General features: G+C 46.6%; 4 protein-coding genes across 9 annotated transcripts in view; 2 read left to right on the forward strand and 2 right to left on the reverse strand.

Moving 5' to 3' along the window:
* Window positions 1-3,070: 3,070 nt before the first annotated feature.
* DOK4 (docking protein 4) lies at window positions 3,071-74,113 on the forward strand. 5 transcript variants are annotated; one of them, XR_007246101.1, is made up of 10 exons: window positions 3,071-3,271; window positions 22,551-22,872; window positions 39,780-39,887; window positions 42,392-42,506; window positions 43,416-43,535; window positions 44,810-45,014; window positions 49,043-49,181; window positions 50,320-50,443; window positions 53,260-56,529; window positions 74,103-74,113. XR_007246101.1 is itself a non-coding variant. In XM_048515235.1 (10 exons), the coding sequence occupies exons 3-10, from the start codon at window positions 22,807-22,809 to the stop codon at window positions 53,385-53,387; spliced, it is 1,005 nt and encodes a 334-aa protein (XP_048371192.1). In that variant the 5' UTR covers window positions 3,071-3,271; window positions 5,512-5,620; window positions 22,551-22,806; the 3' UTR covers window positions 53,388-57,984. The 5 variants fall into 5 exon arrangements, 4 of the variants coding, with proteins under 4 accessions (XP_048371192.1, XP_048371191.1, XP_048371194.1 ...); XM_048515235.1 differs by lacking the exon at window positions 74,103-74,113 and adding an exon at window positions 5,512-5,620 and having other exon boundaries at window positions 53,260-57,984; XM_048515234.1 differs by lacking the exon at window positions 74,103-74,113 and having other exon boundaries at window positions 53,260-57,984.
* Window positions 62,016-74,211, reverse strand: COQ9 (coenzyme Q9). The gene is made up of 9 exons (XM_048515239.1): window positions 74,063-74,211; window positions 72,538-72,709; window positions 72,020-72,155; window positions 70,462-70,604; window positions 69,648-69,732; window positions 66,763-66,867; window positions 62,967-63,122; window positions 62,252-62,305; window positions 62,016-62,164 (listed from the first exon to the last, which is right to left on the reverse strand). The coding sequence occupies exons 1-9, from the start codon at window positions 74,118-74,120 to the stop codon at window positions 62,129-62,131; spliced, it is 945 nt and encodes a 314-aa protein (XP_048371196.1). The 5' UTR covers window positions 74,121-74,211; the 3' UTR covers window positions 62,016-62,128.
* A 46-nt stretch (window positions 74,212-74,257) lies between these two features.
* Window positions 74,258-89,337, forward strand: CIAPIN1 (cytokine induced apoptosis inhibitor 1). Of its 2 annotated transcripts, none has more exons than XM_048515240.1 (9): window positions 74,258-74,407; window positions 77,769-77,946; window positions 79,528-79,680; window positions 80,766-80,842; window positions 81,634-81,802; window positions 82,990-83,063; window positions 83,650-83,765; window positions 86,346-86,418; window positions 88,163-89,337. In XM_048515240.1, exons 2-9 carry the CDS (start codon window positions 77,790-77,792, stop codon window positions 88,271-88,273), a joined length of 930 nt encoding a protein of 309 aa, XP_048371197.1. In that variant the 5' UTR covers window positions 74,258-74,407; window positions 77,769-77,789; the 3' UTR covers window positions 88,274-89,337. The 2 variants fall into 2 exon arrangements, with proteins under 2 accessions (XP_048371197.1, XP_048371198.1); XM_048515241.1 differs by having other exon boundaries at window positions 74,270-74,399.
* Window positions 89,338-92,105: 2,768 nt separating this feature from the next.
* Window positions 92,106-142,683, reverse strand: part of FA2H (fatty acid 2-hydroxylase) — a 67,963-nt gene continuing 17,385 nt past the window's right edge. Inside the window, exons 2-8 of the mRNA XM_048516279.1 lie at window positions 119,941-120,033; window positions 108,447-108,589; window positions 106,695-106,801; window positions 101,840-102,012; window positions 99,004-99,256; window positions 94,198-95,532; window positions 92,106-93,933 (exon numbers count right to left, since the gene is read on the reverse strand). Coding sequence (XP_048372236.1) covers window positions 95,453-95,532; window positions 99,004-99,256; window positions 101,840-102,012; window positions 106,695-106,801; window positions 108,447-108,589; window positions 119,941-120,033 — 849 coding nt within the window. The 3' untranslated portion in view covers window positions 92,106-93,933; window positions 94,198-95,452. The remainder of the gene's footprint in view (window positions 93,934-94,197; window positions 95,533-99,003; window positions 99,257-101,839; window positions 102,013-106,694; window positions 106,802-108,446; window positions 108,590-119,940; window positions 120,034-142,683) is intronic.

A 142,683-nucleotide genomic window follows, 5' to 3' on the forward strand; every position in this document is an offset into this window, starting at 1 on the left:
TTAAACAGTCCAAGATCAGATAAACGGTATCCTGCTTTTTATAAGAGATTGCCTGGTTTATTTGACTGCCAGACAACAAAAACTCAGAAAAGTAAAGGAGCTCTCACAGGGATTTGGCGATCCTCATTTATTTATTTTCCCTGGAAAGAAAGAAAGAAAGAAAGAAAGAAAGAAAGAAAGAAAGAAAGAAAGAAAGAAAGAAAGAAATCTGTATAGTTGCCAGCTTGTGATTTTCAAATTACCTGGTAAATGGGCAAAGCCAGCATTTTTTTTGTTTCTTTAAATAAGGGGTGGAGGCTGCCAGTTTTTGGTGAGTCATAGACAGAGACGAGAGGGTTTTGGTAGGTCAGAGGGCAGGTCTGGGCAAGGCCTAGGGCAGAGTCTGCAGGATTTGGGCTCACAACTGTAGGTCAGTGCTAAAAACGTGTTGCGCTCACCTCCAGCCCTGCTCACCCAATATCAAGAACTAGAAACCTGATCCCAGTCTAGGGGTGAGACACGGAATGGGCCAGGTGACCTACTTTATTGCTGGCAATGCAGGTATTTGCCCGGCAAGTTCCTGACCACTGTGCCATCGTAGCATCAGAGGTGATCTTCTAGAAGTGCGGAGTCCTCAACTCAGTGGCAGACCACTCGCTTTGGTATATGCACACTGTTCCCAGTCCCATCACCAAATAAGGGGGGCTCAGAGAATAGTGCCCTCACCTCGCCTAGACTAGCCCCACCTTGGAAGCTAAGCAGGGCCAGCCCTAGTTTGTACTTGGATGCGAGACCACCCAGGAAGTCCCAGGCCACTATGCAGAGGCAAGCAATGGCAAACCACCTCTGAACGTCCCTTGCCATGGCAGGAGGCTCCCAAAGACACCCTTGGTATTTTGACACAGTGTGGTGGGTGCAGCCACAAAATGGCTGTTACCGTATAGCTGCCACAGAAATGGGAGCCAGTCCCAAAGAGTCTGCTGCATCTTACCTTCAGCCACACAGTGAAGATTCTTGTGCTGTGGAGGCAGCTGGCACTGTTCCAAAAAATCTCCACAGCCGATCCGTTCTTCTGTCACTGATCAGAAGCCTTTCGAGGCAAAAGCCCCATCTGTTCCCACTCACTTTCCAAAAAAACCCTTAGTGGGTGCCATGGGGACCCCTGCCTTATAGGGTCACCCCAGGTCAGCTGATAACCCTTTCTCACTACCAGATAATAGGACTGGATGGGACTCTGGCCTGGAGCCTTGGAGAGCCGAAGTCAGTCGAAGTAATCTCCAAGGTGGTATTTTTTTTAAGAAGATGAAGAGTTTGGATTTATATCCCACCTTCCTCTCCTGTAAGGAGACTCAAGGTGGCTTACAAGCTCCTTTCCCTTCCTCTCCCCACAACAGACACCTTGTGAGGCAGGTGGGGCTGAGAGAGTTCTGAAAAACTAGCCCAAGGTCACCCAGCAGGAATGTAGAAGTGTTTCCCAACCTTTTCAATGTTGTGGCAACACATCTGGTTTACCAGATAAGCCTCCGTCACTCAGACTTTTGGGGAATCAAACCCGGTTCCCCAGATTAGAATCATTACACCACACTGGCTCTCCCCTTTTTGCCTTCCCCTTGCTTCTTCTCTAAAGTATCTTTCTCCCTAAGCAAAGAAGTTATTCAGAAACCTATTCCTTGGTTTTGTCCCCAGGGGGGACTCAGAAGCACAAGGATCTTCCGTCCTCCATCTTATCTTCGCCTCAATAGCCCTGTTAGGTAGCTTTGGCTGAGGGAGTGTGACCAGTCCAACATCACCCTGCCAGTCACCACAGCACAGTGGAGATTTGAACCTGGGCCTCCCAGGTACTAGTTCGACACTCTGAACCAACTGCGGAGTGGCAGGAACGAAAAGAGTCAAGCCTCTAAAGCAGTGTTTCCCAACCTTTTCGATGTTGTGGTACCCTTGACCTCACTCTTCATATCTCACAGTACTCTATGGGTGGTACTCCCCTGCCACCCCCACCCACATCTTCCCATCCCAGGGTGAAGGGAAGCAGGGGGGGGGGGGGGAGCGGCTGCTGACCTTGTGGTAGGTCCTGGCCCCTGGGCCAGCTCCACATCCTTGCTGGTGCCAGCGGGACACACCACAAAGGGAGGGGGGTGGAAGCGTTGTTGCGGTACCCCTGGGACGTGCTCACGGCACCCGAGGGTACCATGGAACCCCAGTTGGGCATCACTGCTCTAAAGAGATGGACTCTAGTGGAAAAAAACCTGTTTAAGGTCAAATCTTCCTGCCTCAGACTCTCGTGGAGTCTACTTTTGGCAAGGCAGAAGCCAACTCTCTGCATGTGGCCGCTCAGCTGACGTGCAGGTGCAAATGTAGTCAAGGGCCTCTGGGTGAGGAAGGCCTCTGCCCAGGGTAAGCCCATGGCTTGACTGGGCAGGTCTGCATGTCTTGAGTGTGTCAGACTGGTAGGCAGGGCAGCAGGGGGGCGAGGCTAGTGGGTGTGCGCAGCAGCCCCACCTGCAGCCCTCTCTCGCCCCTCCCTTTAAAAAGCAGCTTTCAAATTTGCTGGGTTTTAAACATTTCTTTTCAGTTTAATTTCCCTTCAGGTATTTTTGGCTGGGGTAAGTGGTTACACGGCGCAATCCCAAACAGAACCCCTTCCTTCTCAGTCTTGGAAGGGTGAGGCCTTGGGAGGTTTCTAGGGGAGAGGGGACGTCTTGGCCAAGCAGCATCCCACCCGTTACCCCCCCCCCACACACACACACAAAAGGTCGGCTTGGACCCCAAGACCCTGCTGTTACCCTGGGATAACTAACACGACAGCAAGGTGCCACCCTGGAATAACCAACACGCCGGCAAGGCGCAACTGCGACTATCCCGAGCTGCGCAGGGGCCTGGAGAAGGCGCAAAGGTGAAAGGGAGTGAGACCCCCACCCCCATCACACACCTGAGCTGCGGCAGTGCCCCTCGGCTCTGAGCAATACGGCGCTCGGAGGGGCTGTGTCTCGGCGCGTCTGGGACAGATTAGGAGCGAGCGGAGCCGGGCGAGGCTCGGGCTCTTTTTTTTTTTTGCTTCGCTTTGCTTTGCTTTGCAGTGGGAAACGCGCCTGCAAAGCAGAGGGAGGGAGCCGCAGCGAGCTCCGCCGCCGCCCGCCCTGGCGCCAGGCTCGGCCGCTGCCTGCGCCCCCGAGCGGCTCGGCTTGCCACGGCACGGAAGGCCCGGCCGCCCCGGTGGCAGCAGGCAGCGCAGGCAGCGCCCAGTGCGCTCGGGGCGCAGCAGCCGGCGCCTGGGATTCCAGCGGCGCAGCAGGTAAGCGCCGGCCGGAATGCCAGCTCGGCGTCAGGGGGCTGGGGCAGTCCGGGGCTGGGGACGCTTTGTGGGGGGCTCAGCTGCGCAGGGGAGAGGGGGGCGATCCTCCCGGGGGGTCCGTTCAGCCTTCCGGATGGGAGGTTAGCTGGGGAGAGGAAAGGGGTCGGGAAGACCCTGGAGGGGGCGGCGGGCGGATGTTTCTCCCTGGAGATGCGTCTCTGCTCCAGCGCATTGGACAGGTTTCCGGGGGGGCTCCTGTTGCGCGCAGGTTTCTAGTGCCTCGTGTGACTGAGACCGGGGGAGAGGGGGGTTGTTGAGCCGTGCCTGCAAGCGCTCGTCCTGCCCCAATAGTAGGCTGCCGTTTACAGATCTCCCGGTTTGCCCACGCTTTCCTCTTCCCAGAGCGACCCCCTGCTTCACAACAGCCCTGTGAGGTCGGTTGAGGGGTCGGCTTGGAATGTCGTGCGTGACTTTGAGGGTGAGGGTCTCTCCCTGCTTTGCGGTACCCCCGTTTGTAGATTGGGTGGATTAGCAAAATATGGCGATAGGAACCCCCCCTCAAATAAGTTGGATGGCAAGCCCCCCCAAAAGTCATGTGATCCATACATTACCTTTGAATCATTTCACATAATTAAAAGTCCAGCCATAATTACTTGGAAATGAAGGAGCACAGTGAAACTTGCTCCTGCAGAAATGTGTATGAAGTTGCTCCCTGCCTTCTAAGCAGGTAGATCAAAGGACAGATAGCAGGTTGTTCAGAGGCTTAGTAGGGGCAGCAGGTTAGATGTAAAACTGCTGTATATAAGGGGGTTTTTGCCCCATGAGGGACCAAAATGATGTCACCCATAAGCCACAGGGCTTTCTCAGGCAGAGGTTCCATTTCCTTTACCAAGTCTTGAAAAGTCTTTTGTTTTTTCCATCTGTAATAGCTTTGTTGGTTGGCCAGAGGAACAAAGATGCTTGTAGGTTTCTCTTACTGACATCAGGGGAAAGTCCATGGGTGACTTGTGTTCTGGGAGAGCACATTTTAGGGAGGTTTATGAGTGGACAACCTGAATAGCCCAGAGTAGCCTGGTTAGTATTTGCATGGCAGACCACCGAGGAAGACGAGGGTTCGTAAGCAGAAGGCGGCAACGGCAACCACCTCTTCTCATCTGTTGCCTTGCAAATCCCATCCGCTTGGAATTGCCACGAGTCGTTTGGGATTTGATGGTACATTGTTAATATTAATATTATTTATGGGCGGGCAGCTCGGGCTTTGCAAGTGAAGCATAACAGTCGGCAGTTAGAGGGTCTTAAATTGCAGGGCTTGAAAGAGAGCAACTTGAGACCCATTTCGGGTGATGCCGGAAGCTTCAGAATTATGAGCTCGTGATGTGAATTTCCCCAGCTCATAATATTCATTTCCATTATGTCTTGAGTCCCTTTGCCTTGAAATGATTACTCCGCAATTAAAAAAGGATTCCCTTTGAGTTTATATGTCTGTGCAGACCACTGAGATCGGTAGCCTCCATGAAAGGGTGCTGCGGGGTGAAATTGAGATGATTTTGTGTGTGTAAAGAGGAATGTGGTTTAGGACACAGCCCAATACCCAGAGGCCCATGGGCCCATGTAATTGTGCCCTTCTCTTCTGTGAGAGAGGCCATGCTGAAGCATGCGACACCAGCAAATTATGGGGCAAAGCATGATGGCACCTGATTTGGCTGAAAATAAAGTAAAGGAGGTATTGCAGGGCTGTCTGTGCAAGCATGGCTTTCCCTTGTGCATGTGCAATATGCACCAAGCAGTAGTTCAAGAGAAGAAGAAGAGTTTGGATTTATATTCCCCCCCCCCCTTCTCTCCTGTAAGGGGAGACCCTCAAGGAGCCACTACAATCCTCCTTTTCTATACACAAGGTCACCCAGCTGGCATGTGTTGGAGTACACAAGCTAATCTGATTAATCAGATAAGCCTCCACAGCTCGTGGCAGAACAGGGAATCAAACCCAGTTCTCCAGATTAGAGTGCACCTGCCCTTAACCACTACACCACGCTGAGCATGCATGGGCATACAAAAATTGATGCCCACTGAGAATTCTAAAGAAGGGTGATTTGTTTTTGACTGGGTAGTCGCCCCATGATGGAAGCTTTGAGTGGTTTGGACATTCCTATTAGGGAATGGCCTTTTGCAGGCCCAATTTTGATGTACCTTCACTGCAGGCTTTAAAAATTGTTTTTGAAACTGTACTTCTCTGCCCTCAGCCCAAGATCCCTTGGAAACGGGTCTCAAGATGCTTTGGATGAAGTGGAAGGTGCAAACCTCCGTTTCCAGAGTTCCTTGCAGGAAAGACACATTAATTAAAACACACGGGTACACTGTGGAGACGTGCTTTACTTTTATATTAACTGGGGCTAACTTTATATTCACCTTGTTTGCAAAATGAGCCATAAAAATCCAGAGGTGCTGGCACTGCGTTTCATGCGATGCACCAGGCCAAATCACAGGATCTAGCTGAGTCAGGTGGGGGAAGAGTCACATGACCAGCCTGTTTCCCTACACTTTGAATTCTTAAGGCAGCAACACCTTTGGACTAGCTCCCTATCAATAAGCAGTCCCTCATTCTCCAGCCCTACTTTTGCAAACTTGACTAACATTTCGGTTTTGGCGTCGAGTCGCAGCCGATTTAACAGCAAACCCTCGACAGACGTTCAGTGGTGGTTTTAGCATTGACTGCCTCTATAGCCATAGCAAAACCTCAGTCCCTTCCTTATTGGCTATCTCCCCCATCCAAGGCTTCTCTACAAGGGGCTCCTGTCTGCTTAAAGCTTTCTAAGATCCTGGTGAGAGATATGGGGCTGTAGCGATGGAGCTATCCGGGCCAGGAGCATTTTCAGAATAGTTATTCCTTAATTGCTAGAGCACAGTTTTGTTTTGGAGCAATTCACCCCCACAGTTAAGCTGCAAGCGTGAATCCTTGGAGATTAATGGAAAAGGGAGGCATATCTCCGTTTTTGCATACAGAAGGTCCCAGATTCAAGGCCTGGCATCTGCAGTGGCTCAAGAATCAGTTTGTAGTGATTGGAAAGACCTCTGCCTAAGACTCTGGACAGCTGCTGCTGGTCAGAGTAGACAAGACAAGACTGACCTTGACAGACCAAGGGTCTGGCTCAGGAGGAGGCAGCTCTGTACTTTGCCTTTCTAGTTGCCGGCTCACGTGAATGTCTACCTACCCCAGTGCCGTCTGCTGCGGCTTCCAGCATCTCTCCAGGTTCTGGGGCTGAGAAGGGCTTTCCCCATCTCCTTCTACCTGTCCCAGCATGGTGTAGTGGTTAAGCCATCGTGGTGTAGTGGTTAAGAGCAGGTGCACTCTAATCTGGAGAACCAGGTTTGATTCCTTGCTCTGCCACTTGAGCTGTGGAGGCTTATTTGGGGAACCAGATTAGCTTGTGTATTCCAACACATGCCAGCTGGGTGACCTTGGGCTAGTCACAGTTCTTTGGAGCTCTCTCAGCCCGACCCAATCCACAGGATGTTTGTTGCAGGGGGAGGAGAAGGGGAAGGAGATTGTCAGCCCCATTGAGTCTCCTATAGGAGAGAAGGCGGGGGGGGGGGTATAAATCCAAACTCCTCTTCTTCTCCTTTTACTGGAGAACCCTTTGGCAGGATTGGCTGTGTCAGGTTGGAAGTAGGATGCCCCATTTGTCTCCATATTGCTTTTTGCCTGGCCACGGCTACTGCTTTAGTGCAGAGTGTGGCTTCTGACCACATAGCTGCCCTCCATGAAGTTACCATAGGTTCTACGGGAGGCTGCTAAGGCCTACAAACAGGCTTTCTGCACCCCTTCCGCCCCTTGCTCTGTGCCCTTTGCTGTGACTCAGCCCCCTTTCCAAGCCACATACTCCCTCCTTCCCCCTCCGCCTCTGAAGCCGGCCTACCATACTCTGCAATAACTCTGAGGCTGTGGTGCCAGTTGTGTTTACGTAGCCGGCCTTTAATTGCTACTGGTCGCCTTGGCAAGACTGCCGGTTGCTGTTCTGCTTCTGATAATGGCTCTGGAGTCAGAACTCTTAATCACTCCCGGTGGAAGCCGAAAACAACCCTCTTGGGAAAGTTGACACGATCAAGGAGGGGGTGGGTGGGGATGGCTGGGATTGGTGTGGTCAGAAGTATGAGGATTCTTGCACGTGCTTTAAGGACCCCTGAATGAGCTGCGGGGCGTCCTGCAAAGCCTTGAGTGCAAAAAAGTGAGAATTCAGGCTCTGCCCAAGGCAGCAAGGACTTGGGAAGCACAGAACAAGTGAGCAGTGACTCAATGGCAAGGGAATGAGTGGAACGGCAGGAGATGCTGGTTTTCTGTGCCCCCCGTCAAGTTACTCCATCAGGAAAAAAGGTGGAGAGAACCTTCTTTATGCCTTTGAATTAGATTAGCCAGGAGTGACAGCAGGTATGCTGAATTGCTGCTGTCTGACTTGAGAAAGGGAAATAATAAGGGAAGAGCCTTCAGTGGTGTGGCCGTGGTTTAGTGGTAGAACATCTGTTGGTATGCAAAAGGTCCCAGGTTCGGCTCCTGACATCTCCAGTTGGAAGGATCAGCTAGGCTGTGATGTGAGAAGCCTTGAACTCGAACCCCAGAGGGGCACTGCGAGTCTGAGCTGACGACATCGACCTCGAGAGACCAGGAGTCAGATTCACTACAAGTGAAGCAAATAAAATAAGTCAGAAGATAAATGTGGGCAGAAATCCTGACTGCACTGTGCTGTGCTGGAAGGAGGGCATTGAAACAGCCTGCCAAATGGCCATGGTTGAAGAACTGTTGAGAAATCTATGGAAAAACTGACACCCTGTTTCTGACTGGCAAACAGAGCATGAGTCAGACTGGCAGGTGTTCAGACATCCCCATTTATTATTGGTCATAGTGTTGGTAGTGACTGATAATTTCAATGTACAGAATGTTCTTCTTTTTCAAACGTTGCTTGCTTTATTTCATGTGGCTACTGTGGGAAAGAGAGGTTGCTGGCTAACGTTGGAATCTCCACCCTAAATGTTGTCTCTCTGATCTGAAGAAGAGTTTGGATTTATACCCCCCCCCCCACCTTTCTCTCCTGAAAGGAGACTCAAAGGGGTTTACAATCTCCTTTCCCTTCCCTCCTCCCACAACAAACACCCTGTGAGGTGGGTGGAGCTGAGAGAGATCGAAGGAACTGTGACTCACCCAAGGTCACCCAGCTAGCGTGTGTTGGAGTGCACAGGCTAATCTAGTTCCCCAGATAAGCCTCCATAGCTCAAATGGCAGAGTGGGGAAACAAACCTGGTTCTCCAGATTAGAGTGCACCTGGTCTTAACCACCACGCCACTGCTGCTCCTGTTCTTAACCACTGCGCTACCGCAGACTCTAAGAACAGTGAGCTGAAAATACCAAACTGATAATGTGGCAACTCTGATCATCAGTAAGTGGTTGTGTGCAGTGGACCTCCAGTGTTTCTTGGCCTCAGGGAACTTAAGTGGGGGTCTGGCTTATTTCTGGGTTCAATTCTGAGTGTTGGTTTTGACCTATACAAGTAGTGGATGGTTGGGGATTACAGGAGCAGCAAACCTGTACAAGCTGGTAAGTTTCAGCATTGTGTTTATTGATTGCTGTAAGCCACCCTGAGCCCGTCTGATGGGGAAGAACAACCTATAAATCTAATAAACAAACAAAAAGACCAAATAAAAGAAGTGTCTGGATGAGAGCCCTCTTGGCAATCTCCCACATACTCTACTTTGAGCTCTGGGATGGAAGAAAGCCAGGATATACCTTGAAATAAACCATCTGCAGAAGGCATAGGAAGGACTATATTGCCCACTGGGTTGCCAGCCTCCAGCTGGGACCTGGAGAGCTCTTGGAATTACAACTGATTTCCAGACAACAGAGAACATGGCACCTTCAGAGGGCAGATTGCATTGTATTATGTGCCCCTGTTGTCCTTCGCCTCCTCAGCCCTGCTCTTCCCAGGTTCCACCTCTAAATCGCCAGGAATTTCCCAACCTGGAGTTGGCAATGCTACCTTGAGCTGAGATTCCTCCTGAGGCCCCTCCATCTTTGAAGCTGACAGCGTTGGACGGAACCTTTCTGTGGCTGGGCTTCACTTCATAACCCACCTTGTCCTTTGGGCCACGGTGAACGTTCTTTTCTGTCCTCAGCTGCAAGAGGCTTAAGAGAAGAACCTTCCGCCATGATTTTGTCTCCTGTTCTCTGTTTCGCAGTTCTAGTTTATTGATTAAATCTGTATATATATATATATATATATATATATATCCTTGCTCTTCCACCAATTAGTCTTCAAGGCATAGCAATATTTCAGATAATATACAACTAACTGCAACTGTGAAACAGAGAACAGGAGACAACATCATGGCAGAAGCCTCTTGCAGCAGAGAATAGAAGACTGCCACTCATTTTTAAGATAAATGCCCCGGATCAGGGTTAGGGCTGAACTTTATTATATCTCAAGCCAAAGAAAATAACACCAGGAAGAGAAAGGAAAGGAGAGGTGAATTCTGCTTCCCTGCATAAATGTTACAAACGGAGAATCTGAGGATCTTTCTTTTTCTTTCATTCAATGCTTCTTACTATTGACTTTATTGTCATTTTTATCATAGGATGGGGCAGAGGTAGACTTGCTTTTTAAAGACATCCTGGCTTCCAACTGCTGAAAATTTAATTCAACCATCCTCCTGAGATTTCAGCAGGCATTATTTTATTTTTGCAATCATAAGGACGAGGAACTTGAACAATCCCTCTCTCATACAACACTTACAAGAAAGCAGGGTGTTGGGAATCCGAATCAATCAGCACCCATGTGGTTTTGATTGATGCCTTCCAGGGTTGGAAAATTATTTCAGACTTCTTAGTGCCAGATCCGAATGTTCAGAGGTGTGACGCTTTGGAAGACTCTTGACTGTGTCAAGGTTTGGGGTATTGTCAGTATCAACATGTTAGTATCAACATTTAGATGTCAGTATCTCCATTTCTGGTTCCTGGGATTTTTGCATCCCTGTTCCTTTCCATTTACCGGGTGTAGGGTAAAAAATAAAAAAATGAATAGATGACTATTTCACAGCAGCCATAAAAGGACACTGTTCAAATTCCTTTCTGAAAAACGATTTGTTTTATGGGTGAATCGTTCTGGAGGGATGGAGCCCAGCCGCCCTCTGGCTCCGAGGAGTTCCAATCCCCTCCTCCACTGATAACATCCCATTTTAGGTTTGATGAGTTGAGGCTTTGCATAGTTTCCAAGAGACCTTGATAAGGCTGACGCTGCTAGGCTGGGAAGAGAACTAGATGAACTGGCTCCCCCCCCCCCTCCTTTTTTCTTCAAAGAAGGTGAAACCGATAAGATCATTGAGGTGGGTGGGGGAGAGGGAATGACGGCGTGTTCCCCTCCCCCCCCCCGCCCCCCTCAAGCAAGATGGGAGCAGTACTGGTGGGAAGCTGATAAGATAGAATCAGCCTTCTTGACTTTGTTTTACAGGGTTGTTTGTTAACACCGCGGGGCATCTCTGCAAGAGCCGGTTGTTCTGAAAACAATGTAAGAATGTGTACACAAACACCACAGAGAGAAAGGGAGAGAGAGAGAGAGAGAGCGCATCTGCTTTAAGTTGCAGGTGAAATGGAAACAGGGAGCCAAAGGGCACCCGTTCTCCTGAGAGAAAAGCTTGGTAGTGGAAGGGGCTATCGAGACACAACTGACTTTTAGAGATCCTGTCGGGTTTTCAGGGAAAGAGATGTTCAGAGGTTGTTCAGAGGTGGTTTGTCATTGCCAACCTCTGCATAGCAACTTGCTTAATGATCTCCCATCCAAGTACTAACTAGGGTTGGTCCTACTTAGACTTCTTAGATCTGATGAGACCAGGCTAGCTAGTGTAAGCCTGAAAAGGCTAATGGGAATTAAAATCAGAGCAGCTTGGTGAGCTGGCATAGTGTAGTGGTTAGAGTGCAGGATCATTTGGGTGACATAGGTCCAAATCCACGGACTGCCTCAGAAGCTTGCTGGGCAACATTGGGTCGATCACATACTTTTAGTCTAACAAATCTCACATGGTTGTTTTGAGGATAAAGTGGTAGAGAAGAGAAAGATGTAAACCCGCTTTGGTTCCCCACTGAAAAAAAAAGATCAAGTGCATAAATAAATTTAGATTAATGAACCAAATTCTACAGGCAGGTGACCCCTGGTAGGGATATGGCCTGAGGCAGGCCCAAACCATACAGGTATGACCACCCGGCTAAAATGTCCTTGATTCCTTTTGAATTTTTACCCTGCAGTTTAAGGGCAAGGAGATCCAGTGTATGTTTTGCTTTTCATCCCTGCCCCCTTCAATTATGGCATGAACTATCTGACTTGGGAGGCTGGACTGACCCCCTTGGGGTGATGGCATGTAACTCCCATGGGGGAAGGGGATGGCTAAAGAGTGGTGATCGCTTTCAGGCAAGGTGTGAGATGGTTGGGATGGATGGATTGAGAGGAAAGTGGAGATGCAGCGGAGAGTACCCCCCCCCCCCCCCCAGTAATTCAAACCATGAAGCCTCAAGGTCATCCACTGTAATGGATAAGCTGAAGACAAAGGGAAGCGCTCAATCAAAACCTCTGGTGTTTTGGCTGGGGAACTTCGTGGCCTCAGGCTACGCTTCGACCTACAAAGCTGCAAGGGAATTGTCCCTGCTCGCAGCCTCTGAGTCCTTTTTAGATAAAGAAGGTTCGCAACATTGATTCCCTCCCTCAAAAAAAAAATGATTGGCAGGTAGAAGGAAGTCTCTGTATTAGCATATTTTCTAGGATTGTGGCCTTCTGCCTTCACGGGTATCCTTTACTTGTGGTCTACATACCAGCTCCAGTACCTTCCTCAAGGACACACCTTCAAAGTCTAGATATGGTTGTGACTACCTATACACTGTGGCTGAACCCTGACATACTTCCTCATAGCTGTGGAACTCTCTGCCACAGAGACTTGTGTTGGTAGCTAGCACAGATGTGTGTGTTTTAAGAGTTAAGGGAAGTGCTACTTTATGCCAGGTTTTAAAAGCGGGTTGAACCTAGCAGTTTGGATTCCAATGACAACCAGCTAAAAGTTCACGCGAAGGAAGTCATCAGGCCAGGATTAGAGCGTATTTTTTTGGGGGGGGGGGGGAGGGAGTTCTGTGGGAACTTCTCCCCCATAACGCTTTTAAAAAGGGCCTGAAGCTGTTGTATTTGGCCTGTGTGAAATCACGAAGCCAGTTCCTGACTGGGAAATGGGTTGAGCCCTCCCCACTGTAAGTTATTATGAAGAGTTCTGTGTTTCCAAGAAGAACCCGCTGTCTCTCTCATTTTCTTCTTCTCTGATAGCGGGATGACTTTCATTTTTTAAACATTTTTTAAACGATTTGTCTATAAACATTCCATCTGGTGCAGTAAAACCTTTTTTCCTCCTTGTCTGAGGGAAGAAGTGCAGCCGCAAATGTCCTTGGTATCTTGAGCACTGTGTGGGGTCTTGGCCACACACTACTCAACACTGCCGTTTTGGATTACTCCCGGCAAAAATTATTCTTTCCCCCAGTAACCTTCGTAAAACAGCCTCTTATGAAGGAGGACAACGAGTGCTGGGGTTTGAACACCAGTCGATTTAGTAGAGGCTCCGCCTTGGTGGATGAATTAGTGTTTTAGGCCTGGTTCATGCAGGGATTCACTTGAGGATCAGTGATGATTTGCATGTGTGAACATACCCGTCACAAACATCACTGCTGTAAATCTGTTTATTCTCCTTGCATTTCTCTGTGCAGATTCATAAAAGGAGTTCCTCGAACCATTCCTTCAGAATCATGCCTAAACAGTTGGATGACTTCGAAAGAGAAATCATCATGCAATAATCAGTAGTTTATTATTCATTCATTTAAAACTTTTTAATGCTGCCTTTCCACCCACATATTCATCTGAGTATGAATATCTGAACAATTAAAACACCTGACTATTAAACACTGTTTGCTTCATTTATCCCCTGCCTTTTCCCCAAATGTGGACCCAAAGTGGCTTATGTCGGTCCCCTCTCCTCCATTTTATTTGCACAGCAACCCTGTGAGGTAGGGTAGGCTGAGAGGATATGATTGACTCAAGGTCACACAGCATGCTTCCATGTCAAGAGTGAGGATGTGAACCTCTGTCACTCCAATAATCCTACACTCCGGTCACTGCACCACACTGGATCTCACCAAGCTATTCTTACTCTAATTATAACAGAAGTTATAATCATTGCAGAGAAAAGAATCAAAGACTGAACCATCTCTCAGTTCCAAAATTCCAGCACTAAGTTAGTTGATGCCTGGACTTTTTCCAGGTCCCTAGCTACAGCGGTTTTCATCTCATTTCCTAACACTTTTATTTAGATTTAACACTGAAGCTTGCAGTGTTGATGGGAGGATATAGGGTGAGAATGTCTCTGTCCTTTTTCTCCTTAAGCTTTTCCGTTGGCTCCCTATCCCATTCTGCATTTGCTTGAAGCCTAGTCATTATTTTAATGCTTCCCTTCCCTTTCCAACTCCTTTTATTCTGCACAAACGGGTCCTTGCTAACTTTGGCTTCTTTCTCCACTCCTTTTCACTCTGCCTCCATAATCTGTCCATTTTATGATTAAGATTTATTTGCGACTTTTTGCCAACTAAAAAACACAACACAACTTAAGAAGAAGAAGAAAAGTTGGATTTATATCCCCCTCTTTCTGTCCTGTAAGGAGACTCAAAAGGACTGACAATCTCCTTGCCCTTCCCCCACTCACAACAAACACCCTGTGAGGTAGGTGAGGCTGAGAGAGCTCAGAAGAACTGTGACTAGCCCAAGGTCACCCAGCTGGCATGTGTTGGAGTGCACAGACTAATCTGAATTCCCTAGATGAGCCTCCACAGTTTAAGCGGCCGAGCGGGGGATCAAAACCGGTTCCTCTAGAGTGCACCTGCTCTTAACCACTACGCCACTGCTGCCCTCATGAAACTCATAAAAAATAAGTTACAGTAAAGTTAAAACAAGTGAAACAGAGAATTTACAGGATTAATTAATTGAAGGTATAATAAGATGTCGGGCTTAAGTAATATTGTGCAGTATTTTGCAACCTGGCCCCTATTTGGGGAGTTACCTCCCAATTTTTAATCAACTCCTCTTCACCCCAGATATTCAGTCTTTCAATCAAAGGCTCAATAATCTTCAAGTGAGTTGTCTTATTAAAAAAAAATCTGAAATTTAAAAAACCACCTTATTTTCTCAGTTTTTGGTAAGCCAAGGACTGGGTCTCTTCCTTCTTCCATGCAGTGTTTGCTTTTGTTTAGTAACATTTTTGTTTAGCAATCAGATTTCGGGGTGGTGGAAAGTACGATCAAGTTGCTGTGGATATATTGTTGCTCCATAGAGTTTTCAAAGCCAAAGACCAACACAGGGGTTTTTTCATTGCCTGGCAACCCTAGCCTATCTTGGTGTTCTCACAACCAGGTACTAATCAGGGCTAGCCTTGCTTAGCTTCCAAGTGTGGGCTAGTTTGGAACATCCAGATCAGGGCATCATGTTTAGTAGGAAGTTCCTATCAGCCCCACAGTGAGCAATACCAGTCTGCGGTCAAAAGTGTGTGCCGCTTTCATGGGCTTAATAATGTTCATAATAATACAGGATCGATTCCCAACTCCTTCACATGAATAGCAGACTCCAATCTGGTGAACCAGGTTCGTTTCCCCACTCCTCCACACGAAGCCTGCTGGGTGACTTTGGGCTAGTCATAGTCCTCTCAGAACTCTCTCAATCCCACCTACCTCACAGGGTGCCTGTTGTGGGGAGAGGAAGGGGAGGAGTTTGTAAGTCATTTTGAGACTCCTCACGGTTGAGAAAAGCCAGGTATAAATAAAACCCTTCTATTTCTCTCTATCCCTCACCCTGCCCACAGTTTTAATTACTTTTTCTTAAAATTTCCTTCAACATGTTGTTGTTGGCTTGGCTTTCATAAAAAGCGAGAATTTATCTGCTTCATTGTGGTAACGGTGAGTTACTTCTGGGCAATTAGAAATGAAAGGGTTTTTTTTGGCAGAATTTCTTTTAAGCCTCCCACAAATGATTACAGCCACAGAGGCAGAAAAAGAGAGTCACACTCGACTGAAGTATTTGTTGGCCTCCCCCTGCCTTAATTTCCAGTGCAGAGTTTGCACCAAGCCAGGCCAAGCGCTCATAATAAATTGTGACCAGTGATGTCTCGGTTGTTACTGGAAGTTCTGGCTGTGCGTCACTCTGGTATTTCCTTTCCCTGTGGACAGATCGGGGTAGTCACTTGGTGCGTTTATTTGCAAGGCCTTCCGCAGCTGTCTTTGCTGCAACGTTCTGCCAAGATCGGAGCCCCTTCCCATGGATTTTTTAAAAAGTTAAATACGGTGCGACCAGGATTTCCTGTGCAGCAAAGCTTTCCCGTCAGCTGCCGTGGATAGCCAGTAGTTTTCTTTCCTTGGTCCCAAACAATTATTTCCTTTGCTGTACATCAGCCACAAACAGGCCATGGCTGGCTGTGCCAGGTGGAGAAATGAATAGGCTAGGCAGGGGTTGTCAGTGCGGGAATGGCCTTTTGTTCTTCTTGCTTGGGTGTGCCAAACAGGTTGCCCCGTTTTGTTTCTTATTAGGGGGTTGAAGTATCTGAGATGGTCATGAGTATTGTCAGGATGGGTAGGGGTGGGGTCTGTGTCAGCACAAAAACCAGGGTCGCTCCCTTCCTGACTGGTTCTCCCAGGCGGCCCCAGGAACTACTCCTTGGGAAACAGCTGTGGCTCTGCTTCCCTCCCTGTTGGCTGCCAGGGGTGTGCACGAATCTTTATGGCTGCAAATACAGCATGAGTTTCACATGGAATCGGAGTGTTCCCATGGATTGGAGAAGGTGTCGTTTGTAGCCTTGTGAGTCCAGAGAGAGACCTCTGGACTTCTTGCATAGGTGTCAAACTTGCGGCCCTCCAGATGTTATGGACTACAGTTCCCATCATGCTGGCAGGGGATGATGGAAACTGTAGTCCATAACATCTGGAGGGTCTTCTAGGTAAAGGTTGGCCTCTGTAACCCTGCACTAGCGGGCATATATGTCGCCATAGCTGCTGGGAAATGTTAAACGCTGAGTGATTTAGATAGCTGTTTGTGTGTAATGTTAAAAATTCGCGTCGTTAAGTGTGAGGTGTGAGCAGTTGCGAGGGGAGATTGCATCTCCTCTCTGTCTCTTCCATTTTAATTTGGCTAATTAGGATAAGGTAGGGCGGGCCTTTCCATCTTTTTCTTTCACCTGGGGTTACCTGGAGATCTCCTGGTCTCCAGACTACACAGTGCAGCTGCCCTGAAGAAAATGGTGGCTTCGGAGGGTGGCCAATATGGCAGTGTTTCCTACTCCCTCCCTTCTTCAAACTTAGTCCCCAAATCTCCAGGAATTTCCCAATACCAAGTTGATCAGCCTGCTTCCAGGGTAGTGCGAGGATTGAGGACCTAACTTCATTAGGTTTTCCCTGTGGGGTCTGTGCAATCTACGCACACTTGCAAATTCCCTACTGGAAACTCAGTTCCCACCTACATGGCTTCCAATTTGGACTGAGACAGTGGAGCGTGAGGTTCTTCAACCCCCCCCCCGTCACTCCCCCCCCAAATGGACCTGTGGTGGTGCTGCTTGACTTGAGAGCTCCACATGAACTAATGGGGTACATGGATATTTCCCCAGTATGCAGACATCACCACCTCAGGGCCATTTCTGGTTGGACACAGGTCAAGCAAGACAGACATAAACACCATTTCCCCACACATTGCAATTCAAATCTGAATTATTATGTTCTCAGTGGGAATTAATAGGGTTGCCAAATCCAGATTGGGAAATTCCTGGAGATTTGGGGTGGAGTCTGGCATGTGTGGAGTTTGTGGAGGGGAGGGAACTCAGCAGGTATTTGATTCCGTAGACTCCACCTTCCTTAGACTGAAGGCTTTGGCGAATAAAGCCATACCATTAAAGGGAAGGAGAGAAGAAGAAGAGTTTGGATTTATACCCCACCTTTCTCTCCTGCAAGGAGACTCAAGGTGGCTTACAAGCTCCTTTCCCCCCCCCTCCCCATAACAGACACCTTGTGAGGTAGTTGGGGCTGAGAGAGTTCTTGAGAGAACTGTGACTAGGCCACGGTCACCCAGCAGGAATATAAGAGTGTGGAAACACACCGGTTCACCAGATAAGCCTCTGCCGCTCAGGTGGAGGAGTGGGGAATCAAACCTGGTTCTCCAGATTAGAATCCACCTGCTCTTAACCACTACACCATACCACGCTAACTCCATCCTTGAAAGCAGCTATTTTCTTCAGGCAAATTGATGTGTGTAATCTGGAGATCATTTGCAATTCTGGAATCTCTAGGGATCCTACAAAGACATGATAGTCCTCGTGGCAAAGCTGGACATAATCCTGGTACTATTTCCTGTAGGTAGGCCTTGAGCTTCTAGCCAGTTTGAAGAATTGGACTGGACCTGAGACCTGTGCTGTAGGTCAAACCCAGTTCCATATTTTTATTCCCTTCCTCTCCTGGAAGGCAGCATTGCATGATGGTTTGGCTAAGCATAGTGCGCGACTTCAAAGCACAGTTCGAACGTACGAAAATCCAGGGGGAACTTCAGCTCTTGGCAGATTCCTTTAGTGGCTGTGGGCTAGTTGGCGTGTCTCTCTCTGTTCACAGACTTTGGAACAGGTGTAGCTATGATCTCCCTTACAGAGTTTTGTTAAGGATGTGTTGCAAAATGACCCACTCTCAGCTGGTGGACACACACACACACACACACACACACACACACACACAGATATTTGTAAATCTAAATGGTGCACAAAATAAATCCCTCCAGATAAATCCCTCCCTGCATCCTTTTTATCTTCAAACAAAAGAAAACAACAACGGAAAAACACAAACCCTGTGTCCATTGCAGAATTTAGCAAGAAAGCTCAGACATACATTGAAACTGTGCAACTGAGAACAGCACCAGATATGTGCCCTCAAAGGCCTGCACTTAGGAATGTACATTTGGGTTACTTATCAGACTGGAATCCAAACGGCGAAAAGGACGTGCGTGTTTGGGAAACGGGGTGCCGATTCAGCAAGTTGCGTGCTTCCTGTCGAGTGGTTCTAGGGGCTGGTGCTGACTCAGCTGTCTTTCCTGCAGTGTGGAAACCACGAGGCGCTCTGAGATGTGGGGTGCAACGTTCAGTGGGGCTGTATTTTAAAGGAGGAAGGCACGCAGTGGAGGTGGGTTTTGTGCCATTCCCAGCGCAAGGCTTTTTGAGCCAAATGCTGGTGATTACGAGACTGGGCGATAGAAAAGCTTGAATATTACAGGAAGTGGGAAGGGGGAGCGAGAACGAGAGAGCATTGTAATGTGTGCCTCTGTGTGATCTGTTCCCAGAGGCACATTGTGACACACTCCCTCCAAGAAATTAATGCCAGTAAGGGCCATTCGACTTGGTGACCGAGAGCAGGTGCTGCCTTCCCATTGGCAATGTCGTCCCGAACCATTAAAAAAAATTATCTCCAGAGAGAGAACTGCAAATAGGCCGTTGTGTTGGAGACAATAAAAGCACTGTGGCAGTGGTGGCCTTGGGACCCTGAAGGGGACATGCTAGCATGGTGTAATGGCTAGAATATTGGACTAGGATCTGGGATACTCCTGGTTCGAATCCTTACTCTGCCAGGGATGCTCGCTGGATGACCTCGGGCCAGTTACCTCAAAGGGTTGTTGTGAGGAGACAATGAAAGGAAGGAGAACAGCATAAGTTGCTTTGGGTGTCCATTGGAGAGAACTGCAAGGTATAAATGAAGAAGTACATAAAGCAGCGATGGCGAACCTTTTCGAGACCGAGTGCCCAAATTGCAACCCCAAACCCACTTATTTATCGCAAAGTGCCAACACGGCATTTTAACCTGAATACTGAGGTTTTAGTTTGGAAAAAAACAGTTGGCTCCAAGGCGTGCGTTACTTGGGAGTAAGCTTGGTGAAGCACAGTGCAATGCTTCAAACGGGTGAATCACGACCCTAGGAGGGTTTACTCTGAAGCAAACCCCATTGCCAACAACCAAGCTTGCTCCCAGGTAAAGGATTGCACTTGAGTTCTTCCCATGAAAATCAGTGGGGTTTAACATCGCTTAACAGGGTTCCCTACACTGCTTCCCCAAAACTAGGTCTTAGGTTTAATGCTAATAATCTCCCTGAAATAATTACACTGTTATCACACTGGGGGCCTGGTGGGGGAAGGGGGAGGGGTGTGGGGGAAGAGGGAAGTAAAACTTTCGCTTTCTGAAACCCAATAACCCCCCCCACACACACACACACACAAAATGGAAGTAAAAAGGCACATGATGAACTCTGTGCGCGCGTACCCACAGAGAGGGCTCTGAGTGCCACCTCTGGTACGCGTGCCATAGGTTCGCCACCACTGACATAAAGTTGGTTGTCTCCCTCTTGATGCTTGGTGGGATGAAGTGGGATGATTTGGCCAGCAGCGCCACAGCTAGAAAGCCATCTCTGAGACCTTTGCCAAGAGTTGTTGTGGTGATGTGTTATTTCACAAGTGCTGAAAGAAAACATCTGGGAAGCGTCTTTCAGATCCTCCATTCCGTCACGCCATCCCCCTCTGTGTTCATTACTGAATGAACACGCAAAACAGCTTCCTAATGAGCCAAACCCTTGGCCTTGCTAGGTCAGTATCATCGACTCAAACCGGCAGCAGCTTTGCATGGTCTCAAGCAGAGGTTTTCCTCTTATCCTCCTGCCTCATCCTTCTAACTGGGGCTGCCAGGGACCGAACCTGGGGCATTTTGCAAGCAAAACAGATTCTGTGCCATGGAGAGAAACACACCTCACTGGGACAGTTCAGTTCAGAGTACTGTGTTCAGTTGTGGGCACCAGAATTTAAGAAGGATATTGACAAGCTGGAATGTGTCCAGAGGAGGGCAACCAAAATGGTAAAAAGTTTGGAATCCCATGCCCTACGAAGAGAGGCTTAGGGAGTTGGGAATATTTAGTCTGAAGAAGCGACATGATAGTTATGTTTAGATATTTGAAGGAATGCCATGTCGAAGAGGGAGCAAGCTTGTTTTCTGCTGCTCCAGAGACTAGGACCAAGAGTAATGGATTCAAGGTGAAGGAAAAGAGATCCCACCTAAACTTTAGGAAGAACTTTCTGACTGTCAGGGCTGTTTGAAGTGGAATTTATTGCCTCAGAGAGTGGTGGAGTCTCCTTCTTTGGAGGTTTTTATAGAGAGGCTGGGTGATCATATGTCAGGAGTGCTTTGATTGTGTGTTCCTACATGGCAGGGGGTTGGACTTGATGGCTTTTGTGGTCTCTTCCAACTCTATGATTGTATAACATACCTCTGAATGTTAGCGCAGACTAAGCTTGTAACAGTATTTGAGCCAACAAACATAAAATTATTTAAACAAATAATTTTATTGAAACCAACAAGGATTCATTTAGCACTGGGAAGGGACCGACAAACAGAACAAAATCCAGGGTTTTTATACAGTTTTCAAGGGTTGGGTCATAAGTACATGAAAGGTAAAATTTACACATTACAAAGACAGATAGGTGTCACTCAATCCCATTAGGGTTTTCCTGCTTGGAATTTTCTCACTTTGAACTTCCTGGGCCGTGTCCTTATCTCTATAGCCTGAAATGTTTCTGTTTTTATGGTTCTTTGAAATAACAAAAGGTAGCGTTCTGATTCCAACCTTACTGACCATCAACCATCAACCATTCCATCCTTCCTGTCCATCAACCATCCTTGCTGACCATCAACCATCTGGCAGCTTATGACTTTCTAAATGTCTGCTTAAAATATTGGAATGTGAATCAGTGTTTGGATGAGTCTGGGGCCAATGTGGATCTGTGATTTTGGAGGCTCTTGTTGGTGGGAGCTCGGAGAATGGTGTGAAAGGATTCCCCTGTAGAGGTTCGTCTGACACTTAAAAATCCCTTTTACTTATTATCCTGTTAGCCTGTTTTCTCATCTCTTCTGCTGACTATTTTGCAAGGCAAAAGGTATTTTATTTTGGGGGCCTCCTTTCAGGGTTTGAGTGAGCCAAAATATATGAACCAAAGTTTTATGTGGCACAGAACCAAACTCTAACTACATCATGTATTCAGAAGTGTAACAGAACACATCCAAAATAAAACATATGCAAAAGTCATACTTCTAAAATTAATTAAAACACTATAAGTTGTAAAATGATAATAAAAACTTGTTTCTGACTCTCCTGCCTACAAGAAAGATGCCAGGCGTAGATGTGGGCAAAATGTCAGGAGCACGAATGACCAGACCACAGACACACAGCTCAGAAAACCCATATTACCCAGATTCTCAGCACAATTCTACGCCACTCGAAGTTCATTTAAATGAATGGAGTAACTCTCTGTAGGATTGCACTGTGAGCTGGACCTCTGGGACCTTTCTGTAACAGAAAGGGCATAGCTGAGCCCAGGAGACTTGCTTGTTTACACGCCCTAAGGCACAGGTGTCAAACTCACGGCCCTCCACATGTTATAGACTACAGTTCCCATCATCCCCTGCCAGCACGATTCTGGCAGGGGATGATGGGAACTGTAGTCCATAACATCTGGAGGGCCGCGAGTTTGACACTTATGCCCTAGGGGCTGGGTAAGCATTTGAATCTGGTTCTGAGTTGGGCCATTCTGGGGTGAAAGAGAAGTGAGAAGGTGCAGCCCGGTGCATTCAAAAGGTAATAGCTGCACCCTGTTGTTGGACTTGTGAGCATAAGTGGGTTGATGGTAGTTGTGTGGCTCCAATGCCCGTGATTGCAAGAATGCTGATTCTTGAGGCTGAATTAGCAGATGAGGTAAAATCAGAGGGAATATTAGTGTTTATCTTTGAAAACTGTAGCGTTCCTTAGAGGCCAGCCTTCTGAATTCTCAATTCCACAGTTCAAGGCCTGGCAGAATGCAAAAAAAGGCAAAGTGAAATACCTGATTCATGCTACCTTTTAAGGTCAGACTCCTTTGTTTAAGGGCATTGCTTGTTCTCCTGCTTGGCGAAAGAATCTCTTTATGCATTTAAAATGTAAAGCCCCTGACGGGTTAAAAGTTGGACTGTTCCATTCCCCCCCCCCCCCCTGTACAAACCTCCTCGGATTCTCCTGAATGGTTCAATCAGGGCGAGGGAGGGGGAAAGGGAGGGAGAGAGGAAGGGGTGGAGGGAAAAATCAACCCAGAGAAAGATGTCACAGCCTCTAATCTATCTGTCATTTTTATTTTCCAGTGGAACAAGAGGAAGCGGCCAGCGATCTCCCGACTAGAACAATGATGAGGGAATGGGGAGGGGAAAGGACCGGGGTGCCAGTCTGAAAACAGGTGAATGACAGAGGAGCGGAGGAGAGGAGAGGAACCAGCATCACGGCTGTAGGAGAACCCGGAGGAGGAGGAGGAGGAGGAGGAGGAGGAGGAGGAGGAGGCAGCAGTGCGAAGAGAGCCCTTGGCTCCGTGGCAGCAGACCCTGGCTGTGCGGCAGCTGAGCCATGGCTACTAATTTCAACGATATCGTCAAACAAGGATATGTGAAAATGAAGAGCCGAAAACTGGGGGTAAGCGCCCCCGAGGCTGTCTTTGTTTGGGGGTTCCCCCCCCCCAATCCCTGTGGCAGATTTGCTGTGTCTCGTGAGATGCGGGCAGGTGCAAATTGCGGAAAACCCTGGGGGGAGAGCTGATGCTTTTGTGTGCAAGAATTCTGGTCCGAGCATCTCTCTCTGCGTTTCTCTTTCTGTTTCCCCCTGCCTGTTTTCCCAGGCAGCCCTTTGGAATGGACTTTAGTATTTTCTACGGCTCTGCCCGAATGCTGGGCATCTAGGACTGGTAGAGCTACAAAGGTTGGTTATTGCTGGCATTGCCAGGGAGGATGGGTCCCCCTCCCTAGGAGGGTTTTTTTTATTGTCAGCAGTGAGAATTTCCCTTCCAAGTGGGTTGTGGATATTGGTGCCACTCCTCAGAAAAACCACGTCCCTGGATATTTAGCGTCATATGAATTTCACTCCCTTGCTGTTTGAAAGGCTGATGGTACCCCGCTTCTGTGGCACTCCCTTCCCCTGGAGATTCTTCAGGATCTCAAATGTCTTATGCCAGTGTAGAAAAACCATTTACCTTGCCTTGTTTTGGTTGCCTGGGTCGAAATCCGCTCTGGATAGCAAGCAGGATGATTTCTTTTGGCTGCTGGTTGTATTTTTAGTGGCATTTCATTGATTTGGTTAGCTCTTTCATATCTATGTTTGCCCACGAGAGTGTGAGGTGGACTAGAATTCGGGCAAACGTTTGAAAGAAATGGAAATGGCTTTTGAGGATTTTCTCCTCCCCCCCCCACCCCCCCCACGTCTGGACTGTTCAACTGCAGAGTCATGTTGGCTGTGTTGTTGCTGAGGACCTCTGACACTATGTGGCACTGCTGAATCTGAGGCCAGGTGTGAGACTGGGACATCTGTGCTTGGGGAGAGTAAATCCTGAGCAAGATCTTTCTCAAAAATGTCTTGCACTTGCTCTGAGCTTATAGGGTGTGTCTCTCATGGGGTCTCTCATACATCTCTGCTTGCAGTAGGGGCATCTTGAATGAAGACTTTTCTTGGCACTCTCTCTTCGCTGATGACCTTTTATTGGACCAGGGGGCATACACTGAAAAATGCTGAGGGGAAGAATTAGGATTAATAAAAGAAAACAGATTGGAAATGCCTTAGCAGACCAGGTGCTCGGGAGCAGCAGCAGCAGCAGAAGGCCATTGCTTTCACATCCTGCATGTGAGCTCCCCAAGGCATCTGGTGGGCCACTGCGAGTAGCAGAGTGCTGGACTAGATGGACTCTGGTCTGATCCAGCAGGCTCTTTCTTATGTTCTTATGACATTGTGCAAAAGTTCTCTACATTGAGTGGAAAGGAGCTCCACATTTTTGCAAATTAGACTCTGTATTTTAAATGGCACGAAATTAATTTCACGTGTCCAGGTCATCCTCCATATACTGTGAGGTCTTTGTAGTGTTGGGTAGGGCCCTTTGAAGGCTGGGCTTGGGTTGTCAAAGAACTGAAGCTTTGGGATTCAGTCCTCACTGTCAGGTTGGCGAGCTTGGGCAAGCTGCTTGCCCTCTATTTCACACCTTCAGAGTGGTTGTTCAACTCCTAATTTGGGGCCTTTTAGGCTCTCACCTCTGTCACATCAGCCTCTTGACATTTGGGGGGTTATAATGGGTGCTAATGGCTTTCACCTGCCTTCTGCCTTGGAGAAAATGTGTCATTTTGCATTATGTTTCTGTGTAGTGTGACATTACTATAGTAATGGAGTGTGCACCTGGGCAGTTACAAAGGATGGTCTAAGACCCAACCTGATTCTTTCCAAGAAGTATGCTGGGGTCACTGCCTAGGAAACCTTGACTTGTGGGCGGTTTGTTTTGGTCCCCCAAGGGTTAAAACACGCTTTGCCCTCTTGTGCCTTTGTCATATCTGTTCTTTGGGTTTGGTTTATTTATTTTTGTATAGCCACCAAATGAGAAAAGGAGGAGGAGACTGCCAGAGGAATGATTTGTTTTATAGCCCAAATCTTTGTTCTAGTGAACTGAGGTCATAATGTGAGACCTTAGCACAACATGTGCCCATTTCTAGCAGTGCAGCCCTCAATTCGGCTCCGTAGATGTCTTCCTCTGGGTGACTTGACTGTGCCTCAGTGTGAGCTTCTGAGGTGCTGTTCAAATGGCCCAGAAACACTGTTCTTGGTGAAACCGACTGCCCAAACTTCCTGGCCCAAGGAAGGGTTATCTGTATGACTTCTATCTCCAAATAACTTGGCTCGGAACTGAGTAGGCCGCCAGCAGAGATTGGGCATGCTGCAGAAAAGTGCCTGATGAGTCAGTAACTCTAGATGTCTCATTCAAGCAAAGCCTTACTATAGAGGATGCCGAGAAGGTATCCCAGAACCGCTGGTTGAATTGGTGTGAGTGTAAATTCCTTCACAACCTCGACTATGAATGTGGCAGGCAGGCTTGAAGTCTGTTTGTGGTTTACCCACCATTTTGGCAGATGGTGAAGTTCTTTCTTTTTGAAGTAAGAGTCCACTGCCATCTTGTACTGCCCACCAGTGAGAGCCTCCTGCCAGGTCTGGGTTGGGAAATCTCTGAAGATTCCCGGGTAGGGTCTTGGGAGGGTGCAGTTTTGGGAGGGAGCCATCAGGGTATAATGCCACGTGTCTGTTGTCTGTAGATCAGTTGTCATTCCTAAAAGTCTCCATGCCCCACTTGAGGGTTGGCAACCTCACTCACATTTTTCAGAGGCTTCTTGCTTCTCAGTGTCCCTCTTGCAGTGACCAATAGAGCATCTTACTGGTTATTGCTTCTTGTGAATTACCTCAGAATCTTCAAGAATGATGCTGTAGAGAGCTGGGTGGGTGCAATTTTGGGAAATCAAACATCTATGAGAGGTAAGGTTGCCTGATCACCCCTGGCCACAGACGGGATTGGGGGTGGGGTAGAGCTGCCAGATCCAGGTTGGGGAACCCTTTGAGATTTGGGGGTGGAGCTTAAGAGGACAGGGACTTCCGTGGGGCACAGTGCGTGGAATCCACCCGCCAAAGTATCCATTTTCTCCAGATCAGGGGTCTGCAACCTGCGGCTCTCCAGATGTTCATGGACTACAATTCCCATCAGCCCCTACCACCAATTGGCCATGGTGGCAGGGACTGGTGGGAATTGTAGTCCATTAACATCTAGAGAGCCACAGGTTGCAGACCCCTGCTCCAGAGGAACTGCTCTCTGTAATCTAGAGGTGATCTGTACTTCCAAGAGATCCCCAAATCCCACCTAGAAACTAGAATCCCTACTGAGAGGAGAGTTCAGAAGGCCATATTTATTTATTTATTTATATTTCAAACTTATAGGCCGCCTCTTCCCCAAGGGGCTCGAGGCGGCTTCCAACATGGCTGTTCTACGACAGCAACTCCAACAACATGAATCAACACATTTAAAATCCAGCAGCAATCATATACAATTTAAACAATAACAGTAAACCAATAAAACGGTAAAAACGGGCGCCCGATCCCAAGGCTAAAAGGGAGAAATAAGTAATAGAAAAAGGAAAGGGGGGGGAACGGCGGGCCCCAGGTGGAATCAACAGTGGGCCCGACCGAAATAACAAGGGATGGAGAATGGCAGCCTCAGTTTTAATTCCGATGTTTCAGTGGGGGGCAGTAAAACCGCGGCCAGCCTCTCCAAAGGCCCGGTGGAATAGCTCTGTTTTGCAGGCCCTGCGGAACTCACCAAGGTCCCGCAGGGCCCGAACTGATGGAGGTAGAGCATTCCACCAGGCAGGGGCCAGAGCCGTAAAGGCCCTGGCCCGGGTCGAGGCCAGCCGCATCGTCGCGGGGCTGGGGGTCACCAGCAGTTCTGCCACCGCTGAACGTAGTGGCCTACGTGGGACATAAGGGGTGATGCGGTCCCGTAGGTATGAGGGCCCCATGCCGCGTAAGGCCTTAAAGGTTATTACCAACACCTTGAAGACGATCCGGAACTCCACTGGGAGCCAGTGCAGACGGCATAGCACAGGGGTGATATGATCTAAATAATCACCACCTGCCAGAAGCCGTGCCGCTGCATTCTGGACCAGCTTCAGCTTCCGGATCAATCGCAAGGGAAGGCCCGCGTAAAGCGAGTTACAGTAATCTAGCCTCGAGGTGACCGTCGCATGGATCACGGTGGCCAGGTCGGGCCGGGAGAGATAGGGGGCCAACCGCCGCGCCTGGAGCTAGAGGCTGTTTCCTAGGACAACTGTCCACGTTGCTGCATATAGTATTTTTCCTGCCTATCTGTAAACATATCCATGAGTGAAGGTAACGTGAATCTATAAGATCATTAATTAATTTAGTGCTTTTTCTGTCCTGCCTTTTCTCCAAGGAACTCGAGGCAGCGCATCTTTCCCATTTATCCTAATAAGAATCTTGTAGGTAGATTTCTGCACAAATTTGTTTTGTTGTCCGTGCAAATTTGAACCCCAGTCTCCTCTGCTTCAACTCAGCATTCTAACCTCTGCCAGCGTGGTGTAGTGGTTAAGAGCAGGTAGATTCTAATCTGGAGAACCGGGTTTGATTCCCCATTCCTCCACCTGAGTGTCAGAAGCTTATCTGGTGAACCAGATGTGTTTCCGCACTCCTACATTCCTGCTGGGTGACCTTGGGCTAGTCACAGTCCCCTCAGAATTCTCTCAGCCCCACCTACTTCACAAGCCCTTTGGGGGAGGGCGGTTTATAAATACAATTAATAATAATAATAATAATAATAATAATAATAATAATAATAATAATAGTAGTAGTAGTAGTAGTAGTAGTAGTAGTAGTAGTAGTAGTAGTAGTAGTAGTAGTAATCCCACTAGTAGTCTGTGCTCTAGGAGGAATCCCAAGAAATCTTGAAAAACATCTGGAAAGCCTAAACTTGGACAGAACATCAGTCCACATGCTGCAGAAAGCAGCACTTCTAGGAACTGCACACATTCTACGCAAATACCTCTAATATCCTAGGTCCTTGGGAAGGACTCGATATTCAGAGATGAATTCCAGACACTTGTGCTGTGTTGTTATGTGTATAATAATAATAATAATAATAATAATAATAATAATAATAATAATAATAATAATAATAATAATAATAATAAAGGTGTCTGTTGTGCGGAGAGGAAGGGAAAGGAGCTTGTAATCCACCTTGAGTCTCCAAACTCTTCATCTTCTTCTTACTGCCTTAGCAGTTCCATGAAGCTGAGGGCAGGAAATGACCGTGATCCTGTGCTCATCAGCGTGGACTTATCCTAGTTATCTCAGCAAGCAGGCCTGATCCAGAGGCCTTACTAGGGGGTCATGGAGTGCCACCTGATCCTCTTTGGCCTATTTGTGACTTCCTGGGTTGGTGTTGGCAAATTCCCTGCAATTCCCTTTCTGGGCCAGAATTAAAACAGTGGCACCCTGGCTGAAGCCCTTCAGGCTACCAGCTGAAGATCTGGCTCAAGCACAGCTCTACGGATAGTATTAGTTGGCATCAATTTCTGTGATTGTGACGGCTTGAAAGTGGCAGTGTTCGCAGCAGCTGTTGCCAGCTGGCAGTAGGGTTTTCTGTACGCGAGCCAGGAGGAATGAAAGCAACCTACTTTTTTTTTTTTCTGGTATTATCTAGAGAAGGGGGTGGGGACAGGACTTGGAGCAGATGATATAGGAAGTATCATGTCAGCCATTTGTATTCACAGTTGTATTGGTACTCCGTACTGGCCCTCACACACACACACACACCCATATGGGCGGCCACCCTTCCCCACCATGACCAAACTTTTTTTGCACCAGGTCTTGAAGTCAGTGTATGGACCTGGGGGGAAGGAAGAGGGATATGGGGGCGATTTTCCACACCCCCCATGACTAAATGGCCACAGCCTGGGGACATTTGACCACATATGTGCCTCTGGTAAGCATGTATCTGCAGAGAGTCACAAAATGGAAAAAGTACTGTGTGGACGTAGGTGGTACAGTGTGCGTGACCCTACCTCTACATAAAACATGGGATTTGGTCCCCCCCCCACCCCAAATCACTTTCAATTTGGTGTTTTCTCGCCTCGGTAGGGTAAGTCCCTCCCCCTCCCTTGCATGCCACCCCTCCCCCTCCCTCCTCCTCCCTCCGTTAGGGTGGGTGGGTCATGTCCAGTTGCTGGGTCCCTCCCCCCCTCCCTTGCATGCCACCCCTCCTCCTCCCTCCTCCTCCCTCCGCTAGGGTGGGTGGGTCATGTCCAGATGCCGGGCCCCCTCCCCCTCCCTCCCCTCCCTTGCATGCCACCCCTCCCTCCCCCCTCTTGCATGTCACCCCTTGCATGCACATTCAAGCCCTTGTCTTCCTGCCTTCTATGTCCTTCTAGGCCGACTTACCCGACAGAGCCTCGGTGAGGCTTGCTGTACTGCCACTGAAGGTCTGTGGGCTTAGACAGAACTGCCTCAAATAACATGTTGTCCACCCTTGACCTAAAACGACCCAACTTGGCCATTTTTGTTTGTTTGTTTGTTTGCTTGTTTACAAGCTTGAAGTGACTGTAGGATGCATTTGACATTAGCGCACAATTTTTTCCCATTACAGCCCGGCTGCAAAGTTTCTCCTCCTGGGAACTGCTGAGAGCAGCGGCAGAGCCTGGGGCAGTGTTGCCAAAACAGCAGCCGCCCTGCACGAATTCTCCAGGCCCTGCTGTATTCCAGCGGCCTCCATGCCCCCGAGGGCTCGGCTCTCGATCAAGGAAATGTGCATTGAAGCGCTTGCTTCCGGGGCCTGAAGTGCGTCGCCTGCAGAGCAAAGGAAGGAGGATTCTTTGCCTCTGTTGTTCTCTGTTGTCGTAGGAGATTCAGATATTTTGCCCGCTTATCTTTTACAGGGAAATCACAATTTTCCAGATAATCTCTTTTTTTTTTGGTCACTTGGAAAATGAAACATTTCGCCCCCCAGCTAATGCTTCTGATGCTGTGCCGGGGTAGCGTGTAATGTGGTTGCATGAATGCCTCTGGTTCGCACCCAGGATATTGGGGACGATTAATGAGAGGACCAAACACTATGTGTGACATAAGGGCATCCAAGATCACATCTCCTGGTGTGTAACTCAGCACCTGCTAAAGGGGAGGGAGTCCACAGCTCAGTAGTACAGCATCTACGCAGAAGGTCACAGGTTTAGTCCCCAGCATCTCCAGTTAGGGTCAGCGGCCGGTGATGTAACCGATCCTGAAGGAACGCTGCTGACATGGACACAATATTGGCAGCAACAGTTCAATGGGCAGTCTTGATATAAGAAGAAGAAGAGTTTGGATTTATATCCCCCCTTTCTGTCCTGTAAGGAGACTCAAAGGGGCTGACAATCGCCTTGCCCTTCCCCCCTCACAACAAACACCCTGTGAGGTAGGTGGGGCTGAGAGAGCTCAGAAGAACTGTGACTAGCCCAAGGTCACCCAGCCGGCGTGTGCTGGAGTGCACAAGCTAATCTAGTTCACCAGATAAGCCTCCACAGCTGAAGTGGCAGAGCAGGGAACCAAACCCGGTTCCTCCAGATTAGAGCGCGCCTGCTCTTAACCACTACACCACGCTGGCATCTGTTTTGGTTGTCGAAGGCTTCTGGTTCAACCCTTGCTATTTTTTAGTTATGACAATTACATAGGAGAGGATACGAGACTCAGGAAAGTCACTACCAGCTGGAATAGACAGTAATGACCATGAGAGACCCCCTTAGTATGAGGCAACTTCAAGCATGTTGACAAAGGAAGAGATATGGATTGAGGATACAGTGATGCGGAAGAGTGCATTAATGTTCCCCCAAGCTACCTCCTTGGCTGAAAATGGCCCCCTCTGGACTGAATGTGGCACTGATGCGGGGCGGGGGAAGATAATTTATTTTTTTCAGTTTTACTGGTTGAGAACTCCCTAACATACCACTCTAATCCTTTAAAAGGTTTTTCTTTGATTATGGTAAGGGAGCTGGCCAAGGACTGTTAAACCACCGGTATAAGGGAGTTTATGAGTGCTGTCTCCCCCATTGGCCATTCAGGTCCCCAGCTCCCACGGTTCAGGAGTCTCTACCCCACGCTCAGAAAAAATCAAGCCCCAAGGGCCCATTTTTGTGGGCGCAAAGTTACACTCCCAACCCCCAAGATTCCAAAGTGCTCTGGATGCCAACCAGCCCTCTGGCAAATCCTCAGGCTCTGGCCAAGCCCCCACAGGAACCAATAGCCAACCCAGGGTCATTTAAAAACCCCGAGCCCAAGCCCTGAGGGAGGGCCCAGAGAACAGGATGCTGCCCATCAGTACCGTGCAGTGGGGACTTGGAGTGACAGGGGCAGCACACAGGGTAATAATACAGAGAGCACCAGACACAAGTGGGCAAGCACTGGCTGAAAAAACCCTAGCCAGGGGAGCAAAGTCCACACACTCTGTGGTCACGCCCTCCCACCCTGACCCCATTCTAGGAACAACCGTGCCACAACAAGGCTGGCAGGGGTCTTGCAGTTAGCAACACGCAAGGCGGCCTCATAATAACTTGTATAGGAAGGAGGGGTCCGGCTGCTGTTTTGGCAGCATTGCTCCAGGCTGTGCCACTGCTCTCAGCACCTGTGATCCCACCTGGCTGTGGCAGACAGAAGTGCTCCTTGCCCGCATGGCTCCCAACCATGGCACAGGTAGATGGGGGCAGGACAGGAGTGTCAGGGGTACATCATCTTCTTGGCTGTGGCATGGTTGTCCTAGAACAGTGATGGTGAACCTTTTTGAGACTGAGTGCCCAAATTGCAACCCAAACCCCACTTATTTATCGCAAAGTGCCAACCCGGCAATTTAACCTGAATACTGAGGTTTTAGTTTAGAAAAAATCAGTTGGCTCCCACTTCCTCCGCCCCACCCGCTCGAGCAGGGGCCAGCCTGCTCTAGCCTCCAGCAAGTCTTGCACGCACTGCTCTGTGCCTCTCTAGCATCTCTGCCTCCTCTGCCCCCCCCCCCCGGCCGGGCAGCAGCCACCTGGAGCACAGGCACCAGGCCCACCAGCCAAGTCCTCCCTGCTCACCACAGTGCACGCATGTCGTGCTCAGTGGCGCAGGCCAGCCTAGGTGTGTGTGTGTGGGGTGGTGGTGGTGGTGGTGATTTTCCGCCCCCCACATGATGAACTCTGTGTGCGCATGCCCACAGAGAGGGCTCCAAGTGCCACCTCTGGCACCCGTGCCATAGGTTCGCCATCACTGTCCTAGAATGAGGTCAGGGTGGGAGTGCGTGACCACAGAGTACAGGCATTCCTGTGCCGAAAGGACTCAGGGAGCTGACTAATGCTGCCACTGCCCCTTTTGGTTCCAGCACAAGCCCTGGCACTTGGGCTGTACCCCTTCTGACAGTGCTCCTCCGTTTCACTCCGGTACCATTCCCTGCCACTGGTATATATGCCCGCCATTGACATTCATGGTACTTGTGCCAGCAGAAGTGGCATTTATGCTGGCTTGGTGCCACTCCCACATTCTTGCCCCCACACTTGGGGACGAGCGTTTAATTTATTTTAAAGCCCACATAGTTGCAGTTTGAAAATTAGCCCCTTCCTATGCCCTTCCAGGATGCAGTAGTTTACTTTTCTTCGTGATAGATATTTCTGAAAACACATTATTTGGGATTTAGCATAATTAATAGTAAGCAAATTATCATGACAGTACAAAACAAAACCTTGGAGAAAATGTCTTAATACTACCCTGGAGCAAGAATTGGAATTGGGTAAGCAGCCAATAAGGAATGTGGAAGTGGTTAGCTTGCAATTTCTTTGGCAAATCATATAAGTAGAGGTTAAATTGATTTCACCACTCTTTTAAATGAAAAAAAAGAACCTGCTACAACTTAAATGAAAAAGAACCTCCTGCATCTTTCACTTTACCTCTTCACTTTCACTTTACCTTTCTGAATGGTCATCAGTTTAATTTGAGGAAAGCTTTTCCTTAATTAAAAAAAAGTCCAATAAGGCTCCTGGCCCAGATTGGATGCCTCCAGAACTTTCTAAAACATACTGTGATGGTGGACTCCAATTGTACATTTATGTACTGTGTGAGATTCAACTGGCAACATTCTTAAAAATGGTGAGAAGCATTTGCTACATTTGCACATCTGGCTTGGAGTACCTCTTGAAGGTTAGAGGACCCTCCTGCTGTAGTCCAAATGTCTAGCGGAGTCCTGACGTCAAACGTACAGGGACTTGGTCAAATGAGTATGGATTCCTGTAAGGGTCAGAAAATGACCACTGATTCCCATTGTAACCAGGGATATACAGAGCTTATCGCTCTATGTACTCTACTGTTAGTGGCCTCTGCAGTTGTCACTGCTACCAATCTATTTATGTGAGCTGTTTTTGGTCACCGTCACTTCCATCCTCCAGCAGTGGTTTCCAGTCATGGCAGATGTTTAAAATTTCATTGGGCGCTGGCATCATCCATGCAAGAAGTAGCTTATGTGTAGTGGGGTGGAGTATTCAGTGAAGCTGACCCTACCGTAACTGTTTCGCCCATGAACTGGTTGTCACATATGAGATAAGAGCTAATAGAGTTCTGTAATCACATGGTCCCAGAACACATGGAACTGAGGAAGGAGCAAGCAGGGCGACCTCCCCCCCCCCCCAGCTGTTTTCACTTGCGTGTGGGAGGGAACACGATACCCATTCCCTCTTCCTTTCCAGGATTCCATTACTTTGTAAAGGTGAGTCCTGCAATGTGCATATGGTTTTTGGGGAAGCCTCAAAATACTTCATGCCTGTTGTTAGATAAACCCTCAGACTTATCTTGCCCAGAGGTTGAGTTCCAGGTTGTTAGAATCATAGAATCATAGAGTTGGAAAAGACCCCAAGGGCCATCAAGTCCAACCCCCTGCAATTCTGTTTGGGATGGACAGACAAGGGGGATAAGAATATACCATGCCCTGAGCTGCATGCTGTTCACATTCCATCCCTTCACGTCAGCCGTTTCCAACCTTTGTTGCGCATCTGTGGGAGGACTTGGCTGGTGCCCCTCAGGACTTCACAGGTGGCAGGTGTTGTGGGCCTTTGAAGTCTGTGGCTGGGGCTAGCTTCCTCAGACAGCTTGGCAGAGATGTGTCCTTTTTAGGAGCAGACCCTTTGAAAGCAACCGGAGATGCGCCGGAGGTGGGCCGTGCTCGCAGGAAGCCACGCTACGTGCCAGACAGACAGTTCCCTCCCAGGGGGCTTGTTACGTGTCTGCAAAATCCGTCAAGCGGTGGTTTTCAATGTCCAGGGCAGTGGGCCATTTCGCACAAGATTTCCTTCTGCAAAAGCGACCGTTCTCTTGCGGCCGTATCGGTCCCCCACCATCACCTTGATGTGTTTTTGAAGAGATGCTACCTCTCACCGTCACTTCTGGCTGCTGCCTCCGCCGATGCCCAGTTTGCCGCTTCAGAAAAAAAACTACCCATAGTGTGTGCGGAGGGGAGAATTTGTTCCTCAGGAATCCAGGCAAGAGATGTGAGGCTACGCGTAATTAACTTGTGAGATTAATTGCCTCAGGACCCGGCTTGGGATGCGCCTCTGGCTCAGGGCCTGTTCAAACACTGCGCGCCGTCCTAGTGTTGCTCCTTGGGGGTTTGTGAGGGGGAGAGCGGATGGGCATGCTGTGATTCTGCAGAGCATCAAATAATTGCAGGATGCAGCAGAGGAGGCACAGTTCGGCATCCCGAGAAGCCGAGCTTTAATTTCGAAAAGCTCCAGCCCCGCTACCTTGCATCATCTGTCAGAGAGGGCCACGGCAACATACATCACCATGACATAACGCAGTGCATCCTATCAAAGGAGTTGTAACGAGGTAGCTGATGGAAGGAAAGGCGGCGGGGGTGGCAGCCGGGTGGCCTCTCTTGCAAAAGCCAGAGTTGCCCTCAGATTCTGATCTCAGTGGATTGTGAATCCGACATCACAGTCCTTTCTCGATTGGTATTTCAGTCTGTCAGAAGCTACCTTGGGATACCTCAGATCTTTGTAACCAGGAAAGGGACGGATGGTTTGAGTCAGTAGAAGGCCTGTGTATGTGTGTTCACAGGAGACAATTCGCCTGTGTAAAATCTTACTTGGTCCTACCCCTAATTTTTTTCAACTCTGCCTGGTTCTGTGGGTTTAGAAGGCCGAACCAAAACTTCTGTGTCTTTTTAGTTTTGAAGAAGGCTTCTCCATGGAGTATCTGAATTACAGTTCCATGATCTGCTTTTTGTAAGAGAACTCAAACCCACCCCATGTGCCTTCTGGGTCCTGTCAGCATCTTTTGGAGCCTCCCTACATCTCAATTTTTGTGGTACAGGCAAAGTCCGGTGTTCCAAGCGAAGAAGAAGAGTTGGATTTATATCCCCCCTTTCTCTCCTGTAAGTTGATGCAAATGGGCTTACAATCTCCTTCCCCTTCCCCGCCCCCAACAAACACCCTGTGAGGTGGGTGGGACTGAGAGAGCTCCAAAGAACTGTGACTAGCCCAAGGTCACCCAGCTGGCATGTGTTGGATTGCACAAACTAATCTGCTTCACCAGATAAGCCTCCACAGCTCAAGTGGCAGAGCAGGGAATCAAACCCGGTTCTGCAGATTAGAGCGCACCTGCTCTTAACCACTACACAATGCTAGCTCTCAATGAGAGAATGTAGCGCAAACTTCTCTCTCAGGAGGGATTCTCTAGGGACCACTCACTTCCTCTGGAAATTTTGTTGACTTCTCTTCTGTCCCCATTTGGTGACCATTTCTTCCTAGTGTGGGCTTCCCATTTTATCTGTCACATTTTGATCCTTTCTTCCTTCCAAGGAGCTCTGGGCATGCATCTTTCTCCAGTCCTCCATTTTATAGGCAACCCTATAAAGTTGGAGAGGGGTGTGTGTGTGTAACTGGCCCAAGGGGAGCTTCATGGCAGAGTGGGGGATTAGAACCCAGAACCTAGTTAGAAACCCTAACTAAATAGTTTGCACTGGCTTCCAGTTGAGTGTCTCATGAATACCCTTCTAATGTCTCCTGAATGAATCTCTCTCCTAAGAACATAAGAAGAACTCTGGTGGACCAGACCAGTGGTCCATCTACTCTGTCTAACACAGTGGCCACCTGGATGACCAGCCTCTAGCACTGGTATTCAGAGGTTGACTGTCTTTGATCGTGGAGGTTCCCTTCAGTCACTGGTAGGCACTGATAGATGGGCCGCTCCTCCAGGAATTAATCTAATCCCCTTCTAAAACCATCTATGCTCAGGGGCATCATGATATCCTTTGGCAGTGAATTTGCCCTTGCTGAGATGGGGATTGCTCTTAGCTTCCTTCTCACTGAGGTGAGCATCCCAGGTCTGAAGATTCAGACATGTTAGTGTTAATGGGAGTGCAAAAAGCAGTTATTGGGAGCTCCAAAGGAACCTCTTGAGCTCCCCATCTGACTCTGAGACCCGGCACCCGTTTGGAGCATGCTAATCCTAAACAGGTTGCTGACTTGGACTCGTTTCTAAAGGAGTGGGAGGGTTGCTCTTGTGAAAGCCAAGACAATGGTTTGCGCCCACCCAGAAAGCATGTGGAATTCCTCTCTGGAGTCAATGCAGCCAGCTGGAGAGAACATTGGTCTGGATGTGGGAAGCCGGCTTCCAAAGCCCTCCTTCGCTCTGCAGCTTCCAGGGTGGCCTCACTGTCTCTGTACACATCTCACGAAATATCTCAAGCTGCTTTCTTCACTTGGGGTAGAGCAGGGGTCTGCAACCCGCGGCTCTGGAGCCGCATGTGGCTCTTTCAGCCTTATACTGCAGCTCCGTGTGGCCTGGAGGTCAGAGGGTAGCGTGGGCATGTCCCTCCAGCCCTCTAGAGCAGTGCTAAAAGGAAAGGTGAGTGGAGGGGCCGAACCGGCTCAGTAGATCTTCGGGGCCGTGGAAAACAGGTCCAAATGGCTCTTTGGATGGCAAAGGTTGCTGACCCCTGGGGTAGAGGAAGCTCTCTCCTTAAGGACAGTCACCCATTCATTTTGGGGGGCGCCCGAACCCCTTTCTTACACTCCATTAAGTAAGGACGGCAACCCCCAGCCATGGGCTTTCAGTGCAAGCGAGAAGCAGAGGTGGTTTGCCAGAGCCACCTTCTCCTTCCCATTCAAGTACTGACTGACCCTGCTTAGCTTTTGAGATCTTACGAGGTTGGGCTGCACCATGATGCCTTCCCTCCACTGTGAATACTACAGGGTAGATAATGAGTCAGAATTTCTTTCACTGATCTGGGGAGGGCAAAAGCCGGCCTGCATGGAGGCCAAAGGCGGGGGTGGGGGGCTCGAACTGAGCCCCACTCCCCGCCTCTTTGCAGGCCGGCTCCTATGGTCCCCAGGACCTGGGAAGGACAAAGTTGGCCTGCACGGAGGTCGTAGGGGGGAGAGCTTGGTGGTATGTGGCTGTGGGGCATTCCGTTTTGTTGTGGGGGGCACCCGGCGCCCCCCACATGACCAAAAGCCATACACCTGGGGACATGGGTGACCCCATGTCCCTGTAGGCCACACACCTCTGTCAATATACAACCTTTAGTTTGCTCAGTCATGTGCCTGTCCTCCCTGTAACACCTGGTTTGTATAACCCTGTTTATAGGGGATTTGATGAACATGTCGTGGAGGTTAAGAGCTCGTGTATCTAATCTGGAGGAACCGGGTTTGATTCCCAGCTCTGCCACCTGAGCTGTGGAGGCTTATCTGGGGAATTCAGATTAGCCTGTGCACTCCCACACACGCCAGCTGGGTGACCCTGGGCTAGTCACAGCTTCTCGGAGCTCTCTCAGCCCCACCTACCTCACAGGGTGTTTGTTGTGAGGGGGGAAGGGAAAGGAGATTGTAAGCCCCTTTGAGTCTCCTGCAGGAGAGAAAGGGGGGGATATGAATCCAAACTCCTCCTCCTCCTCCTCCTCCTCCTCCTCCTTCTTCTTCTTCTTCTTAACAATGAGGAGTTTTATTTTAGGCTTTTAAAAATTACTCTTGAAATTTGATATACAGAACAAGTTAAGTAACATGTACATAAATATCAAATAGAGAATTATATAGAATCCCTCCGAATGATCATATCTTTTCATACTTTCTCCACCATCCTGATACTTCTGAAGAGCTGTGAGCTTTAAAAATATATAGAAATCCTTCATTTTTTCCTGTTCTTTTTAGGATTTCCCCCCCTTCCATAGCAGTTTTGATTATTGTTTTATGCCTATTTTGATTGTCATGGCATTGGTGTGTACTGCTTTTTGTGAGCCATGAGTGACAGAAGGAAAGCCTTTTCAATCACTAAATTATGTGCCACACTGAACTCTTTAGGAATGGGCTGGGGGAAAATAAAACAAATAAGATTTGGGTGCTCCTGAATATATACCCTCAAATGGCAACTTGCACTGTCCTAGAAAATGCTAACTATCCTAGCAAATGTGGTCTCAGATAAGTCTGCTCTTGTGTAGGTACCATTTGAAGCACACGCAGGTGAAAAGTGCTTTCCCTGTTCCTGGTGATTACGTCAACCCCATCCTACCCTCCCCCCTTGCTTTGTGAAAAATCTAACCTTTTAATTAAGTTCTAATGCGGATAGAGGAATAATCAAGAGATTGTCAGTTCCAATGAGTCCTCCTAACCTTCACACATCGAAGTCTATAACCGGCTTCACGATATCTAATTAACTAATGCAGAGTCAACAGTGTTGTTCTACTGAGGAATCGATGGATGGGTAAGGTTCCTCCTGGTGGGGGAAAGATGGCTCTAGGTAGAAAGGAGAGGGAAGGGATTTATTCTGGCACGCTGATACTTGTTTCTGTGCGGATCTCTCTTGTGAGCAGTGGTGTAGTGCCAAGGGGGAAGAGAGGGCACGACGCACCGGGCACATGCTGGTGCAGGGGTGTTCCGGGGTGTGGTGGAGCTGGCAGGGACATGGCAGGGGCACAGGGCGCATATGTGCCCCAGGCGTAGTTCCCCCTCACTCTGGCTCTGCTTGTAAGATGTGGTTCTCCACAGGCGGTTGATGTAAGGGCTTCTGCTCATGCTTGTCCCCCCTGGGTGATTCAGCACCAACTTTACCGGACAACTCTAATTTTCTGTTAGAAGGCTGTTGTGTAGCAACAGAAGGTGTAATTCTATGAAGAGTTGCCTTAACCTAAGCCCATGATGAGCTTGTTCAAATTGTTTCTCTCCAATCAGGGAGGCAAGCCACTTTCCTTGCGAGCCAGTGTGGTGTAGTGGTTAAGAGCAGGTGGATTCTAATCTGGAGAACTGAGTTTGATTCCTCACTCCTCCACCTGAGTGGTGGAGGCTTATCTAGTGAACCAGATGTGTTTCCACACTCCTACGTTCCTGCTGGGTGACTTTGGGCTAGTCACAGTTCTTCGGAACTCTCTCAGCCCCACTGACCTCACAAGGTGTCTGTTGTGGGGAGAGGAAGGGAAAGGAGTATTCTTACAGGAGAGAAAGGTGGGGTACAAATCCAAACTATTACTCCTCTTTTCTGCCCCTCCCCTCTCTTCCATGAGCAATAGGGGGGGGGGAACTATGCCGGCCTACCTTACAGGGCTGTTTTAAGGACAGCAGCACATGGAACGGTAATGACGCTAAGGTTGATAATATGTTTGCATCTGGGCATGTGTTCTTGCTCAGTTAACCTAGGATACCTTTGAACTTGCAGCAGCCTCTGATTTTCCCAGTATGTTCAGGCAGCAGCAAAAGTGAAATAAGAATGTCAACAAAATTGTGGGTTCCTCTTGTCACCCCTTTTTCATCCTGGAGTTTGTGATTGTGTGAACCCACGTAGGATTAGTATCTTAAATAAGTTGACATAATAGTTCCTCACCAAAGAAGAGAGGCCCGAGAAAGAGTAAAGAAGCTGGGGCTGCAAAGCCTTTGTTCAAGTCAGTGGATATTATTATCAGACCTGGATGATTAACTTAACTTTTACACCCTGCACACTTCCTCACGGTGCACTTTTCGTTTCTGTCTGCCCATCAGATTTACCGGCGTTGCTGGCTGGTGTTTCGGAAATCTTCCAGCAAAGGCCCCCAGCGGCTGGAGAAGTATCCAGATGAGAAGTCGGTGTGTTTACGCGGCTGCCCAAAGGTAAGTCTCTCTTCTGAATGTCATAAGTCTTCTGTTCTTGGCCTGGAGGGAGCGTAGGGGCAGCCGTCCCAGTTTCCCCCGGCCAGCATTCCATACCTACGTCCTTCGCAGCGAGGCGTTCCTTTAGAAAGAAGCCGGAGTGGGCAACCTCCTACACACAACTGACTTGCAGTTGGCCTAGTTCAGCAACGTTTTCTACTTCGGCTATGTTCTCATTATCGTTAAATGCCTCTCCAGGGCACCATTGAGGTCCGTGTGACATTTCATGCAGGAAAAACGCTGCCCAAGAGAGCCCCAGTGGCAAAAATTAGCATGTTTATGTTTGAAAGAGACTAGCCTCCCCTTCCATCCCTTTTGTTGGGCATCTTTTCTTACCAGGCCTTCCAAGTCCTGGCTCCGCCTGCACCAAAGTTGCTTCTTTGAGCAGCAGCAGTGAAGTGGTTAAGAGCAGGTGCATTCTATTTTGGAAGAACCGGGTTTGATTCCCCGCTCGGCCGCCTGAGCTGTGGAGGCTTATCTGGGGAATCCAGATTAGCCTGTACACTCCAGCACACACCAGCTGGGTGACCGTGGGCTAGTCACAGCTTTTCTGAGCTCTCTCAGCCCCACCTACCTCACAAGGTGTTTGTTGTGAGGGGGGAAGGGAAAGGAGTTTGTCAGCCCATTTGAGTCTCCTTACAGGACAGAAAGGTGGGATATAAATCCAACTCTTCTTCTTCTAATGCAAGCACCCCCTCCATGGATTTATAAACACACAGAGGGGAAAAAAACAGGACTAGCAGTAGAGGGAGGCCAGGTTGACAGGGCCAAGGCTCACTGGTAGAACATCTACTTGGCATGCAGAAGGTCCCAGGTTCAATTCCCAACATCCCAACAGGCCAGAGGTGATGTGTAAGACACTACCTGAGACCACAGGGAGTTGCTGCCAGTCAGGGTACACAGTGCTGGCTTGGATAAGCCAGTAGACAGACGTCTTTACATAACTTAATGGTGAGTAGCCTGAATGGTCATAACTACCTGGATCTCATTAGAGCCTGGAAGCTGGCCATGGTTGGTATTTGGATGGGAGCACACCGAGGAAGACTGAAGTGGTTGCACAAAGGAAATCAATGGCAACTCATCTTCTTATCTCTTGTCTTGAAAACCTCATGTCCTGGGGTCACCTGGGGGGGAGTGGGCTGTGACTTAGTGGCACGCTATTATTATTGCTGTTGTTGTTGATGTAGTGGTAGAGCATATTATGAATTGGCACACTTATGGTTTCCAGTTCAATCCCTGGCAGGGTTGGCCCACTCAAAAGGACCAGGTGCTAGGAGGTGGGAAAGACCTTTGCCTGAGACCCTGAAGAGTAGATAACACTGACTTTGACAGATCAGTGACAGGACTCTGTGTCAGGCAGCTCCACGTGTTCACCTGCGCAGGGTCTGCCACTTGTGACCCATGAAGAAGAAAAAGAAGAGCTTGGATTTATACCCCACCTTTCTCTCCTGTAGGGAGACTCAAGGTGGCCTACAAACTCCTTTCCTTTCTCCTCACCTTGTGAGCAGTGGTGTGATTCAAATAATTTAACAACCTGTTCCGGTGGTGGGATTCAAATAATTTAACAACTGGTTGTTTACAAGCACCATTTTAACAACCGGTTCTGCCGAAGTGGTGCGAACCTGCTGAATCCCACCACTGCTTGTGAGGGAGGTGGGGCTGAGAGAGTTCTGAGAGAACTATGACTAGCCCAGGGGTCTGCAACCTGCGGCTCTCCAGACGTTCATGGACTACAAATCCCATCAGCCCCTGTCAGCATGCCAATTGGGCATGCTGGCAGGGGCTAATGGGATTTGTAGTCCATGAACGTCTGGAGAGCTGCAGGTTGCAGACCCCTGGACTAGCCCAAGGTCACCCAGCAGGAATGTAGGAGTCAACCAGATAAGCCTCTGCTGCTCAGGGGGAGGAGTGAGGAATCAAACCCAGTTCTCCAGATTAAAACCCACCTGCTCTTAACCACTACACCATGCTGGCTCCTCCACCTGATCAGATCAGAATTAGGCCGCAGCTGCATGGCTGCAACAGGATGTGCCGTTTGTTATTTTCAGTGGTCGGGTGCTGAAATTTCAGTTGTGCACCTGTTATGGGCCACATCAAAAGTGTGTTAGGCGGGAGCATGCATTCTTTCCAAAGAGCATTGTTTGGTTGTGCAACAGCTTTGATGAATTGAAACATGTGCAGGTGCTCACCTCTCGCTAGTTTGTTAGCTCGTTGATAGTCCAACTTGGTATATTGATGCCCAGAGTTGGCAGATTCTCTTGTTTGGTTGATAATTGCAACTTCCTAGAGTTGAATTGCATGATTGCCCTATTATGAATTCTAGCAGATATGACTGTTAAAGGACTTCAGGGATGCTTGGGTTTGCACCAATGACATGCGCAGGCTAGTGCTGGAAGATGGGAACTAAAATCTGTTGTGTTGGGGCTGGCACAGGTATTACCATAAAGAATCTGGCTCCTTAACAGGTCACTGAGATCAGCAACGTGAAATGCATCACGAGGCTACCCAAGGAAACCAAGCGGCAGGCTGTGGCTATCGTTTTTACCGACGACTCGGCTCGGACATTCACTTGTGAATCTGGTAGGAGACTAGTATTCCGTTCAAATCAAGTAAGCCTTTATTGGCACAAGAAAAAGAAAGAAAAGGGCTACAGATAAGAAGTCAACAATAATAACAAGAGGTCAAAATACAATTTGCAGCTCTATGCAGTTCTCTGAGTCTCTATAATATCTAATAATAAATTTGCAACTAGAGCACAGTGTGCAGGATCCTCATGATTTAAAAGAAAAAGTATCTTATGGACGTCCGACAGGCCCGAGCACTTAGCAAATAGTTTTTATATTTCATCCTCAGCTGAGTATGTTTCTGGCAGTGGAAAAGAGTGCGTTCCAGGGTTTCCACACAACCCAAACCACAGGAACAAAATCTCCTATCTTTCACCATCTGATCATACCTGCCATAGAGGAGAGCAGAAGGGATTACATTAAATCTAGCCAGAGTAAGTGCTCTCCTAAATCTAGGATTTTATACAGTGGAAAGGCAATTGGCTACAGAGCCACGTATTCACTTATAGAATTTCCGTGGGGTTGTGAGTGATGGCATATATAGTTCGAGAGGGAAGCTGTTTGTTTGTTTGTTGCATTTGCATTTGCATTCAATAGCCGGTGCAATGAGACTGGAGGCTCTGGCTACCGAAAAAAGATTAGGGCTAAATTTGCAAGTAAAGAAGGTACTATTCCCTTTTAATAGTTTTAGAAGGCAGTTTTATCTACACATTGTTTGCTATGTTGTTTTAAGTTTGGGTACAAATGTTTTTTTCTTTCTCCAAGATTTTAGCAGTTGCATGGAAGTGTTTGTTTTACATGGACTTTCCCCTCCCTTTTGATATGTGTTTGTGTGTGGGGTGTGTGTGTGACTGCTTTTATACTGTAATAGCCTATGAATATATGCATTAATAATGACTGACTGAGTGATGTTTCATTCTTGCAGAGCTGGAGGCCGAGGAATGGTACAAGACCCTGTCCGTCGAGTGCCTGGGGGCGCGGCTGAATGACATCAGTCTTGGCGAGCCAGATCTGTTGGCTCCTGGCGTACAGTGTGAGCAGACAGGTGAGGAGGAGCTCAGGAGCTTTGTGCTTGCCATGGCGTAATAAGAGAATCACAAGCGAGTAACTATTATAGAATGCTTCAAGAGACGTGGGCACCCTTTTGAGGTTCAGGCAGCGACTTGGGGGCAGTCCTGGAAGTCAGGCTAGAACAATGGAAATGGACAAATCTTCGTTCAGCAAGGTGCAGACCAAGAGAGGGCACAGAAGGAGTGCAGGCACCAAGCTATGAGTGGTGGTCAGGGCCTTTCTGCTCAGGAAGTCCTCATTATGGAATCCTGCATCCTGAAAATTCAGGGGAATGAATAGCTTGCTCCCCCCCCCAAATAAAATTAACCTGATTTTTTTAAAGCAGGCTCCCCTACTGAGTCTTCTTCCTAAGGCCAACCTTGAAGGAAACTGTAGGCCACATCCCAGCAGGGTTTCCTGCAGCTGCTGTTTGTTCTAGTTTGTAGGATAGAACAGGAAGTGTGACAAATAGCAGCCTTGATTGACAAAGGGCCATGGCTCAGTGGTAGGGCATCCGGTTAGCATGCGGAAGGTCCAAGGTTCAATCCCTGGCATTGCCAGTTAAAAGGATCAGGTAGGAAGTGATGTGGAATATCTCGGCCTGAGATGTCAGCAAGTTTCTGCCAGTCAAAGTAGATAATATTAACTTAGGTAGGTCAATGGCCAATGAGCTACAAAGTTGTTCATCTGCTTCACATGCAGAAGATCGTGGGCTCAGTCTCCGGTGAGAAAGAGCAGACAGTAGGGGCTTGTTGAAGTCTCAATTCCATCCCGGAAAATTACATGTGAAGGTTGTGTTTGTGATTCTAAGGCCCCTTCCGCTCATGCAGAATAGTGCACTTTCAATCCACTTTCACAATTGTTTGCAACTGGATTTTGCTATTCCGCACAGTAAAATCCAGCTGCAAAGTGGATTGAAAGTGCATTATTCTGCATGTGCGGAAGGGGCCTCAGTGTAGTTCAGGTGCATTCCTCCATCTTACGAATTCCCTACAAGCCCTGCAGCAACTCCATATGGTGTGGAGTTCTCCGTTTGTAAAATGCTAGTGATGTTGGCCTCAATGCAGGCTGTCGTCCTTAAGGGAGTGTTCTTGTTTGGTTTGAAGAGGAGACTTGAAACTGGAAGCAAGGTGGCACAGGGGCTGGAAAACTGACTGGAGATGGACCAAGGGTTCTCTTCGGATCAGGCCAGGCTGGGTGTCATGGTAGCTGTCAAGTGGGCTCCACAACAGTTCTGTTGACCTCTGTTGGTTGTGTGTCGTTCTGCAGACCGGTTTAACGTCTTCCTGTTGCCATGCCCAAATCTGGACATCTATGGCGAATGCAAGCTGCAGATCACTCATGAAAACATTTACCTCTGGGATATGCACAACCCTCGCATCAAGCTCGTCTCCTGGCCCTTGTGTTCGCTGCGCCGCTACGGACGAGACGCAACGCGGTTTACCTTCGAGGCTGGACGGTATGACGAACTCATGTAAGCTGGGGCTTCCTCCCATGAAGACTCCAGGCAAATCCCCATGATCCAAGGAATGATTGTGTTTTGATGCCAGGAGATGGTTTTAAAGTGCTGGATCCAGCCCTGATTTATTTATTTCGTATGCTACCTTTCTCCTCCATGAGGACCCAAAGCAGCTCACACTAGTCTTGCTCCGTTATTTTATCCTCACAATAACCCTGTGAGGGACGTTAGGCTAAGAGTGTGTGACTGGCCCAAGGTAGCCCAGCTGGCTTCCAGGGTATTGATAGAGTCTCCTGGATTGTAATTTAATGCCTTAAGAGCAGCAGTGGTATAGTGGTTAAGAGCAGGTGCACTCTAATCTGGAGAACCGGGTTCCCCGCTCTGCCACTTGAGCTGTGGAGGCTTGTATGGGGAACTAGATTAGCCTGTGCACTCCAACGCATGCCAGCTGGGTAACCTTGGGCTAGTCACGGCTTTTCGGAGCTCTCTCAGCTCCACCTACCTCACAGGGTGTTTACTGAGGGAAAGGAGATTGTAATTCCCTTTGAGTCTCCTCACAGGAGAGAAAAAGGGTGGGGGGTATAAATCCAAACTCTGTACAATGCTGTCTCTTAGAAGAATTGTTGAGAATCGTCGCAGGGACAGTGCTAGGAGCCTCTTATCTTATCTCCTTCCTTCCTGCTTTTCTTGTCTGAGAGGCGGAAGAGAATCTATGTGTGTTGGAAGGGGGTTTGTTCTACTCCCCACCCTGCTCCAGTAGTGTACAAGGCACTGTGCCACATCTCAAGCTGTGCCCTCCCATACTTCGAGGTGCACATTTACCACGCGGGTTCACGTTTACTACTAAGGACTTGCACGTTCCAGTCAGCCTGAAATACTTAACGATAGGCCCCCCCCCCCCCCCGTTTGTATTCTTAAATTATTGCTGTAGACTTCAGTATAAGTTGGACTAGGATGGAAGGAAAAGGAACGTGAAGGGAAAGAGAAGGAAAGAATAGAACCAGGAAGGAAGAAGGGACAGAAGAAAAAAATAGGAGGGGGAAAGAATATGTATCATTATTTCTCCTCAGCTGATAAATCCCTATCACCACCACCACCAATATCCCACTATTGCTAGGCAGATGACACATTCCCTTCCTCTGGTTTTTATCTTTAGTTTTGCAAGTAAATGTCTGCTTATCTATGTTATAAAAATTTTTTTCAGCACCCTAGTTTTTAAAAATAACAGTTTGCCGTATCACAGATAACAGGCTAGCCAAATCTCATCTTGGAAGATCTTGGAAGCGGAGCAAGGTCATCCCTGGTTAGTAGTTGTGTAGGCAGGGGAGTCAGAAACAAGGTTTTTTAAATTATCATTTTACAACTTATAGAATTTTAGAAATATGAGTCTTGCATATGTTTTATTTTGGATGTGTTCTGTTACACTTCTGAATGCATGCATGATGTAGTTAGAGTTTGGTTCTGTGCTACGTAAAACTTCGGTTCATCTATTTTGCCTCACTCAAACCCTGAAAGGAGGCCCCCCAAATAAAATACCTTTTGCCTTGCAAAATAGTCAGCGGAAGAGATAAGAAAACAGGCTAACAGGATAATAAGTAAAAAGGATTTTTTAAGTGTCAGACGAACCTCTTTCACACCATTCTCCGAGCTCCCACCAACGAGAGCATCCAAAAACACAGATCCACATTGATCCCAGACTCAGCATGATTCACAATCCAATATTTTATGCAGACATTTAGAAAGTGATAGGCTGCCAGATGGTTGATGCTTGGTAAGGATGGAATCAGAATGCTGCCTTTTGTTATTACAAAGAACCATAAAATAGAAACATTCAGGATTGCAAGGATGGCCCAGGACGTTCGAAGTGTGAAAATTCCAAGGTGCCATCAAGTCTCACAGGAAAACCTTGATGGGATTGAGTGACACATGTTTTCTTTTGTAATGTGTAATTTTTACCTTGGATGTACTTATGACCCAACTCCTGAAAACTGTATAAAAACCCTGGATTTTGTTCTAGCACAGCAGTAGCGTAGTGGCTAAGAGCAGGTGCACTCCTATCTGGAGGAACCGGGTTTGATTCCCAGCTCTGTCGCTTGAGCTGTGAAGGCTTATCTGGGGAATTCAGATTAGCTTGTGCACTCCAACACACCCAGCTGGGTGACTTTGGGCTAGTCACAGTTCTTCAGAGCTCTCTCAGCCCCGCCCACCTCACAGGGTGTTTGTTGTGAGTGGGGAAGGGCAAGGAGATTGTAAGCCCCTTTGAGTCTCCTACAAGAGAGAAAGGGGGGATATAAATCCAAACTCTTCTTCTTCTCTTCTTCCTTCCAAGTGCTGAAGAACCCATGTTGGTTTCTATAAAATTATTTCTTTAAATACTGGCTCAATACTGATGCAGCTCGGTCTGCGCTAACAGTTGGATGGAGGACACTAAGGAAGTCCACGGTTGCTACGCTGAGCCAGGCAATGGCAAACCTGAGCATTTTTTTGTCTTGAAACTCTGCAGAGTTGCCATAAGTCAGCTGTGACTTCATGTACAGCAACACAGATAGTCGTTATAGCGTACAGTGCAAATGTTTGCAGAACTTGTTTCCCTCCTATGCTTATTCCTGGAGAAAAAGAGCATGTATAAACAAGATGAGGTTGAGAACGTTCCCATAGCAGCTCTGTCACTCAAATCCGTCTGGATCTGTGCTGACTCAAAGACAACTTGTACTGGACCAAAAAGTTAACTTTTTTCCATGTTGACCAATCAAGATCCTTGTTGGTGGATCTGTGCCTGCTATGTTTGTCTTTGAGTCACCTGCAGTGGGTGAAGACAGTCATCGTGTGAAACCTCGCTCTCAAAGAATAAAACTAGCATGTGGAATATTTGTCAATCTGTGCTGTGATTTAAACCCTGGCCTCCCTGAAGCCAGCAGCCTCCTGTTCTTAGGAGCTTTTCAGCCTCTCTCCCTTTTCTGAACTTTGCAAATTGATTTAAGCCATCCAAGCCCACACCTATTAGCTGGCTTCAGCTAATTAGCAGCTACAAAGGATAAGAAATGTGATCCTTTATCCTAGACTTTAGCTGACTCATTCTGCCTGGTTTTTTTGTACAGAGATTAGACAAATCCTTCCAGCATCGGACCCGCCCTGCTCTGAGACCTTGGAACAAGTGGTGCGGGAGACAATAAAACTGTTTGTTTCTCTGGGAGTTTAACCCCCCCCCCCTCCGCCCCACAAATCGTTGATGGCTTTCAAAAAAAAAGAAAAAAGGCTAAAGCTTCATTCACAGCTCTTTTTCCAATATGGGAGGATCTGAGGTCTTTGTAGCGCGGAGAAAATGGGAGGATTTGCCCAGCTTGCAGATGAACCCCATCTAGGCAAGAAGACAGTGATGACCAGCCGAGTGAGAGGATTTTTATAGAACCAAGTAGAATCCTATTGGTCCCTCATGTCACCCAATCTATTGGTCTCTCATGTCACCTGACCCTCACCAAGATAAACCTGCTTCAGCCATGTACTGGGTTTATTTACAAACACACACACACACACACACACACACCATGTGATCTAGGTATATGTGTGGCTCAAGTGTGTATTTTTGTTGTGTGAATTGTCGGGTGGAAAGTGGCATGTGCATTTGGCACGAGGAGCAAGAAAGTGGGAAACGTGTATAGCCTACCTCTTGTGCACAAGTCTTACAAACAGCCTTTGTGCTGGAAGTGTAATGGTTGAAACGGATGGGCTCTAATCTGGAGAACCAGGTTTGATTTCCCTTCCTCCACATGAACGGTGGAGGCTTATCTGGAGAACCAGATGTGTTCCCACACTCCTACATTCCTGCTGGGTGACCTTGGGCTAGTCACAGTTCTCTCAGAACTCTCTGAGCTCCAGCTGCCACACGAGGTGTCTGTTATGGGGTGGGGAATTGGGCAATTGTAAGCTGCTTTGAAATTTTGTAAAGGTAGATAAAAGTGGGGTATAAAAACCCCATTCTTCTTCTTCTCGGTGGTCTCCTTTCTGACACATCACTATATGATGGTTCCCGTTGTGCTCCTCAGGATGTGCGACGCAGGTGAAGGGCTGTACACCTTCCAGACCCAGGAAGGGGAGCAGATCTATCAGCGAGTGCACAGCGCCACTCTGGCCATAGCTGAACAGCACAAGCGGGTTCTGATGGAGATGGAGAAGAATGTGCGGGTGAGCTTCTGCCTCCAAAGTGGTGGGGGGTGGGTGGGATATCCATGTTACCCCAAGTACTGCGAACCTGGTGCTGGAAACCCAATCACTTATAAGGGCTAAACAGTATGCATTCATTGAGACAGGTGAAAAGGTGTTCTTTGCAGGACTTAGGCTGCTCAGACTACATCTCTTTGACCCATGCCTAGACTGCAAATCTAACCCACTATCTTCTGATATAAGATCAGACCAGGGGCCCACCTACTCCAGCATCCTGTCTCACACAGTGGCCATCCATTTGCCCTGGAGGGCCAAGAACATGGCATAGCAGCCAAGGCCTTCCTCCCATGTTACCTCCTGGCACTGCTATTCAGAGGTGTACTGCCACTGAATATGGAAGTTCCATTTAATCTCCTTGGCGATATTCTGTTTCACATAAAGATGTTGGTAGATTGTATATTCCTCCACCACAGAGAAAAGCATGCCAGACCTTGTTTGTTATAGAATGCTCTCCCTGGGTCCTGGTGCCTACTTCGCCCTGATCCCCATTGGTTTGAAAATAAAAATACATTTTGGCATAAATGCTCTTGTATTAAAGTGCTATGTTCAATAATGCTCAAAATAATGTGCGTAAAAATGAATGATAATTCTCATACTTATTTGGGACTATATTCTAGTGTGGAAACATACCATTTTCTCAACCACTGCACCTCAACTGACCAAACTAACATCTTTATGCGGAACAGAGTATAGTAACCACCATAGTTACCAGATTTTTCGCCTTTAAATGAAAAATGATGAAAAGCCATGCAGCACCTTTGAAGTCTCAGAAGATTTTATTCCTGAACAACTTTTCGTAGACTCGAGCACTACTTCCTCAATTATGTGCAGTGATTCTTCTGTAGGCACATGAGAGAAAAAGGCACATGTCCACAAAAATATGCATGCGCAACACATGTGGTTATGAAGAGGGAAAATATGGTGTGAAGAGATGGGTCAGTCAGTCCCCGAATAGTCACGCCAGGTCACAACAGGGAGCCAGCCCCAAAGTCAGAATCTGTTTTATTTTGAAAGACGAGGCAGCAGCCCTTTCTTCTATACCCTCCTTTTTTTGCAAGGGAATAATTGTGCAGCCCTAACATTATTTCTTCTCTTCCAGCTGTTGAACAAGGGCACAGAACACTACTCCTACCCATGCACACCCACAACCATGTTGCCGCGCAGTGCCTACTGGCACCACATCACCGGATCACAGAACATTGCGGAATCCTCCAACTACGGAGGTGAGTTTCTCTTCAGCTACGTAGGGGCTGACCTTTCCCCAGAATTCCATCTAGTTCAGTGATGGCGAACCTTTTCGAGACTGAGTGCCCAAACTGCAACCCAAATCCCACTTATTCATTGCAAAGTGTCAACACGGCAATTTAACCTGAATACTGAGGTTTTAGTTTAGAAAAAACAGTTGGCTCTGCTCTGCACCTCTCTAGTATCTCCACTTCCTCTGCCTCTGCCCCCACTTCGGGCAGCAGCCCCCCAGAGTACAGGCACCAGGTGCACCAGTCAAGCCCTCCCTTCTCTCTGTGGTGTGTGCACGTCGTGCCCAGTGGCCCAGACAAACCTAGATGTGGGGGGGGGGCGATTTTCTGCCCCCCCCAACATGATGAATTCTGCGCATGCATGCCCACAGAGAGGGCTCTGAGTGCCACCTCTGGCACGTGTGCCATAGGTTCTCCACCACTGATCTAGTTCCTTCCTCTTCTCTACCAGAGCATGTGTGTGTAAAGACTTTGTGTTTCAGTTGCGTAGGGCAGAAAAGAATGCAGGGTATTTCTGCCCTTCCCCAACCTAGTTACTAGCTGTTACAAATCACCTGTATTGGATCATCTGACCTGCCGTGCAACCCATTTAGGTTTTAACTTCAGCCACCAAAGTTCTTGGGGAGGACAGAATTGGGCTGCAGCTGGTGTTTAAGGGTCCAGATTCAGGATTTTTAAAAACAGGGTTGATAGTTTTAATGATCTTGTTTGTTTTTAATGATTTTTATCTGGTTTTATTTCTGATCAGCTTTCTCAGGCTGGGTGAATTTTTTTTGCAGGTTAAAGTGGAACTAGAACTCAGGTCATGAAATTGACTACCCGCGGATTTAGAACAGACAACTGTAGAAGATGTGTCAGGAATTTGCTGCCAGAAGATAGGGCAGTTGGTACTGGTTTAGATAGCTTGAAGGAGGGGAGGGGTTAGAAAAATGCATGGAGGATATGTTTCTTAGCAGCTGCTGACCATAGTCACTAAATGGATCCACCATGTTTGAAGGCAGACATCTGAAAACCAGTTAACAAGATAGCCGGAAGTGGCTCCCCTTGCAACTTCCTGCCTGGCCACAGTTAGAAGCAGGATGCTGGACTAGCTGGACTTCTGGTCTGAACCCATAGGGCTCTCTTTTAGGTTCTTAAAGGGGGGCTACAAAACACAGGGGAAAACCATTGTGGCTCCAGACCTCCCCTCATTCACACTCTTTTGCCAGCTTGCCTAGCACTGCTCTGGGCGAGCACGACAAGACCTCATCTTCCTGATTGGTGGAAGGGCCCAGCTACCCTGTTTCCCTGAAAATGAGCCCTACCCCGAAAATAAGCCCTAGCATGATTTTTTGGGATTTTTGGAGGATGCTTGAAATATAAGCCCTACTCCAAAAATAAGCCCAAGTTACAGAGTCCCCGGCACAGCTGATCTGATCAAGTGGGGGGCGCAAAATCATGGGAAAAAATAACACATCCCCTGAAAATAAGCCCTAACACATCTTTTGCAGCAAAATCAATATAAGACCCTGTCTTATTTTGGGGGAAACACGGGTATCTTAAAAAAAAAACAAGTCAGGGATTTAAACCGCCCTATTTACTTTTCATAATTTCCAGCAGATCGAGAGGGTCCCCTAAGTCTGCAGAAATGTCTTTTGGGGGGGGGGGGGTGTCAGTGTGCCTCCTAGCTGCAGATTTAGGTATCAGCAGGCAGGAGGAACTTGGGAACTAGGTATATGGATGGTCAAATCCATCCCATGTGCCTGCCAGTAAGGAGGTTCCTTCCATTAAGAGCTCACTCCTGCATGCTTTTTGTCGGTATGCCGACATGGCTAAAGGAAACAGGCTGCTCATCCATCGTTTCATGCAACATTGTGATGCTATCCTGCATGCTTCACCATTATTAAATATTTTATTGACCTGTTAATACATAATGGATACAGTCTAACCAAAGTAAAGTGCTTTTTAAGAGTCTCTTTGATTTCGATGGGAGAGCTAAGTATGCCCTTAAATCCCTTTCATGGAAACCAGCATGACTTAACTGTTGCTTGGATGGAGTCTGATTTTATGTAGGTCCATTTAGATCGTAAGTAATAATAGCCACAATAAAAGGAATCCAGTATGGCCTGTGTTTAAATCTGTTACGAGACGTTGCATCCGTCTAGTAATTCGGAATATTCAAAGGGCTTCGTGTCCTTCAGCTACATCACAGCATCTTGGCAAACCTCTTTTGGTGGCTGTGCTGGAGAAATGCCCGTGAGGGTTTCCTGGTTATGTATGCCTTTAATTAAGCCCTGAATTTAACATGATACACTAGTGTGGGCACTTGGTCTCACGGGCATTTGTTTTCGTCTTCAACATCTGGCAATCAGAGGCATACTACCTCTGACACCAAAACCCCCATTTGGCTATCATGGCTAACAATTGTCCTGTCTTCTGTCTACCCCCACACCTAAATCCAAAGATCATCACTGTATTTCATGACAGCGAGTTCCCCCGTACAACTACCCATTGCGTGAAGGAAGATTTCTTTTTGTCTGTCTTTGAATCTATTGTCAGTCGGTTTCATAAGTGACCCCAATGTCTAGTGTTAAGGGAGAGGGAAGATAGTTTCTCTCTCTGCACGATGCATAATTTGCAACCTCTGACCTGTCCCCATTTATTGAGATGACCTCTTCTCTTGGAAACTTGTCTGGTGTTTTTTTTAAAAAAAAACAACCAAAGCCTTCTTGGCTTATCTAAGTTCCCCTTAGCACTGAGGCACTTTTTCTAAACAAAAACTGATTCCTCTGTCTGGTCCGCAGGCGACGCTTACTCGGGGCCTCAAGCCAGCTCAGAGAACGACCTCCTGAACCGGTTCATCTTACTGAAGCCAAGCGTTCCCAAGAGTGGCAAGAACGAGAGCAAAGAAGCCAGTTCCGCCTCACACTGACACGGCCTGGATGGGAGAGGTCAGCATCAGCTCCATTGAAGAGGGGAGGGGGCTTTGCACCGAAGACTTGTTTTTTATTCCAGTGCCTGCTCCTCTACTTTTATGAGGTAGCTATGGTTTGGGGACAGCTGTTTTTGCTACAGGAGAAGAGGGCAGAATTTGCACAGAAGTAGCTCTGTGGAGAACGTTCTGGATTCAGGAGTCAGCCTGAATTGTCTGCCTGGCAGGTCAACTCTGGCTAGGCCCAGAGTGAGAGCGAGAATTTGGAGGACCGCTATCTATTGTCGGAACATTTTTAAATATATACTATGGCTTATGCATATTCTATATATCCAGAGGGGTTTTTTTCTCTCACACAAATGCACATTTCGTAGCCACAAAGGTGAGATTTTTAAACAGTTGGCGGGTGGGTTGGGATTTGTTCCCTCTTTCATAGGGACTGCAACTACAGACCAAAGGGAAGAACTTTTAGTCACGAAGGAAAGAAAGCTTCCCAAACTGGAGCTGGGGAGCAGAAGGACTTGGTTCTTTGGGGACAAGAAGGCATCATTTTTGGTGGCCCATGAGGAGAAGGAATACTTGTTGCTGACAGAGGCCTGCTTGAGAAAGTCTTGCCACCGAACAACGGGGCTTCTTCCAGGGAACACTTGCCTCCAACAAAACCCGGGCCTTGAGGGGATTGAAAATGAAACAAGATTAGCAGTCCTGCCCTTGCCATGATCCTGTGGTTGAGAATGAGCACGTTCAGCCCTAAAATATTGGTCGGGCAACGTTGCAAGTTCAAACCCAGAGTGAAGTTTGTGCTGGTCTGAATCGTTAAAAAAAATGGCTCTTGCATGCACGCAAACAGAGTAGACTTTTGCGACCTCTCAGGAGAAAGTGGTTTTCTTTCCCGTCTCTGACCTCTGCATAGGTTTCTTTCCCTCTGACCTTTTGTGGAGGAGGCGCACGCTGTCTCAGTGAGGGATCGCCACCTCAGGACAGACAGGGAGTGCGTTTCCCGCGACGGGACGTGTGTTGGCTACCCTCGTGGGTATTTATGAAGCGATCGCTAGCTGCAAAGGTGGGCTCACCTTCCCTTTCCAAGTTTGGGTGCTATATAAAAAATATGCACGCGGGCCACCCGAATGAGGCCAATTCTGCACAGATATTGTGTGTGGGGGGACCCAGTTGAGGTTGCCTTGTTTAATGGTGGCTTATGAGAAGGTAGTTCTTGTTGTCCTTCCTCTAGGAAAAGTCAGACCCCACAAGGCCATGCTCCAATTTCTAGGAGGAGCCAGCATCATTTGCCCTGTCCCTTCTATACCTCCAACAGGCCTGCTAAACTCCATCCCCAAACATTCTGCATACAGCAGAAGTTAGATAGAACCTTCCTTTGATTGGCTGGAGACAATCAGTTGCTCACTGGGGTGGGTGCAGGGGGGGGGCTTTTTCTTTCCCAAAACTCCACCCCTCAACCCCCTTTCAGTAATTGCTGCTTTCTCTTTCCGGGATATCCCAGCAACACTGAAGACGGTCAACTATCAGGTTGCCAACTTCTTTGAAAGTTGAAAACCAAGCCTTATTCCAGCACCTTTAACAGGGGCTTAACTTTCAGGCCTTAGTGGGCCATCATGCTTATCCTCACGTAAGAGAAAGCTTCGCTGGCTGCCACCTGCAGATCGAGCCACTCTTGAAGCTGCAGGAGCAGGCCATACCAGATTATTCCTGGTCAGTTGGCAACCCAATTTTCTAATCCTTCTCCGATCCTTCCACTTTAGAGGCCAGTGTGAATCCCAGCAAAATTTCAGCCCAATTTCCTTTGCTTTTGTCCTCTGCATTTTCTCCCATCCTTAGCTAGCTAGTAAAGAAGAAAGAGTGAAATACTTTCACATTGTGGTTGGCTTTTTCCTATGCTGACATTTAAAATACACACACACACACGCACACAAAGCAATTGATTTTTCTAGTTTTACTATTTATTAAATACCTTTTAGAAGGGCTATCTTTTTATTGTAGTATAAACCTTGGTATTGTGTTTTTGTTTTGTTTTTGTGTTTTTTTAAAACAAAAATTAATGCTGGAGGTACTTAACTTATACTATCTTGTGGTCTGTCACGTGTAAATAACTGTGTTTTTGGATCCTGTGTCTACGTGAGGAAAAAGGAAAGAAACTTTCTAGCAGATCTGAAAAAAATCCAAAAAACCAGGGGGCAGCAACTGTCCAAGCCGCCTTTGTTTCAACTTCAAAAAAAATGTAATGCCAAAAACTTGTGGGAAAAGAGATCCACCAAAATATGCCCCTGCAGAGGTTTGTTTGCAATATTTGTTGAGAATCGGTGCACTGCTAAGAGCTGTCCATTTCCCCCCCTCAGACTATGTATTCATTTATGCCCTCTTTTCTCTCCAGTGGGGAACCCAAAGTAGTTTACAACATTCTCCCCTTCATTTTATCTGCACAACAATTGTGTGAGATAGGTTAGGCTGAGAGTGTTCGTCATGTGACTGGCCAAAGGTCACCCAGCAAGCTTCCACAGCTGGGTAACAATTTGAACCCAGGGCTCCTAGATCCCAATCTGACATTCCTTGTTTTAGGAACTAGTATCTCTTAGGGAGGTTAGCTAGAGCCCTAGCTTGAGCATGGTATGTAGCTTTTCCTCTAATGTGAGACATTGGTCTCTTCTGCACAGGCAACATAAATGGGTTAAATGAATCTGTGTTGTTCGCACAGCAAATGCGGGGGCCCTCCAGGATTGCTGGGAGCCCAGCGATAAGATGCGGGATGTTTTGCACAGGAAACCCTTTTGTTTCTCGGCGAAATGCACATCCGAGAATCCCCAGAGAATCCACTCTAGTGGTGGCTGCCTACAGAATCCACAATAATAAAGGATGGAAAGGGGGAAAATTCAACACTTCCGGCTTGGTGTAGTCCACACGGGCAAGCAGGAAGCATTTGAAACCCAGATTAAGGGGGGAAAGTTGCTAATTTAATGACCAGCATTTAACTGGGGTTCAGCAAAATAGAATGGGTTGGAAGGTTTTTTGGGGGGGGAGTTCTGTGAGAACTTCTCACCCATAATGTTTTTTTTCTCACCCTCTAACCCATTATATTTTGCATGTACGGAATCACCCATTGGAGGTGGGAGAGAGGTTTGGTGAGGTAGTTATACATTAGACCTTACTACCCAGGGATTACCATGGCTACCTACTCTGAGCTGAAGGTAGGAAGGAAGTTCCCATAGATAAAGCCAGTGGCCCACCACTCCTAGACAGCTTAGGTTGAAGGACATCAGAAGGGTCTCTCCCAGTCGCTTCTCTGGTTTCACAGCCTGTATTCTGTCTCTTTTTACCTGCTCCAGTTGTCAAGAAGACAAGGCCATCCCTCTCCCCTCTGTGCTGGTCTTCTGCATGCAAGTTGTTGTTTACATTTGGAGGCGTTAAAATGTTATTCTGATCCCCTCTTGTACACACACCCCTGACGTGTGCACCAGTGCAATCCATGCTCCTCCCTCCAAGTTTCTTATCCCAATTTTGGATGCAGAACCCCTCCTCCAACCTTACAGATGTGGAGCTGAGATAAGGGCGGCACTGAAGCAGTGGGCTCTTCCCTGGTGAACTGAATTCATTTCCACACTCTTCCACATGAAGCCTGCTGGTTGATCTTGGGCAAGTCACAGTTCTCTCTGAACTTTTTCAGACCCACCCACCTCACAAGGTGGCTGTTGTGGGGAGAGGAAGGGAAAGGAGCTTATTGTCTCTAACCCTCTTGGCTCATTTGATAGCTTATGGGTGCAGATCTCCAACAACTATCTATGCTTTAAAGCTAACTATGGTGGGAGATGCCCAGTGAATACTCAAAAGTTGCCTTATAGTAGGTCAGACCCTTAGTCTCTCCCAGGCTACTCTGGCCAGCTGGGGCTCTTCAAGGTCTTGGATGTAGGTTGTTCACATCACCTCTTACTCTGTCCTTTTAACTGGAAATACTGGGGATTTGACTAAGCTGTCTAGGAGTGGTGGGTCTGCATGCCAAGCAGATGCTCTTCCACTGAGCTACACCTCTTCCCTCTTCCAAGAACCTGGGGATGTCCTTCTTAGGACTATGTTCTGAAAACCTTGCCAGATGAACCAACCAAACATCTGCGGGGCTCTTTGAAATGGAAGGGTCACTACAACCTTCCTGGACAACTCCTTCCACTGTGAACTTAATTGGTAGAGACTTTAAAAGGCAACCCCAGAAGAACTGTGAAACCTCCGTCATCTGACATTTCACTCTGCCGTGCCCTTAGCGCCAGCCCATTCCTTAGGGTCGTCTTGGGCATTTTTTCAAAGTGTGCTTATAGGTGAACTCCTAATCAATGTTAGTGTTTTATAAGCAATTTGGGGGTGGAGATATCCCAGCTTATTAATACGGAGTACAGCGTGGAGCTAGTAATATAATCGAAGTTGGAACAAGAGTAAGCTTGGACAGGAAATGCAACTAGGCTGGCCCTGGATAACATGAAGCACAGACAAGCTCAAATGACGACAAGGAGGAGCTCATAAAGGGTTTGCCAAAAATGTTTTGGGTTTTTCTTTTTTAATGGAACTGCTCAAGTCAATAAAGAAACATTACTCACGATCCCGAGTCTGGTTTGGTGTTTTAAAAATCCAGGGGTAGAAGAAAACAGGTGAGAGAGATCATGATGCACTGAAACGTACGGCCATACCCACCATTTTATAGCTGTCACATTTTATTTCCACCCACCAATCCACCCCGGAGCTCAAGGAAATAGACATAATTCTTCTTTCCTCTAGTTACTCCTTACAACCCTGCGAGGTCAGTTAAGCAAACTGTGCCACTGCTTGCTTTGAAAACGAACCCGGAGTCGAGGTTTTGAGGGAGTGTAATCGCGTGCCCAGAGCTTTATTCCATAGTTTCTTTGCACTCTTGCGCTGTGCACCATTTGTCATAGGCTTGGGTGCTGCAGAATCTTCCAGCGGAAGGGCAGCGCCATATTAGTCAGTCATGCTTGGCCTTTTATTTTAAAGCAAGACGGCTTGTCCTGCTAATCAGCAAACTCTCATTGAAAGAGAGACCCAGGGGCCCAAACAAATATCTACCGTTTCAAGGACAGTCAATTGCTTGTTCGATCTCAGAGGCTAAGCTGGGCCAGCCCTGATGAGTACTTGGTTGGGAGACCACCAAGGAAAGAAGCAGGCAGTGTGGCAAACCGCCTCTGTTCACCTCTCACTTTAAAAACCCCAGTAGCCCTGCTCTAAATTGGCTGCAACTTAACTGGGTGGCACTTTCTTCCATCATGGCCATGGTTCAACTTAAAAGGTTGCTATGGTGCGATGTGAAACCTGGGGCACTTGTTTCAAAATCCCACTGGGGCCAGCTGAAGAACTGATCTGATAAGACCCAAATAGCTGGGGAGTCATAGGCTGGCAAGGGGGGCCGGCCTCCTGCTCACTTTATTAATCCTGTGGGCACCAGATCTCCCTTCTGGTGAGGAGCTTCTTTGAAGATGCTGAAAACTGCCTGGGGAAGTCTCCACTCATTCCCAGAAAATCCCAGCCATGGGGGATAAGAGTCCCACCAGTGGACAGGGTCTCAACGGACCCCATTTATATGAAGTACCATGTATCTCCCATTAGGACCACAGCAAGGGGGTGAGTGCATTGGAAATTCGTGCTTTGCACTGAACACTGAGTTCTTAAACAATCAAAAGAGAGAAAGAGACACCATCCTCTTGAGAAATGCAACACACTTGGTTTTTAATGACCAGAAGAACAAATCCTTTTGCTTGTCATCAACAGCTCCCTTCAGGGAGCACTGAAAGCTATTTGGGGGATCAACACACATGCTGTTCTGCAGGAGACATCAAAACAAAACGGATTCAACGCACTACAGCCAGCCCGCTCCCTGAGTCAACATCTTGTTTTGTACTGCCTCTGTATATTTAAAAGTAAGCCTGTCATTCAGGGAGAGGACAAAACTGGATGTATAGGCATGTTGTTCCGAATCTCACTTATTTGAAAATTTCTGCTCCACTTTAGGGAATCAGGTTAGGACAGATTCGTGGGCCAATGACTGTTACCTGACGGGAAACACCATGTCGTTTGTGGAGGTAACCACAGATAAAGGCTTGAGCCTCTGTGCCCTGCCTGTGGCCATTCTGGGGAAAACATTGGCATACAGCCAGCCCTGTTCTAATGCCACAGGGCTGCTCTTCTGAGCCTGCCTAAACTTCTAAGCAGTCAGAGATAAAAACAATAGAAATGCAGTTGGCCTTAGAAGCTAAAATAATCCATGTGCCCACTCAAAACAGCTCACTGTCTAGGTGTATTAGTGAGAGAAAATCTTGTAAAAGAGGCTCTTTACAAGCCCTAACGCAAGATAGGAACAAAGATGTATAGTATTTGCTGATTGTGTTTGCCACGCTACTGGGGGCATAACCAAAATTGCATGCACCAGAGGCCCTGCGGAGTGGGCCAAAGTGGACTCATGGATGGAGAATCGGTCCTTTGAGGATGTGGCTCCCAGATAGTGAAGAGCTTTACAGAGGGTACTAGGATGACAGTGAAGCTATTTCAAAAGAGGCTTCATATGTGTACACCATTCAGTGCCAATCAACAGGCATGCAGCTCTTGACTACTGGACAAAAGGTAGCTGATGTGTTAACCGATTCCGTCGAATAGCAGTGTGTATGTAGAATATAAATTCTCGCCGTGGGCCCATTCACACATGCTAGTCATCAAATGATAAACACAAACATGTGAAGAAACCGTCTTTGAATGGAAAAACAATCTCATGCCTCAGGGCTGACTGCAGGCCACTCCTTCCCCTTGGTCTCTGGCTGCTGGCTGAGGTCAGTGTACTAAATGTGTGCTAATGGGGGGGGGGGGGGGGATGTCAGTGTACTAAATGTACTGCTACCAAGACACAATTACCCTGAAAGTGGCTTACAGCATGAAAAGCTGTCTCACTTGAAATCCCTAATACAGACACTGAGTGTCTCAATGATGTAAAAAAGTGTAGTCATTGCTGTTTTGTAGCAGCTTAGACAAGCAACAGCAGACGGCTGTCTGTGATATTATACGTGGTTATGTGATGTCCCTCTCTGAGACTTCGGACTAAACTAAAACTATTCCTCTTATTGAAAGAGTCTTGGGAGAGGGCACTGTACTCACTGTAGCTCCTGTCTAGTACTCAATTGTACTCATCAGCTGAGTATTCACACGCCTTTGAAACATTGACGAAATCTGGCATTTATCTGGATGTTGACTAGCTCTGATCTACAGATGTACTACCGTCTAGTGTTGATTGATTGTTATACAGATATTGTACTGTATTGTACTCTTATGATACTGCTATGTTTTCAAGAAACTATTTGCTAAAGAATACGAGACCTGAGAATCTATGTTGAAATAGTGACTCTATATACTTTTTTACATCATTGAGTCGCTTAGTGTTCGTATTAGGGATTTCAAGCATGATACCTTGTCATGCTGCAAGCCGCAATATGCTAGCTGTGCCATGCCTGACTTTAACTTGATGCTTATGACAATGGAAAAAAACTTCTGCAATTTTGCCTGTGCCTAGCTGCAGAGTTTGAACATGGGATTAGCATGCAAACCTTAGCCCACCAGTGAGTCACTCGCCTAAGCTCCAGATCACTCAGATGGTAACATCATACTGTAAGTCACTGAGGGTTCAGTTCAGACTAGAGGTGGGTATGTGGCAAAGCCTCATGAGTAGAAGAGGAGGAGTTTGGATTAATATCCCCCCTTTCTCACCTATAAAGAGACCCAAAGGATCTTACAATCTCCTTCCCCTTCCCCCCTCACAACAAACACCCTGTGAGGTAGGTGGGGCTGAGAGAGCTCTGAAGAGCTGTGACTAGCCCAAGGTCATCCAGCTGGAGTGTGTTGGAGTGCACAAGCTAATCTAGTTCACCAGATAAGCCTCCACAGCTCAAGTGGCAGAGCAGAGAATCAAACCGGGTTCCCCAGATTAAAGTGCACCTGCTCTTAACCACTACACCACCATTCTTTGCCCTTGCCATCAGCATGTTTAACTCAGAGCACAAACCACAACATAAGCTTGTTACTAACAGCACGCTGAAAGCACTCTAGTGGAGTAGCTTTAAGCTGTTGCTGAGGGAATCATTTTGATGCTCCATTTTACATAAATGTTTCTAAGCAATTTACAGAAACATCAGCATCCAGGAACTGAAAAAAATCACACAGTCACAAAGAGGGTTGACACCCCCCCCCCCACCCCACATCAATGAGGAGCTATTAGTGGGTTGGTCTTTGAGTTCACAATTATGGTCACCTTGGATGCCAAGAAAAGAACTGGAAACCAAAAGGATCTAACATCTCAGCAGGCACCATTCACAGTCAGGGAAAAGGAAAAAATAAAAATAAACAGGCCTGCATAGTGCAAGGTGGCTGGTTCTCATCCTTTTCAAAGATGCCAGTGGCGTACACAACCAGGCGTCTTGAGGAGAGTGAAAACAAAACATTCTGTGCCCCTCCCCAAGTTACCAATCTGCACTGACAAAATGCACACTATTTACTATCAGGTGGGCAGGCAGAATCAAGAGAAGAAACTTGATTTTGGCATGATTTACAAGGCCCAGAAAATGTAGGTCCAAGCCAAGCTGGTGAACTGTGTTGTGTTTTAATAGTACTAAAAGACACGTGACAGTTTAGCATTCTTATGATAAGATTTCTGTACGCCATTCCGTGATGAGTCTCCTCCCAGACCTTCCGCTTCATCGACGCTGGTTCAATCCTGTGAGATTTTTTAACTGTGCAGGACATAAAAAAGAATAAGCAAGATTAGCAGGCAGGTCCCATATGAGAGCTGATGAAATCCAGCTTCTGGCTTTACTTACAGTCACAGCAGCACCCATGAGGCCCTGGACGAGTGCCGCTCCTGTTGCCTGCACCTAGGAAACACAAGAACGTTTGCTGTAACCTACCATTCTTTCATGCCTATGGTTAAACAAACACGGTTAAACATAGCCAGAATGTGTTACTGTGTTGGAAGGGACTGTGGAATTCAGCAAGGACACGGCAGTGGCCCCCAAACTCAAGGTTTGAGTGGGACCTCAAAGAGGCATGCACAGATAGCAGAGACACAATCAGCTCTGGAAGTTCTACTTGCTCAGAAACCCAGGAAGGTTTTTTTCAACAAACGCGGTAAAATGTTTCTGCTGCTTTATTGTACAGCTCTGTTTTATTCTTTTGCATTTTGTAAGATGTCCCCCAGGGTTATTTTAATCGAATGGTGAGCGAAGTTCCTCCTCAAATGTTTATTTCTTTAGATGTGCGCAGCCTTGCATACTGCTAAGATGCCAGAAACCTGCTGAGAAGTGCAATCAGGTGATTGAAATGTCAGATGCTGGAAATGTTCACGGTATCCATAAAAATGACACCGAGGACGACAAGGCAGACAAATTAATACCATAGTTCCTGCACAAGCGGTTAAGTGAAGTTACTTCTGAGACTGAAAAAGAACAACATTTGTCCGTGAACGCAGTTAAAGCAACAGCTCACACGAGCAGTGCAAGAGCATGTTTCTTTACACATTGGGAGTTACTGCCTCACCTGCTTAGCTGTGTGGCCCATGTTCATGGCATCGGCTACACGGTTTTCTAGGAAGGACCAGGTGTCCTCAAAGTCAGGGGAAGTGTCCTGAAGCATCACCAGCTCTGTAGTGTTGTAAATGCCAGCCAGCACTGCCCGGCGAGTATACCAATTGAACTGCAAAGGGAGAAATCAAGAGACCAGTATCAAGAGAAAGGGGGGATATAAATCCAAAGGGAGAAATCAAGAGACCATCAAGAAATTAAGATTTCACCAGTGGATGGAGAGCTACAGGTATGTGGTATTTCCTCTTCTTGTTAGCAACAGGCCCAGAACTTTGTACCTGTGCCCTACTTACAACACCTCCTCTCCACTGCAAGTTTCTGTGCTAACAAACAGCAAATTTCAAACAAGAAATTATTAATTCTGCGGCCTGTCAGAACTTATGCAAAATAAGCATGTGTATGCCCAATATGTTTATTTTGGAAAATATATTTAATACTAGTTTTGTTATTAATGGAGAGGAGAGCACTATGCAGGTACGAAAGCCTCATTCCTTGATCAGTACAGTCAACTCTTGAAAGATGTCATGCAGGATTTCCATGAATAAATGCCGTTCTTAAACAGTGCTGGAAACCTTCTCACCCTGAAAATGCACAGGTGCATAAAGGTTTCTGATTAAAACAAAACCTCTGTCTATCCCATGGATTCAGCGAGTTAACCAAGAATGAGGAGGCAAAATTAGGCCCCTTCTGCACATGCAGAATAATCCACTTTCAATCCACTTTCAATCCACTTTGCAGCTGGATTTTACTCTGCAGAACAGCAAAATCCAGTTGCAAACAATTGTGAAAGTGGATTGAAAGTGCATTAGTCTGCATGTGCAGAAGGGGCCTTAGAGAAGTGTTGTTGGCTGCAGCTGGATACAGCATCAGGCCAGCACTCAGAAGTGCTCCCAGATGTTCTACAATCATTGCAATGTAGCACCTTGTGGTGTCCTGCGGTACTGCAAGGATTTCTCTGACAATGAGGCCTGCCTATCCTGCGTACTGAAGATCCTTTAGCTCACAGGTGTCAAACTTGCAGCCCTCCAGATGTTATGGACTACAGTTCCCATCATCCCTGCCTGCATCATGCTGGCAGGGGGTGATGGGAACTGTAGTCCACAACATCTGGAGGGCCGCGAGTTTGACACCTATGCGAGTAGCTCATCTAAATTGTTTGAAAGCATATCCTTTGTGTTTTGACAGATCTTCTGGATCAGTGATGAAACGACTTTCTGTCTGGACTAATGTCTATTAGAAGTACGCCGGATGAATGAGGATCAATTACTGAAACTCTGCCCTGCATAACAGAACAGAACTGATCACCAGTCACCCTTTTCACTTAGCTCACCAGGGCTGCAAAAAAAAAAACAAAAAAAAACACATTTCCACAAGAGAAGACAATCTCACTGGCACTCTTCCCCCCCCACCCTGGGCCAATCTTTCATGTCAGTGGAGTTCCATGTGGTAGATGGGATGAGTTTGACACTCAGTTTGCTGAAGAAAGGCCTGAAAGTTAAGACAAGGGGCTATGGCTCAGTGGCAGAACTTCTGCTTCGCATGCAGAAGGTTCCAGGTTCAATTCCCAGAATCTCCAGCTTAAAAAAAAAAAAGATCCGTTAATAGGTGATCCGAAAGACCTCTATCCAATCAGACGGACGCGACCAGCGCTCTGAATCTGTATGGTCCCTTCCACACATGCAGGATAATGCGCTTTCAACCTACTTTCACAATTGTTTGCAAGTGGCTTTTCCTATTTTGCACAGTAAAATCCAGCTGCAAAGTGCACTGAAAATGGATTGAAAGTGCATTATTCTGCATGTGCGGAAGGGGCCTATAAAGCAGCCCCACGTGAGCAACACATAAGCATTTCCTTCCACAGTCTCTGGGGCAGCAGAAAACAAAGTGAACTAGTAATTTACAGCTGATTCTTTTTTAAAAATCCACAATTTGCAGACTCTTAAGAACTTTTGTTTCCTGGTGCGAGATCACCATCGTTTATTTGGCTTCCTGGTTTATTTCTTTAATTTGCCTGCGTGCCACTTATTTTTTTTTTCACTCTGCGGCGGCTGCTCTTTTAGTTTTGCCCAAGTTTATTAAAGCCATTCATTAGAAAACAAAGGCTCTTCCGACCCCTTCTCGTGTTTATAATGGATGGAGTAATTCATTAATAGCTTTAATTAAGATATAATTTACTTTGCTTTTATGTCGTGTCAGAAAGATGACGGCTCTTATAAGTCCTGGGTATTTTTAGGCAGCTGCTTAAGAATGGCTTTCGAATGGCCCTTTCATTTTCTGTCAGCCCAGCTAGGGGCAGAAAGCCCAAGAAGCGCAGATGAGGTTTGAGCTGGTGAATGTCCATGTCATCTATGTGTCTCTTAAAATAAAAAACCCTCCCTGTCACTTCTCTAGAAAGAAAACAACTCTATAATTTAAATGCTAATGCAGTATAAGCTGCTATTTTGGTATCCAGCTTTAAATATATCCCCTTCTAAAAGCACCATTTAATTTGAAAGGTTTTTATTTTGTATTGTTATTGCTGTTTTTATTTTTTTTTAATAATTGTTTTGCACACTACCTGGGAGATGTTCAGAAAGAAAAGCAATACACAAATAAGGCAGACAGTTACATGGCTGCACATTACCAAATGCAATTACTACCTCAGTTTGTAATGCTGCACCTGACTCAAAGGTTAGCACTGTGAAAAGCTCATGGCAAAAACAACTCCCTCCCCCTCCCTTGCATGCCACCCCTCACTCCCTCCCCTTCCCTTGCATGCCACCTCACCCCTCCCTCCCCTCCCCTCCCTCCGCTAGGGTGAGTGGGCCAGGTCCAGATGCCGGAGCCCCCCTTCCCTCCTTTGCATGCCAAATAAGTGCTACATGTAATGCCTCTGCCTCTGGAAATGATAGCATTCAGAATTTGCTACAGAATATGACATTCAGGTTGCTAACCAGGAAATTCCACACTGCCAAACTACAATTCTAGTCCTCATGGAACCTGTGCAAGCACAGTCATCATAAAGAGCATTAAAATACCCTTGAGAGTTAGCATGATGTTCTGGTCACAGTGTCTGACAAGGATCTGGGAGACCCAGGCTCGAGTCCCCACTCTGCCATGGAGGCTTGCTGGGGGACCTTGGACCAGTCACACACTCTCAGCCTAAAACTACCTCACAGGGTTGTTGTGAGGGTAAGATGGAGGCAAGGAGGAAGTTGTAACTGCTTTGAGTCCACACTGGAGAGAAAAAGTAGAGTATAAATGAAGTAAAATTAAATTAAAACAATGCATTATCAGCCTTCTGTCATATTCCAACTATACTCTAGGGCAGGGGTGTCAAACTTATTTGTTATGAGGGCAGGATATGACATAAATGTGACTTGGTTGGGCTGGGCCTGGGAGGGGGGGGGCAACTGTCTCAGCTGGCCCCAGAACGGGTGGGTGCCTGGACTGGCAAGGCCACAACACATTGGGGTGGCTGACTTGAGAGGACCTATCCTCTCAACTCCTCCTCCTGCTCCCAAATCAGTAGTGTGTGGGGGATTTGCCTAAGCTGGCTTGTGGGCCTGAGATGTCCCCTACAGGAGCCGCATTTGGTCCATGGGCCGAATGTTTGACACCCCTGCTCTAGGGCAACAAATTTGTTAGACAAAAGCCATTGCCTCAACTGCATATGAGGTTTCTTACATGCAAAATGACACACTTTGAGTTTTCTCTGTTGCTCTCCAAAGTTCTTTAAAAGACAACATCTGTGTAATGTTGGAACTACTTACGTCAGTGGACTGGTCCCCTGCGTAGTGCCACATGTCATCCACCATGCTTGTGAGGAGGTTCAGGCTGGCAGGGATATTGTGTGGCAACAATAAGATACTGATCGCCTAAGGGAAAGCCAAAGGCCACAGAAGTTAATGAGGCAAGAAGAGACCTCCATATTTAGGAAAGCCTCTGAAACCCAGTGCTATGAGGCAACATCAGGGGGAGAACTTGGCCTCTGTGCCCTGGTTGTTCGGCTCTCCAGGGCAACCGATCGGCTGCTGTGTGAAACAGGATGCTGAACTAGGTGAACCACTGGTCTGATCAAGCAGGACTCTTCTTACAAGATACTCTTAAGCACAATGTCTTATTTACTGAGATTGTTTCCATGCTGCCTCTTCACACAGCCTGCTTGAGGTGGGTTATGAAGCAAAACGTAATTAAGAACATGAACACCGAAGAAGTTGTTAACAGTTAATGCAGTGCTAAAATCCCAGAATTTAAGAACCCGACAGCAGTGGGGAAAAGGCCTGTAGCACTTTTAAAAGGAGTCTAATAATATATTTCTTAGGCTGAAACGAGACTGTAAAAACCATTGAAAAAGAACAACCCCTTAATTAAAAGTCTTGGAAGGGAGGGAGGGAGGGAGGGAGGGAGGGAGGGAGGTAAGTTTTGGTCTAATGCCTGACAGATAGTAGGGCAGGTGTCAACAGAGCCTCAAGGGAGAAAGGGCATTTCACAGGCAAGGTGCCACCACTGAAAAAGCCTTGTATCTGATTGCCAGTCAAATCAAATAAATCTTTATTTGTCAGTCATAGAGCAGCATAAGGTACATAAGTTACAACAGCTGCCCATCTCTCCTCCGAATGCAAGGGCACAAAAGAGCTTCCCCCACCCATTCCTTAACTGCCCCAGACTTATTCTATGCCATGAATGCCTCCCTGCCACGGACTCCTTGTGGTTTCTACCCCCATCAGTACTCCTCCAACCCCAGGGCCTGCTATTATTGCCTTCACTTGCATCCTGATGGGAAGATGACTTTTGATGCTGACGATATCTTTGCCGCTCTGCTGAGGGAATTCTCATATAAAGCTCAATAACAGCTGCCCAACGTGCAGCAGCAGAGCACATTAAGGGTTTCATGGACCCACAAGCAAGCTATGTTGCATTCCAATAGCAGTCATTTGTTTACATTCTTTATAGTTTGCCAGCCTGGACCTGGGTGGCTCAGGGCAGCCCAATCAGACCAGGTGCTCGGGAGCAACAGCCGCAGAAAGCCATTGCTTTCACCTCCTGCATGTGAGCTCCCAAAGGCACCTGGTGGGCCACTGCGAGTAGCAGAGAGCTGGACTAGATGGACTCTGGTCTGATCCAGCTGGCTTGTTCTTATGTTCTTATGTTCTTAATCTTGTCAGAATTCAGAAGCGGAACAGGGTTGGCCCTGACTAGTATTTGGATGAGAGGCCACCAAGGAAGCTGAGGGTCAGGCAGTGGCAAACCACCTCCATTTGTCTGTCCTGACCTAAATGGCCCAGGCTAGCCTGGTCTCATCAGAACTTGGAACTTAAGCAGGATTGGTCCCGGTTAGTATTTGGATGGGAAGCTCTGGGGCGCTGTGCAGAGGCAAGCAATGGCAACCACCTCTGAAAGTTTCGTCTTGAAAACCTAGGACAGTGGTGGCGAACCTGTGGCATTCCAGATGTTCATGGACTACAATTCCCATCAGTCCCTGTTCTCCAGTAATTGCTGGCCATGCTGGCAGGGGCTGATGGGAATTGTAGTCCATGAACATCTGGAGTGCCATAGGTTCGCCACCACTGACCTAGGGGGTCCTCATAAGCCAACTATGACTTGACGGCATTTTTACCACGGTAGCCTGCCTGTCTCACTGTGAGTCCAGGCAGACTCCACAAAGTAAAGCCACACAATCAATAGGACTAAGGATAGAGAAATCTGAAACACAGCATCAGTATTATGAGAGGTTATACATGAGGAGGAACCAAAAAACATTTTTATTGCTAACACTGGGGATGGGGAGACTGACTGGTATCAAGTGTCCTCAGAGCTAGTCCAGAGAGGCTTTAAGAGGAAAGAAAGGAGCTGAAGCCAACTGCCTGCCAACAGGGCTTCCCCATGCAGTTAACACATGAATGGTTTGGCCACTAAAGGGATGCATTTAATCACATCGTAGCATTACAACTAGGAACCAAACATCTTTGGCATTCTGCAGAGGTCAGCACTAAGAAACAGCAATTGATATGCCAAGACCCGGATAGGACAATATTAGGAGCACCAGCTTCCAAACAGGAGGGGATACCAGAGGTGTAGCTCCAAGGGGGCGGGGTGTGGCGAGGGCGTTTCAGGGGCGTGGTGGGGGCATTCCGAGGCGGGGCATTCCGAGGGGGCTTTCCAAGGCAGGGGCGTTCCAGGGTGGGGTGGAGGACGCACCGATGTACTGGGTGCATTTCCCCCTTGCTACACCTCTGGGGGATACTGAAAGACAATGTTCACAGTTAACACAGAGCCCATGCATGGTAGTCAGAGGTGTCTTGTATCTGCTGCATGAAACCTCTGGAGGTGGAAAATTCAACTAACACCACAGCCTGGATGGGAACCATACTCAGCAGCATGGCTATGCTTTCACTAAAGCAATTACTGGAGAACAGGAAACGGGACTATGAAAAAAAAAGAGAGAGAAAAGATGGCAAAGCGTTGCACTATGTTCCAAAAAGCGTGCTTCTCTGAGATCCCTCAGTCTCCTTGGAAGAAAGGCAGGCAATTGGATGCAATCCTCCTAAGAGGATTTGGGGTCAAAAACCTGAGAACTCTACATCTGCTTTGATATAGTCATGAATGCAAACGGAATTGGGAAAAGTTTCGGAAAAGAGTAATCTTGGTCTTGTACCTGGGGCCATTTCTCAATATATGGAATCAGCATCCGCAGTCTGGCTTCCACGGCGTCCTTTAAAAACTGGTCTGTCTTCTTCTTCCTTCAGGGAGGAAAGGAGTATTTATTGTAATATGGCAGCAATCCTCATTCTTCAGTCAAGTTCGGTAGCTAAAGAGCACAAGGGTGGTTGTTTCAGTGCAGTGGTATAAATCTGTGCATAGTTCACCCTTGGTTTACTGGAGACTCTTGTTAGGAGGGAGATTGACATGCGAGAAACCTGTCTGCATCTGGGAGGGGGTGGGGGAGCGAAGAGACAGAGTGGAAAGTTGCTTTCTCTTTTGCATAGCTGACCAAGTAGGGGTGCCCAGGCCAGATGGCTGCCTTATCTCATTCCCTGGCCTTGGAGATCTGTCTCACCATTTCACTGCCTTTGCTTTGTAGTTGGGTAGCGGGGGAAGTTGGGAGGGGGGATGAGCACTGTGGGGTTGATATACCGGGGTTTGGGAAAAGACCATTTAGAATTGGCTTTTCATTTGCTGGCCACTGATGGCTTCCAATAAAGCCTTTTAAACTGATGGCTTCAGAGTTTTATTTGGTCTTGGATCCAGGGTTTGACACTCTTTCCTTTTATGATTCCCTTCCTCACACAGGTGTCAAACTCGCAGCCCTCCAGATGTTCATGAACTACAATTTCCATCAGCCCTTGCCAGTATAGCCAATGCTCATGTTGGCAGGGACTGATGGGAATTGTAGATTTCATTTCCCTTTTCCGAGAGCCCTGGGTTGCCAGTTCCAATTTGAATGCATGACCTCCCCACGCCATACTTACTCTGCCTGACCCAACTGCACCATCTTGTGCTGCTCCTCCAGAAGTTCAGAGAGCTGGGAATTGCACTGGGACACAAAGTGCAGGACCAGTTCACTGCCGTCGTTTTGAAAGAGCCCTGCTGCAGCAACAGAGAGACCCAGTGACTAAAAGAAGGAAGGGAGACAGGTTGAGTCCTCGTTTGATAGCTTTTCTGAAGCGTGCCCTGTAAATCTAGTGACTCAGTTGAAGACCTCATTCAGACAGTCATTCTGTTCTGTAACATTCTAGTTTGCTGCTTTCCCCAACACAGTTTAATTCAATCTCCATTCACTTCCCTTTTCGTTCTTAGCATTATGCTCATGATTGTCTCTGTGCTTCTTTACTGGTTTTCTCTTCTGTTTCATATTAAGCATGAACCCGATCCTTTGATCTCCAGCAGAGTTACCATCATCGTCATCAACTTATTACAGTCAACAACCAGTTCAAACAAACAATAATCTACATTAGTCATTTATCTGTATCAACAGAAGTACAGCACATACAGGAAATTGAGACTGTAGCATTGGGAAGGATACTTCCTAAAAATACTATTAAAAATTCCGTCTTTCCAACTAAAAAACTATATTTACTACTGTGTGTCATTATAATATATTTAAATAATGGCCCATTCCTTAAAATCCTATAACTTACTATTTCTTTCTAAATTTACAAATTAATAAACACAACTGTTGCTATTGTACTGGCAACTCTGCGATCCCTACCCATTAGCATGTAGTCCAGTTTGTCTTTTTCATTCATTCAGATCCGCTAACGGGATTACTATGTGCTCCAGGAATCCTTTCCTGAGAAGTAGGATTCTAAATAGAACTGCTTAGGATTACACGGTAAGTCACGTCATAATATTGTCCCTTCTTATCTAGTGTATTTTTTCTCTGTTCTCTTTCTCAGAACCTGCATTAGTCAAACCTTTATCTTTTAAATATGCAACCAGCACACTAAGCATTCTCTCATATCACATACAAAGTTTCCCTCTTAGTCAGTCTTTTTCTTTACACTATAATTGTTTGGGAGAGACCATTTTACTGCTGCACAGAACTGAGTGTAATTTAGCTGCTTTTATAATAGTGAGTTTGATTATCCAAGACCCAGAAAGCAGGGAAGGCTACTCTGCATCCTTTCTGGCACAAGAATTTCAAAGTAAAGCAGCACTGTTTTAAAGCACTTGCATCAGCGACTAGTGAAGAGAAAAGACCAAAACTCCCCTGTGAATTAGGGAGCTGCTGGTTCAAATCTAAGCAGTCATGAGCTTGCCTCTGGCCAAGCCATTTGTTCCCACCTCAGTCTGAATAATGGGCATAATATTGACCAACCTTACAAGGCTGGAGGAAGGACTGTCAACAGCTTTCTACAGCATTACATGACTGCTTAAGTACTGCCATGAACCCAACCTCCCCGGCAGCCCACTGAGTGTTTTAGCCCAGAATTCACAGTCACCATAATAGAAGAGCACCAACAGAACTCATTGGAAGTTAAGGATGCCCCTGAGGTCCCTTGGAAAATCAGCCTTCTTGATGTGTACCTTGGCGCCTTCCGCAACTGCATCAGCTGTCCAGCCATGAGTTGGAACAAACTCCAGAGCTGCTTTCAGGATTTGATTCTGCAGCTGTTCCTCGCTCTCATAGCCTTCTGATTCTTCACCGCCCTGATCAGTGTAACTGGGAAGAGGGGGAAAAAATCTTCATTGCATTTTCATCCTGCCTTTTGCCTTAGGAACTCAGGGAGGAATTCACAGCCCTCCCCTCCACCATTTTATCTTTACAAAATGTCCCATGAGATAGGAAAAATTTCCCCAAACCATCAGCACTCTGAACTCAACTTTCTCATTCAACACTCTAGCTATCTCCAACATAAAACAAAACAAAGATGCCATTCACATAATTCTGGCATTATGGTCAGGGAGGAAATTAACAACCCTAGCAGACCCTGGTGTCAAAAGGGCTTGCTAATTCAGCTTCTGAGGATTATACTGGAAGTGGAACTGGCTGTAGGTTGGGGAGGGGGAGGGAGACCTCACAGAGTTCTCGCTACACAGGTTACCTGGGGCGTGAATATGGAGGCTCTTGATGATGCTGTTCGCCCACTGACTGAGATTCTGAAGGCTGCTGGGTAGAAGACTGGGGGGGCTGCTGTTTTGGCTCATCTGAAGCTTTCCTCCACACAGCGGCAGCATGGAGGGAACGCTGGGCAGGGAACAACTGGCATCTGATGACTGAAACACAGACTGGTTCAGTAAGACAAATTATTACATGCGACACTATATAATTACCAGCTGCACTCACTGTGGGACTGTTTGATCGTTAGAACTGCTTTATTACACAGTGAGCCACCTTGTGCACGTGGCCCTGGCAAGAGGAAAGCACATAAAGCACAAGATTCTGAAGGTGAAAGAAAATAGGACTGCTCCATGGCACTTTGCAATTTCAAGCCATTCATCTGCTGGACTATACCGCTTTTCCATGGTGGCTCCATCCCACGTGCAAGCGTGCAAAGAATTACCCTGCATGCGCGAGGATGTAAGCAAATGTTATGTGGCTGATTATTAGTCTGTCTGGACCCTGTCTGAGAAGTCCAAGTTGAAATTTAAGGTTCTCAGGTTTGAGGGGCCAGGTTCAGATTGCGACCTGAAAACACTCCGGAAAACTGCTATTGGTGTTACTAAAGAAACTTGGTACACACATTTATTTATGTATTTAGAACATTTTTATGTCGCCTTTCCAAATACCTGCTTGAGTTGGTTTATGAAACAAACAGAAAAAAGAAAGGGGGTGTAGCAGAATCGATTGCAGGGAACAAGAAAGACCAACCACACCCAAGGGACTGGTCGTAAATGTGCCAACAATACAATTTGCTAAGTGCTCAGTTTAACAGTGATCAATGTTACTTAGTTTCGTACTGTGCTATATATAACACGTGTTCCAATGGGATGTAATAATCTTCGGTCAACTAGTCCTAGGCTAAAAAATGTTATCAACAATTTTAAATAAAGTTTTCAAAAACCAGGAATGGGTATTGCATGTTTCACTGCCAGGCATTTCTAGAGAGCAAAACTAACTCCTGTAAAAACCCTGAAGATTTGGCACTTTTCCTGGCAAGGTTAGTACAAAAGGCAAAATAATCTGCACACGCTCAGAAGCATCCTTGTCTGCTAAACAGAAAACGGATGATGAGTGGAGCTGAGATGAATTCTGGAAAAAAATATTTAGAGTCCCAGAAATGCCAACCTGGCATGAGGATATCTCCTCCCAACCCCAAGTATCGCCCCTCATCACCAACAATATGCTAATATTTGGAAATGAATCCTTGCTAATTCCCTTCAACGACGGAAAACGAAACTCTAGAGCCCCTTCCACAATTCCCGCAGCTCTTTGCTCCCACTCATTACCCTAATTTATGCAAATGTGACCATACTAATCGCCTGATGCCTCTTGCCCTTCACTTCACCTCCCTACTTTAAGCCCTAAAAGACGGAGCTTTTCCTGTTTCTACGACTCGTTTTCCAGCATGGGGACAAAAGCCAGGCCCCCCCTCCTGGTCCCATTTCCCCCGGTCCGGAGAGCCTCACCCGCTTGGCATCGCAGCAGCCCCCACCCCGCTCTCCTCAGGTTCGCCGTGGCCGCCATCTTTAGAATGGGCAAAGCGTCCGCGGGAGACGGTGGTGGCGGTCGCCATGTTTGAAACGGGCATGGATAGCCGGTACTTTCTCCGCCGCCATCTTTGGAATGGGCCAGAAGCTACAAGCATTATTCGGATACGGAGATTGCCTCCATTTTGACATAGGGCAAAGTGAGGCGGAAGAGGTCGAGCCTCGACCACTTGACGGGAACCAGGAGACGGAAAAGACCTAAAGGAAGCGTGAAGGAAGCCGGCGGAGTTGCGCGGTGAAGCTGAAAGACAGAAGGGTGAGCAGGTACGAGAGTGGCCCTTTTTCCCCCTTGGCCTACTAGGTCGGCTTGTTGCGATGTGTTCGCTGCTCCGAAAGAAGTGAGGGGCTCTTTATAGCTAAGACAGTGCTTCCCCCTCCCCCTCAACAAACACGACGGCACCCATCACTCATTGGGTTGCCAGCTTCCAGATGGGCCCTGGAGTTCTCCTGAAGTTCCAACTGATTTCCATGCTATAGCGGTCAGTGAAGGAAATGCTAGCTTAAGAGGGCGAACTCTGTGGTAGATCATAAGGTCTGGGAGAAATAGGTGTCCTAGAGTGACATCACTCACCTCCACAAATTTCGTCCTCCCAAAGCATGCATGCTATATATATATACACACACACCCAAATCACCAGGAATTTCTCAAGTCACAGTTAGCAGGTTTACTTGTTTTGCTGTTTGGCAAAGTAGGTGGAATGTTTTTTAAAAAGCCAACTGGAGTGGAGAGGTCTGATGACTGTGAAGGAGATGCTATCTGGGGAGCAAAGATAAGAGATATCAGGTCTTCCCTTCCCATCGATTTTCTGAATAGATGTTTGTTTCCACACACAGACCAAGTCGCAGCCTTGAATTCCATCCCTCATTGCTGTCGTCAGACTTGGGGAGCTTTCATGTGCTGACTCATGCTGAGTCACGCATTTTAAATTCACTGTAGTGATCATTTTGCCAGCAGTATTCCCTGTTTCGTTGTTCGTTGTTCGTGCACAATGACAATAAATACTTCTTCTGTTTCAGAGGGTAAAATTCAGTTGCAGAGCTCCTTGTTTAGCGTGTGTGAAAGTACCAGTGATCTGTTTTCCTTAGAAAAAAAATTGGAATAAGGTGGAACTACAGACACGATTTCAGAGGGGTTGTCTTAGCAAAATAAAACCGAAGTTTGGTAAGGCACACCATTCCTGCAGGAGGATTCCTCCACCCACTTTAGATGGGCCTGCAAAGCAAAATAAGCATCCAAGCAGCAGTTTCTCTGGCTGCTGTAATTAATAGTTAGCTATGAAAAGTTGCATTTGAGCTGATCTTGACCGGTTTGTCCTTCAGTTATAAACATGCCAAAACTCTGTTGCTACCCTGAACTGCCTTTGGGAAGCTGATTGTATCCTAGATGTGTCAGTGTCGTTGCTGCTTTATAGAGGGTGATTTTTGCCTACCTGTGGATGTGACCATATTCTCATACCTTGTAAAGTACAGTGCAGAATAGTGTGGATGGTTTTAAAACACTAAAAATCAAGTCTTGTAGAGAGTTACTCCCATTTAAGCTCACTGAAATAAAACCTGTGTGAAACTGCAGTGTGAGATTCAAAATGAAGATTGTGCTATTTGCTCCCTGTTGTCCAGTACAGATAGAAAAGTATCACAAAGGAGCTCATGGAACTCTTTGCCGTTTAACATTCAATCAAGGGTCAGATTCTGAATAGCTACAACTATATTTGTTTATTGTCTGTCTGTCATGTTCACGTTTAAAGCCAACGCAGAATGGTATTTTCAGAGACTTCGTAATCCGCCCTGTTTGTGTGAAAGAGTCTTGCTCTTCTGGTTCAGTGGCATGGTTTTCAAGGTCATAAAGCCAGCAGGAATGTTTAGTTTGAAGCCTGCTCCGAATCTTCCATGGGGTAAAGAAGACTGGTGGAGAAAACCTTTTCTTCCTCTACCCTAATGGGAGAGGAAGGCACCCAATGAAGTTGGTAGGAAATAGATTTACGACAGATACAAGGAAGTGCTCCTTCAATCAATGAATAATTAAAGTGTGGAATTTACCATTAGTGGATGTAATGATGGTTGCAAGCATAGGGATTAGACAGATTCACTAAGGAGAGGTTCATCAATAGCTAGAAGAAAAAGAAGAGTCTGGATTTATACCCTGTCTTACTCTCCTGTAAGAAAACTCAAAGTGGCTTACAAACTCTTTCCCTTCGTCTTCCCACAACAGGCACCTTGTGAGGCAGGTAGGGCTGAGAGAGTTCTGAGAGAACTGTGACTAGCCCAAGGTCACCCAACAGCCTTCATGTGGAGGAGCAACGAAACAAATCCAATTCACAAGATAAGAGTCCGCTGCTCATGTGGAGGAGTGAGGAATCAAATCTGGTTCTCCAATTAGAGTCCATTGCTCTTAACCGCTATACCACGCTGGCTCTGGCTAGCCATGGTGACTAAAATGAACATTCACATTCAGACCTGTATGTTGGGCCCTCCACGACATCTGGCTGGCTACTATGTGAAACAGGCTGTTGGTCCAGATGGTATTATATCAAAGAGCCAAAGGCTTCAGGCCAACCTTGTTTAGGTGGTTGAAAATGGAGACCTTGGCTACAAGCCTGTGGCCTTCCTCCATACCAGAGAGTTGCAATAGAAATGGAAGCCCCTCTGCCATGTTTGTCTGTGTGGCATTTTGCAACCCATTGTTTGACCAGACCCCGCAGAACAGCTTTCAATATCTCTAAATTATTATTATTTTAAAATAAAAACCCTTTCAACTCGGGGAAGGATCCATCCTTCTGAACCAGGAGCAGGCACAGAACCCTACCTGCCTCCTTCCAGTTCTCTCGCACTGGGCAGTTGATCTTACTGTAAAATTAATACATGGACTTAATTTCCTGAATTTCTGTGCAGCTGCCTGGTTACACTACACTGGAGATGGCTCAGGTTTGACTGGGTGCCTAAGAGCTCTTCATTGGTGGGATTCAATTCTAAAATGCTCTTTATCTTTGAGAATGACAGCACGTTTTCTGCAGAGATCAGTTGTGTCAATGTGTTCAGCTAAGATAAGAGAAGATACATGCTCCACTTCTTGGTTCTCTCCAGACTTTGTGCTGTAAATGAAAATACATTTTTTTTAATTGGGAGTTCTGAAAAGTCCTGGTTGGGAGAAGGAATGCTTTTCATTCATTCTCCCTAAACTTAAAAACAAACACTTGTATAAGGGCTTTTATGTTTAAAGTAACTTTCTATAAAGAAGAATAAGAGTTTGGATTTATACCCTACTTTTCTCTCCTGTAAGGAGACTCAAGGTGGCTTAAAAGCTCCTTTCCCTTCCTCTCCCCACAACAGACACCTTGTGAGGCAGGTGAGGCTGAGAGAGTTCTGAAAAACTGAGTAGCCCAAGATCACCCAGCAGGAATGTAGGAGTTCAGAAACACATCTGGTTCACCAGATAAGTCTCTGCCACTCATGTGGAGGAGTGGAGAATCAAACCTGGTTCTCCAAATTAGAGCTTTCAGTATGTCTGGGCAAAAGAACTGTGGTAGCCCTTTGGCAGTATTGCAGCCCTAACAATATTAACAGTAATTCCAGAAAAGAATCTCACAAGGCTCTTGACTTTCTGTCATCAATTTTCTGTTTCTTTCAGGTTCAGTAATACATCTTGGGGATGGCAGAGCACAAGATCTCTCCTGGCCAGCAAGTGGCTGTGGTTTGGGATAGCCACTCCTCCCCTGAGGCCCTCCAGAATTTCGTGCAGAACATTAAGGCTGCTGTCGGAGCCGAGGGCCGTGTATCGGTAGAAAATCTCAACCAGCTACTCCAGTGTAAGAACCGAGAAATATTCGTTTCGTGCTTAACAGATATGATAGACCCTGCGGAATGTTCTTTCTGGGGATTAGTTGATGATGTTCTTCATGTCACTGTGTACATGCTCACAGACAGCACAGGGAAGCTGGCAAGCAGGACCAGCTGTGGAAATCTGTGGACTGGGCTGACCAATCTCCTTATACATGAAACGTGGCTCTTCTCTGCCACTTCCCAATAGTTCATTCTGACCCTGGGAAACTTTTCCTGGGACTGCAGGACCCACGTGAACAGTCATGTGAGCCATGGAGGCTGTTGTGAGGAAGGTCAAGAGGGGACTCCGTTTTTCATCACATTAGTGTAACTCTGCTAATGGATCAGGCAAGAAGGGCAATTTCCTGCAAATCCAGGAATTATAGAATCATAGAGCTGGAAGAGACGGCAAGGGCCATCAAGTCCAACCCCGTGCAATGCAGGAACACACCATCAAAGCACTCCTGACAGATGGCCATTCAGCCGCTCTTTAAAAACCTCCAAAGAAGGAGACTCCATCACACTCAGAGGTAGTGCATTCCACTGTCGGACAGCCCTTACTGTCAGGAAGTTTTTCCTCATGTTTAGGTGGACTTTCTTTTCCTTTACCTTGAATCCATAACTCCTGGTCCTAGTCTCTGGAGCAGCAGAAAACAAGCTTGCTCCCTTACCAACATGACATCCCTTCAAATATCTAAACATGGCTTTCAGGTCACTTCTTAACCTTCTCTTCACCAAACTAAACCTCCCCGGCTCACTAAGTCTCTCCTCGTAGGACATGGATTCCAGACCTTTTGCCATTTTGGTTGCCCTCCTCTGGACTTCAATGTCAGAGCTTCCCCAGGGTCAGAAAAAACTGCTGGGAGGGTGGCAAAGCTGGGAATATCTGCAACCATGGAAGGCGCCTTCCATGGATGGATCACCGGATTCAGCCTCATGTCTGAGTTTGCCCAAAGTGGCTTGTAACAATTACCTTAGTGTTGTACGAAGCAGGCAGGGGAGGAACGTAAATGGGAAAATCAATATGTATTCTTTCGTAACTATCCCTGGCTTGCTTGCACAGCATAATCCTGACTTTGGTACGCAGGTGCAGGGAGACAGCCAGCATAACACAGGATAGCCTTGTACGAAGAACTCTTGGGCTGCCAGATGGTAGCTTGAAAAAGTGTAGCTTGAAAAAGAGCTGCAGTGAATCTTTCCTGGGGTGATCCTAGCAATGTTTTTCCAAAGCCATTTTGATTTCTTTCCCAGTTACCAGCACCATGCCACCTCAACAAGTGTCTCTATATTAGGCACGTGCTAGCAGAAAGAATATAGAACGGATATCTTCTACACCGTATAGGGGGGGAGCGGGGGAAAGGAGGGGGGGAAATGGCGGGATAAATTATATCATCCAGCGTTATTGGAATAATTTTGTTAATTGGTCTTAAAGTTTAAAAGTCAGGATTTATATTTTAAAGTGGTAGGATGTTTTAATATGTGTTGTAACCCGCCCAGAGCCCCTCGGGGATGGGGCGGGATATGAAACTAATAAATAAATTAAAAATGTACACATTTTATCCTTGTAGCATCCCACAGAGAGTCGAGTTTTGATACGGTCCTGTCAGGTCTGGTACCCGGCAGCCTGACGGTGCATAGTGCAGAAGTGTTGGCTGAAATAGCTCGGATTGCCAAGCCTGGCGGTCATGTGGTTTTGAAGGAAGTGGTGACAGCAGAAACAGGTAAGGAGGAGTTGGGCCCGCTTTTGGTCTTGAACCATGACGTAAGAAAAAAAAAACTAGCTAAGAAAAAGGGAAAGAGCTGTTATTGGGTATTGGGCAACACGAAGATGAAGGTGCCTATTGACTATGCAACAAGTTAGTTCTAAACTGAAGCTGACTTTATTAGCACTGACTCTAGTGCTTGTACTGAAAAAAAAATCACATTATCATAGCAAATACTGGAATATGTGCAGCCCAAGTCAAGTAAGATGGTGCTTCCTGAGCCGAACGAGGGGGAAATATATATGGAACTGAGATGTCAGGGTGACACTCACTTGACCCTAATGGTTATAACATGGTGTTGGGACAAAATGGCGGGGTGAGTGTTCAGGCCCCTTCCTCCCCTCCCTTGCATGCCACCCCTCCCTCCCCTAGGGTGGGTGGGCCATGTCCAGATGCTGGGCCCCCTCCCTTTCATGCCACCCCTCCCTCCCCTCCCTTGCATGGTAGGTCATCAGTGTAAACAAAGAGTTGGCTTTGAGTTCAACGACTGCTAAGAATGGGTGGTCAGATGCAAAGATAACGCAAGTCCTTTGATACTGGACAAGCTGTTTTAAGTGACAATGTAGATAAGCCCTTTGTGTTCTCATAGGCCCCTTCTGCTCATGCAGAATAATGCACTTTCAATAAACTTTGCAGCTGGATTTTACTGTGCAAAATAGCAGAATCCACTTGCAAACAGTTGTGAAAGTGGATTGAAAGTGCATTATTCTGCATGTGCGGAAGAGGCCATAGAGCCTGCTACTTTTTGACATGACTTTGTAGAACATTTCTAATTCCGCTCCTGTGAAACACAGCGCTGTCGAGCAAGATGCGGGTAATAAACTCACACTGGGCTGATAATTGCTGCAGAACTCGTAGGATGCAGCTTTTGGAGACCAACAAGATGTCCATCTTCCAGTAGTGCCTGAAGTGATTCAGAAGTATCTAACTAAGGGGCAGGCTCAAATGATTCTTTTGAAATCATGTTGGATTTTCAACTTGTGCATGCACATACCCTCTTATTAATTATGGGCTTTTCCTTTTCCTGGTCTTACATTTCCCAGGCAACAACAGCCAGCTCAAGGCCATAACCAAGCTCCACACAGCTCTGACATTCTCTGGACTGGTAGAAGTGAAGGAGGTATGTGGAAGGAATTCACAGTGAATCTTACAACACTCTTTTGGGTGCACCTGTACTGAGCAGAAGTCGTGTTGAAATTCTTTACTTGGGATTGGGGATGAACTTCTTTACAAAAAAAGCACATTTGCATAGTTTATGTTAAAAGTTTATACTGTGTCTTTTCAGGGATAGCGCAGGGTGGCTAACAGCCTGCGTTAAAGCCAATAGTCAGTTATTTCAAAAGTGTTTATATTGCAGTGAATTAGCAGAGTAAATGATAGGGCAGAAATGCAAGTGTGTTGCTTTGTAGAACTTTATTAGATAACAAAATAAAGTGACACTAGGAACAGCAAACTCTATGCAGGTGCTCAGTCTGGGTATCACCACTTACGGCTCTATCTATTGCCTGCGTGGTCACCTCTTGCTCTTCTCTTTGGTATTAAAGCTGAGAGAATCTTCCAGAACTCATTTGATTCCAGGCATGCAACTACTACAAACTATAACATTTAACTCTTACTTGATTGAGTGAAGCAGGCACTTGTAAACTCCTAACCAAAAAGCACAGTCTAAACCTGTGTTGCTTCTTCTAGGCCCGTGGTGGTGAACCTTTGGCACTCCAGATGTTATGGACTACAATTCCCATCAGCCCCTTCCAGCATGGCCAATTGGCCATGCTGGCAGGGGCTGATGGGAATTGTAGTCCATAACATCTGGAGTGCCAAAGGTTCGCCACCACTGTTCTAGGCTATTTGGGTCTTTGCCAGGGTGAACTCTAGCTCTTCATCAAACACTTGCTTTGTGTTGCGTTCCAGTTGCAGAAAGAGCCTTTAACGTCTGAACAAACAAAGGCTATCCAGGAGAGGCTAGGATCACAGAGCAACGAACTCTTCTCGGTTGAAATAGAAGGCAAGAAGCCCAACTTTGAAGTGGGTTCTTCGAGTCAACTCAAACTTTCGTTTGTCAAGAAACCCGTTTTGCCTGGTAAGAGAGAAGTGGGCGAAGTCTCCCCCTCTTTGCGGTGTGTGCAAATTCATACACTGCAGATCCACTGGGACATTAGAGTCTCAGATGAGATCTGGGAAATCTTGGGTTGAAATTCTCACCATCTAATGGAGGTTACTGGGTGAGATTGAGTCACACTGGAAGAGAGTGTGACTAAATTACAGGATCGTTGTGTGGGTAGAATGGCAGGGACAGAACCAGCAATGCCATCCCGAGTTCCCTGGGGAAAGGGTGGAGTAAAAATAAAACAGATAAGAATCTGAGCTTGCTGAGTTCCTCAGTAGGAGGCATAATAAGAGCCTAGATGACTATGGAAAGGTAACCTTCGAAAGTATGTTCCTCTAGTACTCTCCAGTGTACAACATGGTGATGCTCATAGCTGTGTGATCTTCAAAAGAATTACCAGCTTGACGGTGGCCATTTTTTCTGTGCTGCATTATTCCAAGCAGTAACCCAGTAGACACCGTGAGAGCATCTTCTGAACCACAGAGGCCCTCAGAGGTTTGGGTGTCTCAGTCTTAGTAAACGTTAAGGCAGCTGCCTGCCTTTCAAAGCATACCGGAAGACATACAGATTTCACATGTCCCTGAAATGGCAAATGAGAGGGCATCTGCTTTTTAACTGGCATCTGCAATATATTTCTTTTTGGCTAAGGGACACAACTTGGGTACAAGAGATGATTGACATAGGTGGATTTTATATGTGCTGGGTGAAATGCGTTTTTTTATTAGCTAGCACCATAATTCTGAATCCTGTTTGTTGGGCTGTGTTCTCTCTCTGCTAAATTTCCAATATAATAATCATCATAATTAATGGAAGAATTACGTTGGATGTTCCATTTGAAGATTATCCTTTAGCAAACATATAGAGCATAGGTGTCAAACTCTCAGCCCTCCAGATGTTAGGGACTACAGTTCCTATCATCCCCTGCCAGCATGATTCAGCATGATGCTGGCAGGGGATGATGGGAACTGTAGTCCATAACATCTGGAGGGCCATGAGTTTGACACCTGTGATACAGAGCGACATCAGCACCGCAAAATACCCCAGGAATGACAGCAGTTTGACCTGGTGTTTTTTTGCTAATTGCTACTACATGAACTGTGTCATTAATTACTGTCATAATTCTTCCCACACACAATTGCTCCTTATTCTTTTGCCCCCAGAAAAACCAGCTGTGGATCCCACCGCTGCAAAGCTCTGGACTCTTTCTGCCAACGATATGAATGATGAGGATTCAGTAAGTGTGAAAATAATTACATCTGTATTTATTTACTTAATAGTCTATCTTTCTCACTGAGACTCAAGGCAGATTACAAAAATTAAACACCATGCAGTAGAAATATTGTAAGATGTAAGATGTGAAAAGGTTGGGATTGCTGCATTGGAAAGCAGTGCAAAAATATGGGACATATAAACAGCGCACTAACTGAATTACAGAAGCTAGAAAGCAATGCAGTAAGAACAAGATGCTCAATAAACAGTGCGATATACAGCCCTGTTCTCTTTATAATAGTACCCTGTTCTCTTTATAAAGAGCCCTGTTCTCTTTATAATAGTACCCTTGTGAACAATACTGTTTTTCTACAGCCCAATTTCCCTTTATCGAAATGTCCTCCTGAACAATTCCAGTTTACACATTTCATTTTTTAGAAAGACAGGAAAAAAAGCAAGGCATAAGAGATGCGCTCTTTTTGTGAAGCAACCAAGGAATTTTGCAGCAGCACATGCAGAAAAGGAAAGGTCTGCTTTACCCTTGTGAAATGGAAATGGTCACCATATAGACTAGTATTTTGGTTTCATATCCTCAACTTCTTGGCTCTTAGGATCTACTAGATTCAGATGAGCTGCTGGATTCTGAGGATTTGAAGAAGCCAGATCCTGCTTCCCTGAAAGCCCCTTCCTGCAAGGAATCCGGAAAGAGGAAAGCCTGCAAGAACTGGTGAGTCTCAAGATCTATGAGGATGCTGGCTTACAGTTTGAATTCTGAGCTTGACTTTGCGTTTTGGTGTTGTGTGTGGTCCTTCCGATGTCATGGGTCCTGGGGCACGTTAGTCTTCTGGAGTGAGATGACACTGATTGGAACTGGAGCAGAAGTTCACAGTGCTGGAAACGAGGTTGAATTGTACACATCTCTCAAGTGTAAGTGTTCATCATAAGAACATAAGAAAGAGCCTGCTGGATCGGACCAGAGTCCATCTAGTCCAGCACTCTGCTACTTGCAGTGGCCCACCAGTTGCCTTTGGGAGCTCACATGCAGGATGTGAAAGCAATGGCCTTCTGCTGCTGCTGTTGCTCCTGAGCACCTCGTCTGCTAAGGCATTTGCAATCTCAGATCAAGGAGAATCAAGATTGGTAGCCATAGATCGACTTCTCCTCCATAAATCTGCCCAAATCCCTTGTAAGAAGATAAGAAAGAGCCTGCTGGGTCAGACCAGAGTCCATCTAGTCCAGCACTCTGCTACTCGCAGTGGCCCACCAGTTGCCTTTGGGAGCTCCCATGCAGGATGTGAAAGCAGTGGCCTTCTGCTGCTGCTGTTGCTCCTGAGCACCTGGTCTGCTAAGGCATTTGCAATCTGAGATCAAGGAGAATCAAGATTGGTAGCCATAGATCGACTTCTCTCCATAAATCTGCCCAAATCCCTTATGAGATGAGAAAAGGAGCTGCTGGGGTCAAACCAAGAGTCCATCTAGTCCAGCACTCTGCTACTCAGCAGTGGCCCAGCCAGTTGCCTTTGGGAGGCTCCCCATGCAGGATGTGAAATAGTGGCCTTTTCTGCTGCTGCTGCTCCTGTAGACACCCTGCTTCCTAAGGCATTGCAATCCTGAGATCAAGGAGAGGAGAATAGGATTGGTAGCCAAAGATCGACTTCTCCATAAATCTGTCCAAGCCCCCTTTAAAGTTATCCAGGTTAGTGGCCATCACCACCTCCTATGGCAGCATCCTCTCCATTTTTAATTTTAACCTTGGTATTAATGGCTTAAGGTTTAGTGAAGTGTGTGTGTTGTGTGCTGTCAAGTTGCTTCCGATTTATGATGTCCCTATTAATTAAGGCCCTCCAAAACATCCAATCAATAGCAGCCTTGCTTGGGTCTTGCAAACTGAAGGCCAGGAATATATTTTTTTAGTCAATCTGTCTCATCTTAGGTCTTCCTCTTTCCCTTCTGCCTTCGACTTCTAGCTTTATTATCTGTTCTGGTGGGGTTTGTCTTCTCATGATGACCAAAGTATAATAACCTCAGTTTAGTCATTTTAGCTTATGAGGAAATAGAATTTCTAATGAAATAAGCAGTGGCGTAGTGGTTAAGAGCAGGTATACTCTAATTTGGAGGAACCAGGTTTGATTCCCCGCTCTGCTGCCTGAGCTGTGGAGGCTTATCTGGAGAATTCAGATTAGCCTGTTCACTACAGCACACACCAGCTGGGTGACCTTGGGCTAGTCACAGTTCTTCTGAGCTCTCTCAGCCCCACCTACCTCACAGGGTGTTTGTTGTGAGGGGGGAAGGGAAAGGAGTTTGTAAGCCCCTTTGAGTCTCCTACAGGAGAGAAAGGGGGGATATAAATCCAACTTTTCTTCTTCTTTAACCTTCCTGCCTTTCACATTTATAAATCAGTTATATTTATTTATTTATTTATTTCATTTATACTCTGCCCTATCTCTACAACTCAAGGCGGCTCACAATAAAGCAAGTATCTGTGATTGGTTCCCCAGCATGCCTCTGCATTCTTTAAAAAGGTCACGAAGAACTTCAACAAAGTGTAGGAAAGGATGCAGGCCATGAAGTATTTGAGGCGTTCTGCAATTCTACCAATGCGGGTCTTGCTGCGGGTTTTGCTTCAGATTAAATATTTCAGAGGATGAGTTTGGATGCAGAGTCTTCTAGATGAGAATATAGAAGTTTCTCAGCTAATTTCTGTGAAACCATTTGAAACCTGCTTTTTTCCTCAATTATTTGTCTTGTCAGGGGCAGCATGAGCAGTTGATGTACTGTCCACATTAGAGTGCAACTAGAACCTTGTTTCTGTCCTCCTAATAGCTCTGGACCTTCTCACGTGTTACAGTGGACGTGTGTATATCTGTTCACAAGAAAAAGCCAAAGTGTGTTAACTTTAAAATCAGAGACCAGTACCTGAATAAATATGGAGGTTAAATCACACATCCAGCTATACAAGCATTGCATTTCATGTAAGAATTGTCCAGTGTACATATAAAGAAAAACTGCACACAGATTGTACATGTGTTCATTGTAACACATGCACCGGGCTCTTGAGAGGCAAATGTTCAAGATCACCTGGTAACCTGTGTCGCTGAGTAGGGGTTTAAATGCAGACTCCCTCCACTCCTATTTGCTGTTTCTAGATGGTCAGTTTTGGGCACTAATGAAATGTGTGTCCGCTCCCGGACTGTGAGATATCCTTTATACAAGGTATCTGTAGCAATCCCACACCTCTTTGCATTGGAAGTTGTTGGGTAATGGGTACTCTGACCAATAGACCTGTATGTTCCTGTCTCTTTTTAAGTACGTGTGGCCTTGCTGAAGAGCTAGAGAAGGAGGAGAAGAAGAACTTGAAGCCAAAATCTGCCTGTGGAAGCGTAAGGATGTATATTCACTAAACTGCTCTTAGGGTTTATTTAAAATCTAGGAGTGTTTAGGATTTAACAGCCTAAGATTGTTGCACATATTCATGTGAATTCTTTATATTTTTATCTTGCTTTTTCTCTGGGGAGTCCTGGGGAGTTTAATACCATTCTCCTGTCTTCCATCTTATCCTCACACTGTCCCAGCGAGGTAGGTTTGGCTGAGAGAGAGATTCTCCAAAACTGGCCAACGTTCACCCAGTGGTCTTAAGGCTGACTGGAGATTTGAACCTGGTGTTCATCTGACACCTGTGTGTTTCTTACAAGTGATGTGGAATTTGCTATGTGGAAGTGTGATCCTTTGTTGGAAATGGCCACATGTGGGGTGACAGCAGTGCAGAAAATGAAACTGTGCATCCCTTTTACAAGGCATAGAATCATAGAATCATAGAGTTGGAAGAGACCCCAAGGGCCATCAAGTCCAACCCCCTGCAATGCAGGAACCCACAATCAAAGCACTCCTGACAGATGGCCATCCAGCCTCTCTTTAAAAACCTCCAAAGGAGACTCCACCAAACACCGAGGTAGTGTAGTGCATTCCACTGTCAAACAGCCCTTACTTACTGTGAGGAAGGTTTTCCTGATGTTTAGGTAGAATCTCTTGGCCGTCTCCACATAGTGTATGTTTCTCCCTCAATATCCCTTGGCTGACTTAGACTAGGTTTGGCCTAAGAGTTGCCTTAATAGAGATCACACCAGCAGTGGCCATCTCACTAATGAAAAGGTTCCTAATCCTGTGGAGACTGTTGGCAGCTTCAGGAATTTGGGGAACAAGTCCTGGGTGTCACCACAAAATGCTACTATAGTAAGGGCGGGCCAGTTGCAAAACATTGGGAGGCTTAGCAAAATGTCAGGAATCAAAAACATCCTCTTCTGTTTCGAAAGTCTGCTCCCAGCAGACCCTAAGGTGAGTTCTTTGGAAGCCCCTCCTACTTCAGTGAGAGATGCCAGGATTGGCTCTTGGCATTGGAGAAGAAGCAAGTGGGAACCAGGAAACATGTTAGTGGGCACCTGTCAGGTCTAGGATTCAGTAAATCACAGACTCTGGGACTTATCACGCCTTTATTGAAACGAACACTGAGCCCCTGGCTTTTGCAAAGCCAGTTCTAAAGCACCCCCTCCAAATGCTCACAGCTTTATTACCTCTGCTATCCACTCCCTCCCCTGCCCCCGGCGACGTAAAGTAAAAGCAGGAAAAGTGAGGAGAAAGTGAAAGTCCTTTCCCACGGGTCAGGGAAAGATAGGCAGTCATCTGGCTACCCCGCTCTTTGCGGAGAAGGCCAGAGATGCCAATATTATCTACTATTGAAGCACAGGGTGTCAGAAGAAATGAAGGAAGACTCGGAAACCCAAGGAGGCCCCAGACATTAAGTACGCGCTGACAGCACCATTTTGGAGTTGGCTGAGCTACTGTGGGATTTTGGGCAGAGGTCTGTGGTAGAGTTAGCTCTCTTAGAAGTGTCAAAGATATGAGTAGAGAATTTTGCCTCTCACTGGAGTTGCCTGTGCTTTTGGAATGCCTGGAGTCTAAACAAATAAATTGGCACTAGAAGCAGGACAGTGAAAAGTTTTATCAGGGTGTTTTAGCAAAGTTTTGGAGCGATATACAGTGCAAGCCTCTCTCTGCTGTAAAACCAACATAACTGTGCCGCTTTGCCTCGAGAGTGAAACTGATCTCATTTGTCTGTCCTCTCCACAGTGTTACCTGGGGGATGCATTCCGCTGCGCCAGCTGCCCTTACCTGGGCATGCCAGCCTTTAAACCCGGGGAGCAGATCCTCCTGAATGAGAACAATCTACACGATGCCTGAAAAGGGGACAATACCAGAGCCTCCTTTGAGCGCACAGGTGGCAGGCGCCTTTCAGGCTCCTTGTTCTGCTGGCAAAGCTCAAACATAAAGGGACTTCACAGGGCATTCGGAAGGCTGTCCGACCATTGTGTGCTAAAAAAAGGGGCAATTTGAATTCCAGATTGGCTTCCATGTAGCAGATGCGTCCTCAACGTATAGTTGTGAGCATTAGTGGTTCTTAACACCAAGGCACTGGCCATCATGATGTGCCCACTAGGTAGCAGGGCTGTCTGTCTGTAGTGATAGTTGTCCCCGTATTTACCCGAAACCTCTATGGCAGCACCAGCTTTTGCCCCATCTTGCTGAGCCACCATCCCATTTTTTGTGTATGTCCCAAACCTAGAACTGCAAAGCATAATTAGAAGAAGGGTAGGGAACAGTTGTGCATATAAGACCTCACAACGAGTGAGCATATTTTCACTCCGTATTCCCTCCTGACGCAATAGGGGGATCCGGAATTAAAGTTGTGAACAGAGCTCTCTGACTCCCGTCTGTCTCTTCTGGAATATTCCATCCCCCTTCAGTCGATGTTGCGATTTAACTTGTGAAACAACTACTGCAAAAGGTGGTCCAAAGGGGAAAAAAAAGTATTTCACCATTCAAGTATTGCTCTTTCTTTGCATAATTGGCTCTTTTGCCAGTTTTTCTCTCTGTTATTGGTGCAGCCTTTCTGTTTTCTCCAAATTTATTCTGAACCAGGTGCGTTGAAATCGACCGGCTTAGGTGAGAATAATTCTTCATAGGATTTATGCTGTAAAAACCATTACCCCAGTTATCTTAACCAGGGTAGTTAACCAAGATGGTTGTTTGACATTGGTTGTGGTATAGCCAATAGCTGCTGCTGCTGCTGGGGATTTCCTGCTGGTGGTGTGGGGGTGTGTGTGTGTGTGTTCAGTGGTGGGAGCCGATTCCTTGGAGCGGGTGGGGTTAAGTTGTCCTGTTTTGTTGCAAAAAAGCAATTGTTTTGAATCTTTGCTTAGTGTGACTCAGTTGCAATGAATAAAATATACAACTGTTGCTGCCAAGGGAAATGTATTATTGAAGCTTCTGTTCACTCCCGCTATCAAAGTTACTGTTTAAGAAATCACTTAGGAAATAATTAAGCCCCACAGAGAATCAGAGGGGCCCCTAAAAGAGAGGTGGTGAGGGGAATCTCTCATCTTCTTCATTCAAGCTACCTTTCGTCTGTTTTAAAGCAGCCTCAGCCTCTTCCCAGGTGGATTAGGGTTATTCCTCCAGGAACATTCAAGGGTGTTGGTAGAGCTCTACATTCTCCAGAGCTCAAAGCAAACCTCTGTTAACTGTACTGGAATTTCATTTTGCATTGTGATAATGAGGTAGCTAGTAAAGAAGAAGAGTTTGGATTTATACCCCACCTTTCTCTCCTGTAACGAGACTCAAAGTGGCTTACAAGCTCCTTTCTCTTCTCCTCCCCACAACAGATACCTGGGGAGGGAGTTGGGGCTGAGAGAGTTCCAAAAAACTGTGACTAGCCCAAGATCACCCAGCAGGAATGTAGGAGTGCAGAAACACACCTGGTTCACCAGATAAACCTCTGCCACTCAAGTGGAGTGGGGAATGGAGGAATGGGGAATCAAACCCAGTTCTCCAGATTAGAATCCACCTGCTCTTAACCACTACACCATTCTGGCTCTCAGTGAAAAGCGTGAAAAGAAACCGGATGGGGTCATGTTACCGAGTAAGCATATGTTTTTCAAAGCAACAAATGAATTTCCAAATACCTACACTGGAGTTGAGGTAACATCTGTGAAAATGGCCAGCTACTGGGACACCATGTCAGCCTATTGACATGTGATAGTCATAATAACAAAATGGCAAAGGGTTAGAGCATAATGAAAAGGAACTTGGCACCTAAATCCCCAAGTAACCTAAGTGATGCAGAACAGGATGCCCAGTACTATAGTACATTGTTTCTGGGTACATGTCTGCCAAAAAAGACACGCTGGCCATTCCCCATAGAGCCTTAGATCCTCCGGGGAAGGGACTCCTATTTGCATTGGAAGTACAGAAACAAGGTTTAAGCTGTTTCCCCAGCCCTCATCTCCCAAACTGAAATAGTCACATGGAGCAATGGTTTTTGCCCCATTGGAACCAGTACATGAAAACTTCCTTAATGAGGTAAATACTGATCCATCTGCATTCAAAGAGGCAGTTCATGACAGCATGCCTTGGCTGTAAACAGCACCTGCCCTCAAAAATCTGGGTAATTGAAAACGCTTCTGTCTCAAGGCTTTAAAACACCCTGGTTTTTGGAATGTCAATTGGAACATTTTTTCTAAATGTTAATCAGCTAAAAATGCGATTGAATCATGCACTTTGGGAAAGGTTGCTTTCAGTCCTGGGGAACTGGGAGTCAAACATTTGTCCTATTTTCATCCTTTTGGCCACCTTCCCACCCACAAATCTGACCAAATCCATCTGAGGCTTTTGCTTTCACGAATACACTTTGTGGTGTTTGTGTGTTTGATTCTGCAGAACCATGCAATAAAGTGCGAATGAGTGGTGATGCTGAATTTTTCATCCTGACATGCTCATCATCTGCATAAAAAAAAAAGTTACTAGCCCTTAAGTTTCTGAGATACTTGATACAAATCTGCTGAATATAACAAAAAAATACAACCTGTGCCAATTATACTGACAGGTGGTCTCTGAAGAAGCTGCATTTGACCTGTGTTTTTTATAAGGCATTCTGAACTGGCTGGTTTGACCGTGTTGTGGTTCTGCAGGTTATGACACTTGTCAAGTATCATTTTACCTGCGGTAGCAATTATAACGTTTGACCAGACGATGGTGCCAAAACTCTGTCCCTTCACCTGAAATAATGCAAAACAAGAAATTGCCTTGTGTGCTGTGCAGGTATTCTGTCACTGAGCCTCTCCTCCCCAGAATGTGAGCTCCAACAGGGATTCAGCCTGTCTGGTACAATAAGCCAGACCCAGCTGCCGGTTCAAGATCACTCCAGACAAAAGAAGAAGAGTTTTGGATTTATACCCCACTTTTCTCAACTGTAAAGAGTCTCAAAAGCGGCTTACAAACTTCTTCCCTTCCTCTCCCAACAATGGATACCTTGTGAAGAAGGTGAGGCTGAGAGAATTCTGAAGAACTGTGACTAACCCAAGGTCACCCCAGCAGGCTTCATGTGTAGGAGCGGGACAGCAAATCCAGTTCATCAGTCCAGTCTTGTGGAGGAGTGGGAAATCAAACCTGGTTCTCCAGATTAGAGTCCACCACTCTTAACCATTACATCAGGCTGCTAAGACTTGACAATATTCAAAGGCAAAATCTGCAAGGTTATACAGCTGCAAATCCAGTGTGGTTGAAACCCTGGCCCACCAACTTCTGCACTGCACCAGATTTGCTAAAATCAGATCCAAATATACCAATTTATATCCTCTTTTTCAATCTGGGTTGCCAGATCTGATCAGGTTATCTTTATTGTTGAATAACTCTGAGCCTGGTTTTTGTGAAGAGGTTGCCAATTTCATTATGGAGATAGCTGAGAGTATCTAATATTCAAAGGCTGTATGTGTTGCGATTTCTGCTGGTTGCTGCTTGATCTCGGCCTCAGTAAACAAACGTTAGGAAATCTTCGTTGCTTGGAAGCAAAGCCACACATCAACCTTGCAGAAAAAGACTGCAGGTGGGTTTTCAAAGGTAGTGATGAGGGGCTTTGAAAATAGCCTTTGGTCTAAAACCCGGCAGTAACATTTTGTCTCATTCTCAAGAGAGTCGTCCGAAGCAGGGCGGTAACACAAACATACACAAAGGTTCATTTCCCAAAATATACACAATTTATTTACAATTATGTGAAGTCCATTGCTTTTTAAATATAACTTTACTCCAACTTTTAAACATTTCTGCAACAAAAAGGGAGAAGGAATCACAAAGTCAGAAGAAACGTACCTCTTTGCAATGACTTTCATTGGAATGTTGTTTTGTAAAAAAAAAAAGAAGATTTACAAAATCATTAAGGCACAAGTCGGAATGTGCATATGTGGTTAGAAAAGCCAGAACTGAACACTTATGGGGCATTCTCTCTATATGGCACGGAGAAAGCGAGAAACAGAATATAAGGTTCCTTTGGCTTATTTAAACATTTAAAGCTGCAGAAACAAAGTATGTTGTCCTGAGGACTGGTGTTCAGAAGGCATTCCCTTAACTAGCTTTAATATCCTAAACTCCAGTACAGAGAAAAGATAACCTGGTAGCATTCGGAAGGACATCACATGAACTGGAGCTTGTGTTTGGTCGGGGGGGGGGGGGGGGGGGGGTTGTTGAAATCCTTGTGAGTCGAGCTGGAGACCCTTACAGAGTCCAGTGTGGATGGCTAACTGCAAAGTCCATTCCTGAGCAAAGCAAATAAGGTTTCATAAAACAGCTGGACGGGTGCTTTCATGCAAGTTAGCAAAACTCCACGCACGTGGAAGCGTGATCCGCCGCTTCAGTTTAACAAGTCGTCAACATACTAACTTCTGCCCACCACAGACTTGCTAGAATGATCATTCTGCGTTCTGAACAGGGAGAACTTCCAACGTGATCTCCTGACAACTAGAGTACCTAGCAAAGTAATAACACAGGACTACAAACAATTTGAGGCACTGTGGTAAGCCAGCTCCCTCCAAGATCTCATTGCTTGGACACCATAATGGCTCAAACTGTGCCAGGCTGCCTGTCAAAGAGCAAAGTGGACGGATGTCGCAATAGGATGGTGCATCGCACTGGACTGCCATTGGAGAAATCTGTGTGGTTGGCTGTAAGGATGGCTCCAGCTAGGGTTGCCAGTCTCCAGGTGTGGCCTGGAGACCTCCCAGAATTACAACTGATCTCCAGCCTACAGAAATTGGTTCCCCTGAAAACCGTGGCTGCTTGGAAGAGTAGACTCGATGGCATTATACTCCACTGAGCTCCGCCTCCTCTCCCCAGCCCCCCCCCCCAATCTTCTGGGATTTCCCCACCCACATCCAAGAGACAGCGCTGGAGACCAGTGGCTGACTTTGCAAAGAAACGGGGAGTGTTCCCAGCCGATTAACAAGGTAGAAACGATACATGGTAGAATTATATGATCTGCTGCTTGTAGTGTCAGTTGTTGCTGTCTGTAATTATCCAGATACGAGGCTACGCTTGACAGCCCTTGTACGATCACTGATTGATGACCAATTTCAAACTTCTCAGTTCAGAGCATGTATGAAAATGGGCTACATCAGTGACACTCAGTGGCTTGGGACCCTCATGTGGCTCTTCCCAGCACTGCTCCCCAGTGTGGCACCTGCCCCATGTTTCAGGAAAGGGGGCAAGGCCATTGCCAGTGGGCTTGTGGCTGGCAGGTGGTTCCCATGTTGAAACAGGTGCCACCAGAGGAACGGGTCTCCTTGAGATCCAGGCCTTTAGCCAGGGATGGAAATAAATGTGGGGTTTTTGGAAACAGGTAAGCATGAATGTGCCTGTCTATAAGCTGTGGCCTGAGTACTACCGGGTTAAAGGTATAGATCTGGTGGTGGTGGTTTGTGTGTGAGTGCAGTATAATGGATTTGGAATGCAGCTCTGAAAAAAATTTGCCACAATTTTGAAACTGAATGGGCAGTGAAAAATAAACAATGAATCTTTGGTGCTGTGTGGTTTCCGGGCTGTATGGCAGTGTTCTAGCAGCATTCTCTCCTGACGTTTCGCCTGCATCTGTGGCCGGCATCTTCAGAGGATCTCTCTGAAGATGCCAGCCACAGATGCAGATGATCCTCTGAAGATGCCAGCCACAGATGCAGGCGAAACGTCAGGAGAGAATGCTGCTAGAACACGGCCATACAGCCTGGAAACCACACAGCACCCAAGTGATTCCGGCTGTGAAAGCCTTCGACAATACATTAAACAATGAATCCATCTGATCAGGCTGCAACGGAACGTATAACAGTACGCAGCATATTCGTGGTCACTTTTCGCATCTGAGCATAGCTGAGTGCTATTTCTGTATCACTGCATAAATAGATATTTGGAATGCAGTTGTTTCAGGAGGGAGAGCCCACATTTTCCCCCACCTGTTCAGATCTTGGGATGTTTTCTTCTCTACTCTCCCCTGCCAATTCCCTGTTCTCTCTTCCGCTGCCTTCATCCACTGCAATCCACAACCTGCCAAAACCAAACCCTGCCAAACCCCACTAATTTTGAATGAAATGTACTGGCTGCATTGGGCTGCTTCCAAACTGCAAGTCGAGAAGACGTGATGGGGAAGGCCCAGACGAGCGCACCCAACTGCAGGACACCCTTAGGTGGACTTAGGTGACTTCTTAAATCTCTCCCAGCTCCAACTAATTTATTATTTACTTACGTTTTTATGCACACACTTGATATTAGCCAAAAGGCCGATGTTCACGTTATTTATAACCTGCCTTTCTCACTTGGACTCAAGGCAGATTACACAGAGAGAGAACCCAACCGAAGGATGGGACGTTCAATAGACCAGCCCAATAAACACAAAGGATTCAAGAAATCCTGTTTTCAATCTTATTGGGATTGCATCCTGAACCAAGAGGACAGTCACCGCAAATATCCAAACATCCTTTCCCTTCATCATGCTCCTGCAAAGGGCAACTCTGTGCTCAGTGTACATCCTTGTCCAGAATTAAGGCAGAGTTCTCCCTCCTCCCAGCACACAACCCTTTGACCACCACCCAAAAAAGGTTCAAGCTGAGCCTTGATAGCAGGAGCAGCAGCAGCAGCAGCAGCAGCAGCAGCAGCAGCAGCAGAGGGAATTATTGGATATGCATTCCCTGTCAAGATGACTGCTGCATAGAAGTTTGGTTTTTTTAAACAGTTCTGGGAGCTTTATAGAGTTCTCAGCTGGGGCACATTTAACCATTTCCTTGCACACTCTCATCTACCAGGCACAATACAACAGTACAACTCCCCCCTCTCCCTCCAGTAGCCTCTGTGGAGCTCCAGGTTTCCATCTCCTTTCAAGGCATCCTGCCTTCAAGAATCATTTTATACCCTGCACAATCACAAGGCCACAGAAAGTGAAACAAAAACCACAGCCCTCTCTCCTAGGGTCACGAGCCTCCAAACACCCCCACTGTTCTGCCCAAAACAAAACCCACTGATGACCACCCAGGAGATGGGCGGCAGGTGCTAGTCTTCTTTCTCAAAGGTTTCCTCTGGGATTAGCGTCCGGAAGGGATGATCCCAGAATGTGCTGGTGATGCCGAAACCTGGGGGGAAAAGAGTGAGAAAGATGTGAAGATGGGAGCTCGTGAGCTGTCAGCAGTTTGTGCTGTTTGGCTAGCAGGCACAATAAAAAAGAGAATGCTCGTTTCAAAGCACTTTGCTCCTTTTAAAACTAAGGTGGGGAGGATCACATGTACGCGTGTAAACATCATCAAGTCACACCCAACTTCTGGTAACTCCTGCAAAGGGGTTTCAAGACGAGAGGAAAAACAGGTGGTTCGCCACAGAAGGAGGTTTCCCATCCAAGAACTAACCCTGCTTCGCTTCTGAGATCTGAAAAATCAGGGTATCCCACCCAATTACAAATTCCCTGTAAGCATCACACACTACCAGAATAAGCATAAGGTGGACAACACACAACTACCACCACAAACCAACAAGACCTGGGGATGGGATATCCAACGTGATTTCTACAACCGTCACTTGCAAGCTGTCTGCCTCAAAGGAAACAATTGCTGCAGAATCCCTGCACCTTGCAGTGCATCTAGGTATGTGTTCTAGGTGTTGCAACAGTTGGAATTCAGAGAACCTGATATATAGGTTGTTATGTTATATGGATATAATATTCAATTGCTGATTTAAAAAAAAAAGATTAGTGGCAGGGGAAAGCAATGGCTGCCATGGGGACAGGAACAAGGTAAATGGCTGATGTGTGAGCCAAACATTATCACCCCCATGGTGGCTGCTAGTGTGATCTTTCCCCAAACATCAAAGCAAAACTTGTGGGGGACAGAGTAATCAACATAGAATCATGGAAGAGACCCCAAGGGCCATCAAGTCCGACCCCCTGCAATGCAGGAGCACATAATCAAAGCACTCCTGACAGATGGCCATCCAGCAACTCTTTAAAAACCTCCAAAGGAGACTCCATAATAAATTAATTACATATGTGAATTCATATGCATGTAGGTAATTTACTAAATACATACATAAAATATGTTAATTAAAACTCCCAGAAGTGTGAACACTATGTTCTCCCTCTCTCCGCTGCTTGATATGCATATTTTGCTGCCAAGGAATTAAAACCTATGGAACCTATGGAAGGGAGGGCATCTTGATGCTGCTTTGGGTAATCCAAACTTGATATTGCTTTGTGCCCACTCAGCAACCCTGCTGAACTAATGATGGGAGAAACCTCGGCACAAAGACATCTGAGAAAGAGCCCCAGCAAAATGTCTCTGTTTACAGCCCTGAGCTCTCTCTCTCATAGTTGATCAAGTCACGAAAGTCTTACAAAGAGCAACAGGGACAGTTGCTGCTGAGATGGGCATGTCACTGGCAAGAAATGAACAGCTGCAGAAGGGAAGGTGATTGGATTCTGCTTTGGGCAACTCAACCATTGTACCGCTTTCTACCAACTCAGAAGAACAGCTGAACTGATCCTTTGGGAGATCAAAGTTATATGAGAAAATCCCCTGGGAGAGCATCCCCATTTTCAGCCCTGAGCTCTCCCAGAATGGATCGAGTCAGGAATGTCTTAAAAAGAGCAATAGGGGGTGGTTTCCACACTAGGACATGCTTCTGTGTTTTCCCCATTGCAGCTGCCAAAAAGGTGCAACAGGAAAATACTTTCCACATGGAGGGTTTCTCTACTGATTCCCAGGCCCTCTCCCTCAGCAACAGCCACCCTCACTCCCCCAAGTAACCAGGGCTCTTGAAGTTTTTAAACCGGCACTTAGATATCATCATATCAATATAAGTTTATAACAACCTGTGTATCCGATCCTTTGAATTCACAGCTTTGACTATGAAAAAAGAATATCTCTTTCACAAAAGGGGTGATGGACTTACTTTTTGAAAGAAATGAAAGCCGGGAATTCAGGGAACCTGATATACAAGTTGTTATGTTTCATCAATATAATATTCAATTGCTGATTTAAAAAAAACACAAGGATCAGTGGCAGGGGAAAGCAATGGATGCCCTGGGGACAGGAACAAGGTGAATGGCTGACCTGTGAGCAGGAAAATCCAAACATCATTATCCACATGGTGGCTGTTAGTGAGATTTTCCCCAAACATCAAAGCAAAACTGGTTTGGGACAGAGTACAGAAAAGCCACAGTGAGATGGGGAAGCGGGCGGGGGTGGGGTGGGGGACCCATTTCTCAACAACACTGAACCCAGAGCAAACAATCCTGTGTGGAAATTGGCTGGAATGTTTCGCAGAACTCCCCACCAACATCTAGGTTGCCAACTCTTGGTTAGGAGATTCGGAGATGGCGCCTGACGAGACAGAGTTTAGAGTGGAGAGGGACCTCAGGAGCGTATGAAACCATAGAGTGTACCCTCCAGAGCAGCCATTTTCTCCAGGGAAACTGATCTCTGTAGCCTGAAGATCGTTCAATTCCAGGAGAGTTCCAGGCCCCACCCAGAGGTCTCAAGTGTGTCCCCACCACCATAGGTGTGCAGAGAACCCTTGTATCTGAGGGACTGCCATACCCATCCCTATTTGCTCAAAGGCAGCTCTGATCCTCAGGTGAGAAACCGCTAGCAATTTTTTCACAGAGGTTAATCAGAACCATTTCTCTTTAGGCTTCCCTGCCGGCTGCCCCTTTTTGTAGGCTTCCCGAGGACACAAAGAAAGACCTAACCTTGCAGAGATTCTGGCAGAGCTTCTCCATCACATGTGAATGGAGATTAGTTACCAAGCTGAAGAAAAAGTTTGGTTTTAGTATTTGCCCCAACCCAGGTGGACCAGGTTATCCCAATCTTGTCACCTCTCAGAAACTAAGTAAAGTGAGTCCTGGTTAGTATTTGGATAGGAGGCCACTAAAGAAGACTGGGAATGCAGGAGATGGCAAACCACATTTATTTGCTCTGGAATTCAGAAGTTGGCTGTGACTTTACAGCACTTTACACACAAATCCGCTCAACTTTTTTACTGTCACCTAAAATTCCCTGTCATATTACAGCCCTTATCCTATATGGCTTTTCCTGTGCAGATCCAACGATCTCCAGCATAGCCTTTTCCAGTGGTCCAAAAAGAACCTCTTCTGCCCCTTTTCACCCACAGAAGATCTATCAGGGTCCAACCCACTGAATTTCTGTGGAAATGAAACTTTAGGTGGTTGTAATGGCGTGAATTGCTTTTGCGTCCCACTGACGGAGAGAAAAGCAATATACACGTAGTCTAAACTAGGGATGCTGGAGAAATAAACTATCTTGCATAGTTGGATAGGGCAGAAGAGGAAGCCCTATAAAGCAGTATTGCCAATCGCAGCAATCACAGCTCTGCCGAAGGGCAAATACACCCCAAAGTGCTGGTTGTTCAACGCAGGCGTGGATTCAGGAAAGAGTATGGCAGTATGCCAGGCAAAAAGGAATGCTTTCGTGAGGAAAGGCGAGGATAAAAATCAAATCAAATCAATAAATAATAAACAAACACAAAGCAGTGCAATGCTTTTAAGCCAGCAGAACCCCCAAGGGCTGTCCAGCGACAAGAGCCTTTCCCCATACCTGCTCTCTGGTGTTCAAAATGGTGCTTGACATGGTAGGCTTTCAATTTGTACAGGTAAGTGCCTTTTTTGGGAGAGCCGTAATGCAGGTAATAGTGAACCATGTCATACATAACGTAGCCAAAGAGCCCTCCGGCGAAAATGGATACTCCAAACGCTTCAGGAAACAGAAAATTGGCGAGCATGTAGAAACCAAGGACCATCGGGCATGCCGGTGCAGGTGGGAAAACTAAGCGTGAGTCATCAAATGGAGACTGAATGAGAAACACAAAATATAAGTTCCCAGTTAACCAACGCCCCCAAAATAAGCCACTTCACAGGCCCCAAATGCCTCATCAAGTGGAGATGTGATAAAACTCGGTGCGGTGTTTGTTTCTAATAAAATGCAGTTGTTGTACACTGGGGAGGGCAGAGGTGGCTTGGGATCTGACTAGGATTGCCAGCTTCAACTTGGCAAATACTTGGAATATTTTGGGGATGGAGTTCCTTGGTCTAGGGCCTAGGCTACCTCCCAAAGCTGTCATGCGGATAAAATGGTTGAGAAAAGAGCTGTCCATCGCCACTGGGGGGAAAGGTGAGCTATAAATGAACTAGTGACATGTAACAAGCATCTTACACCACTGGCAGCAACGGAAATGATCGCAAACCAGAAAGTCTCAGCTCTCAAGAGCAGTTAAGTGTTTCTTACATAAGAAAATGAAACTGTATGTTTCTCCTAAGAGGCATCTGTGTGTGCACATTTAATTACTTAATCTGTGTAAATTCCAATAAGGCTGCACCTGCCCTGTTCTCATGAATAACATTCTCACCCTTGGCTTTTTCGCCAGACAAAGCAACCAGTTTGAGTCCACTCTTCATGTGATGCACAAGATCAAAATACCAATACTTAAGATGCCCCAAGGCTATGCCACAAACCTTTGCAAGCACAGAGTCAGAAACTGGCAATGGAATACAGGCTCCTAAGCAACCCTTGACTGCGATGTAAAGAAAAATTCAGCTGAAATGGCACCAATTTTCTGGTGGTTGTGTGGGCTGTGTGGCCTGATAGGTTTTCCGGGCTGTGTGTCCGTGGCCTGATAGGTCTTGTTCCTAACGTTTCACCTGCATCTGTGGCTGGCATCTTCAGAGGTGTATCACAGAGAAAACTCTGTTACACACTGTGTCCAGGGTGCCTATTTAATTCATGAAGCTCAGGTTTTATTTGTGATAAATTTAGATGATTAGGGTGCAGAATTTTGAATTGCACCTTCTTGCCAGGGTAGAATTTATATGGCCCAAGACAAGAAGCCAAGGACAGAACTCCACGCAAGGACAGTTTCCCAGACACTTTCTTCTCATTGGTGTGCTCCTTAAAAGCTCAAAAGGCTTGTTAGACTTTTTCAGGCTGGCCACCCAATACAAACACGCAGCAGACTCCACAATTCAGAAATCGTGGAAGGATCATAAGAAAGGGACGGTAATGCTTAAAAAGTTTTTACATGAAACGAAATAAAAACAGACTAAAACAAAAAATATATATCATCCATAAAAACTGACTAATGTATCTTTAGGCCTGAATCTCTCTCCATCTTAAGTTTAGATAGCTAGAATGGCTGTGTGTCCTTTCCTATCACAGTACCGGTTTCTACAACAACTGGGGACTGGCAAAATTCTCGAGATGATGGGGGACTGGAGCGGGACTCTATCACTGCTGCAGATGTGATGGCGAGTGGTTTCCAGGCTCTGCCGTTGCTGCAGACTGTCCAGAACACCTCTCAGGCTTTGAAACTGAAGATGCGCAATGGCTATGCACCCCATACCCTGATGGATCAGTGGGATTGGAGGCAAGTGCACTGTGCCTGGCCAACGGAGATTGAGGCAGCAACAAAAAGAAGCAGCGTTGTCTGTGCACGCGCAGAGAACACTTTTTAGGGGGGGGGGATTTAAACCCCTCATTTATTTATTTTCAGTTTCAAATTTTTCTGCAAACTTGGGGAGTCCCCTAAGTTTGAAGAAATATCTGTTTGGGGTAAGTGTGCCCCCATCTGTTGATTTAAGTTTCGCCGCTAGAGGGCGCAGTTGGGAATTAGATACAGAGATAAGTAACTTCTGTTTCTTTCTTAAAGCACTAAGCGTCCTGTGGACTTTATTCTAAAGCTTGGCTCCTCTGCACTTGCCTTCAGCCAACCCTTGCTAACACTGTGCACAAGAACCAATACGCTGGGAGAGTCGCTTGTTCTGCAGATACATGGAAGTTTTGCAGGTGTGTTTTCCCTCTCTCCCTTTTCTTACCCAAGATATTCCGCCCAAGTCCACAGATTGCTTTACAATAGCAGTGTATACGAGTCTAGAGTTTTACAGTCAATTGCAGCCCTCACCCAAGGGTGGAGCGCTCACGAGGATATGGGGGGTCACATGTCCCTGGGCCCATGCCAGCTGGTCATGTGGGGGGATAGGGAATCACCTTCCACACCCCTCCCCTCCCCTCCCCTCAGCCCTCCCCTGCCCCATCAGTCTGCGAGCCAAAGGAGTCTGTGGGCTGAAGGGCATCTGCCAGCGAAAGAGAAGCCTGGTGGGGCCAGGCCAAGGGGCAGTCCACGGCAGGTTCCCACTGGCTAAGGTAAGTGGGGGAGGGCAGGGGGCACAAGGGGGGCAATAGGATGGTGGGGGGCGCTTGGAGCAGGTGTTGCCCTGGGCACCATTCCCCCCTCCCCAATGCCTCTGCCCTCACCCATGGGATTCTTCCCTCAGTGTATTACATCTCATTTCTTCACATGGCTGCTGCAACACAAGGGTCTACTTTCCAAGAAACCTTGTCACAGAGCCCTCCCAGCTGAGGGCTGCTGGTTCTCATTTACCTTGTGATGTTGACCATGAATGACAAAGTGCAGGGTGATGAGATAATAGTTGCTGGCAGGCGGCTTCAGGTGGAAGAGGAAGCGGTGGATGATGTATTCTAAGAAGGACCAGATAATCATTCCCACAATGAAGAGCACTGGGAAGTAGTACTTGTAAATTCTGATGGAATACTCTGTGTAGGAGGAGGGAGAAAGACGGGTGGTTAGCCAACTATATCTGCTGCTGGATCTCCTTGCTCATTTAAACCCAAGAAATGCCCAGCTGGAAGAGATGGTAAGAGAAGCAACCTTGGAGCCAATTCCACGCACTGGCATACAAGATGTCTGTAGACAGGGTTAGTAGGCAATGGGCCTCATCCATTTTTTAAAATTGTTGTTATTTTTCAAGTAAAGAAAAAATAAATCATTACAAGCAAACTAAAAACACACTATAATATATAAATCAGAGTAAGATATATATAAAAACTGAATATTAAATGGTCTGCTGTTGTAATACTTAACAAAAGGAAAGCTAACGTTCATTTTTATTTACTATATTTAATATTCTACAATACGTTTGTCCATCAATTTTATCTTAAAATTGCAAATATACAAGTTAAAAAAATAGCTTTATAAATAATTTAAAAATAACTTTATAAATTAGCCTGTAGATTACATGCTATCTGATTCTATTGAAGAATTTATCAAGTGATTATAATGATTTCAGGCATCTAAAAGAATATGCAGTAAAATGTATTAGCAAACATGAAAAAAAAACAAATTAACTAAGGCAATATGACCACTTATTTTTACCATTAGTCTATTAATTCTTATATGCTAAAAACATTCAGTAATATCAGTAATGTCGAAGTATTATCATAGAATTGTTTTCTCAAAGTTAATATTAAGGCATATAATCAGATAGATACATTAGTAAACCATTTCAACAAAACATATTATCACTCTAAGCAATATTTTCTAGTGCCAAAAATATAGCTCCCACTTCTCATTAAACTCATATTTTGCCCAAGTCTTGTTAGTTTAGACATTCTCTCATCTTGTCTTCGTAATGTTCTTCATCAGGTAATCTTTTTGCTGTCCAACTAGATGCAATTAAGATTCTGGCTGCTGTTATTGAGTACAGAAATAGTTCTTCAAGCTTCACTGGTTAATTTTCTTAGAAGGATACCTAACAACCTGAGTCCGTTTGGAATTTGATCTTAAATTATTTTTGCATTCCTGTATGAATTTATTTCCAAAACATTTATTTCCACCTTTTTGCACATCCACCACATATGATAAAATGATCCAATTTCCTCTTGACACTTCCAACAACAGGCCTCATCTGTTGACCATCTCCAAGGCATTTAGGAGGCAGCGTGGTGTAGTGGTTAAGAGCAAGTGGATTCTACTCTGGAGAACTGGGTTTGATTCCCCACTCCTCCACCTGAGCAGCAGAGGCTTATCTGGTGAACCAGATGTTTCCCCACTCCTGCTGGGTGACCTTGAACTTGTCACAGTTCTTCAGAACTCTTAGGCCAACTTGCCTCACAAGTTGTCTGTTGTGGAGAGGAAGGGAAAGGAACTTGTAAGCCACCTTAAGTCTCCTTACAGGAGAGAAAGGGGGGGGGTATAAATCCAGGCTCTTCTTCTTCTCTGAAGAGAAAGGTCCACCTAGTCATCATATGGCTCAGAGGCTGGGGCTTAGAAGAAGTTGCTTGGCATGCAGTAAATCCCAGCTTCAAACCCTAGCTTCTTTAGTTGCCTATTTTTCTTCCTCTTCTTGGATCATTCTCATCAGTTGTTAAAAATCTGGAGAATTTCTCTGTTGGTCTTGTAGATGGATATTCACTAGGAGAAATCCATCAGAGTGTATCCCCTTAAGGAGCTGAGGAACATTCTCATGATTCATTCACTCAAGAGTCACACCGCTTTTTGTGCTACTCACTCCAGCCCTTGCAAATATGTAGATAGCTTCTCTCCTTTTCGCAAAGCAGTCTTAAATCTCCGCAGCAGGTCCTCAGTACCCGTTTCCATACTACAGTTTAGGGCATTCATTACCTGTTTATTGCATGATGTATGCTATGTTGCTCTTATCGCAACATGTGCTCATTTTCCAGTCCCATTCTTCGCATTGTTTGACACCTCAGGACTGATACTTTTTTCCGCACTGTTTCTCATATTTGTAATCTTATCTCACTGTTTATGAGATATCTCGGGCTATTCGACTGCATCCTTTATACAATTTAATTTGCCTTGAGTCTTGGCAAGAAAGAATGCATGTAAATCAAAACAAATTAAACTAATAAATACCATTCACACTTGGAGCGGCTCCCGTTGGGCCTATACATTCAAGATGAAAATGCAGATCAGCAAGGCAACACTGTAATTCGGTTTCAGCCAGGGAGAAAAAAAAAATCGGAGGCTACGTCCCAGGTCTTCAGAGCAACTGTCCTGGCTTACTTAAAACTATACATGGTGATCTCTGGAGAAGGTCCCAGCTCTGTGTTGGGAAGCTCTTCGAGTCTGGGGAGTGGGGCCTGGAGGATGGGGTTGGGGTTGGGGTTGGGGGAGGAACCTCACCAGGGTACTCAACTACCTGTCTCTGGTGATGGCTACAGTTTTGCCACTATTATTCCAGGTGACACAAATCATTTCAGTTTGAAAAAAATGGCCATTTTGGAAGGCGGACTTTACGGCATTGTACCCAGCGGGGTGATTCAAATAATTTAACAAACTGGTTGTTTGCAAGCACCATTTTAACAACCGGTTCTGCCGAAGTGGAGTGAACCTGCTGAATCCCACCACTTATTATAACCCATTTAAATCCCTCTCCTCCCCAAACCCTGCCTTCAGCGTGGCTTAGTGGTTAAGAGCAGGTGAATTCTAATCTGGAGAACCGGGTTTGATTCCCCACTTCTCCACCTGAGTGGCGGAGGCTTATCTGGTGAACCAGATGTGTTTACACACTTCTGCATCCCTGCTGGGTGACCTTGGGCTAGCCACACTTCTCTCAGAACACTCTCAGCCCCACCTACCTCACCAGGTGTCCCTTGTGGGGAGAGGAAGGGAAAGGAGCTTGCAAGCCACCTTGAGTCTCCTTAACAGGAGAGAAAGGTGGGGTATAAATCCAAACCGTTCTTCTTTTCCAAAATCTCCAGGTATTTCCCAACTCGGAGCTGGCAACCTTAGCAGGACCCACCTTCCAAAGTAGCCATTTTGTCCAGGGGAACAAATCTCTGTAGTCTAGAGGAACTCCAGAAAATCTCCAGGCCCCACCTGGAGTTTGGCAACCCTAGCTCCGAGAGCCTTGCAGGGCTCAGACCTCATCCTAACCTCTGAATTCTTCTGAGCCAAGCTAGGAAGCCTCGCCCTGGAAACACCCTCCAATTACAGAGAGAGCCCGGAGGAGGCTCTTGCAAGCTGGGATGCCCGAGGCAGGAGGAGAAAAGAACAGGCGCGTTCCCTGCCCCCAGGAAATAGTTGGGGCTGGCACTGGGTGGCACTCCCGGTGAAGGGAAAACAGTCTGCCGGAGAACAAGGGACAGAGCAGGCCTCAGACTGCAGGTGCCACTAGCTGAGGGCTGATGGTGGAGGTTTAGGCTGCCGGCGCCACACAAGCCTTTCTCTGTGCGCAGTCCTCTGGGCTGTGGGAGTGGAAGAGAAAGAGGCAGCTGTTTGAAACAATAGCAGCTTTCTGTGCTCCTGGCCCCTGAAATCTCCATTCTCGGCACTGAGGAATGTTTCCATGCCCTGACAAACTGCAAATCTTTCAGGGTGCTGGTGTCACCTGAAGTGAGGGAAAGGGCCTCTGTCCATGCTCTGAAGCACCTTCCCATGTTCCTGAGCATCAAAGGGATGCCTTGCTATTCTTGGCTGACAAACATTTGCCTGTTTAGCCAAGTCAGGCCCAACAGGCATCTTCTGCTAGTCTTTTTGGCAGCGTTGGGGAAAACATCCAAGGGCACAAAGACATGCTCCGTTCAAAGGTAGGTCATGTTATCGCAAAAACCCTTTTGAAAGCAGTAAAGGTTATTTCCAGTAGGGCTCAGGAAGGCAGCTGGTGGGAGTGAGGACAAATAGCTCCTTAGATGATTTCCCTTCCACCCCATGGTGGGGTATGCCATGAGCAGTTTTCCTCTTCCACAGTTCCTTGAACGTTTGTGCACACAGAAACATCCTCAATTCTGTGGGAGGGGGAAAGGAAGCCATTTGAAGATGTGGTGGGAGCCTCTCCAAAATGGGCTAAGCTCCCCTTCCTTCCTTTGCTCCAACTTGTTCCAGAGGCACACAGCCTATAGGGACATGGGGTCACCCATCTCCCTGGGCACATGGCTTTCGGTCATGTGGGGGGTGCTGTGCGCCAGGCGCACCCCCACATCACAAAACAGTGTGCGCCCCAGCTACATGCTACTGAGCCCCACCCCCCTGTAGGGAGGTGAAGTTGGGGCTCAGCAAGGGGCTGCCACGGCCCCTGCCTGGGCTGCCCACCACCACCAAGCTTTGCCCCCCCCCCCCGCCACTGTGCAGGTGGCTTTTGCCTTCCCCAGGCCCTGGGGACAGTGGGAGCTGGCCTGCAGAGAGGCAGGGGGCAGGGCTCAGTCCGAGCCCCACCCCAACTTGTTCTCATCAGAACAATGGGGCTCCAGTCCCACACACTTCCAGTCCCATTTGCCCCAAGACTCAGCCCTCCATCCGGTCTTCTCTTCACAGAGTACCCAAACAGTAGACGGCGAAGAGTTGCAAAACAAGGTTGCTCCTCTGGCAGCATCCCCCCGGCTCCTGGCTCCCCACACCCAGCGGACAATGCACATCATGCTAATGCCTGTCTGGAGACCTGTGCCCACCCCAGCACCTGAGACACAGTCAAACTTACTTGTTGTAATTGAAGAAAAAAGGTGGATGTCATCATTGGCAAGAGACGTGTAGCAGCACCAGCTGAGATACAGCACCAATGGGACCCAGATAGACATGACTACGTACCTGGAAGAAAGGTAAACCCCATTCAGCTTTGTGAGGTCAGTTGTCTCTTGCTCAGTCTTGGAGATTGGTCGTCCTGCAGGTGGCAGATCCGAGTGGGATAGCAAACAGGTTCTTTTCTCCTGGCTCTCCTGGCTCTATGGCTACATGCAGGGGTGAGGTTCAGCCGGTTCGCACCACTTCGGCAGAACTGGTTGTTAAAATGATGCTTGTAAACAACCAGTTGTTAAAGTATTTGAATCCCAACACTGGCTACATGCCCTGCCAGGGCCAGGAAGGGGAATGACCTGAACCATGTACCCTGCTGAAAAGCCCCTACCTACTGTGTCACAGAAGGGCGTTGGAGCACCTTTCCTCAGATCATGTTCTATTTTACAGTCATTTCTGAACTGCTGCTGTTCTAAGCTGCCAATAGAGACACTTGTGTGGCCGAGGCCGACCCTAATGGGAGTTCTTCGCCAGTTTCTGAGAGCCAGGTTGTCTTCACTCCATGAATCTGTCATGCTTAGCATCTCATAACCTGCACATCAGAAATGCTTAACGACCACATCCAATACCTGCAATGAACACCAACTGTCTTGTGGCTAAACTAGGTGACCAAGGGCCACTTTCTGTCCAACACAGCAGAACAAGTACCTTGCCAATGGGCTACCAAGCAGACGCAAGCTAGCACTGCAAATCCTTTGAAGAGTTACACCCTTCTAAGTGCTCTGACATCAATGGGCTTAAGGGTGCAGTTCTGCTAAAGACAGAACTGTCGGCCTTATCTCTGCTCTTCTGATCATGCTGGAACCAAATCTAACACTCCCTTTAGAAGGTTGTGTTCCTGCCTTCTAACACCTGTGGCTCCAAGATCAAAACTGCCTATACTGGAAACCAAATTGCGACATCCCTTGGTATTTTGCTGATAGAAGCAGCCAGCCAATGTGTCTAGGAAAGAAGTTCCCAAGGAGGACTTGGTGGGGGTTGGCTTCCTCTTGTCCCCGCCATCTGGTGATTGGAGCAAGGCCCCATTTATAGTCAGTGAATCTTGATCACCCCATGGCACGGAGGTCCATCAACTGTAGGATGCACAGAAAGCGTGAAGGGAGGTGTCTTTTAATGGGAGAAAAAGGAAAGTCTCGTTCTGGCTACTCTGGTTCCAGGGTAGGGTGCTGGGGGCGTCAAGACACTCCAAGGGTGACTGTTCCTCGAAAAGGTTCTATGGGCCAGGTTCAATTCAAGCCCAGAGTCTCATGGTATTTGGTGCAGGGAATGAAATCTCCTTTGCTTTCACAAAACATACAATCGTCACACACACACACACACACACACACACACACACACACACACACACACCCATTAACTTTCCGCTATAGTTGCACTATCTGACTTGCAAATGCGAGCGAGTCACGAGACATGATTTGCAGGACAGCGTGCCTGCTCTCTGGTAATTATTAGCAGACAAGGCTAGCAAATGGCACGTTCTTTCTTTGGGCTTTGGACAAGAGACTCCTGTGCTCCCTTGCAGATCCATGACTTTGTGCCTTCTGCAATGCAGCCTTAACAACAGGAGAAAGAGAGTCTGGGCTGCAGAACGTCACCACCCAACTCATATACCTTCGATCTTATCAACAGCTCAGATGGATCGAGACCCTTGGAGCCTCACCATGAAGTTTTAGAGAGGGACTCCACAAAATCAGAGTAGAACAAGCGGATGGGCCGGTCCACAGGTTGATGTACCCACTCGTCATACTTCTCTCCCAAGTAGCCCACCTGCCAGATCAACGGTTTGCGCCAGTCCACAAGGTCCTGCAGAAAAGAAAGGACATGGAATCAGAGGTCACAGCATGATCCAGCTGTCTCTCACCCTGCCCCCCCCCCAAAATGGCCCCCATGAGCACCATGGCTTGCTGGTACTTCTCCTGGCACCCACCGATCCTTGCAGAAAGTGGGCGGAACCATCACAAGGCATGGCTTGTTATTGGCTACCCTCATTCAAGTGGCAAAATGTTTTCCAGCAGAGACAGAAGATCACCAGGGTTGGTGAGCACCTGGACTTTCCTTAGTCAACACAAGGTGCCATTGTATTGTCAAAGGCTTTCAAGGCCGGAATCCACTGGCTGTTGTGGGTTTTCCAGGTTGTGTGGCCATGGTCTGGTAGTTTTACATCCTGGTGTTTCATTCACATCTATGACTGGCATCTTCAGAGGCATGTCATGAGGAGACGTGTTTCTCTCCATGGCACAGTGTGGATTTGTGTGGTGGGGTATCTTTTCTGTCTACCTCAGAGGTGGAAAAAAGTGAAGTGCATTTGCATGTGTCTAGGTAGAGTTCATTTGAAGAAAAATAGTTTGGATTTATACCCCACCTTTCTCTCCTGTAAGGAGACTCAAAGTGGCTTACAAGCTCTTTTCCCTTCATCTCCCCACAACAGACACCTTGTGAGGTAGGTGGGGCTGAGGGAGCTCCAAAGAACTGTGACTAGCCCAAGGTCACCCAGCAGGAATGTGGGAGTACAGAAACATATCTGGTTCACCAGATAAGCCTCTGCCACTCAGGTGGAGATGTGGGGAATCAAACCCAGTTCTCCAGATCAGAATCCACCTGCTCATAATCACTACACCATGCTGGCTCCAGTTGCACTTGTATCTGAATATGTCCTGGTGGTCCGAATTTGTGTAAATCATCTCAGAAACCAGAGTGAGGTGAGGCGGGCTGGAGGAGGAGTTTGTAGAAGAAAAAGAAGAGTTTGGATTTATACTCTAGTTCCCCAGATAAGCCTCCACAGCTCCAGTGGCAGAGCGGGGAATCAAACCCGGTTCTCCAGTTTAGAGCGCACCTGCTCTTAACCACTACACCACTGCTGCTCCTGTTGTATCATAGCATTTGGTGAAAAGTTGAATGACATTTAAAAACTCCTCTGGTTTTGAAAGGTCCATTCAACATTGCATGAGATGCTAAAATCTCCTTCCCTTCCCGCCTCTACTACCTCACTTCAGTCTGGTTTCTAGACACATATAAATGCCCCTCACCCCTTGTGAGGCAGACAAAACAGATACTCCACCATGCAAATCACTCTATGTTGTGCCATGGTAGAAAAACACATCTCACTATGCCACTAAAGATGTCAGCCACAGATGAAAGCAAAACGTTAGGAACTAAAACTGGCAGGTCACAGTCCAGAAAAGCCACAGAAACAAAGTTTCATTCTCCAGGGGTTCTTTCTTTTTATTCTCCCTTTTTCTTAATTTCTTTTAATTTTCCTCCTCCTCCTCCTCCTCCTCCTCCTCCTCCCTACTACTACTACTACTTTCATTCATTCATTCATTCATTCATTCATTCATTCATTCATTCATTCATTCATTCATTCATTCATTCATTAGTGTTCTTACACCGCCCAGTCCCCAAAGGGCTCTGAGCAGTCTGAGGGTTCTGCAATTCCTTTGCACAGCAAAGAAGGGGGTATTGGGTTTGGTTCCACCCTGGGCATTCCATGCTTAAAATTGCAAAGGTGGCCACAGGCTTAAAAAGTTTGGGCACCGCTGCTCCAGATGTACAGTCTGAACCATGACCCTGGTCACTCCTATGGGAACACCACAGGATACTTGTTTCATGTCATGACCTTTATTGGGCATAGATGAAACAACGATCAGACTATCAACAACAACAAATAGAAAAGGTTAATAGCAGATCAACAGGAGTGAGCGGTTGTCGATAAAGCTGTCACCAAAAACTTTGCTACATCCCCAGTTCTTTCATTCAGAAGCAGGCATATCTTGTCTTAGTCAGAAGTGGCAAGACATGAATTAATATGAGGTTCAGTGTAAAGACTCCTGAATTCTGTGTAGCGAGAACAATACAAGAGTATATGAGCAGTTGTTTCCACTTGGTTGGGCACAGAGGCCAAAATAGCTCTTCTGTTGCCATCCCCTAAACTCCGACACTGATAATCAAAAGTATACTGTCCAGTAATGTGGATGTCCAAAGTGGGGTGCCCATTTTCCTGGACCTCTCGGTGTCCCACTGGGGGACAAAAAGAACCCTGGTCCACACAGGGGAGTAAATCAGGGCTGAAGGGGTTGCTTCTGTTTTTCCTTCAGGTGTCAAAACAGCCTAAAACCCGCAACCATTAGCGCCACTTTAAAAGCCCAGACAAGAGCACGGCTGGTGGAACCAAAAAACTTTGCCAACTTCCTCCTGAGGCTGTGGATGCTTTCAAGGCTTGAAGTCAGAATTCAAAGCACACAGCTTTTGATACTGGCAGATATGCATCAATTGTCAACGGCAATCAAATAAATAGAGCAAAGCAAATTATGTGTGAGATAGACAGACAGATCCAGAGACAAACAGATCAATCTTGATCCTCTTTGATTTGAGATTGCAAGTGCCTTAACGGACCAGATGCTCCGGAGCAACAGCCGCAGAAGGCCATTGCTTTCACCTCCTGCATGTGAGCTCCCAAAGGCACCTGGTGGGCCACTGCGAGTAGCAGAGAGCTGGACTAGATGCACTCTGGTCTGATCCAGCTGGCTTGTTCTGAAGAAGGATGGAAGATAGATGCTTGATCCTTAATTTTCATTTTAATTTATATACATGAGCCCTTCATGGAATCCCATCTCTCTTGCATTAAATTGTAAGAAAACTTTTCCATCAGCGATTTCAGTCGGAGGGTAATCAAAAGAAACATCTCACCCGTACAGCAAAATGTCCTGCCAGCCACCAAAACTTTAATAAATTCTGATTGCAATGCCTGGTGCAACCGTAATGTAATTAACATTCGGCAAATCGAAATCCGCAGCAAGAAATATCTAGGACACATCAGAAGATAGCTACCCTCCCATCCTTTTAAGCAAGGTGGATTCCGCACAGCAAATGTATAATGAGTTGCAGTCATTATAAAGGAATCCATTTTCCTTCTTCCTGTTCACACGCTTTCCATTCTGGCAGCAATTGGAGCCGAAGGAAATAATCTGGGTTGCTTTCACACCTTTGCGCAAAGACGCTTCTCTCTTTTAAAAAAATGTCCTGCAACACGTGTGTAGCTGTGCAGGCGTATAGAAACTAACCTCCGCAGCCAGGTTCGTTGGTCCCCAGTATGATCAGCTGCATCTGCAGCACGCAAAATGAAAGAAAAAGAAAAAGGGACCTCCCTGCCGTGGCAGGACAATAATGAACGTGTTGCTGTAGATCGGTCATACTCTCACTGCCACAGAGACAAAACGTGCTTGAGAGACTTTGCGCCCCCAGAGAATCTGCCCACAACCTGCTGGGTGACCGGCCCAGAATGGCAGGGGGAGGGGGTGGGTTCTCCCTGACAGTGAATGGCGTGGAACTTACAGTGAATGGGTGGAAGGGAGAGAAATAAAGCCGCTCCTGCCGGGCTGTTCAGCAGGAATGGCTCCAACCTGGGATTTAGCAAAAAAAAAAAAAATGCTGGTTTAACGATTTTCAAAAATCCAGGGTTGAGAGAAATAAAATGGGACAAACTTGTTTTGGAGACGGGACCTGTGCGAAGTCCCCCCCCCCAAAGTACAGTTTGCATTGTGCCATAGGCCCATTATATTTGCTCTGTGCGGAATCCACCTAAAAGGGGATGGTGGACAATCATCTCCTGACTGGCCGTGGATATTCCACACACCTTTTGGGCGGAAGAAATGGTGGAATACAAAACGAGACCAAGGCTGCATTCATTTCCAGACATGCCAACCAGTCTGCCCTTGAACCCCAGGTGGGCTGGAATGTTGTCTGCCCCAGCTCTCATGTGCACCCCGCATTCATCCTCTACTGCACAGTGTTTGATAGGGAACTTCTTGATCAGCCTCTCAATTCAATGCAGAAACCAGATTGGGGGATCTGTATGAAAGTTTTACTCTGCACAGATTGAGATTCTAAAATCGGGATTAAGCCGAGGTTTCAGGATCACAGTTTGCATTCTGACCCCATACAAACAGACCCTCTTCCCGACCCTCAGCAGCAAAATCTTCTACATTGTTCCAGAAGAGACTGGATTCCAAGAACAAGAAAATGCTATAATTGTGGGAATGCATTCAACGCACCTCCTCACCTGTGTTCAGTATATAATTGGGCACCCCAATGATATAATCAGGAAAGAGGGCAGACATCACAATGAGAGGCAGGGTAGAAGAAACTTTATGTTAGGCCGGGATCCCCTCTAACCACCAAAAAAGTTATGTCAAGCATCATGGTACCCAACATGGACAGAAACCAAGTGGGATTGAGGTGGTAATAAAGAGGGGAATTGGGTAAGATCAAATGAAGAGTGGGTGGAATTCAACTCAGGGAGCGCAAACCATGTTTTTCTCAGTCGGCTGACAAAGCCTGAAGTGTTTCAAGACATTCCACCAGCTTTATCAAGATATTGTGGTATCGGCAAATTCCTTAGGGATCCCTCAGAGTGCTTCTTTCAAAAAGTGGCTTCTTTCAAAAAGTGGTATGAGAAATATTTTCTTTATGAAAATTCCAGCCCTTTGGTTTTAATTAGAAGCAATGAACTTTTCTTCGGCCATTTATGCATGCACTACTTACCACACAGTTGTTTGCTTCGCAGTGGATTTTTCCCATGGTTTTTTGTTGAGACAGGGATTCTCCTACTGAGAGTTGGGTTGAGCCACCATCCCCACCCCCTTTCTTGTTCTTTCTGTGCAATCTCCAGGACATGGCCTGAAGGTTTCTCAAAATTACAACTGATCTCCACATGACAGAGATGAGTTCTCTAGGAAAAAATGGCAGCTTTGCAGCGTGGACTCTGTAGCATCACATCTGTGCTAAGATCTTTCACCTCCCCAAACGCCACCGTACCCAGGATCTACCTGCAAAATCTCCAGGTTGGAACAATTTAATGAAAAGCAGTTTGAGGTGAGAGCAGAATTAAACTACATCATATTTAAAAGAACATAATTCAGAATGATCCACCCAAACACACGCCAGCAATCTTTTTGGACTAATTGATTTAATATTCTGTCACTCTGTTGCACCTTGTCTTTCTTGCCAAAGGGGATCAAAACCGGCTTACGTTGCTCTCCTTAATTTTGCAACGGGTGCCCTATTCTTCTGATGTGCTGATCGTGCACAAAGAGAAACGGGCACTACAAAGGGTGGAGTCTGCAAAGAGACACACAGCCAATGAAGGCTTCAAGTTGGGATTTTGTTTCGTTCTCGCACCTCAGTCAACTTGCACTACGAATACAAGGTTTGAAGCATAAAGTCTGTGTCTCTTTTGCTCACCCTCAGGAACTGAACAGCTACTGGCCACATTATGTATGATTTCTTTAAACCCAAGCAGCCCTGCAACCCAAGCAAAATGGCTCTATTTGTTTACTTGTTTATTTAATTGACATTTTGCACTATTGCTGTAGACCATGGAATCCTTTGGCTGTTAACGGTTAATATCTCAACTGTTTCGTTTTACTGTTCCTGAAGTAATGTTAACTTTTTATTGCTGAAATAATGCCAATTTCTTAATGGCGGGTCTCAGACCACAAATAAAGTTCATTCATTCATATTTAATTGATACCACATCTTTCTCTCCGATGGGGACCCAAATGAGCTTACATTTTATCCTCCCCAAAACTCTGTAAGGTAAGCTAGGCAGAGAGCATGTGACTGACTCAAGGTCACCCAGCAAGCTTGCATGGCAGAGTAGAGATTCAATCCAGGGTCTACCAGATCCCAGTCTGACACTCTAACCACTACACCACAGGTGTCAAACTTGCGCCCTCCAGATGTTATGGACTACAGTTCCCATTATTCCCTGCCAGCATCAGTTTGACACCTATGCACTACACCATGTGGGCGTTCCGTTCCGCCATTTTCCCCTCACAAATGCCCTGTGGCTGAGAAAGACTGGATTGACCCAAGGCCAGTGGCGTTCCTGTCTAGGGACAGGGGGTACCCTATGTCCCCGGGCACCCCCCATTTGGTCACGTGGGGGGGCCCCAACATTTCAGGGCCGTTCATGTCTTTTTAAAATTTTAAGTGTTTTTTCACGTGCCTTGTTTTCATGCATTTTTAAGGCTAGCATGGCAACTAAAATTTCAGGGGCAGTAAAATTATGGACCCCTCTCAGAAATTTCATTCCTCATTGTTTTCAATGGGAGCTAACCTGCGATGGGGGCTACCCATTTGAGGGACCATAACTTTGGTCCCCCTGAACATAACTTCACCAGTCCTTGGTGGCATCATAAGAATAGTTAACAGATGACACCCCGGCACCTGGTGTCACTAGCTTGTGTCACACCCCTTCCAGATACCTCAAGAAATTTGCCCAAGATTCTTTGTTTAGTAGTGACTTTGCTCCAGTGCAGCCAATGGGGAATTTCTGAGTGTGTAGGCAGGCTGTGATCGCTTTTGAAGATAGAGGCACCAGACTCTCAGGGTGGCTTCGTGAGCCTCCTCCTGGGCCAGCATCCAGGTTTTGGGATGACCTTTTGCTTCTGGGGGTTCAATTTTATGGGCCCCCAAAAGGCTTATTTTGTTTCCCCGCTCCTGCACATGAAAACCTGTGGGGTGAGTTCTCTCAGAACTCTCTCAACCCCCCCCCCACTCCAGAAGCAAAGCTCACCAAGCTTGGATGCTATTAATCAAGGCCTCTTGGAGCCACCTTGAAAGTCTGGTGCCTCTATCTTCAAAAATGTGCAGCCTGCCTCAGAAATTCCTCGTTAGCTACAATGGAGCAAAGTCACTGCAAAACAAAGAATCTTGGGGCAAATTTCTTGGGGTGCCTGGAAGGGATGTATTTTTAAAGCTAGTGACACCAAATTTTCAGGGTATCATCTGTTAACTATTCTTATGATGCCACCCAAGTTTGGTGAAGCTATGTTCAGGGGGACCAAAGTTATGGTCCCTCAAATGGGTAGCTTCTATCTCAGGTTGGGGCTCCCCATTGGAAAACAACAATGGGGATGGGGGGCATTCCATTTGGGCATCCATAACTTTGCTGCCCCTGAACCAAACATCACTAAACTTCGGGTCCTATCATCAGGTCAGTCTCTTGATGATGCCCTGAAATCATGCTGCCGCTTAGCTTCAAAAAATGGGCGCTTCCCTGCAGCCTGGAAAAAACACCAAAAATACTCCCCCAAAACCCAAATACCTTGCATTCACATTTGGGGCCACTACCCACTGCTACCTCAATTAAACTGTAATCAGCCGCCATGACCCTTCAAGGAAAAGCTTCCGTGGCTTCTGACCACGGAGACATTTGTTCCCCACACGCTTGCAATTCTTGAGCCAACGCTGGCAGCAAAGAGCGGGAGTTCCGTTGCAATGAGGGGAATGGAGCGCTCCCATTGGCTGTCGAAACGGGTGCGCTATGAGTTACTTAGAAAGTGGCGGCCAGCTGATAAAGCGGGTCTCCAGTGCGGGATTGGCTGGGAAGAGGTTGTTTATGATAGGGTTCGCATCGAGCGTGGAGTGCTAACGCCATCAAAGAGGCGCTAACAGCTCTCTATTAAGATCGTCCGCACATGCTGACGCCAGCAGTAAAATCGTTGGCTGCGCTTTCTGTGGAGACATCGCCATCAGCAGGCTTCTGGAAGTGAAAGCAGAAGCCAGCTCGCACGCGACGCTTCTTTGTACTTCCTCATTCGCCGGGCGCCGACATATTTTCATTTGCTCGGCACGGGCTTTGAAACAAGCGAGACGTGAAGACGTGACTTCGACTGGATGTCGGCGTTTGCCCACGCCATCACTACACGCATCTTTAGACGGGGATACTCCCCCCACTTAACAAGATGGCGCTCCCTGTTCCCTGATTGGCCGTGAGCTGCGCGTCACAGCGAATCAGCCGCGCGCAAACAGCCGAGGTTCCCCACAACCCCGCAGCACCCGCGGGGTTTTTTAAAAAGTTGCTCTTTTTAGCGGAGCTAATTTGCCGCGCAGCCAGGAGGCGGGAGAGAGGTAAATCCCTGGCAGCCGCGCAGTGAGCGCCGGAGATGTGGGGAGCGTCCAGGACCCCCGTGGCTTTTAAAGAGGTGACCCCACGGCTTATGGTGAGTGGATAGTGACCCTTGTTCATATTTGGGCAGGACGTAATCGGACAATTTTTGTCCGAATGTGCCCAAATTTACCCAGATTCCAGCCGAATCTGCTATTTGTTTCATCTGAATCTCCAACCCTCAAAAGTGATGCTGTTTCAGGGTGGGGGAGAATCCACCCCCAAACAGCATCACTTTCAATTTTGTTTTAACCGGGGACCCCAGATTCTCCCTTTAAGGTAGATTTAAAAGAAGAATCTGAGCTCCCTAGTTTAAACACCATTGAAAGTGATGCTGTTTGGGGGTGGATTCCATTGGAGGTGTTTTGTGAGAGATGATGCTGATGGCTTTGTTTAAAATGTTTCGCTAGTACTGCAGAGATTTACATGCTTAATACCCACTTCAAATGGCTTGAAAGAAAGCCAGGCTAACAACCTACCTCATAGGGTTGTTGTGATTAGGAAATTAGAAAAAGAGTTGGTGGGGAGAGAGCCATGTATGTTTTGATGGGAGTGGGAGGTGTTTTGTGAGATGGTACAAAAATCATTGTTTGGTCATGGTGGGGGAGGGTGGCCGCCCATACGCCGGGCCGGGGGGGAGGGGCGCCAAACTCAGGTTTTATCCCCAGGCCTAGGTACGCCCCTGCTCAAGGCCAAATCCAAGGTGCAAAATTGGCTCAGGATAACTTTGGACCATCTCTTACCAGTAACAAACAAGAAAAGAACATCTATATGGAGATCATGAAAGAGGCAGCCATATCCATGCTTGTCAGACTTCACCACAAGCACAGTTCTATGTTTGCAATGGAATGGAAATTTAATTTGTATACCGCCCTCCCCCAAAAGGCTCAGGGTAGTGCATAGCAAAATACAGATCAATAACATAACATAGAATAGCAGTATCAAACAGTATTTCAAGTAACAAATATTGATATGCTGTCCAAGAATAGTGGGGAAGCAGTTCAGACTGACTAGCAGAGTGTCTTGCCAAATCAAGTATTCGTGTGGCACTACCACAATGTTCAAACAGATTATCTACTGGGGAAGCCCCTTCAAAATCAGAACTGTGTGGAAGCTCCTCAACATACAATGACTTGACACTCACCTAATAGCACAGATCTTTGCTATTTTAAAAAACATGACCATCCCAAGCTAGGTTTGCCAGGTACTTCCAGGCAACCAGCTGGGGGGCGGCAAAGGAAATTATCAGCAGTAAACTTGGGCTTGGGCTTGTGATAATGTTGTTGAGTGGTGGACACAACAGACCTTGGCCTAAATTGACTGTTGGTAAGTTCCCCTGATGGCTGGGCTGAATGGTGCCGGGGCAGAGATCCAAAGTGGGGGATCCCTTGCTACGAGCGGGTTCTGACAACTCTATGCCAACTCTTACCTTAGCCATTTGGCAAGGCCATCCCTGTCAGCAGCACTGGTTGACTGTCTTGATTGAGTTGCCTGGAACCATTTATCTTATAAGTAACTTTTGAGCAGTAGCCTGATCCCAGAAAGGTGGCCATGGTGTTTACTGAGTCCAACCATTGGTCTACCAACTTCAATGTTGTCTACTCTGACCAGAAGCAGCTCCGCAGGGTCTTTCACATCACCTCCCCTCTGGTCCACTTAAATGGAGATCCCATGCATTAAAACTCACTCACTCACTCACTCACTCACTCACTCACTCACTCACTCACTCACTCACTCACTCACTCACTCACTCACTCACTCACTCACTCACTCTCTCTCTCTCTCCCTCTCTCCCTCTCTCTCCCTCCCCCTCCCTCCCTCCCTCCCTCCCTCCCTCCCTCCCTCTCTCCCTCTCTATCTATCTATCTATCTATCTATCTATCTATCTATCTATCTATCTATCTATCTATCTATCTATCTATCTATCTATCTATCTATCTATCTATCTATCTATCTATCTATCTATCTATCTATCTATCTATCTATCTATCTATCTAATATACCACCCCATCCCCGAAGGGCTCTGGGCGGTGTACAACATAAAAACATCATATAATACTCTCAGAAATACAATAAAACAACGGTTGTCCTAAGATGGCCTCCCACCTAAAACCTAATCTTCCTAGGAGGGGGCAGGAGAGGTAGCGGGTCTTATTCTTTGTCCATGCCGAGTAGATATTTTTACCATGGAGCTGGAGCCCAGCCCCTAAAATAATTTTGTTCCTTTCTGACTGCATGATTCTAGTTATCTATCATGGCTGTCACATCCCAGACTTTTATTTTTTTTTCCAAGAAAATAAATACCTCGAGCAAATTCAATGTTGCAGATCAACGTTCAGGGGAGAGGAATTTCGGGAACATGTCTGTCAGTTGAACAAGAGCTTTCCTGAATTCTAGTTCCCTTCCTCTTATGGGCATTTAAACCTGGGCACCAGGTGAAGAATAGGAACCAAAAGGCTCTTGGCTAAGCCTCTATGACACCCTCCCTTTCTAGCCTCAGAGGATGTTGCGTTCTGCATTCACAGAACACAGTGCTGTCTATGACACTAGGCCTCTGATTTGTACCGCTTGTCCATGCAGATTTTAGAGCTAGTTTTGTGACAGTAGCTCTGCCTTTATTGGCTTTTGCACTGTTTAAACCCACTGGGCTCCAAAGAAGTCAGGTTCAGCAATATTATTGCTTTCCCTGTTGCCCTACCCTGCCCTGCCCACCAACTCAGCTGGAGATGGTGTTTTATGGGCACAAAAGCTATAAGCCCCCCACTCACAGGCTTTTCAGCAGGAAAGGGGGGAACTATAATGCTAGGATGTGAGCTAACACACAAAGCAACAATGGAGAAACTCGCAGTGGATTTTCAACATGCACGCCGATTCTTTAGCAGGTGAGAATAAGGAGCATTCAACAACAACACGCAGCATAGCAGGAATCCACATGATGTTTCAGCGTGACCCCAGAGCACAGCATAATCTGTTTTTGGCAGATACAATACATTTTACAGCAACACTAGATGGGAGGGAAATGTAACAAGACAACCAGAAAAGAAACAGACACACAAAAAGAGTTGACGATGGATTCCCCTGGCAGGCCACTGGTCCAAGACACTCCCTGCAAAAGATTCCACGGAGGGTGGTTTTCAGCCTTCCTACATCTCAACTTTTAACCCACATTGTGTGTTCAATATTAAGGTTTGGTCCTCCTCCTTACCTTGTCTATATCAACCGGCTGACATCGGGGATCCATCTTCCCACTCATTCTTGTCACCAGTGGGCTGGCAGGGATGCATGTCTCAGAATTGCTCTGAAAAGAGAAGCAAAGAAGAATCAGTGTAAAGTCTTACTTCACAGGAGATCAACTCTGTTTTGTTGCTGACTGACGCCGGGGAAGTCCTTCTGCTCCAGGCCCACCGTCACATTGCACAGCCTCCAGAGCTCTCCTGGGCCCTGATTTACAGTTCTGCATTTGGAATTCCCAGTGAGCTTCTTAAAACATAGTTTGTTGGTATTTGGGAATCTGATTTGGACCTAGGGTGGCCAGGTCCCCTCTGGCCAGAGGCGTATCTAGGGGAAATGGAGCCCAGGGCAAAATCTAAGTTTTCCTAGGAAATAACTTCTAGGGAAAAAAAGTGTTGGTTAGCTCTGAACACAAAAGCCCATGTGTTTTGAGGGGGCTGCTGAGGTCCCAACTCTTCCCAAATCCTGCACTCCCTTGGTCCACCCCCCCCCCACAAATCTCCAGGTATTTTCCAACCCAGAGCCAGCAGCCCTAGTTGTGACCAAGCCCTTCCAGGCATGACCTCAAGGCCCAACCACCATCTGCCTCTCAAGTTTCAAGGCCTCCCATCCCACACAGAGGGAAAAGGAGAGCTTCACAAAGGAGTGGGCATGAGCTTTGAAGAATCCCGTTGATGCAACAGGGTGACATCATTTCCAGATCAAACTCAGATGTGACATAATTCTGCTCCAGTTTTGGCAGAAACTATGATGAAAGTAGAATGGCATCACACATTTCCAGGTTTGGCCCAGAAATGACATCACACCCTCATGGTGAAAGTGGGTTTTGGGTTACTTCCCCCCTTCCAGCCTATCAAGTCAGAGCAGAGATCGTGGGGGGAGGGGAACGTGTTGCCAGTGGAAGGCCTCCCACCATAGCAACACATCTGGCAACCTTCCACCATACCTCTCCAAGAAGAGGAATACAGTGCAGGATTCTAAACCTGGTGCTAGCAGCTCAGGGCTTTCTAATGGAGAAACTGGAACTGATCTGGCAGCCCTCCAACACCCTGCGGTTGTCTCAAGGTTGCACTGGAGAAGCGGCACGCAGCTTCACCGTCTGAGGCACCCCTTTAAATTCCTTGCATCTTTTCCCAAGGAGTGTATTCGGCTGAGCCCTTTCTGGGAGATGCTGGGGAATCTAAAGGACCTCCAGTGCCTGAAAACCTGTTTTGTTATCTACATACTACAGAAACAACAACAACAAAACTTGAGAAAAGCAGAAGGAATAATTAAAATTAATGATAAATACAATAAGTCTTTATTGCACAGCGCTTGAAGAAATAATGTTAAAAACAATGTTAAACAATTAAAATTATGACAATTCAATAGAAATTCGGATCCAAAAAATGCACTTCCAACAACACCAAAACGTCAAATCGATTGCACATTATTTGCTACACGGATAGCCCTGGTGCATTTCAATTTGATAGGCCTTCTTCAGAGGTCAAAGCACACAAGGGCATGAACAAATACAAAATAGTACAAAAATCACCAAAAATAATCTGGTAGAATGGTTGATTATGAATCTCCAATCAAATGTCAGTCATATAATTACCTTTATTCATTTAGGAGTTCATTTTATGGATGGTAATGAAAAAGCAACTACCTGACCTTAACTGGATACAAATTCACAAACTGTGCCAGTGCAAATCAAAAGAATAGTGAATATTACTAGTGCCAATGAGTCTTGTTTGAGTCTTTACAGAATCCAAGCAGACCCCTTTTTACTGTCTACATACCACACAGCCAGCAATTTTCCTTAAACAAAAGAAAATTGATCTTGCAAAATGTCTATGGAATGAATTGGAAACAGCAGTCTCTAGAAAGAATTAATCTCACTTCTGGGAACTCGTCTCTAGTGGATGAAGTAGCTGTCATTATCAACTGGAAGCTCAAATCCCAGGTAAAATGTGAACATTTCAGTAAGGTTTTTGGAGACTCTTCATTTCCATCAGCCCCAACCCAAACACAATGTAGCTTTTGTGATACTTTAGGTCTCCTGCTTTGGTCTCCAGTATCACAGAGCAAGATTAGAGGACTAAGAAAGGTTCTCCCAACAGGAAAAACTCCCGGAGAAGACTTGATTCCATCAGAATTATTTAAAACTTTTTCAAAATGTTGGACCCCTGTGGTAGCAAGGCTTTTTTCTCAAATATTCTCAAATAAATGGTCCAACTAAAGCACTTTATGTAGTATTCGGAGATCTGGCCACAGCATTTGACTCCATAGGCAGGGACTGCATGTGATCTGGGGCCCTTTCCACACCACAGGTTTACTCTAGATTAATTATTTGAGGCTGCTCCATATTCTACAAGCAGATCTGTTGGCAACCCAAAAGCATGTACAGAGTTCTTTTTCATTTACAATGGAGTGGCTCTCCACAACTGAGCACAAGACATCCTTGGTTGGAATGTGTCTTTTGAAAAAGCAACAAGGACCTGGCTATTTTTTTTCTGAGATGAAATTCTGTCTGCTCCAAGACTAATAAAAATAACAGAATACAGAGTTGGGATGTCTTGTGCTTCGGGGGTTGGGCAGTATATAAGTTGAATAAATAAGTAAGTAAGTAAGTAAGTAAGTAAGTAAGTAAGTAAGTAAGTAAGTAAGTAAGTAAGTAAGTAAGTAAATAAATAAATGTCCTTTTTTAAAAAAAGTCAAGGCTTAATGTGTGGGAATGCAGAGCACAAGCGCACGATAGGCAATTGGAAGGAAGGTTTCTGAGATCTCGTTATACCCCCGCAAGAAAGCACAAGATAATGGTAGCCAATAGGAAGACAGGAGTGTCATCTTCCCGTTGCCATGTTACGAGGCAACGCGTTCGAAAGTACCTGCCCATGCACGGCACGACAGCCAATTAGGACATCCATGGCAATCAAGGGCAACAGCTCTTTTCAGTAGTGTGGAAATGTCGGCTTTCTTGAATCTGATGCAGGATGTATGTGAGGTGTGGAAGAAAAAACCTGCATAAAAAACTTCAGTTGCTGCTCCACATAGCATTAATCCACATCTACTTTATATTTTCTGCCAGCGCAGGAAGGGCCTAAGTTAGCTGGAACTAATGTTGATGAAAGACTACTATTCTTATTACAGGAGCTACACACAGAAACCTCTGTCCAGATTATGGTTGGAATATTGGGGTTCTTAACCAACAAAATCACTACCAGTAAGGGAGTAAAACAAGGATGTGTATTGGTTCCTCTGTTGTTTAATGTGTATATTAACAACATTGTAGAAAGGCTTTCTGGTGCACAATTTTTTCCACCTTCTCTTGGCCAACAACAGTTTTCAATCTTATTATATGTGGACGATATGGCCTTAACTTCCTTCATGAAACAGGATTAAGGAAATTATAGCAACACTTGGTACATACCATAAAGAGGAGGCTCTTAACACCATCTATGCAAAAAACAAAAAATTGATTGTCTTTGGAAAAAGACCAAAAAAATCCACCTGGAACACTCATGGAATCCAATTGAGCAATGCAGTTCCTTTAAATACCTGGGTATCAAGTTTAATGAGACACTAAATTAGAATCTGCAACTACCTATTGTTACGGCTTCTGCACAGAAGATAGTAGAGTCTATACTTGGATTTTTCTACTCCAAGGATGGCCACCTCATTGTTGCAGCCTTGAAACTGGGTAAAAGCAAGGTTGTTCCCCATCTTTTATATGCTGCTGAAGTCTAGGGCTAGAAGGGGGCCAATCTAACCAAATTAGAAATCATCCAAAATTTATTTTTCTGATGCACGCAAGCCCATCCTAAGGGACCCCTGCAGCATTAATGAGAATGGAAATAATAATAACACCCCAATCCAAAGGCAGGGGGTGAATGGTTCAATGGAGCTGCTGTTTGCCCACCCTGCTGGTGCATTTGGCAAATGCACTGGTGGAGTGGGAAAACTAGGAGGCAGGTGGGTGCCGCAAACCTCAGTGGCTCCCAATCCAGAACAGAGACTGACATTCCAATGTACATTGGCATCCAGGAGGATGCAAGTGTGCGTTGGGGCATTCCTGGAGGTAGAGTTTGTGGCCTTGGAGTTACACCACCCAAAAGAGTCACACAACTCCATTTGGCCCAATAGAAGAAGAAGAGAAGAGTTTGGATTTATATCCCCCCCTGTCTCTCCTGTAGGAGACTCAAAGGGGCTTACAATCTCTTTGCCCTTCCCCCCTTCACAACAAACCCCCTGTGAGGTGGGTGGGGCTGAGAGAGCTCCGAAAAGCTGTGACTAGCCCAAGGTCACCCAGCTGGCGTGTGTAGGAGTGCACAAGCTAATCTAAATTCCCCAGATGAGCCTCCACAGCTCAAGAGGCAAAGCGGGGAATCAAACCCGGTTCCTCCAGATTAGAATGCACCTGCTCTTAACCACTACACCACTGCTGCTCCCCAATAGAAGGCTTTCCAGTGGTGGGGGGTTTCTTTCATTCTTCCTGCCTCCCCATGCCACCAGAAAGTCCTCCGTCCCCAATTGCCTGGGCTTTGGGTGGGGCTGTTCAGCATTTTTCCTGAAGGGTCCAATGATTGATTCAGAAACCGATAAGGCAGCCTTTTTGCAATGGAAGAGCCAAGCAACGCCAGAAGTCACGAGGTCAACAAAGAGCCGGTATAAGAGACCCTATTTGCATAACTGAAAATATACATCTTAATATTAAATTGATGTGGAAAATCCATAAAGTTTCCGCAGCCCAAAAATCAGTTGAGGCAAGTCTTGTAATCGGAAACGGCACATATCTGATCTCACAGTAAGAAAATAAACACAGGAGCATCCTACGTGATTATTTTAATGTCTTTGCATAAATCTGGACCTGATTTGCATTCAGATTGCTGATAACAATTCACTGCTGAAATTTCTGTATATGCAAATCAACCCTCAGAAACGCTACAGCCCTACAAAAACTTTGCTTGCCGTTCCCTTCATATCCCGGTTATACCTAAAGGTAATGATTTTCTTTTCTTTTTCAGAGACCCATATTTGGTTCTGTACTGTACTGGCTCTGGAGTTATAGGATACGTCCCCCTACACTACAGAAACCTGATTAAATGGAGCCTTCACATTCAAAGACAGTCTACATGTGAATAACTGCTAGAAGGCAACATCAGGAGCAGACCTCAGGTCCGCACAGTGGCAGCTCTGCAGCTCCAGCCATGGGGACAAAAGACTTCTCGAGGGTGCCTCGAGTGCCTCGCCACTCAACACCTGTGCCAATTAGTGCATGTTTGAATTGGATTTCTGACTGCACTACGGAAGAATGGTTTAAATCAGGGGTAGGGAACCTGCGGCTCTCCAGATGTTCAGGAACTACAATTCCCATCAGCCTCTTTCAGCATGGCCAATTGGCCATGCTGGTAGGGGCTGATGGGAATTGTAGTTCCTGAACATCTGGAGAGCTGCAGGTTCCCTACCCCTGGTTTAAATAAAAACATCACAGACCTCCAACAGTCCAGGTCACCACATGCAGCAGGGCCAATGTGGGACAGTTCCGAAGAAGAAGAGTTTGGATTTATACTCCCCTTTCTCTCCTGTAAGGAGACTTACAATTTCCTTCCCTTCCCCCATTCCACAACAAACACCCTGTGATGTGGGTGGGGCTGAGAGATCTCTGAAGAACTGTGAACTCTAGCCCAAGGTCACACAGCTGGCATGTGTTGGAATATACAAGCTAACCTTGTTCACCAGATAAGCCTCCACAGCTCGAGTGGCAGAGCGGGGAATCAAACCCGGTCCCCCAGATTAGAGCGCACCTACTCTTAACCACTACACCATGCTGGCTCTACCAAAGAGGTAGAGTAGACACTAGATCTGGGATACTGTTCTTATGTTACCTGGCTGAAAATGAGAAAAAAATCTCCATCACAGTAAGTGAAGAGCCAGGCTAAAACCAGGTGTGCCACCTGAGTGGAAAGAGGTTTTCCATACACGCACACTAACAGAAGTACTTCCCAAAGAGCATTTTTAAAAAATGAAACCTTCACAACCCAGCAGCAGGGTTTGTGTGACCCACCTGAGGGTCTTGACTCTTGGAATTAAAGATAATTGATCGAAAACCTTCAAAGAGTTAACAAACGGCTAGAAAGATATTCTCCTGATGTGCTCCTGTTCTTATCCATGTGTGCATTTTCAGCCCATAAATGCAAGACAGCAAAGACCAGGTTGCATATTAACGGTGGCAGGAAGTGGTGGAAGAAATTGCTACTATGCAGCAGCAAGGAAAATAAGTTAATCTGCCACGTTATGTAACCAACAGACAGAGAAAAACGTAATTGCCACCACATTAACTGCAGAATAATGAAGCACACAATGAGCCAGTTCATCTTTCCTCAAAGACATTATTAGGTAATACATATTAAGTCTAATGAAGGCACATAATAATAATCTGAACTGGATAATCACTACTGACACCCTTGAACCTGAAAAGAGTGCAGGTGGATCTTTGCAATCCTGCGCAGAATTACTCTGGACTAACTCCACTGAGTTGCAACCAACAGATTTCGATAGGCTTAAATATGCAGCTGCCTTATATTGAACCAGCCCGTTGGTCTGCCAAGGTCAGTCTTGTCTACGTTGACTAGTAGTGGTTCTCCCAGGTTTCAGCTCTTTCTCATTATCCACCACCTGGGGTTTCACCTGGAGATGCCAGAGATTGAACCCAGTACCTTGTGCATGCAAGATCGCTGCTCTGTCACTGAGCTGCAGTTCCTCTGCATAGGAGCTCCCAAAGGCACCTGGTGGGCCACTGCGAGTAGCAGAGAGCTGGACTAGATGAACTCGGGTCTGATCCAGCTGGCTTGTTCTTATGTTCTTATGTTCTTATGAGTGTACTGCAGGAGTCTGAATTACCTGCTTGCAGAGGAGCCCCAAAGCTTGAGTTTCTGCACGAGTCACTGATCTGGGCTCAACTACTTCGAGTCAGGATTTCAACTGAAGCCAGCGCTCTGTATAAAAGCTTTCTATTTGGCTTGAACAACTTCTCTAATGCAGACCCTTAGAAGTAGTATCCAGAGTCACTTTGCAACAGGTGAGGCCAGTGCAGGAAGCAGGGGCAGTATTTTTGTTCTTTGTACTTTCAGGAAGCAGTTCCTTCACCTGGATCATGCAGAAAGTACTAGCCAGTCTTTTGAAATGGTCTTATATCTTCCAGTGAAGTTGCCCATTGCATCTCTGGGTGATTTCCTGTCAGGACCATTTCATAAGAACATAAGAAGAACATAAGAACAAGCCAGCTGGATCAGACCAAAGTCCATCTAGTCCAGCATTCTGCTACTCGCAGTGGCCCACCAGGTGCCTTTGGGAGCTCACATGCAGGATGTGAAAGCAATGGCCTTCTGCGGCTGTTGCTCCCGATCACCTGGTCTGTTAAGGCATTTGCAATCTCAGATCAAGGAGGATCAAGATTGGTAGCCATAAATCGACTTCTCCTCCATCAATCTGTCCAAGCCCCTTTTAAAGCTATCCAGGTCATCACCACCTCCTGTGGCAGCATATTCCAAACACCAATCACACGTGTCGTGAAGAAGTGTTTCCTTTTATTCGTTCTAATTCTTCCCCCCAGCATTTTCAACGAATGCCCCCTGGTTCTAGTATTGTGAGAAAGAGAGAAAAATTTCTCTCTGTCAACATGTTCTACCCCATGCATAATTTTGTAGACTTCAATCATATTCCCCCCTCAGCCGCCTCCTCTCCAAACTAAAGAGTCCCAAACGCTGCAGCCTCTCCTCATAGGGAAGGTGCTCCAGTCCCTCAATCATCCTTGTTGCCCTTCTCTGCACTTTTTCTATCTCCTCAATATCCTTTTTGAGATGCCGTGACCAGTACTGGACACAGTACTCCAAGTGCGGTCGCACCACTGCTTTATATAAGGGCATGACAATCTTTGCAGTTTTATATAAGGGCATGACAATCTTTGCTAATCTTTGCTAATTTCACCATTCAAGTGGTAGCTTGAGGTACACAACGGGTAGGGTGCGTAATACCCTTATCTTACCACTCCACTTAGCAAAGTTTGTGGCCCAGTGGCCCATCTTTCCTTCCTGAGTAAGGTAGTTGAGAGCGTGCCCATGGAACAACTTCAAGCTTTCTTGGAAGAAGTATCATTCCTGGACCAGGGCTATTTCCCCACACTGCTCCTGCCGGGCCAGGGAAGCCCTGGAAGTATTCCTGCTGTGGTCTGCCTTTGATACTTTTGAGAAATCAGCCCAGGTATAGATAGGGATATGTTTCTGTTCCTGCACTGTCCCCCCTGCGGTGGATCTAATCATCCTCCAAGTAGCCTTCCTCCAGCCAAAGTTTTAATAAATAAACAAACTTTGCTTAGTGGAGTGGTAAGATAAGGGTATTACGCACCCTACCCGTTGTGTACCTCAAGCCACCACTTGAATGGTGAAATGGTCCTGACAGCAAATCATCCAGATATGCAATGGGCAACTTCACTGGAAGATATAAGACCATTTCAAAAGACTGGCTAGTACTTTCTGCGTGGTCCAGGTGAAGGAACTGCTTCCTGAAAGTACAAAGGACAAATAAACAAACTACCACACAGTGGCCCATCTTTCCTTCCTGGGTAAGGTAGTTGAGAGCGTGCCCATGGAACAACTTCAAGTTTTCTTGGAAGAAGCATCATTCCTGGACCAATTTTAATTGGACTTCTGCACTGGTCATGGGCCAGAGATGGCTCTGATCACCCTCACAGATGACCTCTGGACTTGGACCAAAACAGGTTGACCTTGCTTGACCTGACAGCAGAATTCGACTTGGTTGATCACAACATCTTGACCAGCCGTCTAGGTACTGCCTTGCAGTGGCTGTGCTCATTTCTCCAGGGTTGAGGACAAAGGGTAGCTATCAGAGAGGGAACTTCTATGCACCCCTCATTGGTATGTGGGGTCCAGCAAGGGGCGATTCCCTCTCCAACATTGTCCAACATCTACATGCGCCCTCTTGCCAAGTTGATCTGGGAGTTGGGCTGGGATGCCATCAATATGCTGGTGACACCCAGTTCTATATGCTGATGGGCGGCCATCTGGATTCCACCCCAAATGTTTTGACCAACTGCCTGGAGGCCATAATGAGATGGCTGAAAGACAGCCTGTAAAAGTTAAATCCATCAGAGTTGGCTGGTGAGTGGAATGCTCAACTACACCATGGGCTGGTGGGTTATCACCTCCAACTAAAAAGCACTGTATACCTCGATCTTAGCATTAAACAAAACAGCCTTGCTTCAGTCAGATGGATGGCTGCAGGTGGCAGTTGGGGTGAGGGAAGATAAGAGTAAACGCTTCCCTCCAGCCGGGCAGGATTCAAAGTTGGTGGGGAACTGAAGGGGGGGAGGGGAGGGCAGAGGATCCAACATCACACGAGAAGATCCACATTAGATGAAAAGTTTCTCCCAAGGCGAAAGACTAGCTTCTTGCCCGCCAAGCACTGCGCCCTTGGCTGAATTCAGACATTGCTTTCTTCTGAGCATGCCCTCCCCTGGTGAGGGAAGAAGATGAGTCATCCGGGGACGTTTGCTATAGGAAACCAGGAAGCGCAGAGAAGTACCATGTAAAGTGTGGGTGTGTGCGGGGGGGGGGGGGGCGTGAGAACCAGTTGGATTGGTGTGGATTGCATTCCAGTCTGCTTGGAGTGGGAAGGGTGGAGCTGGGGAGACTGATCATGAATGGAGGAAAAGATGCCGACCAAGTAACATTTGTGCTAGAAGTGTTCTCGCTTGCCATGAGGAGAATAAAAAGTGAAAGCGGGACTGGAGGAAATTCTTCCAAATAAGAAATCTTGCCACGTTGGACATTTGTTCCCATTGTGCAGCAAACGCCTTGGCATAATTGGCCATTATCTCCCTGCAGATTTAAACTGCAGGTTTTTGTGCTGGACATAAATGAGTATTTGGAAAAGCCTCCAGCAAGCTTTCATAGCAGAGCTGGGAGTCAAACCTGGGTTTCCCAAATCCTAGCCTGATGCTCTAACCACTAACACAAATGTTACTTGGTCGCAATCTTTCCTCCATTCATGATGTCAATACAGTATTATACTTTTGAATTACCTTGTTTCCTAATTGTATATGCTAGTGGTAACTTGCATCACGTGTACCATTTTTATTGCATCAGCTGCTAATTCCATAATCAGCCTTAACGAGACTATAAGGGAAGTAAGTAGCTAATTGAAAGACAAGGACATATTCATTACCTTTGCATGGGTAATATGATTACAGAGTATAAAAAGGTTTACAAACTGACTTGGATAAATGATTAGGGACTGTGGTCTATTCTGCTGTAAGTAAGATCCCCTTATGTAATTTTTGTATTGCTTAATGTGTCATGTTAATACTTAAGCTTATGGGGAACTGAAAACAACATGTGACATAGAAATATCGGGGAACACTGAAGTCAAATTCCAATGAATACCTTCTTGGAATAAGTGGCATATGCTTGGCTACCATAAGTTGCAACAGTTTGCGAACAGTTTGCCATAGTATTTGGTATATTTTCAATTTTGCTTTGCCCCAGTCAGTAATGCAGCTTTCATCCTTTTCAATTCCATAAACATACCAACAAATAACCATTTTGTATTTAAACATATTACCAATGATGCTTCTTATTTTGCTAGAGCAGCAATACAGATTTCGGCTTGATAGGAAGGTTACTGCATAGATTTCCATGCTTTCAAAGAAAGAGGAAAACTTTCCCTCCCTCCAGGGCTTCAGAATTTCTGGCAGTTTGACATCTCTATTCCCACCCCATGCATCTCCCTTGGTGCTTCTGTTTAGCTGCACTCTTTTCTATTTATTTACTTTGATTCTCCTCCACAAGCCAAACTATGTGAGCTTCACTTGCCCTGGGAGAAGCTGAAAGGCAAATGTGCTCAGTCTATTTGTGGTCAAGGCTTTGGGCCAGAGGTGTAGCAAGGGAGGGAAGCGCCTGGTGCTCTAGTGCATCCTCTGCCCCCGTCCAGGAACACCCCCACCATGCCCTCAGAATGCCCTCACCACACCCCCACAGGGGCACACCCCTGGCGCATGATCCTCCCGGTCCCCTTGGAGCTACGCCTCAGCTTTGGGCCACAGATGCAGCAGGCATAAACATGGGATCTGTGTCCTGGCAAATGAGGTCTTCTCTGGAGGAGTTGGTGCCTCCTTTTCTTTTCAAAATTGCTGGCCCAAAAATGAAGGTGTGGGGGTCTGAAAAGGCAAAGTGCCTCTGTTCCATACTGGAGCGTCTTTTGTGCTCCTTCTGGGCTGAAGCCAGGTGTGTCCGAGGCAGAGTTGGCGAGACTGGCCTGAATAAAGAAAAGTTGGATCTGTCTAGGTGAAGAATCTGAACAATGCAAGCAAGACCAAGGAAGACAGAGAACTGCATTAGCTACATCCTTCTGCAATGTTGCCCACCCTGCTCCGAGAGCCTCCCCCATTCTGGCACAACCGCAGCCTCTTGTGAATGCTAGTCTTTATTTGTGCTTGCCCTCGCGAAAGACTTCTTTTTACAGCAACTGTATTGCAGTTCTTTCCTAACTGCTAAGTGGAAAGATCTAAGATTATGATAGCCCCATGCTGCTTCCAAAAACTCTGACACTGGCCCTGGAGTAGCTCCCTGGACAACTGGAGATATGGTTCCCAGCCTCCAGGTGGGTTAACCATCCCCCAAAAAAACACCTATAGGGTTAATGGTATTAATGTACCAATGTCTCTGGAATTTTAAATAGGATTTTTAGGGAGCATCCTTCCTGATGCTACGGTCTTAATTTTTTTTCGTATATTGTATTTCTGCTGATACAGATAAATGACTGAAATGTAGATTGTTTGTTCGAACTGGTCATTGACTGTAATAAATTGATGATGATGGTACCAATGTCTCTAATATTCAATACACAAATAGCTAAACAATTACAAATAAGCTTTAATACTGTATAGCATAAACAATCACTACACAGGTTTGTTACAAAGAAACGCAAACCAAACAGTCCCTCTACGAAGAGCTGACAACAAAATGAACACTGAACAATATCCACATGGAACAATATCCCCGGTTGTTTTGGATGACTGTATACCTTCACAATGGCCTGGGGATATCTGGGAATTACAACTGATCTTCAAACAGGGCCGGAGCAAGGGGGAACTGCGCCTGGGGCATGCGTGCGGCTGCACCCTGGCCACGCCACGCCACACCCTTGCACTGGTGCGCGCCTGGTGCATTATGCACCCCTTCCATCCCCTTGGCGCTACGCCACTGTCTTCAAACTGCAGAGACCAATTCCTTGGGAGAAAAGGGCTGCTTTGGAGGGTGGAATTTATGGCATTATAAATATGTCACTGAGGTTGCACCCTGCCCTCCATCCCCAGATCTCCAGGAATTTCCCAAGCTAGAGTTAGTGACTTCCTTTGTCTCTTAGCCATAGTCACAAGTGAATGCGTTTACAATCTGTGTACAGTGTGCTCTTGATTTTCCGTTAGGTGTGCACTGAGTAATTCTCATGTTCAGTACAAATAAAGCTCCCTGTGGGATCATTTGTACACTAAACACACACTGGCTCTTTCTTGCAAGCACATGTATGCTTGTCCATGTAAGACGTACGGGTGTTCACTGTAACGTGAACAGGGCTCTTGAAAAAAGCACTTCTCCTAACTATAGTCCAGCGCTTATAGGCTTCGGCTTGCACTGGCAATTATTTCAGTTCACGTAGCTTGGAGGCAGGACCAGTCATTGCTATCCAGCCCATACACCTGCCTTACAGTAATGAGCAGATGGTTGTGTGTTTCTCATTGACCCTTCTCCTGGATATGACATTCCACCCCGGAAACAAAATGTGTAGCGGAATATACATGCAGCAGAAAATACCGATAGCTGTAGGGGGACAAGTGATATGTTTACATTCTTGCCTGGAAGGAAAGATCCTTCTGTGCCGCAGGGAGCAACATGGGCTAAAATTGTTCCCCCCGATTTACGAGGTTTCTGCTTGCAGGGAGCTCACTGTTAGTTCACGCGGGAGAATATTATACATGGGAGAATATTACAGTTTTGTCCCCTGAAGCATAAAGCAACACAGTCTTCTTCATCTTGTAGGCTGCATGAGGAGAAATTGTCTCCATTTGGCCTTCTGGAGAGAAACTGATAGCAGAACTTGGAAGGAGACTCAGGTGAGTCATGTTCCTGTGGGGCTCGTGAGCCCTTGAGAGATCCTGCACCAAGGGACTGCTTTAAAGTGAAGGTTTTATGTTTTCCTCCAAGCTAGAGACTGCAGTCGTGTTTTAGTGTCAGATGCAAGAAACAACCGTTCTCTGCTCCCCCGTCATTGGGGCAATGAAATCCTGTTTCCACCATCTGGCACGTGACTTCCAATCTGCATTCACGTCTCCACATTCTTCAGCAGGAAGTGAATGAAGTGATTTCTATCTTATTTGTTGATGAGCTAATTATTTCTTCAAATGGAAGAGCCGGTTTTGTTGACGTCCCAGGGTGGGTCTTGTTATAGCCTCCTCCGCAGAGTATTAATTTTTGCATGGAATACGGCAGGTGGATTGTGATATAAGATCGGCTGATTTCCAAATCAATTCTACCTGACAGAACTATGTAGGCACTATGACCCAAGCAGGGTGTTCTAAAACAAGGACGGTCCTGCATGTTGCAGATGAAGTCACTTTGTTCTTTTTGTTGAAAGAGGTATACAGAAAACTTTAATTAATACACATGAAGGTGCCTGGCAGAAGGGAAGTTGTGCATGCATTAGTAAGAGAGAACACGTTAGTTAAACTTTGGAGGATACAGTCCCTCATAAACACCTCCTGTTAAAACATATTCATTTAGCCACACACACCACATAGCAGTGACTATCCCAACATCTTATGGGTGGCCCAAGCCCCAATGGCAGCCATTTTGTGGCAGGGGGTGCTCCCTACAGTGGCCATTTTATGCTGGTGCCTAGTAAGTATTCCTAAAATTATCTCAAGCTCAACAAGTTGAAGAAGACCAGTGTGTGGCTGGATTTATACCCAGAGAAGAAGTCTCAATACGGCTTACAAATTCCTCCCCTTCTTCTCCTCAAACAGACACCCTGTGAGGTAGGTGGGGCTGAGAGAGTTCTGAGAGAATTGTGACTAGCCCAAGGTCACCCAGCAGGCTTCATGTGGAGGGGTAGGGAATCAAACCCAGTCCTCCAGATTAGAGTCCACCTGCTCTTAACCTGTTCTCAGTCTGAGTTCTCACTGAGAAGAACATCAGCTAACCAATCAGGGCCATTAGACCAATGATGGCCAAACTATATTATGATGGAGGTCATTCCTGTGACATCCCCCCTCCCAATTCCCCTTCCCTGTTGTTAGCCATGCATGGAAGGGGAAAAGACATCTGGAAATCAGCATTACAATAAAAACTCCACACCAGCATCTTCAGCCAGGAGGATATGAATGTCTTCTCCATGTTCCACTCCTGTTCTTGGGAATGGATTCAGTGCTTCACAAACTCCATTGAATCTCACTTTCATTCCTCTTTCACAGAGAACTCAAGTTATTTTGACTGGATTGCTCCCACCCCTCCACAAAAAAAAGGTATGAAAGCCAAAAGTACAGAGATAAACGAGGAGTCACCATGCATGACCCACTGACTGTTGCGTTGCAAAATGAAAATGGCGGCCAGAACGACAAGTACCAGGCAAGGCAGAAGGATGAATGATATTTCAAAGTGCCTTAGCAAAGGTCACTCAGATAACTCCTTCAGAACAGCCTCCACCCTTTTGTTCGCCTTATCACCAACCAACTCCAATTACATCTAAGAAGTCAGTGATTCCCAAACTTTTTTCACTTGCGTGCCCCTTGGCAAACCATTTCCCCAAAACTGTACCCCCATATTAGCAACCCCGTTACATAATGTTTTTCATGTACCCCCAAATGCTCTGGCATGTACACTTAAAGGCAGTGTTTTACTGCCAGAAAATGGCACTCGAGACAAGTACTAAAATTGGGCCCCTCAAAATCGTACCTCCACCTCTCCAAAGCAGTGGGTGACAGAGCAAAGTAGCAGGTGAGCAAATGGGTGGAGAGAGAGGTTGTCATGAGCCAGTAACTGGACACTGAGGACTCTGCTGCAGAACCTGAAGACTTGGTGGAGCCAGACCTGGCTCCTCGCAAGGAGGAGCAGGCAACAGAGCCAGCTCCAAGGCCTTCCCTATGAGCCAAGGAAGAGCCTGATCAGGCATCTCTGAGGAACAGAGTAACAAGCCAGCTGCACAAAGGAGACAGAGCCAGAGGCTCCGGTTACAGGCAAAAGAAAGATTTGGCTCTTCCAGATCCAACACCCTATTAGGCAACACCTTGTTCCCTTTCACACCTGCAGGTAAAACTTCTTTGGAGGCCTAGGTTGAGCAGGTCTCCCTGTCCTACAAATGCTGGTTGTCCCATTTACTGGAGTCCTATTCCTTCTAGTGTAGAAAGCCAATGTGGTGTAGTGGTTAAGAGTGGTGGACTTTAATCTGGTGAACTGGGTTTGTTTCCCCCTCCTCCTTCACATGAAGCCTGGGTGACCTTGGGCTAGTTACAGTTCTCTCAGAACTCTCTCCGTCCCCCCCTACCTAACACAGTGTCTGTTGTAGGGAGGGGAAAGCAATTGTAAGCCACCTGGGGACTCCTCAAAGGTGAAGAAAAGTGCTGTAAAAACCAACTCTTCTTCCTGCTTGTCCAGTTATAGCTGGGAATTCCAGTGACCTTTCTCACAATAAAACAATTTCAATAAAATAATTTCAATAACAATAAAATAATTTCAAAAACTCTATTTTGACCCTGATGCACATCCTGTTCTGCCTCTACCTTCCAAAGGATTTGTTCACTTTTTAAGATCGTTCTCAGTCCATTTGGGCACTTGACTGTGTATTCAGCGATCTTGACTAACACAGGCTTCTTACCCAGTTCCCCACATACTCGCCCTTGTTTTGTACACACCCACTTATCTAGCAATCTCAGACATGCCTCCCACTCTGTCTTCCTCCTCCTCCTCCCTTTGCTCCAATCCAACCCAGCCACATATTTCAGTAATGTGCAAAGCGGGCTTGCGAGTGGCAGCTCAGTGCTTGGAAGACCACAGAGTCAGATCGCTTCTCCCGAGGCAGTGGGGGTTGTCTTTGTAAGCTGCACTCTGGAACAGAAAGGAAATGACGTGAAACAAGCCATGGATCGCCCAATAATTTCAACCCATAGCAGCCCACGTTGACTTTGAAGCCGTTGGTAGAATCAGCCGTTTGGATCCTACGTAAGCCTTGCATTTAACACAAACTAGCAGGCAGGTTCTGGTAACACAATGTGGCTGGAGTCAGCATAGATTGAATGAGATCTGCAGCTGCTGTTCAATGAGTGTGTAAAGTTGCCTGATACTCAGGGCATAATTATCAGTACAAGAGCCGTTATTGGCATAATTATAATACGTCCTTCCCAAAGAAAACAATAACAAAGAATCTCATAATAAAACGCGCCCCAGGAATCAGCCTGCGGTGCCATTGTGGTGGGGGAGGAGTAAGCAACTGCCCTCCTCCCCTCTGCCAATCGGCACAAGTCACGGGATAGGGGACCGTCTCTGGGCATGCCTATAAAAGGCAGCGCCCAGTTGGCTCGGCCTCTTTCCAAGGCTGGCCAGCGAGAAGGAGAGAAGAACAGAGTGACACTGCAAAATTAGAAAGAACAGAGCTATCCTTTAAAGTGTATGATTTCTGGTGAAAACTTGGCCACCAATTCACAAACTACAAGATCAAAATTATTTAACAAGTACAAGATTTTGGGGGTATCTGACATCCCATCACAGTTCAAAAGAAGAGCATTTGCACATTTCCCCCTAATTCCTCCCAATGGAAGAGGGAATGGGCTAAAGTGTCCAGTTGATGGAAGTTACAGGAGCAGAATCTTTTCGCACCCTCTATTTTCTTAAAAAAAAATCTACCATACAGCAGCGCTGAAGGCAGAACATTAAAACTAGCCATTGATATGGCTCTCCTTAAACTAGGGTTTGACATTATACACAGTGGTGGGATTCAGCAGGTTCGCACCACTACGGCAGATCTGGTTGCTAAAATGGAGCTTGTAAATTATTTGAATTCCACCACTGATTATACATATATAATCTGCTGTGCATCCCTGTTTGAATGGCATCGAAAAGCGAAGGGAGGGCATAACTACTTGACATGCCCCACGTGTGCTAGATCATGGGGTGAGTGACTGGGCTTGCAGTCAGATGTACATCAGGGGAACGCAACTTAAAAAGTGCGCATTTGCTCGGCACTGCAAAGGGAAAAAGGAGATTCCAGTTTCCCTTCAGTGATGCTTTCATCAAGCTCCCAGTGGGATGGAATGGGAACCAGAAGCGCTTTCTACCCCTCGCAGCACTGAGAGAACAAGAGTTTTTAAGGGGAATTCCCCTGATGAACACCTGATTGTGATTCCAGTTACGTACGTGCAACTTGGCATTTGTAAGAGCATATCATGCAGCTTGACACAGCCAGACCTCCTAAGTCCCAATAGCATATCCTCCCAGAAAGGACTTCCTCAGGAAGAAGAAGGTGAAGGAGAAGGAGGAGGAGGAGGAGTTTGGATTTATACTCTCCTTTTCTCAACTGTAAGAAGTTTCAAAGCGGCTTACAAACTCCTTCCCTTTCTCTCTCCACAACAGACGCCTGCTCAGGTAAGTGGGATTGAGAGAGTTCTGAGAGAACTGTGACTGGTCCAAGGTCACCCAAAATCCAAGGCTTCACGTGTAGGAGCAGGAAAATGAATCCCATTCACTAGGGTAGAGTCCACTGCTCATGTGGAGGAGTGGGGAATCAAACCCAGTTCTCCAAATTAGAGTCCACCGCTCATAACCACTACACCATGAGACGTCTTGCAGGAACAGCAGCATCTCTTGTCAGTTTCTCAGACGAGCCAGTGCAGGGTAAAAGTTAGAGTGTCGACAAGGATCAGGCCTGCGTTCTGCCATGGCGATCTTGGTTATGAAAGCAGAAGTAACATTGTGGTCTCATGCAATGCCATGTTAGTATCTCTCTCTGCTCCTCTATGGGTGCCCCACCAACTGTCAGCCAAGGTACATACACATGGCTGGCTTCCTGAAAGGTATGCCCTGGCTCACACCTGGAGATATCCCACAGGCAGCAGGTGAATGGAAGCCCTATTGCGTGGGTGCCCACTAAGAATGTTCAAACACTCCAAACAAAGCCAGTGCAATGCTGGAAAAGCCTCCATGACTGATTCTGTGAATGACATCAAAACCTAAAGCTTGTATTTACACCTCTGCCAAATCTTGCAGACAGTCCTTAATCCATTTAATGACACATACTCCAACACTGATTCAGGGCAACAACTCAAAACAGTTTTATTGAAACAGGTTTGGGAGCAAACCATATATTGTAGACAGAGAAGCATCACCCAGGTTTTTTTTTAACCCCAATTTTTAAAACAGAAAACTAGCTTTAGAGGCTGTTAAGGCAGGGGGAGAGGAGCAAGAGACACAACTCGAGTTTAATATTCCCACCACTACCGGTCTCCTCCCTCCAAATAGCTTCCCAAGCAGCTCCTTCATCCTTCCATAGGCTTTTGGGGAGGAAAGAAACCATCAATGGTAAAGAAATGCATCAGGAAAACATTTGCAGAGTCATGTCAGTCCCAGAACAAAAACACTTAGTAGAGAAAGAGGATGCAAACAAGAAGCCCTCAACATGCAGCTTCCTGTTGCTGTCTGATGCAGCAGCAGGTGAGAAATGGTGGGGAAAGTGCCATCATGACAACTCTGTGATGTCACTTCCAGTCCTGTAACTGGAAGTGATGTCACACGCTGTCATGATGCTCTAGCAACACCCCTCCTCAAATCTCTATGGTAAGACCCATAGATTTAGGAGACTGCCACAGAGAGTCAAAGCCACAGGTGATATCATTTGAAGTAACAAGGCAGAAGTGTTGCTGCAGCTGGGGCGTACCCCCCAGGGGAACATATGGGGCCATATGTCCCCAGGCTGTGGCCATTTAGTCATGTGGGGGCGGAAAATTCACACTACTTCCTTCCCCCCGGGTCCATACACTGACTTCAAGATCTGGTGCGCTGGTGCGTTCTCTGCCCCCATCCCACCTCGGAATGCCCCCGCCATGCCCTCGCCACACACCAACAGGGATGCATGTCTGGTGTGTCGTGCCCCCCGTCCCCTTGGAGCTACGCCTCTGGGGCTAACTGGTTGGCTGCTACTTCACACAGTATGCTGGACAATATGGACCACTGGTCAGTTCCAGCAGGGCACCTCTTATGCTCTTACCACTCTATATTGTAAACTGTTTTGTGGGCCACATGATGGAAATGCCTGACATGAACTAGAAAATGAACATGGCCCACACATGAACATATTAAGCGACCTGCTGCTGAGCCAGAATCTTGGTCTATCAAGGTCAGTACTTCTGATTTCAATTAGCGGCGGCTCTCCAGTGTCTCTGGTTGAGGCCTTTCACATCACCAACAAGCAGGTCTTTTTCAGAGGGAGATGCTGGTGACTGATTCCGAGACCTTTGGCACACAGAGCACAAGCTCTGCCACTTAGTCACGGCCCTATCTTTCAAACAGGGACACCTTGCTTGACACATCCCATTACAAAATATTCTGATCTTTTCTGGCCTCTTCAGAAACATGATCACACTGGAGTCCAACCCTGAAACAAAGAGCCAAACCCCAAAAGTACACACCAGAGCTTGCTGCTCACTGGAGATATTACACCACAGAGAGATCAAATCAGGTAGATTTAACCAAAGGGCTCGTCAGGTTAATAATCAAACCACCTTTTCAGACTTGAGATTCATTGGCTGCTGCTAGCTAACTCACAGCACACAATTCTTACAATGGGGGGAATGCAAGAGCATAGAACTGGTATGTTCGTAGGTATATTACTCTAACCCAGTCCCCTAGTAAAAGCTGCAACATAATTACTGCCAAGCCCCCAAAGTGTACACCTCGGTTTCTCTCTCTCACACACAGATTCTTTGACGCATACAATAAAAACACTGTACAAAGGAACAAAAGCTTTCACTGCATATTCAAAGGTCACTGTAACTTACCAAACGAAAAAGAAACGTAGAGGTAATAACATGTAAAGTTTAAGAACAGAACCCAAGACATAACAGTATACCCTGAATCTCTTAAACTTAAGGACACATAATTTTTTTAAAGTCTTCAAACAAACCATTGCAGAAGGCAAGCATAAATACATGAACCTCCTTCTTCACCTTTAACGTATATGACCATTTTGTAAAGACTTTCCCTGCTCAGGTGAAAAGGGTAAGATGTTTCTCTTTAAATTGCCCGATTTCCTAGAACGAAGGGGATTCCAATCTCCTTTCCCCCACACCACAACAAACATCCCGTGAGGTGGGTGAGGCTGAGAGAGCTCCAAAAAGCTGTGACTAGCCCAAGATTACCCAGCTGGCATGTGTTGGAGTACACAAGCTAATCTGGTTCACCAGATAAGCCTCCACAGCTCAAGTGGCAGAGTGGGGAATCAAGCCTGGTTCTCCAGTGCACCCGCTCTTGACCACTTCGCCACTGGAGAGAAGCAATACAGAAAAACCATGGCAGAAGGGAAGTTGTGCATGCATTAGTAAGAGAGAACACGTTAGTTAAACTTTGGAGGATACAGCATCCATAGGATTACCAACTTTTAGGGGGTGGCTGGAGATCTCCTGGGTTTTAATGGCTGATCTTCAGATACCAAAAATCAGTACCTTCCTTGCATGCCACCCCTCACTCTCCCCTCCCTCACTCCTCTTCCCTTGCATGCCACCCCTCCCCCTCCCTCCCCTCTCCCTCCGCTAGGTTGGGTGGGGTACACAAGCTAATCTGGTTCACCAGATAAGCCTCCACAGCTCAAGTGGCAGAGTGGGGAATCAAGCCTGGTTCTCCAGTGCACCCGCTCTTGACCACTACGCCACTGGAGAGAAGCAATACAGAAAAACCATGGCAGAAGGGAAGTTGTGCATACATTAGTAAGAGAGAACATGTTAGTTAAACTTTGGAGGATACAGCATCCATAGGATTACCAACTTTTAGGGGGTGGCTGGAGATCTCCTGGGTTTTAATGGCTGATCTTCAGATACCAAAAATCAGTACCTTCCTTGCATGCCCCCCCTCCATTCCCTTGCATGCCACTCCCTTCCCTCTTCCTCCATTAGGGTGGGTGGGTCATGCCCAGATGCCAGCCCCCCCTTCCTTGCATGCCCCCCCTCACTCTGCTTTGGAAGAGTGTCTGCTTTGGAAGGTGAACTGAATGACATCATACCCTGCCAAGGTTCCTCCCTATCCCAAGTCCCACCCTCCTCAGGCTACTCCCAAAATCTCCAGGTATTTCCCAACCCAGAGCTGGTAACATTAGGCACGCAGCAAGCATGTCCTTCCGATTTTCTTTAAGGCACCACTCTTACATAAAGCTGTATTCGTGTCCCAAAGACTGCTTGAACAAACAAGCTGGTCTCTCCAAAGTCAGACCAAGGTCTGCAGCGGCTCATCTGACCTGCAGTAGTTGTCCAGGTGTCCAGAGGAGGTCTTCACAACATCCACCCCCTGATCCTTTAAATGGAGATGCCAGAGATTGGGACTGGGATTTTCTGCATGCAAACCAGATGTCCAGACACTGAGCCACAGCCCCTGCTCAGGCGTGAGGGCGGCAAGGGGGAGAAACATAGGATAATGGGGCACAGGGGAAATGACGTGTGCATGTTTGAATAGAAAAACTATATATTAAACACAAAAGTTTGCCATGAAATGTCAATGGCCATTTGCTGTGGCGTATCTGCCAGGGGAACGGGGGGGGGGGGTTGTCAATTGACCCTGGGCACCCCCCATTAGATCCCATGGGGGGCACCCAGCAGGCCTGCAGCAGGCTACCAGGAGCCTGCCAGGAGTCCGCCGGGAGCCCCTCAGACCTGACCCGCCAGGCCCAGCCTTGCTGGGCTGCCCAGGACTTCTGACACTGGCTAAGGTAAGTAGGGCGCGGGAGGTGGAAGGGCGTGGGGGGGCGCCTGGAGCAGGTGTTGCCTGGAGCAGGTGTTGCCCCAGGTGTTGCCCCAGGCGCCATCCCCCACCAGTACGGCTCTGACCATTTGATATTCTGTTTTTAAAGTAGAACAGATTTGGGTGAGGGAGAGGGACACAGCACAGAGCAAGCTTTCCTTTCCCTCGAGTCATCCTCACAAAAAAGCCACTCTCCCAAAAACTACACAGGCAAACTTGATGAGTGCAATATTGCTAATGCAGGCTAAATTGTGCATGGGTGTCAGCATTTCTACCTGCCTGTAATTTGCAAATAGCACATGAGGAAATAGTTGCAAAAATCTGGAGTTTTCAACCCTTGAGAAATACCCCTCGCTAATTAAGAATGCTTAAAAATGAAACTCGAAAAATTGCCCTGTGTGGAAATCATAACCTTGCATTGGCTGCACATGAAACAGTAATAAACGGCATTTGGTATTTGGGAGCTGAGCCCTAATTCTCAAATTTAAAATGGGATGATGGATGACTGCACTCAAAAGAAAGTATGGGAGTGTCCCAGCTATGCCCTCTGAAACTGGGGTCGCTAGCTCCAGGTTGAGAAATATCTACAGCTGTTGGGTGGGGTGGGAGGTTCTTGAGCCTCAGGCGCCACTCGGAATGGCCACATGGAAGGCATATTTGTTCCTTCTATTACT

This window comes from Sphaerodactylus townsendi, linkage group LG14 (genome assembly GCF_021028975.2).
Source record: "Sphaerodactylus townsendi isolate TG3544 linkage group LG14, MPM_Stown_v2.3, whole genome shotgun sequence".
Lineage (NCBI taxonomy): Eukaryota > Metazoa > Chordata > Lepidosauria > Squamata > Sphaerodactylidae > Sphaerodactylus > Sphaerodactylus townsendi.

Coding starts and splice junctions, on each gene's coding strand:
- DOK4 (XM_048515235.1), top strand. CDS start 22,807: ATGGCTACTAATTTCAACGATATCGTCAAACAAGGATATGTGAAAATG. Junction 45,015..49,042: donor GGACGGTATGACGAACTCAT/GTAAGCTGGGGC, acceptor TGTGCTCCTCAG/GATGTGCGACGCAGGTGAAG. Junction 49,182..50,319: donor AGATGGAGAAGAATGTGCGG/GTGAGCTTCTGC, acceptor CTTCTCTTCCAG/CTGTTGAACAAGGGCACAGA.
- COQ9 (XM_048515239.1), bottom strand. CDS start 74,120: ATGGCGGCCACGGCGAACCTGAGGAGAGCGGGGTGGGGGCTGCTGCGA. Junction 66,868..69,647: donor ATATTGAGAAATGGCCCCAG/GTACAAGACCAA, acceptor GCTTTCCCTTAG/GCGATCAGTATCTTATTGTT. Junction 62,165..62,251: donor TCATGGGTGCTGCTGTGACT/GTAAGTAAAGCC, acceptor TGTCCTGCACAG/TTAAAAAATCTCACAGGATT.
- CIAPIN1 (XM_048515240.1), top strand. CDS start 77,790: ATGGCAGAGCACAAGATCTCTCCTGGCCAGCAAGTGGCTGTGGTTTGG. Junction 81,803..82,989: donor CAAGAAACCCGTTTTGCCTG/GTAAGAGAGAAG, acceptor TTTTGCCCCCAG/AAAAACCAGCTGTGGATCCC. Junction 83,766..86,345: donor AGGAAAGCCTGCAAGAACTG/GTGAGTCTCAAG, acceptor TCTCTTTTTAAG/TACGTGTGGCCTTGCTGAAG.